Source organism: Marmota flaviventris, chromosome 6 (genome assembly GCF_047511675.1).
Source record: "Marmota flaviventris isolate mMarFla1 chromosome 6, mMarFla1.hap1, whole genome shotgun sequence".
NCBI lineage: Eukaryota > Metazoa > Chordata > Mammalia > Rodentia > Sciuridae > Marmota > Marmota flaviventris.
Genome location: NC_092503.1, coordinates 41,016,811 through 41,160,989, shown reverse-complemented (window position 1 = coordinate 41,160,989; position 144,179 = coordinate 41,016,811). Strand labels below are relative to the sequence as shown.

Sequence of the window (144,179 nt, the reverse complement as noted above, 5' to 3'; positions counted from 1 at the left end):
TCAGGGAATTCTTGCCTCTTCCTTTGGACCTGTCTGTGATTCCCTCTTCTTGTGCTACAGTCACTGGCAGCTGCTTTGCTGATACATTTCCTTATTTTCCACTTTAACATCCAAGCATCCTCTATCTCCTAAGGTAATTTGACCAGAGTAAATGGCTGTTGCCCATGGAAAAAAACACTATTCCATTTGCTGAGAAGAAGCAGTGAAGTTTTCTGGGGTCAAAACCCCAAAATTGAGGGTAAATGAGTGAGTAATGTTTTTCAAACTTCAAGATTTCAGGGAGAGTTCCAGCAAATATATGTGATATAGTTGACACAGCACAAAATTTAATTAAATCAGTATAGTTCTGAAGTATGTATGAATAGAGAGATCACAGGAATAGAAAAATCCCCAAATGGATCTTAGCAACAAGAAAAAGAATCATGAATCATAGGTTAAGGCAAAGCATGTCCAACATACTTGAATTTACTAAGTGTTCATTAAAGGTTAGACTTAATAAATAAATACACACTCATTTAAACTTTGAAACGGAGTTTTCTAAAGTAAAAATGCGATGCTACTTTATTTTAACTCACCAAATAAGCAATAAAAATAATATTTTCAAGAACTCAATAAAATGGACTCTCAAACTAAACTTCTCAAAAATGATAATTGGTAGAGATTTTCTGAAAATAACTTGGCAAAGTATTTAAAAAATATTTCCACATACAAAATTTATTATAAGAAATATATAAAATATAAGATCAATATTATGTGCAAAAAAGTTAGTACAATATTGCTTATAATAACAAAAATGGAACAACAAAAATCAAACATTTAGAGGATGGTTAAATTGTGATAGATTTATATAGTGGGATATTAAATAACTAATAAAATTATGGAATCCAATGTCAGAAAAGGGTTAACTTGGTTTAAATCCTGTACATTCCAAAGAAAAGATTGACACTGACTTTCTGGGAAATGATCGTTCATGTCTTACACTATCTGGCCTGATTAGAGTATCTTTGTTGACCTGGAGCCGCAGATGGTTAATGCTAACATGGGATTTAGATAGATGAATTGGGCCTTGTGTTACCAGTTTGACTCTAAGGAACCCTGGGATCTCAATACCTAAGTAAGTTACAAGGCACTCTGTGACTCCATGGCTGAATCCCATTAGAAACTCTGCACCTGAAGCTTGTTTGATTTTTCTTGGTTGGCAATATTGTGTTTATAGTGTTTCACATTGCTGGGAAAATTAAGTGTTGGTGATACAACTCCACTGGATAGGGTCAACTGGATGCTTGCACCTGGTCTCTCCCAGACTCTGGCCTCTTCATTCTCTTCTTTTTATGAGTTTAATCTGTATCCTTTTGCTTTAATAAAATATAACCATGAGGAAAATTACATTTAAAAGAGCTTAAATGAAATGCTTCTCTTATAATGTTCATGGAGAAAAACCACAAACTGTTTGTACATAAAAACTCAACTTTATTTTTAAACAATCACTTTTAAAAGTTTTCAAAGTATTAGCCAATATGATAACTGGCCATCTTTAAGCAGTGGGATAATATGTCATTTATTTTTCTCTGACTCATTATCCTAATTAATGCTTTCCACATTTTTTTCATTAAAAACTGTAAACAACAACAGCAAAAACAGAACATGCAGATACACACCAAATAAGGGAAAATGTTTTAATTTTTTATAAGATCAAGAATAATATCAGTGGTTAAGCATCTTTGGATTTAGTCCCTGGTACAAAAAAAAAAAAATCATTGAAAAATGTAAGTAGATTTTTAGCTTGGTTTGGATTTGGAATTCTGTTTTAATAGTAAAAGATGTATAAAATATTTTAAATGTATAATGCATAGGACATACATGAAACACATTAGTTATTGGTTTTGTGAAAATGGAAGGGAGGAGTAGGAATAAAAGAATAAATATGTGAATAAATAAAATACAAAAATAAACTGTTCTAATAATGTCATAAGATGCCTTCCTCCAATCATTAGCAAATATACTCCACACAGGATTTAAGAGAAAAAAATATAACTTTAAGATTGTGTGTTTTGGTTTCATCATTTATTTTTGAAAGTTAATATCTACTTTTAAAAAAATTATGTCTCTAAACTACACATAATGTATCAAAATCCAATGCCCTTTTCCACTTATAGTTTTAAAGTTTCAAGACCAATTTCTGCCTTTTTGACATTTTCTTTCCCCTCTCTCCATTGACAGTGATGTACAACAAGGGGGCTCATGCAGCTCAGCAAAATGTGGAGGTACTTCTACAGTATAATCAAAAATGCCATGCATTAGTTTATCTATAGATTTATCAGAAAAAAAAAATAGTTCTACCAGCACTAAATTTGCATAAAACCATCATTCCAGTTGAGACTAACTTATCCACCTATGGAAATCATTTAAAATATCAAGGGTTAATTTGGTCTGTATGGACTGAATAGAGACAGTAATAAAGTAAGTATCCTTTCATTTTAACAGAAGCAGTTGCCTTGTTATTGTTGTAGTTTTAATGTCCTTTTTTACTTTTTTCTTAGATATATTTAACTTTCATATGGCCCCTCCTTAAGATTATTGAACCAGGTGTGATGGCCCACACCTGTAATCCCAGTAGCTTGGGAGGCTGAGGCAAGAGGATTTAAGTTCAAAAGCCAGCCTCAGCAACTTAGCAAGGTCCTAAACAACTTGGGGAGAACCTGTCTCTAAATTAAATACAAAAAGGGGCTGGGGATGTGGCTAAGTGGTTAGGCACTCCTGGGTTCAATCCATTGTACCAAAAAAAAAAAAAAAAAACCAGCAAAAAATTAATGATACTATCTTGCAAGTAACAAAAAGCTCTTTCTGACATTTGTTTGGCAGTCACAAATTTAGTTACTAACTTAGTGTTAGGACCAATGATCACTAGAACACCCTGAATATTTTAAATTTCATCAGAACTGAAGACAAATTATATTTGTGTCCCAGAATTTACAACTCTCTTTTTTCTTTACTAGTAGCATCTTTTTTTCTCACAACTCACTAGAAAATATTCATGTAAGAAATAGTCACAAAATAAAGATGCTGTAAAGAGCTACTAAGAGAAACGGGGATTTTGAATTTCATTCAGTCCATTGCATGATTCTCATTTGTTCCACTTTATTTGGACTCTGGGTCTTTAAGCTGATCTTTACAGTCATTCCAAAAACATGTTTGACTAATGTAAACTAAAAGTCCAAATCAGTGAATACTGAGCTACAGGGTTTGGTAGGAATTTGTGTTATATACAAATTAGGAAAGTAACTAATCATGTTTGACATTAAAATAATACAAAACAAAAGTTTAAAAATTAAAGCAATAAACTATTTGGAAACATAATACAACTTTAGGGTAAGCTTTAAATGTATCCAGAATAATTTACGGCAGGTAAGAAGTCAAGAATGTTAATTTTATTCTTCTTTTTTTCCCCTTAGACAGTATGGTCTGGATAATTTTGCTGTATCTGTGGAATATACCATTTTGAGATTGTCTTAGATACTGCCTTCATTACCACAAGCTATTTTACTCTTATTTACTCTATGGAAACACACACACACACACACACACACACATATTCTAGGGATATATATATATATATATATATATATATATATATATATATGTCTTTTTTTATTTGTACATTTAGCTTTAATAAATTTCTTACAAGTATAATCCTTTCTAAATAAATCAGAAAAAAAAATAGTTTTCATTGCTTTAGCTGCTCCTTGTTGACTACAGAGTAATGTCCACACCTTTTCAGCCTGACATTTAAGGTCCCGCACTAGAGGTTCTGAACAAAACCTTCCTTCCTTCAATTTTCGTACATCTTTTCAGGCAATCAAAAATCCTCCCTCATTCTCCTTTCCCTTCTGCCCACATTCAGATCTGGATCATCTTTCAGCAGAATATTGTAATAGAACTATAATTTGGATCTGGGATGTCGCCTAATGACACATGCATTAAAGGCTTGATCTGCAACTTGGCACTATTGGGAGGTGGTACAAACTTTAAGAAGTGGGATCTAGTGTGAGATTTTCTGGCCTTTGGGGACTTGCCCTTGAAGGACCTTGAAGGAGATTGTGGGACATTGTTCTTCCCCTTTCTCTTTCACTTTCTGACCATGAGATGAATAGCTTCCCCCTACCCCCGCCCCTCACTGGGGATTAAACCCAGGGACACTTTACCACTGAACAGCATTCCAAGTCCTATATTATTATTTTAACTTTGAAACAAGTTCTTGCTAAGTTGCTTTGGGCCTTGCTAAATTGCTGAGACTAGCCTGGAACTTGCAATCCTCTTGCCTTAGCCTCCCACATTGCTGGGATTACAGACAAGCACCACCATGCCCAGGGAGGTAATAAGCAGCTTTTCTTTGCCATGTGTACCCCACCATGAAGTGCAGCCTCACCACAGGTACAAAAGTAATTGAGCCAACCTTTACTCTGTATAAAGTTATTACCTCAGGTATTTAAATAACGACTGAGAACTAACATTACTGGCAATCAAAGTATGAGCTAACAGGATGAATGGCAGGAATAAAACAAAAATAAACAGACTTAGAGGTCATTTCTAGGTTTCTTTCCTGGAAAGTCCAAAGGTATAGAAACAAACTATGAAGGGAGAGAAGAAGGAAAACCAAAAAGTGAAAAATGATAATACTGTCATTTTGAACTATTTGAACGCTTCGATTTTGCATATATTGTAATCTACGGTAAGAGCATTTGTATCTTCTTTTTTAAAAATATTCTTTATATGCTTCAATGGTTTTCTTAGTGATAGGTAACTATTAGGCACACAATAAATATTTGGTGAATAAATGAGCGATGTCAATTTTTCACTGACTTATCATTTTATTAATATCTCTTTATTTAAAAATGTCTATAAATCTTGACACTTATAATATAACCTAACTCAATTAGCAGAAGTTGAGAAGACTAACAATATCAAATATTGGAGAGGAGAAGGATCAACTGCAATGCATACATGACAGAAAGAGTAAATCAAAATGACCACTTTGGAAAAGAGTATGGTCAACTGCAATGATGAGTTTTTGGTGTGCATTATGTGGTATATGTTTTAGATCTTAAATATATGTTACACCTAGTCTTATGTAGCAATTATTATTTTTAATGATTATAAAGCAAAAATGTTCAAAAAATTTGTAGGCTGATTCTTAAGTGTGTTACAGCATGGGATTCAGATTTTTGCTTTTTATCCTATTATACAGCCTACAAATAACTTTTTAAGGGGAAAAAACACTGAGTTATACATAGACATAATTTGTAGGTCCTACCCTAGAGAAATGGCAATGTTAATAACAACTAATAGCATCATATGACAGTGGGACATTCAAGATTATAATGACTTTGCTGGATTCATTTCTTGTTTTTACTTCATTAACTTTTTTTCCTCATCAAAGTACTCTGAACAATGAACTTAGTTTGTCCAGCATATGGGAAGAATTAGACAAAAAATCTTTTATTTCACATTGTCATGCCCAAAACAATCTTTTTGTTTAGCCAGAATACTGGCTTTGTCCTCAAATTTACCAGGGACAAGCAGAGGGGGTAGTTTGTGACAAATATCAATTCAAGTGTTTTTGTTTAGTTTTTCTATGTAATTTTGCAGCATTTTTCTTTCTCTTTTTTTTAGCAATTTCATTACAAGGAACTTTTCTAGAACTTTATGTGGTCTGATTGTGACACAAAACATTTGCTCTTTGACTCAGTATGATCAGCCGAAACTATTGACCTGGATATTGAGCCCATTATTTCTCATCTCCTTTTAAGAGGTTTTGTCACTAAGCTATAAGGTCCATCTAATTCACCTTCCTGGAGTGTCCTAGCCCATGAGCCATTATACCTGCCAAGCTTTCTTTGTATATCCATCTGTCTCCCTTAGGAAATCACTCAACGATAACATTTCACTATCATATCACATGAAAAGCAAAGCTGTTTTTAACAATGTAACACTTTTAGTGGCAATGATCGTCACATCCACGAACTTTAAATATCCATTTTTCTCTTATAAATGTAAGTTTTGTGTCCTCACATTCTTTGGGCGATATCTGAAGATTTTTCTGTTCCTAAAATCAGTGAATAGCTGAGAAAAACATTTTCCAACAAAACAAATCTGCCATAGTTACTTAGGAATTCAGAGAAATTTTTACTTTATTAACATATCAAAAAAAATTTATTCACTGTAGGAAAGAAATCAATACAAGAATTGCAAAGAAATCTAGCATGTAGGAGTTTACCTAGAAATGTAAATATTCTAAATGTCTTGTAGAGTCCTGTTTCTTATAATTTCTATGCCCTGGTGCCATCATAATCTCTCGGTTTGTCTCATTCAAATGACAGAAGTAAAGTGAAGATATTAATTCTACAAGTTAACAAATGAAAAGTCAATAAGTGTTTCCTGAATAATATAGTAGGATTAAAAAAACCCAAAAATCTGAATCTCATGCTGGAACATGCTTAAGAATCAAAATTTTCTTTAAGAAATCCTGCCATGAAGACTCCTATCTCTAGCATCTCTGTAACCAATGAACATTTAGCCTCCAAAAATAGAAAATGCATCACCACCAAGGGAGGCCTATTCCATCATTAGCCAGCTCTACTGGTTAGAAAATTATGTTAGAATTCAATTTACTACTTTGTAGCTTTCCTACATTTGTTCTGTGTCTGTCTATTAGAACAACAAGCCCATCCTTAGATTTACTTAAGGATTTTTAATGCCTGTTTAAAATATCCCCTTAGGGGATGGGGATACAGTTCAGTGGTAAAGCATTTGCTTAACATGTGCTAGGCCCTGAATATGATCCCCAGCACTGCAAAAAATTAAAATATCCCCTTTTACTTTTTTATTCCACTAAAACATTTCCCAGAAGACAATTTTCAGTTTTTTTTTCTCCAAAGAGGTTTCCAAGATTTCCTACAGAATAGCATTTTGTCAGTGTAACACTAAAAATATGGTACTCAGAAGCAGATGTAATATTTTGGATGTTAGCCATTCTGTATACCATAGACTTTAAATTTCTATTACTGCAACCAAACACAATTCTAACACTTGTATAATTCAAGGATTGTTCATTTAGTAAACATTTATCACTGGGCATGGTAGTGCATGCCGGTAATCTCAGAAACTCAGGAGGCTGAGGTAGGAGGATCACAAGTTTGAGGCCAGCCTCAGCAACTTAGTGAAGCCCAAAGCAACTTAACAAGATTCCATCTCAAAATTAAAAATTAAAAGAGCTATGGCATAGCTCCATAGTTTTAAAACCCCTGGGTTCAATGCACAGTATAAAAAAATAATTCACCAAGTACCTACTAAATGCTAAGTTTTAGGTAGGCCTTGGGAATTTAAAATCAAAGAAGGCTTCCTTCCTTCCCTCCTACAGCTCTATTACCCTATTAAGTCATGAGGGTTTATAATTAGTTAAAACTCCATCTCTTCTGCATTTGTATTTCTACAAGCTGATCAATACCTCTATCTATTGCTATGCAGAGAAATTTATCTCCCAAACTGTGAAGTTCACTGACTTTAATCACAATGTTCCTTTTTTAATGGGAAATTTTTATTCTCCTTTTCCAAACTATATAGTCTGCTTGTTATCCCTTTCAACTTGTATGAGGATGAGAAAAAAAGTTGTATTTTTTTTTCTTAAAAGGCCTTTGCAAATATGAGTAGTATGGAGACAAGGACAGACACCTCTCTGCTTTCCTTAAGTCTTGGTGGGCACAATGGTTATTATCAGATCAGAACATATCACTTCTGTCACTCACCCAACATTGTATCAATTGCTTCACAAATCATATCAAGGGCTTCACCAAGCATACCAAGAGCTTTACTCAGGATACACTGTGAGCATATTTTTCTGATTTACCATGTTAAAGATTCCATTATGAATGAATATAAGGTTTCTTATGCCTTGTTCTCAGTAAACTCATATTGCGATGTCAAATTCTCCAAAGTTCTTCTAAATACTCACAAATGTTTTATTACTTCACTCTATAATTTGTATAGATATTGAGATTATGTTTTCAGGTCTATTGTTTCCAAGTTCCCTCTTTTTATTTTCTGGAAATTAAGCAATTGACTCACAGTTTTCTGTCACTTTTCATCCCCCATCCTTCCCCTTTCTCCCAATTAGCACGAAAATAATGATTCTTCCTATCGAACTAGGCACTTACTAATGCTAAAAATGAAGACAGGCTCACAGTGAGAACAGAAATGGCTGAAAGGAGATGCTTCTGCATGGTGCACACCTGAGGTTTTCAGATTCCTTTCAGTTCCCTTATGATTCTTCAAATGAAAGACTACTTTCTACTACTTAATGGTAGTCCAATGACTGAAGCAGACATGATTAAAGTGCCTCTAGTTGAAAATAAGAAATACAGCACAGCATGGTGGTGCATGCCTGTAATCCTAGAAGTTTGGGAGGCTGAGGCAGGGAGATCACAAGTTCAAAGTCAGCCTCTGCAACTTAATGAAGCCCTAAGCAACCTAGCAAGATCCTGTCTCAAAATAAAAATAAAAAGGGCTGGGAATGTGACTCAGTGGGTAAATACACCTGGATTGAAAGAAAGAAAGAAAGAAAGAAAGAAAGAAAGAAAGAAAGAAAGAAAGAAAGAAAGAAAGAAAGAAAGAAAGAAAGAAAGAGAAATAAAGATTTTCTACATACTTTTAATATGTGCATGAATCTCACCTGAGGATCCTGTTTAAACTGCAGATCCTAGATCAGTTGGTATGTGGTAAGCCCAAGAATCTGCCTTTCCAATGATCTTCTAGGTTGATGCCCAGATTTTCACCCACAGACTACACAATGGGGCAGTTATGGGATATGGACAGCCTCTCAAAGCTGGAAAACATGAGGACCCGATATTTATTTATTTATTTATTTTGATACTGGAGATTAAACCCAGAGGTGCTTAACCACTGAACCACATCCCCAGCCCTTATTTATATTTTATTTAGAGACAGGGTCTAGCTAAATTGCTAAGATGGCCTGGAACCTGCAATCTTCCTTCTTCAGCCTCCTGAGCTGCTGGATTACAAGCAGAACCCAGTTTTCTTCCACAGCCTACACAAAGGAATGCAGTCCTACTTATATCTTGATTTTAGCTCAATGAGACTCATTTTATACTTCTGCAAAGCTGTAAAAATTGTTTTAATCCAATATATGTGGTAATTTGTTATAGAAGCAATAGAAAACTAATAGATTCTCCATACTATGTGTTTTTCTGAAAAAAGAACTAACTCAAATTGTCTACATAATATCATGGGTTTCTCTTTTTAAAAACTAGATTATACTTGAGTGAAACTTTTGTCCTCTGAATTGCTACTTCATTTTCAAGCTTCAAAACTATAAGGAAACTCATTTTATGTAAAAGTCAGTGATGCGTGTGTATGACAATATAGTATACTTTATTGCACTAACTGAGCATCTGGAATTTGTTTAAAAAGTACTCAAAATTGGTGGTTTCATTTTTATTTTAGAGTAAGATTTACTACTTAAACTAATTAAGTAGAGCCCAATTTTTAAGTGTGAAATTTTGTTGGTTTTTTTAGGGATTCAAAATGTGTCACCATTAGTGTTTTAAAAAAAAACCTAATTGAAAACCTATGAAATGATTTTTTTTTTGTTAAAATTTTTCTCCTTGTGGTATTTAAAGAACGTTCTGCCACATTTACCACCAAATAAGTTTAAATGTCAACATAATAACTTTTTAATAAACTCTAAATTAGTTATAATCTTGGTTGGAAGGAATCAGTACAAATATTGCAATGGAAAAACATCAGGAATTGGGCCCCATACATGTACAATCTTTAAACTCCCAGAGAAGGGGGAAGGGATGTCAATAAAAGTATTCTGAAATTTTATGTTTCTAAATAATGGAAGTTTCATCATGCAATAAAATGAAAATTACCTAAAAATAAGTGCACATAATTTGATGGCAAAATCTCTGCATCTCAAGTATGAAGTTGCTAAAGAATATAAAAATATGTTTATATAAAGATAAAGATAAAGATAAAGACTTATAAATGAGCTTAATCTATTCAGATATAGTGGCCTCTTCTTTATACAATATTCAACAATCTCTGTTCTAGAAAGTTGACTCCAGGAAGCAAAAGGACTAATTTTCAATGTAAAATGTTCAACAATAAAGAATATCACACTGTCTGTTTTCATCTCCCAGTAGGAGAGGAGATCAGAAAAAAAAATGTGAGATCAGAATGAGAAGAGCCTCAGTGGATGCCTAAATGGAAAGAAAATCAGGGAAGGGTTCCAGTATCACAATAAAACAATAGTTAAAGCAGCATGGAACTTTCATCATTAGAGGTTTGAAGTTGCAAACAACAGAAACCCACACCGACTTTGCGAAAATGGGTATTATTTGAGAACTTACAATGTTGTTCACAGTTCTTTGCATTGGAGAGCAGGAGGAAATGAGGGCAACAAAGCAAGACCAAGTTCCAGAACTAGTCCATAAAAGTCACCACTGCTTCTGTCACTAAACATTGGAGACAGGTCTGCCATAGCTTTTGGCACTGAACATCGAAAGCCATAGTAATACTGCTATAGTAATACTGTAGTAAAGCCATAGTAACACTGCTAGAAACAGTATTACTGCCACTTCTGCTGACACTATTCATCACCAAAATGGATTTTTCTCCAAATCTTACTCCTTTGAATCAGTAACTTCTTATTTAAAGTCAGAAGAGGATATCATTCCAACCAGACTGGCAGTATTCAAAAACACAAATAATAATTAATGTTGAGACGGATAGGGGTGGGAACGAACTCTTAAACATAGTTGGTCAGAATACAAATTAGAACAGCCACTATGGAAATAAGTATGGAGTTTCCTCAAAAAACTAAAAATAAAATTACCATGTGATCCAGCTATACCACTCCAGACATTTACACAAAAGAATCAAAGTCAGCATACTTTACAGATACATGCATACCTATGTTTATAGTAGTACAATTCAGAATAACCATGATATGAAATTAGTCTAGGTATCTGTGAAGAAATGAATGTATAAAGAAAATATGATGTATATATACATAATGGTATTTAATTCAACTGTACAGAAGAATGAAATCCTGTCATTTACAAGAAAATGGATGGAGATGAAGACCATCGTGCTAAGCAAAATGTCAGATTCAAAAGTATTGTATATTTTCTCTCATATGAGAAATTTAAAGGAAGAGGTGAAGGGGGACATCATGAATGTAAAAGGGAAACTTACTGTAGAGAAAGGGGAGGCATAAGGGAGAGTAAAAGGTGGTAGTAGGAAATTAATCTGATCAAACTATATTATAAGCATTATGAATATGCCACAATGAAATGCAATATTCTGAATAATTAATATGAAACATTAAAAAAAGTTAGAAGAGGTTGTGTATTTGTCTAGGTGGTAGAATAAAGGTTATGTGCTCACATCATATATCAAAAGTACTCTGGGGATACAAATATCAAGTATGAGAATATCTATTATATAAGACAGACTCTATCTCTCACCTACACTATAGTTATCCCCTTGTTATCCACAGGGATTTCTTCCAGGACACCTCTATACACAAATCCCACCTTCCTGACCCCTGTGGAGCCCAAAATTTGTAGTTGCTCAAGACCCTTATATAACATGGCATAATATTTGCATATAACCTATGCATATCCTCCTGGAAATTTAAATCATCTTTAGATTATTCACAGTACATAATTCAATGAAAATGCTATCAAAGTAGCTGTTATTCTGTGTTGTATGGGAAATAATAACAAGGAAAAATGTCATTATATATTTGGTATAGATACAATTTTTCTTTTTCTGAATATTTTCTATGTGTAGTTGGTTGAATCCACAGATGTGAAAGGCCTACTGTAAGATATGGAGGGCCTACTGTAATTTTGTGTGGAATCCCAGAAATATAAAGGGACTTAAGGGGTTGGTCAACCCTAGCCTCTCAGAAGAGGTATTATCCATTACAAGCAATCTGAATTAAATGAAAGGAAGCATGGAATTTGGTTAGTGTTGGTTTCCTTCAAATTAGCTACAAATTTTTCGAGTAAGAGATGATGAAAAGATTCCTTCTACTTTTCCACTTACTCATTCTTTTTTTAAGAGAGAGAGAGACAGAGAGAGAGAGAGAGAATTTTTTAATATTTATTTTTAGTTATCAGCGGACACAACATCTTTGTTTATATGTGGTGCAGGATCGAACCTGGGCCACATGCATGCCAGGCGAGCGTGCTACCTCTTGAGCCACATCCCCAGCCCATACTTACTCATTCTTATACTCATTACCTGAAGTACAAGAACATCAGTTGGTACTTTTAGATTATACCTATGTGTCAACCCCTGTGATGATTCTGAGTACAAGATTAAGTATAATAACAATTATGGATTTACTGAATATTAGTACAATTTTTTTTTATTTTTAAGAGCACAAATAAAAAATTTACTATCTATCTTTATAGTAAAAAATAACAACAAAAAAAAAAGGGCTGGGGTTGTGGCTCAGTGGTAGAGCATTTGCCTAGCATGTGTGAGGCACTGGGTTCAATCCTCAGCACCACATAAAAATAAACAAATAAAATAAAGGCATTGTGTCCATCTACAACTCAAAAAATTTCTTTTCAAATAACAAAAAAATATAAATTAATTATAAAAGTATCTTTAGCATACAATTTTGGTGTATTGTCTTCTCCATTTAATGGTTTATGAAAATATTGAAAAACACTGTTAGTTGCTTATAAAATTCTTTTATTCCATCTTCATAAACAACTTTATGAGGAAAATGGAACAGACTTGTTGCAGTTAGAGACTTGCTGAGGATTACACAAACATAGCAGAACTAAGGCCTCACCCAATTATATCTTAATTTCAAGTTCCAACTCCTAATTCCAAAGTTCAGCACTGATTAAAACATGCTGTAGGAAAAGCCCAGCAGTTTATCTTTCCCATTTTGTTTGATTCATTATTCTCTCCTAAGTATTAAAATTAATTATATCAAAACTTTTAGGGGGAAAAGAAGTCTGAAATTGCAACTGGAAGTACTTACATAATTGTAAACCCCTGTGAGCTTTTTGAGACCTTGGAAAATATTTTTGTAGAACCCCTATCTAAATAATTTGACTTCAAATAAATTATAGAGGGCTGGGGATGTGGTTTAGTTGTCAAGCACTCCTGGGTTCAGTCTTCAGCATCAAATTAATTAATTAATTAATTGCAGATCTAATAGGTCCCTGTAAAATTAGCAAGGTATTGATTGATGAAGATTATAATAATGGGTAGAAAAGAAGTATTTGTGTGTTTATTATCTAGTCATGTGAAGTCTCACAGTGTCCAGATATCACCTCTTCCAGTTCAGAGCTAGGAACCATCCTCTTATGTTCTTTGTTCTCAACTGTGCTAATTTCATTATCTCCTACTGTGAGACTGTTATTATCCAATATCATGGCTCATCAGAACCTGTTTGTGTTGAAACAATGCACATCTTCTTACCTATGCAGCTCCCTAATACCATTTTCTGAATGCTGGTTACATCATTACTAATGATTCCGAATTATCCCTCATACTGCCCATGGATATTTTCAAACAGCTGCTGATTTTCTTCTCAAAGAATAATGATGATTAAAAAATATTGTCTTATACAGAGGAGGAAGGAAACCTGGAAAATACTTCATTTATGGGCCACATTAAATTTATCATTCAGAATCTTACAAAATATATGCAGAACAACACATCGTCTAGTAACGTGGACTGCATGGTGTCCTCCTCATACCACCTCACCAAGAAAGACAGGGAAGGGACCCATGGGTGAAATGAGAAGAACGTTCATATTTAAACAGGAATATGAATCCTATATCCCTCATGGCTTAAGACCAACCCAAGAGACCATATTCTGAGAGCACTAACATTGCATAAAGATCTCAGAATCCCCGAAGACTGCACAATGCAAAGTTATAAGCCTGAAAAGGAGTGGGGTTGGCCACCCTGGGTGCCATTGGTGGGGATGGGGAAGTACGGGGAAGGAAGCCTGCAAACCCACCCTACTACTAGTTGTTTACTTTTGTACTTTTTTTGCCTTGTTGCTGCCTCATCTATGTCATTATACCTGACTTAAACTCTAAAGAGAATTTATATGTGTGAGGAGTCCTGAAAGTCACGAATTCTCTGTAAATACATCTACTCTGGTCTTGGTGAATTTGAGGACATTATGTGACAATTTTTCCTAGTTCTTTTGACCCTCAGTTTAAATATCTGTTCCTCTGGTTGAATTACATCTAAAATTTAGCAACTGGTTAATATCTTGCAATGGTCAATGTTTTGACAAATGCCTGTACAATGCTGCCTCAAAAGCAAATTACCAGTTAAACAAAGTATTGGATAAAATACAAAAATAAAGAAACACAATCTACTAAGTATTTGCTGAGTAATCTTGCCTGTGGCTGGACAAATATATATGCCAGCTGACATCTGTTTCGATCTATCCTCCTAAATATAAACGGGCAGTTTGACCTTACAGTTCTGTGCTGCTATTAACTGTGATTAAAGCATCCTATGACAAATTTTAAAGGGATCCTCAGGAAAAATAATGTCTGCTAGAGACTAGTAAGATCAAATTATGGGGAGGAGGAAAGGAAACATTTATTTTAAGTATAAAGTTAGAAATGTCAAAAGGTTTTTATGTTTGTTATCACTACAATGAATGCAACACGTTTAGCACAATACAGTGAATTATGTTACTTTCGATAATTTCATGTTGTTCCTTTTCAGTTGAACAACACAGTTAATGTTTTATCAGAAATTTATAGTTAATCTTTTATCAGAAATTTATAGTTATTCTTTTTCAATATGTGATTTAATTTTTTTCTTGGTAAGTAACATAGTTTTATCTAGCCAAGTATCATCTCTAATTTAATGATAAAATAACAAGAAAAATAAAACCAGAACCTTTTACCAAAAATTTGGATAGCAAACTTTTAAATTCTATTAAGGGAAGGGTGGGTGAGTGGTCAAGTGTAGCTCAAACTGTCAGATACCTTCTGTAGTTAATTAAATGCTTATTTATATGGCATCTACAGATACCTAAGGCACATGAAGAAAGAATCAGAAGTACTCCCAACAGAGTTCTCTTTAACTTTTGATACAGGCCAAGTTCTTTATCCCTGAGAAATAGTTTGTATAGAGAAGTGTCCTAAATTCTTCCACAGTGCACTTCCTAGCAGCTCCAAGTAATACATCTTGTCCTCGTACGTGAGAAAGTGTTTAGTAAAACCAGATGGCCAACTGTTTTCATGTCCCGAGGCACTAAAAACTGGGAAGAATAGATTTAAGATCAAAAAAGTTACAGATTCTAAGTACGTGAACAGACTCTCGAAAACTCTGGTTCGCCCATAATTAGATTATTTCATTTATTCTCCACCCAACCCTTACTAAGGCACAGATTGCTATCTGAAAAATATTATTCTAACACACATTGAGCTCAAATCACCTCTATCCCTAACTTTGTGAAAGTCTTTAAAAGATCTATTTTGTTGTTTGAAGCACTAAGAAACCATTGGGGAAATAAATGTAAATTTTCAACCTGCTGTTATAATCAACTCAACTTTATTATTGGATATCTTCAATGTCATCCCTGAATACTCAATTCAGAGATGTCCAAAAATAAGTGGGTCTTCTAGGCTAGTCCTTTCCAAAAACAAATCACCTAGAGATCTTGTCACTAAGAAGAGTGCAGCTTCAGGATCTGCATTTCTAATAAGTTCCCAGATGATGTCCATGCTACTAGACTAAGGGCCATTTTTGAATAACAAGTTCCCAGGGCTAAATGATATTCAAAATTCTACTGCTGGCACTGACTCCAGCTTCTCCCACAATTTTCTTACAACCTTCTTATTCCCTTCTCCATGAGCCATCTTTTATAACCCCTACCCCAACTCCTCTTCTATTTTATATTGATGTGTCTGTCCATGGAGTGTGTAGCTTTGTCTATATCTCCAGTCTCTATGTTTCTTATTTCGAATGAAGCCTTCCACTTCCAGTTTCTGCTCTCTGGAATTCCTGCTTCATTTGTTGTCACCTCCAGAGCTCTTCATAAATGAACCAACATTTGGGTAATAAGAATATAAAGAAAGGGTGAAAGCAGACCCCAAAATACCAAAGGAAGTGCAGTATAAGATAGCAATTGTGTCTTTGGGAACCTGAAATCTATTTAAGAGAGATCCTAAATTAAGATTAAAATGCTATTAGGAACGCCAGATCTCATGTATGGGTCGAGAAATCAACCAGTACTTACGAATTCAAAGAGAAAGCAATTAATCACAGCAATTAATTCTTAGTAGGGAAACTTAGTAAGAAATATAAACTCTAAAAGTTGTATGGGAATAGATCTTGGGTTTATAAAAATAGATAAATTAGCTAAATATCATACAAACTTACAAATACAGTTTGTTAATCACTAGAACTTTTCAAAACATAAAGTTCAGAGTCGATAAACAGATTTGTAGAAAGTTAATAAGAGGGAATCTTCATCTTATTAAAGTATGTTAAGAATCAATGAAGAAGGCAATGCGCAGTGTGGGGAGCATATATGGGGAGCTGGTTAGGATGACAACAGTCATGGAAAAATAAGTTAGATGCCAGATGCATTTTAGTTGGAGAATCAGTGGGGCTTAGAACCTGCCTAACTACAAGAAAAGGAAGAAGTGAAGGATGGATTTTGAATTTTAACCTTGGATGCCTAAAAGATATTATTAGAAAAGCAAGAGGGACTGCAAAGCAGGAGAGAGGGTTCAGCAGACATATTGATGGCGTTATCCTCAAGTGAATGTACCCACTAGGTACCTCAATTAATCACTTAGCCTAGAAGCTGCATTCTTCCCTTTCATTTTTCATTTAGAGAAGTCATGTCAGTATTCTTTGTTATCTCTAATGTATCTATAAATCCAGAGGGGGGTGGAATCTCAATGAGAATTTATCCTTTCCTTTTGTAAATAAATCAAATTTCTAGCTTATGTTCTCAACTTCAGGGCATCCTTCATGGATGTTCAAAACATTGACATTATCCACAGTACTTTTTTATGAATTAAGAGGCCATCAATAGGACAATTATCAATTTAAGTTATGTTTTACACTATGTGACTTTAACAGCAATCTGTGCCCAAATTCAATGGTATATTAAAAAAAACTATCTTCATTAAAAATTGTAAATGAAAGACAAAAATTGGTTTGATGTACACATTTAAGGATGAATTCTGCTACTCTATTTTCCCAGACTCAATTCATATGAGCTATATTCCTGTTTTATTTTAAACCTGAAACAAATGAGATTTGTTATTACCTGAACCATAAGGGTGTAAGGAACTGGGCAGACAATATTACCCCAACTATTGAAATTTTCTTGGAGATGCTTCCTTAAATTGGTCCTTTTGTTCATTCACTTGCCCTACACTTCAGGCTCTTATCAGTGTCTTAAGCAAAGACAGCTCAGACTTTGAACCCTCTGGTTTCCCTTGTGCTGGTATAACATTTTCTCCAGTGTTATACCAATATACAACTGCCATATTCAAGGATGCCTCGACTCTTGTTTTTTGTCCTAGTTTCTAACATCATTTCAAACTAAACCTTTTGTACTCAAGGATGTTTCTGGGCTTTTCACCAGCAGGAAATTTGATGATCTTTACACACAACCTAAATCATAATGTTAAAGTAGTGAGGGGAACATGTGGAATACAGTAATTTTATAGATGACAAAACTGAGCACAGATAGATCTATTAACTAAGCAGGGTCGTAAGGCAAATCTGTGGCAGTTTTAAGCCTTGGAACCAAATGTTATATCTTCTACTTCAATGTTTTGTTTACCACAAAAGTTTATGTATTCCTTACCTATGATCCCAGGGCTAAGACCAAATTTAACAGTAATTTTATGGTAATCATTTGTACATACATCATTCTATATTGCAGCATCTTACTAAGCTTCATTACAAGGTATAGCTAATTCATTTTCACTTCTAAAACTGAGATCTTCCTGGAGTGAAATATAATAGCTACTAAAGCTATTCACTGGGAACAAATTCAAGCAACAGATAAGTAGCAATATCCATTTGAAAGGATGTGGAGAATCTAAATGATGCTGAGTAGCTATCAAAATTTATAAAATGGATACAGCTCAGATATATTGTCACCTTAGTAATGCTCCTGGAGAACTATTACCATCAAGGAGAAGTTTCATGGGGTTTTATAAGAAATTAAAATTTTAACACTTCCCAGGAGCACAGAACTAGTTTGTGTAGTCATGATTCAGTACTATTTCAAAAGGATAATTCTGCATCCCAAATGGCCAAAGGGGTGGTCTAACAAGCTGGAAGCTCATTTTGTCTTTGGATTTCAATTCCTTTTGAAGATAAGTCAAACGAATATCAACAATGACACAAGCACGTCCAACCCTGAGAGGCACAGAGGGTTAAAAATCACAGGAGAATTCCAGAGTCTCAAATCACAGCTTGTTCCAGCAACAACCCACATGAATTTCACCCTTCCCCACCAAAAATCAAAACATTAATTTAAGTGCTTTAAAACTAACATGGCTTTGTGTAAAGCATTTATTGGATGCTTGTCATGGAAATAAATCAAGAGATGGTAAGAAAAATGTCTTACACAGAAGAACTAGGATTTACGGTTCAGGTCAATATTTCCTTCCTCTATCTTTTCTATTTTCCACAAGTCTCAGAGGAGAATAAGCTCAAATAATGAAACAGGAAGAATAAAAGTTGGAACATCTGACTTCCCAAGCCCTCAAGAGAAATTTATCAGTAAAAAGGAAAGATAAAAACTGAGTCCTGCTTGGTTTCTCATGTACACAGGAAGGCTGACTTTTTACTTTGGACTTTTTGTGTGTGCATTTTTAAATAAAGTACATAGGGATATAAACAACAAAGTTTCTTATTAAATACCTTCATAAAATTAATGAAATTAATAATCAGAAAGCTTATTAGTTTCCTGTTTTGTTGTTTTGAGACTGGATACAGATTTCTGAGTTAGTGAAAAGATAAGAATGTATTTTGCATTTTTGACTAACATTAGAAATTGCTGTTTCTCTGTTGAATGGTTTCTCCATTGTTAAGTAGTTTTGGCATGGATGATATTTTTTTCTTATAGTTATAATATTTGCAATATTCATGGCAATAATAAAATGACTGCACATATATCAATCCCCCTTGCTAGGTATATTATAAAAATCTCAAGAGGAAAAGTAACCTAATTGATTAAACAATTACTGTGTTCCTCTACTGATGCTAAGGGTATTAAGTACAATTTTTACAGTAACTTTAGAAAGTATATATTATTGACCTCTGATACCAAAGAGTCTACCATGACACAGCACTCTACAGCCACTAGCAATTGCAGGTGGTCAACCAAAAATGTCAATTAGACGATGATTTTAACAAGCTATGCTATGAAATCACCATGATGTTTTATTAAGATATCACAGAGGCACCTGGGCACAGTGGAGCATGCCTGTAATCCCAGTAGCTCCAGAGGCTGAGGCAGGAGGATCTTAAGTTCAAAGCCAGCCTCAGCAAAAGCAAGGCACAAAGCAACTCAGTGAGACCCTGTCTCTAAATAAAATATAAAATAAGGCTGGGGATGTGGCTCAGTGGTTGAGTGCCCCAGAGTTCAATCCCTGGTACCCTCCCCACTCAAAAAAAGATATCACTGGTGCACAAATAACTAATAAAACTATTTAGAAAAATCCCTAAATTACTCAATGCACTATTTTCTGAATATGTATTTAATGGCTTTTATCATTCCCCCCATATTTCCCTACTAGAAGGGATAATTAGTGGTAAGATGATCTCATAGATGAAATTCCACAGAAATGTCATTAGATGCAACTTTGAGTTGATTTCCAATAATAGATATTAGTTCCAACCTTCAATTTTGAATAAGTATGTAAGGAATAGCTAACCAGAGATTTGAAGGAAGCCTGTGCCAAGGAACAGTGTGTACTTCTGTGTGACACTAACTGGCACCTACAGAGAACTAGTCATGTTGACCTCGTAGAAATCAATCTATCATCAACGAAAGTGTCTGGCTCAGATAATCTATGAGCTCCTGACACCCCTCCAAAACCCCACATGTTAGCTATATGTATTAGTTCCCAACGGTCATATATTCAGTTACCAAAAACCTCATTTGACAAACATGAAAATGTTGAGAAAAATCTTCAAAATTCACTTTCAATTCAGAACCTCCTTCTGCTTTGTAAGAAAATGAAAATATTGTTTGCTCTTTTATCATACTGAAAAAGCAGACATCCACATAATATTCAATGATCAGAAACCTCTCAAAATGAGAAACTACTCCTTTAAAACCTGAACTTTGCTTTACTTGAGAAAAGAGTGTTTGGCATTAAGTTCATCTTCCTCAAAGCCACATTACTGCTGAGTGAAATAACAAAACTAGATTATTTAGCATGACAACCTGCTGGGCATACTTTTCTGAGTGGTTATCACAAACCCTACCTCAGGTGACTATTGCAAGGCCCCCGGCCAAAAGCAAAGTGATTTCCAAGTACTGTATAAATCAACCAGAAATCATTTTGCTTGGCTCTCATATTGCTATTATGAAATAGAACGAATACAAACTAAAAAAGAAAAACCTGCTGCAGGCTGAACACTCCCTTTGCCTTTTCTTCATGATCATGATAGACTTTGGTTCATAAAGTACCATGGGATTAAAAACGTGTATAAAGTTCTCCAGCTTTATAAGGACATTCTGCAGCTTATATCTGGTTTCTGGTTACTGGCATATACCTGCTTTGGTAGCTCAAAGGACAGACTAATGGGTAGCAGACAACTGTATCAAATGTGGAAGTAACTTTTGTTCAACTGGAGTATAGTATATTTCCAAAACATATTGAAAATTAGTTATGTACCAAAAATAATTTGTTGATAACTTCATAAGCATATATTATGTTCTAGAAACTTGGCAATCATTACTTCATTTTCAGTAGGCCTATTTTAACACAGCTCCATTTTAGAGTTGAGGAAACAGGAGAGATCAATTAATATATTCATTCACTTAAATATTATCAACATGAACATAGTTTAATTCATTTATGAGTTGCTAAAAAAACAAGCATACAGTAGATGTTTAAAATATAATTGTTGTTGAATTGATCAATTCCAAAATTGAAGGTACTTTTCTTTGTACTATGCTAATTCTCTAAATAAGAAGGAAAAAAAATGAGAGAAAAGGGGAGGGAAGGAGAGAGAGAGAAAGTATCATCTCTTTAGTAAAAAAAAAAAAAAGAGGAAAAAAAGAAACTTCCATACTTTTAATTGTTCAGAACATTCGGGCAATTATTTTTCTATTCTTTCCCTGTCCAGCTAATGTAGTTGTAATTACAATGTAGTTACTGAGTACTGTCAAAATCCTTTTTATATATTTTTGGAACTTAAAAATTGCTTCAAATTTGTTAACGAAGTACAAGTTGAGGCAAAATTACATGACTTGCTCAAGATCATCATATAAATAGCAGAGCTGGGGTCATCTGATCGTTCATTTTTTATATGACTATGTACTACACAATGTTCTAAGTGTTGGAGATTTATATGTAAGTGCAGTACAGTGCCTGCCTCAAGAAGTTAACAGGTCTGTGAGTAATACTCTAAAGTAACTAAACAATGAATATAAAATAATTAAAACCCCAAAGAATCAAAAACATAAAAGAATATCTTCATGACCTTGAGATGGGCAAGAATACTTTAATCCAGACACAAAATCTACTAATGATGAAGAAATAATCATAAATTAGACTATAACACAGTTAAGAATTTCTGTTCATTAAAGGATAATTAAAAGAGTGATGGCTACTTTTATGTGTCAACTTGACTGGACTGAGTTAGCAAAGCATTATTTATGGATGTGTCTATGAAGGTTTTTCCAGAGGAGATTAGCATTTAGAATCAAAACACTGAATAAAAATGGAGATTCTTACAAATGTGGGCAGTTATCATTCAATCCACTGAGGCTCTGTACAGGATAAAAAGGCAGCCAGGAGAAAGAGAAGAGTAAATTCACTTTCTCTGTTTGAACTGAAGCATTTGTCTTCTCCTACCTCTGACATTGGCGCTCCTGTTCTCAGACCTTCAGGCTTGGACCAGAACCTAGCACCATTAACTCTCCTGGTTCTTAGTCCTTCACACAGGCTTTGGAATTTTGATTGAATTATGGCATCACTTTTCTGGTTCTCCAGCTTACAGCCTACAACTAGGATTTTGCAGCCTCTATAATGGAAATAACTAGAGTTACAGGAGATATTCACAAGACATTACAAAATGATAGTATTTGGAACATACAAAGAACGTACAAATTAATGTAAAAATTAAGAAATTTCAATAGAAAACGCTTCACAAAAGAGGATAGCCAAATGCCCAATACACATATGAAAGATGAGACACTACATTATGTACGACCAGAGAAATGAAAAGTTGTGCTGCAACTGTGTACAATGAGTCAAAATGCTTCTACTGTCATATATACCTAATTAGAATAAATAAATAAATAAATTTTTTAAAAAATAAAAATTGCTGAATCACTTCTTTAAAAACCCCCTGTTCCTGATAATGGGGGAGAATCCTATCCTTTAGGACAGGAGTCCTCTGTGTTTCTCCTTTTCCAGCAAAACAATAAACCTTCTTTTTCCTTTTTCTCAAAAAGAAAGAAAGAAAATTGTCTGGTGTGGTGGTGCATACCGGTAATCCTAGCAACTTAGGAGCCTGAGACAAGAGGATCACTAGTACAAGGTCAGCCTCAGCAACTAAGCAAGGCCCTAAGCAACTTAGTGAGACCCTGTCTCAAAATAAAAAATAAAAGGGCTGGGGATGTGACTCAGTGGTAAAGTGCCCTTGGGCTTAATCCCTAGTACCAAAAAAAAAAAAAAGAAAGAAAGAAAGAAAAAAAAATGAAAACTACAATAAAATATGACTGCATATACACTAGCCTTGATAAAATTAAATAGATAAAATTTAATATGTACAAAATGTACGACAATAATGTGAAACAAAAAATTCATACATTGCTGGCAAGAGTCAAAATTTGTATAAAACCTTATGAAAACCAAACAGCACTGTTTATTAAAGCTATAGCTTTATATACTCTGTTACCCAACAATCCAATTACTATTTATATTCCCAAGAGAAATACATTTAAGGTGTGCATGGTGGTATACACCTGTAATCCCAGTGGCTCAGGAGGCTGAGGCAGGGGGATTGCTCAAAACCAGCCTCAACAACTTAGAGAGGCCCTAACAACTCAGGGAGATCCCATGTCTTAATAACATATATAGAAAAAGCTAGGGATGTGGTTCAGTGGTTAAGCATCCCATGTGTTCAAAATCCTTGGTACCAAAGAGAGAGGGAGAGAGAGAGAGAGAGGGAGAGAGAGAGAAACAAAGAAAGAGGAAAAAAAAAAAGAAAATGTTCACCAATACACATGTACCTCCTCAGTATTTATCCCAAAAAGTTTAAAGTCACCATACTAGAGCAATACATAAATATCCATATTTATAGCGACACAAAAAAGTACTTGCCACATAATTGCAAAATTAAAAAGGAGAAGAACCATAGAAAGAAAAATGAATCTATGCTAAGACTTCCACATCCAACCAAGATGTAGTAACAGGGAATTGATTTAATGTTCTACCTGAAACAACTAAATCATCAGATAAAATATAGGATATAATGATGGATTTTATAACACTAAGCATGAAGCAATAAAGGAAAGTGATCCTGAGAGATGAAAAACAAATGAGATCAGCCGTACCATTGCCCAACTCTAGCCTGGAGAGAGATTTCTGGCCATGGCCCAGGGAAGAAAAAAAGAGCCATATTGCAGAAAGAGAGATGAATTTCCCAGGAGCCAATTGTGGCTGGAGTTTGCAAAGCAAAGTAGTAGAGAGAATGGAACTTCACACAGAGAGTTCTCCAGAGCTCTGCAGAGTTTTCCTCCACTCTCCAAACAAGTATTCATTATCATATGATATCTAAAGTGCTACCTATAGCTAGAGAAAGAACCATCAGAAAGAAACAGAGGGAATATTATTGGAGTTTACAAAGAAACTGAGACTGTTACTGTTCCCCTACCCAGAGTGTGAAACCTCATGGTTCATGGGTTATTGAGGAGACTACTCAGAAGAGTTCTGCCCAAGTAGTGGGGCAAAATAAGTCCTAGGAAAGGCTGTTCTGGTTCTACCTAACAAATTTTACATAGAAGATATAAAGGTATTAATATGTTTCCAAGTAACTTAACAGTTGTCCAGAAGAAAAGTTCAAGAATATTTATAAGAAAACAAAAATGTTCAAAAACCTACAAGGTTAAATTCCTGATGTCTGACAATCAACAACAACAACAACAAAAAAAAATCACAAAGCATGCAAAGGAACAATACAAATCAATAGTAAAGAAAATATCAATTAAAACTGTTAGACAGTCATTAGACATGAGCAGTGGATCAGGAGTTTATGAAAATTATACAGAGCAAATCAGTTGATCAACAGCTCTGCTTCAATGGCATTACAAGGTCTAAAAAGTATAGCTATTTGGGACCTTTGCCTGACCTCAGCCATATAAACTATTCTTCTTACGTCAGGAGGAAAATAGATAAATTCATGGGAAGACAAAGATGTTTGCTCAGGAGGACTTAATTATTAAGACATCTTAAGAAAAGCCCTACACAAACAACACAGACTAGAGATTCTCAGACGTATTAATAAAGGTTCACTAGAGGAACAGAACCAACGGGGGGATATTTGTGTATATATATACATATATACGTATATAATATATATATAAAACAACATAAGGGGGTTTATTTATTAGATTGGCTTACACAACCAGAAGCTGCATAGTTCCATAATGGCCATCTGCAGGCTGGACAGCAGGAAGAACCAGTAGCTGCTCCAGGATAAGAAACTGAGCCTCAGAACAAGAGGCATCAATGATGCAGCCCCAGTCCAGAACTGAAGGCCTGGAAACTCCCTGGAGAGTCACTGGTCAAGAGTCTACTTTGGAAGCAAGAAGGATCTGGAGATGGATGATCTCAGGTGATCACAGCAGCAATCGAAGAACTCACTCAAGAATTGAATTTTTACTTGCTGCTGCTTCCTTGTTCTTCCAGCTTTCATTCCATATATGCCCCCAACTTATTGGACTATGCAGCCCACACTCAGTGTGGTCTCTGTGTCAGTTTGCTGCCCCATATGGCAATCTTTCTAGAAACACCCACATTAACACACCCAGAAGCCTCTAAATCTTAGACATCTCTTAATCCAATGAAGTTAACAAATCAGATTGACTATCATGCCTAAGAAAACATGATGATTAAAACTGGAGATCACTGACCATAAATTCTGAAAAACCAGTTTCAATTAGGACCTGTCAGCAATGAGCCAGAATGCAGCACCATCCACTGCCTTCACTAGAGGCCAAACCAATGGAGTCTAGGAAATCTTGGATTCTAAACATCTAAAATTCTAAGATAACCTTTTTCTCTTTATAAATTAGCAGCTTCTGGCATTTCATTATAGTGATAAAACAATAAATAACACAGTAGATTGCTAAACAAAGAATATTACCAACAATTCAAAGATTCATTTCACAATGATAAAGGGATAAATTCATTAAGATAATATGATAATTGTAAGTTTTTTATGTATCTCATACATGAGTACATGAAATTACATAGAGCAAAAACTGAAAGAACTATAAAAGAAATAGAAAAAATCACAATTATGTTTAGAGATTTCAGCCTTGAAATTTGTCTTGATAGAATGAGCATACAGAAAATCAGTAAAGAGCCAAGAATGTAATTACCTATCAATCAGTAAAGTGCCTATAACCCCAGCTCCTCAGAAAACTGCTCCAAGAGGAGCAATTTCAAGGACAGCCTGATAACTTAGTAACACCCTCTATCAAAACAAAAACTTTAAAAAGGGATGAGGATGTAGCAAGGTAGTAGAGTGGCAGGGGGCTTGCCTAGCATTTGTGAGGCCCTGAGTTCAATCCTTAGCACCATATAAAATAAACAAAATAAAGTCATTCTGTCCATCTACAACTACAAAAAAAAAAAAAAAAAAACTTCTAAAAAAAGGAATCAATAATAAATGGGATGGAATAAAACTAAAAAGCTTCTTCACAGCAAAAGAAACAAGCAAGAACATGAAGAGAGAGCCTACAGAATTGGGAGAAAATCTTTGTCACCTGAACCTCAGATACAGCTTCAATATAAAGAACTCACAAAAACTTAACACCAAAAAAAAAAAAATCAATAAATGGGCTAAGATACTTCATAGAAGAAGAAATATGATTGGTCAACAAATATATGAAAAAATGTCCAACATCTCTAGTAATAAGAAAAATGCAAATTAAAACTACACTAAGATTTCATCTCACTCCAGTCAAAATAGCAATTATCAAGAATACAAGCAACAATAAATGTTGGCCAGAATGCGGGGGGAAAGAGGTGGCTTTTTAATGAAGAGTTTTTGCAAATATAAAACTTATTGCAAAAGTAATTGGGGAACAACTCCTTAGGGTTATTATAGATACATTAAGTTGCTAAAGAAAATAAAAATCTGCATAGCTTGAAGGGCATATAGTGTGCATCATCACAAGGAATAATTCCAAGAATTATTAGGTGAGTTTCAGAGTGCCCTGGAAGCACACACCAAAGGTGGGGCATATGAAAACAGAGCCAGGAAAAAGCACAAATCTGTGTTAGATGTTGGTCTGATGGGAGAATATCTCCTGGGTGGGATTATCAAAGAGTTTAACTTGAACAATATTTATATAAGAAGTAGCTATTCTGATGAGTCTAGATGATATCATTATCAGCGTCTACAAAAATCTGGAGGAAAAATCTGGATTATTCAACAAAAATAATCTTGAGGGAAAATGCAATTACATGAAACAGTGTCAGAGAATGAAAGCAAACAATTTATGATGGAGTTTGAAATTCAACAGGGCCTCTCTGAAGGTGGAATACAAAAAAAGGGAAATGAAATTAGATACAAACACCCTACAGGTGCAGAACAAGATGTGGGAGAAAATATTGTTACTCAAGACCTGGAACATTTGAAAACTGAGCATAAGAAATAATTTTTAAAAAAGTATAACGTTTCAACGTGCAGGCCCCTAAGGGGCAGAACTTTCAGAATAATCAAAAATAATTTCAGTTTTGAAATCTATTAAGAGTAATTCTTAAATAGGTACCAGTGGAAAACTTCCCTCTCAGCAGGTTTCTGGACTCATGCAATTTATATCACATAGAAATGAAAAGATACAAAATGAGAAAATGCCTGTTCACAAGATATTGGAACTCTGTATCTGTAGGTACAGTCATCCTCACTAAGGTCTAGGATGCTGGACATACAAGACTCAAAGGGGAAAACAGAAATTTAGAAGGTTTAAATATGCAAAAGGAAAATAAAGCACCTGAAATGAGACCCATGGGCCAAAGTTACCACCATTATAATTTCTGAGCTTGGAAAAATGTACAAAGGACCTGGATCCCTAAATCTGATCATGAGATAATGCCAAAATGAATTCCTTCTAGAAGATATTGCAGTCTTTCAAGTTCATTGTTTAAATTAGTCAGCTTTCTGTTACCATAACAAAATACCTAAGATAACGAACTAAAAAGGAGGAAAGGTTTATTTTGGCTCACAGTTTTGGAGTTTTCAGTTCATACTTAGTTGGCCTTTGTTTTGGGGCCTGGGGTGAGGTAGCACATCATGGTGGAAGCATGTGGTAAAAGAAACTGCCTACCTCACAGCAGTCAGAAAGCAGAGAGACGGGCAGGGGCTGGAATTTCAGTATGAGTACACATATCTAGTGACCTAAGTTTCTCCCACTAGGCCTTATTTCTTAAAGATCCTACCATCTCCCACAGGCTGGAAACCAAATCTTTAATACATGGACCTTCAAGAGACATTTCAGATCCAAAGTATAACACTAGTCATGGATTTGAAAGAACTAAAATTATGTATGGGAATCATTTGAGGTGTGAACCTCCCCCAAAAAAATCTACATCTAACTTCCTTCTCTAAAATTACTATTAAGAGCTTAGGAACACTAAATTTAAGGATCTTGGAACGCACTTCTTAAGACAACTACTCTAGGAGATAGGAACCGACCCGTTTTTCAAATTGCATGAATGTAGGATTGACGCTCAGATAATATTTTGTTCTACTAACTCTTTCATAAGTGTTTTCATTTAAAGCAAGATTTAAGACTTAACTAAAACAACTGAAAGAATCATACATACTATAGTGAAAAACTCTGATCACAGATGCTAGCAGAAAAAAATCGACTATAGACTGGGGTTTTGGCTCAGTGGTACCGCACTTGCCTAGCACATGCGAGGCACTGGATTCAATCCTCAGCACCACATAAAAACAAATAAATAAAATAAAAGTATTGTGTCTCTTTACAATTAAGTAAATAAACTGACTCTACCTGAATACCAGAGAGACAATTAAAAATTGGGGAATAATTGAAGATTTTTATCTTAATTTTACTTAAGTGGTATAATTTGACTTGGGACTTAAAATCTGAGGCATTTTCCCCAAATTCAATAACTAGAAAGCACTTATATTCAAATTTGGGACATCTCTGTGTGATAGTTTTCTACCAAAAAGTCTTAATGTATCATTGAATCTCATTGCAAAACTTGGACAAGGGATTTTGGACTATCATCATCCTTAGATGCAAAATGTTAATTTAGACAGTAAACTGATCTGACTTTTTTCAGGGCCTTCTGAATACATCTGCATTGTCAACTGATAGTTTCAAAATGTTTAAAAATTGGTAAGAGGAGACTGGCCTCACAAAGAGAGAAACTGTCTCAAAAAGCTCATTTTTCTCCCAAAAGGAAAAGCCACACTTCCCAGTGAGCATAAGCTAAATGATTAAACCCAAAGGGTTAAAAACAATCAAAACACTCTATATACTAAGACTATGGTAGAGTGTTTTGGTCCCTTCAGTCTGCCATAGTACAATGTCATAAACTGAGGAACCAGTAAGCAACAGAAACGTGTTTCTTACACTTCTGGAGCCCGGGAAGTCCAAGATCGAGGCACCAGGAGGCTCAGTGTAAGATGGGGGCTTCTTCCTTATAGTTGTGCTCCCCTTAACCTCACATGGCAGAAAGGCAAGAGGCCCTCTGAGGCCTGTTTTAAAAGGACACTAACCTCACTCGTGAGTTTGCTGCTTGTGAGGCAATCGGCTCCCAAGACCCTACCTCCTAACACCATCACCTGGGAGCTGAGGATTTCACATGAATTTGGGGGGGATATAAATATTCAGGCCATGAAACAGAAGCAGAGGGAAACTCAGCCCATTATTATATTGATAAATTTGGGAGCAAGCACTGGACAAGCTGAGTTGAGATTCCTCCCGTTCCCTTCTTCCTTTCTTGGGAACAATCCACCTAAGGAGCACACATTATTCTCTATTCTTAACACAACTAAAATTTTACAACTCTGCCTTTTGGGAAGTGGCCTGCTATAGTACAGGCATGTGGGTGGGAAAACTGGCCTGTTTATGGGTTCAAGATTTATAGGGTTTGATATCTTTACCACACACCCATACAAGTGTCCCAATAGCTCCAGCAGTTAAAAAAAAAACAAACTAACATTCAGATCCTCCCCAGCTGGACTTCCTTGTCCATTTCAATTTAAGCAGAATTAAGACAAGGAATTCTGAGAGATGTTATGTACTGCTCCTCTTTAAACCCCAGCTCTTAAAGTTCTTAAAGGTCCACCACATGCTGTTGCCCCACAGCAGATAGCCCTGCTACCTGCCTAACCGAAGATAACTTCTGAAAGTTGCCCTCGTACCAGAGTAATCACAGTAGGAGTGAAGAAAAGTTTACTAAATAAGCATGGATAGGATTTGGTGATAGATTATTACAATATTACTGGGTAGTAGATGATGTCAAATGTTTCATTTAGGAGCACAGCGGAGGAATCAGAAAAATGATGGTGCTTCCAATAAGAGAACTAAAAAGAAGAGAAAACAGAGCTCAGCCTGGTATCACTCTTCTTTCAAAAAACTGAATATCTACTTGGTACATGCTGTGTGCTGGCACTGGGTTGTTAGTTAATAGTATACAGACAAAAGGGGATCCAGGGGTGCCTTGCCAATTACCCATTGCTCCTGCTGGGCTGCACCAGCAGCAAGAACAGTGGCATACAACATACAGTAAAATACAAGCTCTATACAAATTCTTTACTTAACATTCATTCAGTATCATGAAAATACCAGGCACAGTGGCACATGCCTGTAATCCCAGCATCTTGGGAGGCTGAGGCAAGAGGATGGCTGGTTCAAAGCCATCCTCCACAACTTAGCAAGGCCCTAAGCAACTCAGCAAGATCCTGTTTCCAAATAAAATATAAAAAAAGAACTGGGGATGTGGCTCCGTGGCTAAGCGCCCCCCGGGGTTCAATTCCCAGTACAAAAAAGAAAAAAGACATACAAAGGAGAACCAAATGCATAGCCCACAACATAGCAGAATCCCTTTATACATGATTCTCTTTCTCCCCTCATGTCTCCAAAAACTCTTATTCCCTAAGATCCAATTTCTCAACCCAGAGTTTGTTGTCATTTATTTTTAAACTCTTCCTCTTCCTCCTGGTTCTTTCTCACTCTTCATTTCTGTCTGTATATGATGCTTCAGAGCCTTCCCATAAATCATAGCTTCCCAAGAGATGCCCCCTTAGCATGCATAGATTTCCCCCTGAGAACCAGCCCACTGGCCTGGTTCTTTCCATATCTGCACTTGTTCTCCTGACCTGGCATAACAAACAACTTAAAATGCTCTCTGGAAATGTCAGAACCGTTTGTAAGGTGGAGGAGGAATGAAGCCAAGTGAACAGACCCAGAATCCTTTTCAGGGGAAACTAGAGGGGAGAACTGAAAATGTTTAATCAGTTTTTCCCAATCACAAGTCACTAATAAAAACAATAATTAAGCTGGACCGGTGGCGCATGCAGCTGGGGAGGCTGAGGTGGGTCAGGATCGCAAGTTCAAAACCAGTCTCAGCAAAAGTGAGAGGCTAAGCAACTCAATGAAACCCTGTCTCTAAATAAAATACAAAATAGGGCTGGGGATGTGGCTCAGTGGTCAAATGCCCCTGAATTAAATCCCCGGTACCAAATCATCATCATCATCATCATCATCATCATCATCTTGAATACAAGAACTTATACTAAACATTCTTCCATGGAATTTTCCATTTGTTGCAACAATTCTTTGGGATAATTAGTGCTATTATTCACATTGTAGATAGAAAGGAACTGAGATTTAGGGGTCAAACATTACCCAAGTCCACAAAACTAAGTAGAAATGAAATTAGAACTTGAACTTGGGTGTACCTGACATAAGAATCCTTAAAATCTTAATGTTGTATGTAACAACATATTTGCCCCTTTCTTCTTATCGCCCTCCAAAAAAAGAATACCAATTTTTTCAACTTTTTCTCACACTAAAGATCAGAAATTTTAAAGCACTTAGAACAACATGACATATAAAAGCAAGCACATGGTGCCAACACATTGTCAGCACTCAACCAATAGTTGTTCATTTGATTTATAATGTCTAAAACAGAATCTTATACCTCCATCCAGCTTTACCCTCCAAATCAGTTTCTCTAAGTTTTCATGCTTTTGTTAAGAATATCATCTACTACTACCCTCAGCTTAGGCCACATCACCTTAGACTTTACTGATTTTTACATAGTCTGTTCACTCAAATATCCTGTTAATTCTTGTTTGAGATAGTGCCTACTATTACATGACTACTACCACACATAGCCTAAGGTCTCATCTAGTTTCTAAATTACAATAGAATTGATGAACTGTTTATTACCTTTATACAAACCCTTTAATTAATTCATTGTCTTTAGATTTAAGTACATATTCTTTGATCAGAATCTGGCCCCTGCATCTCTATACTGTAACTCACTCAGTTTCAAACTACCTTACTCATTTTTCCCTGAATATATATTTACATTTTCCTAAGTAAAATATGAACAAAAATATATAAAAATGAGCTCATCTTCACTTACTAATTATAACATATTTATAATTAAATATGTATTAACTAAAACCTTGAATTAACAATTTTTAATTCGATAAGCAAAGATAAAGCTAAAAGAGATATAACATTCAATGTTAATAAGAATATAAGAAAAGAAGCATTCTCATTGGCAACAAAAATCACTTCAGTATTTGGAGAGAAGTATCTCTATCAAAAAGACAAACCCGTAACTAAGGATTTGTTCTATAGATATTTTAAAACAATTAAACAAAAAAATACAAAGTTATTTACTAAGCACTGTGCTATTAAAAATACTATCCAGTTCAGTTCTATGGCAAGAAAGATGATTATAAATAACAATAATGTACTGTGTATTTCTAAAAAGTTAAAAGAAATCATTTTGAGTGTTTTCACTAAAACTGATAAATGAAGGAATGTATGTGTCTACTGCACATATATCAAAACATTTTATTTTAACCAATAAATATTAATGATTCCTATGTGTCAATTAAACAACTACTACCTAGGAAATAATAATATGCCAAGTAAGAAATAAGCAAGGTTGGGAATGTAGCTCAGTGGTAAAGTGCTTTCCTATCATGCACAACATAGCTCCAGATCCCAGATTCAATACTCAGTACTACAAAAAAAAAAAAATAGAAATAAGTAACCAGTGAAACAATTTATGGTGTATACTTCACTTTTGCTTAAAAAGGAGATATATATATATATATATATATATATATATATATATATATATATTATATTATATTATATATATATTATATATATATATATTATATATATATATATATATATATATATATATATATATATATATATATATATATAATTGGTCTTTATGTGCTGATATGGAAAGATATTTATGATATAATACTAAGGGCAAAGAACAAATTTCTTCAGCAAAATCAATGAATTTGCAGGGAAATTATACCAAGATAGAAGAAAAGACAAACTCAAAAAAAGTTTTATACTGTATAATTCCACTGATAGAACATTCATAAAATAACAAAATTATAGAAATTAAGAACAAATTTGTGACTGCCAGAAGTGAGGGATTGGGGCTAAAAGGGGTAGCATAAAGAAGCCTTGTGGTCATGATGGCATTCCCTATATTGATTGCGGTGGTAATTACAGGATGCTACATATAAAATAAAGTTCCATTGAAGTATATACATAGACATTAAAAAATGGGTGCATATAAGGGTTGGGGATATAGCTCAGTCAGTAGAGTGCTTCCCTAGTATGCACAAGGCCATGGGTTCAAACCCCAGCACCACCAAAATTTAAAAAAAAAAAAAAGGTACATATATAGTTGGTAAAATCTGAATAAACTCAAACTTTGTGAATTTTATCAATGTCAATTTTCTGGTTCTAATACTGTACCATATATGGGAGAGAATGGATGAAGGGTTCACGGGACCTCCCTGTACATATCTTTGCCATTTCCTATAAAGATATGATTATTTCAAAATAAAAACACTTTAGAAAAGCATAGGGAATTCCTCTGTGTTTACAACAAATGCAGTATTAGAGTGAAGCTCTTACTAGAATAGAAGCTGAATATTGATAATACTTGAAGATGGTAGGGGTATTATATAAAGGTTAGAAGTGTTAATACATGTTAGCATAATCTTAATAATTCTTCTTATAAACCTCTTAATAATTCTTCTTGTAAATATGTAAGAATAAAAAGAACAGTTGTAGAATAGATGTATGATTATATCTCATTTTCAATATGTAAACATTTATGTAATTAAAATAGCAGGAATATATGCACCTAATTATTAATAATATTTCCTTCTAGGAAATGTGACAGGGAGAATTGGGAACAAGGAGTGGAAAATTTTATTTTTTATTAATTTAATAAAAAATTTTATGTTTTCTGTAACATTTAATTTTACTTTGTATTGGTGTATATTTATTTAGTAATTTAATATTGGTCAGGAAATGAGGAGGAAGAAACCAAAAAGGGAAAATAAATGAAAGGAAAAGGAATTCCTCCTCTGAGACTTTGCCCATCATAATTTTTCAAGACCTGTTTGACAATTTCCTGTGTGAGAGGTCAACAGAACTCTGAACACTAGAGGTATTAGACTTACTGTTCAACACTATATATTTGGGATTTAGGAAAGTGTTCTGTGATTTTATACCTTCAAGTAGTAGGTTCCTAAGAAATGTTCATAATGATAATACTAACACAACATAACTATAAAAAAGCAGGATAAGTTTTTTAAAATGTTAAAATTATCATATTGATACTTAAAAATGAACTCTGTCCAAACATCTAGTCGAATGCTCATTAATCCACTGCTGTATAATATCCTACAAGAAGCTGCCCTGCACTCTTGTGGTGGTTTCTCTCCTTTGCAGCAAACATCCTCAACAGTGTTTATAGTAAAGGGAAGATAACCCTAAATGCATATGCTGATCATTCAGACTTCCTGTACTTATGATCAGGGTTGGGGAAAAGATAAGGATTGTTTAATGTATATGGAAGTAGTAGACCTTTGAAGAACTCAACCGAAGTACTTGCACTCATATACATCTTCCATTTTGCACTGATGGCTGTTTTGTTATGGTGGTCTTGATATTTAGATATTCATCATTCATTTGAAATAACTGAAAGAATGGATCTTATGCATATCAAATTTTTCCTTATTAAAAATGAAGAATTAGTTTTATAATACCAAGAAAAAGAGTATACTAGCAATTTTCAAAAAAAATATTGTATACATTTCAATATCTCAAACATATGGTGTAATATCATCTCAATTATTAAATTATAGTGGATAGATAGAAAGGATTTGGTTTTATTCAGATACAGAATAAAATATAGAAAGGTCTTAAGAATGTTCTACTGATTTTCTAGCATAACTGTGCCTTGTGCACCACCTACAGGAAATATGTAAGATTTGCACTGAACATAACCGCTTGTGTGGGTGATAGAGACAAATGTAATGTTCATTATGAGATTTGTAAAATAGAGACAATTTCATCTACCTAAGATGATTTTCATGTAGTACTGATGGAATATGACTTCCAATATTATATATATATGAAGTCAGATATCAATTAGAATCTAGCACAAATATTTGCAATTACTTAAACTTATCACTCAAATATATTTTAAACTCTACTTTCCTTTAATAAATTGGAGACAGCACAACTATATTTTCCTCTAACATTCAAATCTATTGTTATTAATTAAATATATCATTTGTGCTGTCAATAAATAGTTTACACAAGGAAAAAAAACACATTTTTAATGAGGAAGTACCATGTTATGCTATATCAAAAACACCTAATCAGGGCTAAATCTATGCTTTCATTTGTTCTCAGTATTTGCCCTCTCCCTAATAAATCTCATTTAAAATTTCAGTTATATTCCAATGACTCCGAATTAATATATGTAACAAAGATCTCACCTCTGAATATCCAAAAGACAACTTATAATTTATATGTGTATGTCTGAAAGGCATTTCAACTCAACATGCTCAAAGGTATTATGTTGTGTCTCCCAAACTTCAAGTGCACTTCTTTATTCTGTGGCATTATTTGTCATCCTTGGAAAACTCTCTACTTCCTTATTTAATGCATCATCCAGATCTCCAATTTCACTGTAAAGTCACCCCCCAATCTGTTCACTCCAGTCCATCTCCACTTCTGCAATTCTAGTGCAAATTATTAACACTCCACACGCGAGCAATTGCCTTAACTACCAAATTCATCTCCCTTCCACACCATTGCCTGGTCCAGTTCACCACACAGCAGCCATGAACAAGAATGGTAATTTTGTTCTTCATTCTAACAGGAGGAAAAAGATAAAGAACCAAGTTATCTTCTCTCTTTGCCACAAACCAACAAAACTGGTAGTAAAGGTATACACACAATCACACACACACACACACACACACACACACATGCACACACAAAATAGGTTAGGCCAGCAATGAGAAAAAGAGGGGAAAAGAGGGCATTTGAGAAGTAATTTCAAGAAATACTAGGAAGAATGAAAAACGATAAACCAGTGCCTGATAAATAAGGCAATGGAAAGTGCTATCAAGTGCTCACATAGAAAAGGCAGAAGTAGCAAGATATTCTGCCCCCACAGAATCCGGGGAATTGAGAACTTTGAAGGGTTGATCAACTTGGAGAACAGAACTAAGGCATAGGCTAAAAATGGAGAGATTAATTGAAAGATTTCAAACAAAGCATGTCACCTTCCCCCAAACCCATCTCTTTCACCCATATGCTTTCTTAGATGGTTCCGCTGCTACCTAAGATTTACCCCATCCAACTAGAGAGAGAGAGAGAGAGAAGAGAAAAAAGGAAGAAGGAAGGAAGGAGTAAAACTTGCCATTCTTCTCTATAAAATCTAACATGGTTCTTTGGAAGAAGCAGGGCAGCTTGTGTGGGAGTTGGAACTTTGACATTCAGGAGTCTAAAATTATAATATTTAGCTCCCACCCACATATCTTAGAACAAAGCTTACTAGTGCAATAACAGCACCTGACAGAAACTCACCTGGTTTTTCTGTTACTGCTTTCATAGGGCAAACGGACAGCAAGAACCACCAAAAATGTGGAGGGAAAAAATGCAATATGAGAAAGCTCAAAATAAGCAAAAGTGACTCCAGAAAAAAGAGATAATTCATCAACACAGAAAAAAGAAGGAAGAAGGAAGGAAGGACGGATGGACGGTACCTTTCTGATGGTACCGTCAAAGATATTTGGGAAGATATCTTTCTTATCTACAAAACAAACAAAAAGTACAAGTACAAGATGTTATTAGAAATAAGAAAGCCAGGCTTAGTGGCACAGGCCTGTCATCACAGTGACTCAGAGGGTTGAAGCAGGAAGATCACAGGTTGAAGGTCAGCCTCACTCAGCAACTTAGCAAGCCTTGTCTCAAAATAAAAAGGGCTCAGGATGTAGCTGAGATGTATAGCATCCCTGGGTTTAAGCCCCAGTACCCCCACAAAAAAATCAGTATGTTCTTACAAATTAAAATATTAATATTAAAAAATCTTCAGAATAATAAAATTAAATATGCAATAGAAAATATAAGAGAAAATGAGACATGGTTTACTTGCAGATGTCCAACAGTAGAGAGCACAGAATAAACAGGAAAAGGTGATAATAATAAATAAAAATAGAAGAAATCTCCTACAGCTAAAATGCTTCTTACATGGAAGTCAGCAAATTGAAAACATCCATGCCGACACAGTGGCGCATCTCTGTAATCCCAGCAGCTCAGGAGGCTGAGACAGGAGGATCACAAGTTCAAAGCCAGCCTCAGCAAAAGCGAGGTGCCAAGCAAATCAGTGAGACACTGTCTCTAAATAAAATACAAAATAGGGCTGAAGATGTGGCTCGGTGGTCGAGTGCCCATGAGTTGAATCCACAGTACAACAACAACAAATTTAAAGCATCCATGATTTATCTGATTCAATAGCTAAAAGAAAGACATAGGCTGAGATATATCATTATAAAACTTCAAAACTATAAATATAAAACATATAAATATAATTTATAAATAAGTTGTCCAGTGTGGAGATAAAAACAAGTTCCCTTAAAAAAATACACAGACTATCATCAGAATTACCAGCAGTACTAGATCAGGGAAAATCATGAAAGGATGTTTTCAAAATTTTGAGGGAAAATAATTTTTCACCCAGAAATCTCTAGTCAGCAAAGTCATTCACCAAATATGAGAGCTGAAAAAAAATCAATATCTTCTAACATGTAAGTAATGAGTAAGTTCAGTTATTATAGTGCTTTCTGATGAAATTTCTTTAGAATTGATGTAACATATTCATCAAAAGGAGGGAATACACTAAGAAAGAGGAAAGTTCAAAAAAACAATGAGTCCTCTTCAGAAGAGCAATAGTGAGTCCCAGGATGACAGCAGGGTGGATCAGGAAGTTGGAGAGCTCCAAGCAGGAACTAGGTGGCAAAAAGACCTACAATACCAGGGACTCATGACAGGAAGTTCTAACAAAATTTAAAATCCAAGAAAGATAGATGATGCAAGAGAAAAAAAATTAGAAACTACAAGAAAAAAAAAAACAGATACAAAAGAAAGGAAATACAAATATAATGCATTCCTAGCATTATATTTCAACAATACTTACAGGATCATAATAGTGTTAACACTCTGTTGAATTTTGTACTTTAGAATCAATTTACAGAGAAAGTATGAAAGTCTTGTGGCTATAGAGTAGAATGCGGTGGTGTGAACCTCATTAAAAGTGAAAGGTCAAGAGGACTGGGGATGTGGCTTTGTTGTCTGGAGGTAGAAGGGAAAGTAGAACTGACCAGATAAGCAGGGAGGCTGCTCCTGTAGCACAGAGTGGAAAGAAAAGACACTTTCCACAGTTGGAAGAACGAGAGGTCAAGGTAGCATAAAACTTAAAATGGCAGGAACTAAAGTGATTCTATAGAAGACAGATTTTCTTATTAAAACAAATTGCAAGATCAGGATATAGGAGAGCTTGGTAAAAATGAGCTAAATCTTCATCTATCATTGCAAGAAGCCAATAAAGAGTCTTCACAATTGGTAAATCTAGGAATACAGAAGATAAGAATATTTTGAATATACCTTAGTGGTATGATGGTTGTGTGACAGCTAAGATAAACCACTGTGCATCATTTACTTCATCTATAAAATGAGAATAATAGCGGTACATGTTCATTTTGTGTGGCCTCTTCATGTTCATTAGGAACATTAAATAAGTCAATATATGTAAGTCACTTATAATGTGGTCTGGTGCATTATGAGTGCCACATACAAATAATAAATATAAATATATATATCAATGTCTCTTGATGAGTGATATGGTGGAGATGGGGAAAGCAGTTACAGGGCTCTTAATTTTCATTAGTCACCTTTCTTATTATTTTTTGTTCTAACAAAAGATATGTGTTGCTTTGATTACCAAAAAAAAAAAAAAAAATACTGTTTTAAAATATTGAAAAGAGTCAATTCCAAAACCTAGAGATGCCAAATTTACATTTATCCCACATTTTTTCTTTTTGGTGCTCCCAGCTTCACCCAGGTCTTCACACATCATGCCTGCTGGGGAAGTATTCTACTACTGAGCTACATCCCCAGCCCCATCCCATGAGTTTTTAAGCTCTGCTATAGAACTAATTTAAAAATCTACATAAAGTAAAATTGAATTAAAGCATTAAACATGAGTGCTATTAAATAAAAAAATTTAATTTACCATAAATCTCTTTAATTAAATTGATCAATTTAATTAAACTTGAAATTTTTAATATAAATTTATTTTGGAATAAAATTTTATTTGTTAAAGTTCCAAAGATAACAGAAAGTGTTCCTAAATATTCTCCATCCTGTTTCCCCTTATGTTATTTTTTACAATGCCAAGATATATTTGTTAATACTAAAAGACCAACATTTGTTCACTACTATTAAATAAACTACAGCTTCATTCACATTTTATGTTTTCTAACTTCAATATATCTTATTGTATTCTAAGATCCAAGTCAGAATATCACACTACCTATCGTAATTTTGTTTCTCGAGTCGCCTTCATTTTGTGCCAGTTTCTCTGTTTCCCTTAGTATTTTTTCTTGATGTTGGCAGGCTTGGGGAGGACTGGTCTTGTCACTTCTAAAGCATCTTTGAAGTTTATTTTGCCTGATTTTAATACTCAATGGATTCATGCCTATAAAAACAGAATTTCAGACATTTTATTGATTTCTATAACATAGTTATTAATGTGAATAAAACATTAAATATTATAATGTGCTGTACTTGTTTCCTAACATCTCAAAAGGGACCATGTGTTTTTAATTTAAGAGAATAATTTTTAAAAGTATTTAATGATATAACAACCATAATATAGAAATATTCTGAACTTCCAATATCCTAGTGAATCAATTAAATAAATAGGAGAAATAATATGCCTTTAACATCTGTATACTTTTTTTGTAAAATTATACCTTCAAGAGAAGCACTTGCTATGTATAGTTCATATTTTATATTTTTTTAGTATTTCATTCCAGTTTTATTGTAGAATGATATTACATTGTAAGTATATATCACAGTTTCCTTTTAAAATTTTTTTGAGCTTATTATAAATATAAATAATAGGCCATTGTGTATAGTCATACCTGAAGTGAACAGTATTTAGTCAGTTTCATTATTTTTTATTTAAAAAAATAACATTAAGGAAGGGAAGAAAATCTGATCTTAGGAAATGCAACACTCTAAAATACATTCAATAACATAGTTTTTCTAATAATGAGAAATTCTAATGGAAATTTTAAAAATAATCATATTAAATGACACTAGGGGCCTAGAGAAAGTGGAAACTAGGAAATTAATCACATTAAGTGCCATTTGGGATCTTTGAAAATCAGGTTCAGGTTTCTAGTAGACATTTCTCTTAGAGGTGGTCTTTTTCTTCTTGTATTTACAGATCACAGAAGTAACAAATAATGAACACTAGAGGGAGCCAGAGGCACAGGCCAGAGGATAAATGTCAGCAACTATGTTTGGTGTATAGCCTTAAAGGAATGAATCAGGAAGATCAAAATAAAAAAGTCGTTGTTTATTTTTTCTATCGCTCATAATATAAGAAAGAAATAAAAATAAATATCCATAAATGTATTATGAGTACCATAAAAAATACAATAATTTTTCTTGGGATATGTCATGAAAAATGTTTATAAGGAAATAAGCTTTGTGACGGATCTTGCAGAATGGTAAAAGATCAGTAAATATAAACGCAGAGGTCAAGATGAATAACACTGAGGCAGGAAGAAACAATTGTGCTGAAACAAGAGATAAATATGAAAGAGTATCTGGAAATTGTGTACCTTGTCAGACGATAAAGATTCCTTCCCTACAATAGATTCCTTCCCTACAATATTCATAACAGACTCTGTCTTTTGGTAAACCTCTTTTACCCTTCTGTAGACTTGAAGAGGAAGATTGAAAACTGCAATTACCAATCTTCACTCTGCTTCTTTTATCATTTATAAAAAAATTAAAATTGTACTAATTGATAGGGGTATAATGAAATTAAGCAAGTTAATAAAGACAGAGAAATTGTAACTGTTCCTGGAGCATATTAAATACTATAAAGATGCTTCTTCTTGTTGATGCCATTGTTGGTTATTTGGTATCCATTCAAATACTCTGTTCTTTCCATGAAGAGTTTTCTAATCTCTCCAATCCACTCTGATCTTTCATTTCACTGTACTCAAATTCAATTTTACCTAGATAATATTTAATATTTCTCCAATTATTTTGTATGTCTTCATGTTGTGCCTTCACTAGCTCATATTTTTCTTGGTAGGGACCATCAAATACTGGATACTCATTTGATGTGTCCATGGAACCAATAAAATTGAGGTCAGCTAATGGACAGTGAAAGAATGTCATTCATATCTTAAAAATGAAAAAGTGAATAGCATGAGATGTAATTACCCATTAGCTAATGGAAAGTGAACACTATAAATAAGCTCAGGAGACATTTGAGCAAACATGCTCAAATAAACACAGCATTTTACTATTTCAACATTATTCAGTAGTATCAGGGAACATTTATTTGACATCTACAATTTCCTATACATTTACTCACAATAAATTTGAAAATAAATTTATTTAGAATTTTACAACAATCTTAGAGGGTTTTGTAAATAATTGAGGTTCATAGAGTACATTTTTGTTAATAGTGATAAAGTTAAGCTTTAAATCTATGTTTACCAAACTTCAAGTATGTACTGTTTTGCCTATTACATCTTCTACTGATATAAATAAATTGGAGAAAAATAATTTTCATTTTTTAGATTAAAATGGCATACAATTATAGAGTGAACAAATAAAATGAAAACAAGAAAAATAAAAATGAAGTAGGAAGGGTGGATATGATCAAAACATGTATATGAGTTTATGAAAATGTCACAGTGAAACCCTTAATTTATACAATTAATGTGAGTTTATAAATAATGTTTACAAATAATGTATTACATAAAAATCTGCTCTTTTTGCTTATCATTTTCCAACAAATGTTTATTAAGCACCTATACTGTTCCAAGCACACCTCTAGAATTTTGGATTTACATCTGTGAAAAAGCTAAGATCCTTAATCTTGAAAGAAATTACGAGTGTGTGGGATGGGACATTGAGATAGTTGCAGTATTGAATAGGTTGATCAAGATAGGCCTTATGGAAAATATTACATTTGAGTGAAGACTAAGGGGATTTTTATCTCTAAGAAATATAGGCAAATAGTATTCCAGACAGAGGAAGCTGTCATTAAAAAATTTCTAGGGAAATATGCTCCTGATATGTTTAAAGAACAATAAAGAGTCCACTCTATCTGGACAGAAATGAGAGTACTAAGAGAGAAGCTGGAAGGGTGAGGGTACAGGTCATGGGGAGACAAATCAGGTAGGCTCTTATAGGCATTAAAAGTTGTTTCTTGGAGGCAAATGAGGACCTTTTGCAGACTGAGCATAGGAGTGACATCTTCTGATGTACATTTTCAATTTAAAATAAATAACATAAAGTCATGAAATTATTTATTTAATTCAAAAGCAGGAAGCTAGCAAAGAGGAAAAATTGGTTTCACCTCTAAAACATCCAGGTCAATTTTTTTCCTTAGGTTATCAAGGACTTTTTATTGCATATTCATTAAACTCTTTTTAAATTAATGACAAATATCACACAGATAATTCTAATTTTAATATAGGTAAATAATTCTTGGCTCACCTAGGGCAAGAATAATGCTTTAATATCTAATCGCTAATTTTTTGTTATTAAATACAAATATTAATAATAATTTAAAATGTGTATTAATTTTTCCAGTCATTATAAATCAACTGTCATAATAAAATATTTTGGTTAAACTTGTTCTAATATGCATAATAGTTGGGCTTTGGGGACATCTGGAGAATTTGGTGTAGTTTGAAATCATGAACCTCCTGCAGAGCATACATGAGCAGTCTTAACTACAGAAGTTTCCAGTAATAACAGTGTGCAAGGGAGAGAGAGAGAACAGGAAGAACCAGGGCTAAAACTGGCTACAGACCAGATGGGAGTGAACACTGGCAGATCCGGTGTTCACTGGGTATGGCGAACTTCTCTACTGAGGACAGCACTGACAGATAACCCAAGGCAGGGAAGCCAAATAGGCTGCTACATTGTTCACCTACTATATTAGTGTGCTAGAGTTACTAGGTGGATTAAACAACACAAATCTATGTTCTCACAATTCTGGAGATTAAAATCCAAGATCAAGGTGTTGGCAAGTCTGGTTTCCTCTAAGGCACCTTTTGTTGGCTTCCAACTAGCTGTCTTTTCCTTATGTTCTCACATAGTCACCCCTTGCTCTGTGTGTTGTCTGTATTGTATGCTCTTCCAGTCATATTGGATTCAATCCATCCACATGTCCTACTGATATAAAGAAATTGGAGAAAAATAATTTTCATTTTTTAGATTAAGATGGCATATAATTATAGAGTGAACAAATAAAATGAAAACAAGAAAAATAAAAATGAAGTAGGAAGGGTGGATATGACCTTAAAGGATCTCATCTCCAAGTATGGTCACATTTTGAAGCACCAGGGTGAAGATTTCAACATATGAATTTTTATGGAGCATGAATCAGCCTATAACACCTTGCATCAAGATCCAAATGATCTATCTGGTTGAAACAAGACTCAGGTCTGGAGTACTCAGTTACCTAATTAAACTCTAGTTAAAACAGGAGACCCAAAATATGTTTTTGTTTGTTTGTGGGAGTAGCATATTTGTTATTACGAATTTTGGTAATTTAAAAAAATGTCAAAACAGTTATCCTGGAAAAAGCAGCATTTTGTTGTACTTTCTTGTATTTATTATAATAGTCTTAATTTTTAACTGGCCCCTAAAGTCAGTCTGCCTGTGACAAACCATGTGTAAGAGCTAAGAGAGCAGCCAAGCCAAGTGGGTATACACTGGAGGCCCAAATCTGCACCACATCAGAAAACTGCAGCCCAGTTATAGGCTTGAGAAGAGAAAGAGAAGCAAAGGGAAGGCCACCACTTTGGACTGGGGATGGCAAGCACTTATTCCAGACACATCAGATACAGGAGACTTGAGACACCAGGTTTCATCCATCATAGAATAGGCCCATCATAAGATAAATCTTAAACAACATAGTGGAAAGACATAGGCTTCAAAGTGGAAATGTTTTGCATGCTCCCAGTACCCTCTCATATGTACATACATATTTCCATACGTAAACATGCTGATTTGTGAGCCTGTGGGAATGTGACCAAAATTCTTTGGATCTCAATGCCCGTAAATATCTCCATAAATATTAGCTGCTTTTCTCCTCTTGCAGTTGAGTAAGTCTACAGGAGATAGTTACCATAAATTATGAATTGAACTAGTGAAAAATAAAACATAAATAAATTAGTCCAAAACAGATATAGAATATATCTTCAGCTACCAATTCCCAAAAAGTTACAAGTAAGATTTAGTTTCCTGATGTTGCATTAATGGTTATGAAAATACCAAAGAATAAAGGTATTTTCTTTCATTTCTATCCAATGGTGAAATCTCCCCTGAGCACCAAATATTAGATTCTTTTGTCAAGCTTAAATATTTGCTATTGCCATAGAAGCATGATGTTGACATTTCTGGTTGCTAGGAGCGTCATAGCCTTGGATGCATATACAATAGCTTTCTCTTGGCTCAAATAGGGGAATTTTTTTTTTAATCAGTGTTACTTTCTTTTTGTATGCTGGTAATAATGGAAAATATAGATTTGCTATGTAAATCATACATGAAGATCTGAATTCACTAATCCAAAGAAATAAAAGCACCAATATTTAAGGATTTAACCTTGAGATTTCTTTCTTTCAGCCAGTCTTTCTTTCTTTCTTTCTTTCTTTCTTTCTTTCTTTCTTTCTTTCTTTCCTTTCTTCCTTCTCTCTCTCTCTCTCTCTCTCTCTCTCTCTCTCTCTCTCTCTCTCTCCCCCTCCCTCCCTTCCTTACTTCCTTCCTACCTTCTTTACCCTCTTTCTTTCTCTCTCCTTTCTTTTTTCAGGATCTTTAAGTGTAAATAAATGCTGGGCATGATAGTACATACCTGTACCCTAGCATCTGGGGAGGCTGAGGTAGTAAGAGGATCACAAGTTCAAAGCCAGACTCGGCAACTTAGTGAGGCCTTAAGCAACTTAGGGAGACCCTATCTCAAAATAAAAAATACAAAGAGCTAGGGATGTAGTTCAGGGGTTAAGTGCCCCTGGATTTAATACCCGGTGTGGGGGGGTGTAAATAATTAAATAAATAAGCTCCTTGAAATGAAACAAATGTCCATTAGTAGCCTAGATATATTCTGCTCTAAACACATTGTGGAGCACCATGAAATTATTAAAAGGAGTAAATTATAATTGTGCCAATTGAAAGAATTTTCACCAAGTGTTGTCAAATGAGAAAAGCAAAATTCATCAAATTATATATATCAATGTTCATGGCAACACCATTTATAACAGCCAAAAGATGGAAGCAACTAGCATGTCCATTGACAGATAAAAGGATAAGAAAATGCAGTGTGTTGCGTGTGTGTGTGTGTATGTGTGTGTGTACATATAGAAGATTCTACCCTATAAAGAAAGAAAATTATAAAACATGCTACAACATGGTTGAATCTTGGGGACATTATGGCAAATGAAATAAGCCATTCTCCAAAGTGAATACTGTATGAACAGATATATATGAGATACAGATATATGTGAGTAATCTAATTTATAAAGTCAGAAAGTAAATGGTGGTTGCCAGAGACTGGGGGAGTGGAGAAATGGTAGTTGTCATGAGAATAGAGTTTTACATTTACAATATTAAAAGAGTTTTGGAGATTGTTTACACAATAATATGAATGTACTGAACTATTAAATTGAACACTTAAAAATAATTAACACAGCCAGGCCTTGTGGTGCAAGTCTGTACTACAAGTGATTTGGAAGGTTGAGTCAGGAAGATCATAAATTCAAGGATAGACCCAGCAATTTAGTGAGGTCCTAAGCAACTTAGACTCTCTATCAAAATTAAAAAAAAATTTAAAAAGCTGGTAATGTGGCTCATTGGTTAAGTATCCCTGGGTTCAATCCCCAGTACCAAAAAAAAAAAAAAAGTTAACATAGTGAATTTTATACAATATATATTTTACCACAATTAAAAGTAAATATAGATTTTTTTTTAGGCAAGTGCAGTGATGCACATTTGTGGTTCTAGCTACTTTGTAAGAGTAGACAGGAAGATCACTTAAGCCCAGATGTTCAAGACCAATCTATGTAACATAGTAAGACTCCACCTCAGAAAAAAAAATTGTTAAATACCTGTGTATAAAAATAATCAACAAAACCATCTACATGTATGTGAATATATATGTGTGTATATATACATATATATGTATGTGTGTGTGTGTGTGTGTGTATATATATATATATATATATATATATATGAATAAATCTGGTATTAGATTACCAATTATGTCAAAGTTGAAAGGATGCCACCAGGTGTCAAATGAGGTAATTTGTACAAATGTTTGGTAGGTTGTTCCAGTAGATCAAGAAAATAAATGGTATAGAACTTATACGGAGGAAATGGGAGTTCTTCACAGAGTGATGTTAGGAGGTCTTTATCATAAGAGATTGGAAATATATCTTGGAATATATCCTTAACCACTAATATCTGAAAGGTGCCATGCAATTAAACCTACAATCCAGCACTGAAATTTAGTTTTCCATCTAACTGAACTCATAGTTCAATGTAAGGATCTGTTTTGTTGCTTCAATCTGGAGAATTTTGCCAGATTTACATTCTTGATGACTAATCTAAGCCAATTTGACTATTTCAGTGATTGGATATTTTGTAGTCCCAAAGAATCAGAATTAGTGAAAGTCGACTCATTTTCTTTTCACAACGGTACCACCAAGTAGAAGAACTAAGAATCAGTTGCTATTCTGCCACAGTTACAAAGATATGTTACCAAAAATATGCAAAAAGCTAGTCCCCCGTTCTATAAACCAGGTGAAGTACACTGATGTCGCAATGTTCCAACATTAGGTCTCAGCAAATGTTCAAGAGAGTTGGTAAAATCTAGATATATTACTTTCATACTCTAGAGCAGTTCTCTGCCTAGAACCCAGGACTTTAGAAGGCCTTGAATATCCTAATGCATACACTCATTAAGAATCAAATAGGTGGAGGCGGTCTCCTGGAATAAAAATTGGTGTGCCTAGAAGCAGATTTTAAAGGTGGTTGCTCTTCAGAACATCTTTCATCATATGGTCTGATCATCTTTATAACACCATGGCAGCGATAGCATTCAAATGGATGATACCAAAGAGAATTCTCTGGAAGCATTTATTTCCAGTTCAAAACAGTGCTTTTTCTGGTGTTTGTCATAAATCCACATTTTCTTCTCTTCCAGATGCCTATACTTGCAAAGTAGAGCTTGCTTTGACATCTGATGGCAGGACATTAGTATGGTGTCCTATTCTGTGGATATCCCATATGAACATACACAACCTATTCCTCAACCAGATCCTGTGCACAGTAATGAAGAAATACATGATCAAGTGCTAAAAACCAGATTAGAAGAAAAAGATGAACACCTTGAGCAAGGACCCATGATAGAAAAATTTAGGAAAATGTTCTTTACTACTAAACATCGTTGGTATCCTCATGGACAGTATCATAGACGTGGTAAGAATCCGAACCAAAAGACAGATGATATTGAGACTCCTGGGAGAATCAAAGAAAAATGTTATCTGGTGTCTCATTTGCCATTTGAGAAAATGCAATCTACTGTATTCACTAATATGTTATTTAGTAATATAATAAAATGTCTTTTCATATATTAAAAAAAGAAAGAAATATGCCCCTCTATCACTTGGGATGTAGCACTCAGTGTTGGCATCCTACAGTTCTTAACATCACTCCATCTCCTATGCCTTTGAAATACAAGATTTTAGGTTACTCTACTTTCTATCCATGCCAGAGACAGAACTGTTTCAGAGTAAAAGAGAGTTTATTTTTTGAAGCATTTAATCCATTTGATTTTCTTTCAAAATATTAAATTTAAAATATTATATTTATGTGAATAGTTTTTAAAAATTAAAATTTATTAAATATAATTTATTGAATTTTAATTTTGTAACAATTCTGAATATAACTTAAAATATGAACATACCTAATTTTTCAACATTCAACATTTATTTTTAATAATTTTAGAAAATAGATTGGTTTTTAAATACATTTGTGCTTTGAGTGCAATTACATTTTTAATAGCTTGATCAATAACATCCATACAACACAGATTATGTAACAATTTTGATGGTGACAGCCTAATCAGTGACTTTGTTGAAATAAAGTCAAGAAAAAATAATTATATGGAATAAACATGATTTAAAAGTTATGTCTTTATTCATTAATTATTTTAAACATCACTGTTCCATTAACAGAATACCAGACAATAATAATTAAATTTGATCTTCTTGGATATTTTACCAAACATGTCTTTTTTCTTTTTCTTTTTTTGTGCTGGTGATCAAACCCAAGGACCCATGCTACCAGCACTCACTCTACCACATCCCTAACCTATTATGTCTTATGAAAACTATGGCAAAAAAATTGTAGGAGAGCCTCATTTTTACTTTCACCCCAGATCACTCAAATGCTTTGATTAAGAGGATAAGAATCCTAAGGTCAGGGACAAGGGCACCTTCAGAAGAAGGGTGTTATTGTTCAAGTATCAGGATTCCCAGTTTAGTCCAAAGTGGAGGTGTACACTGTTCTTAGTAAACACAAATATCCTGAACTTCACTCATTTCACACACAAATTCATTTTCACATATATTATCCTAATTAACAAAACTTTGATGCTGATTTAAAAAAAAAAAGAAAGAAAGAATGCTTTCAGAGAGTAGGAATTTGATACATCTTTCAAATGCTAACCAATTGCCTCTGGAGTGTGTATTCTTAATTAGAGTATTTCAACCATTAACTATGCCCAGGGTGCAAATTACAATTAAGGGTCACACTACATCTTACTGTTTAAGTAGGAGTATTTTAGAGTAAATTATAGCAAATCTAACAATCACCACGTATAAGGGCTTTATAAAGCAAGAGTTCTGTCATTAATTAGCAAGTCTTTAATGTGTCCCAACAAGTCCTTGATTCAGACTTTGATCTAAAAGGTCAGAAGTCATTCAGTTCTATCCTGGCCTTTTCAAGGAAAAGGAAGCTTGACTAAATGGATGGTTAGCGCTTATCTGTGTATTCATTGATTTATTCAACTAATACTTATTGAGTTTAATGTATACAAAACACTGTGATAGCTTTGTAGGTGAATGGATGTAATTATGACAGTCTTTATATTAAAAGTATTTTCACAGTCCAGTATAAAAAGGCACATACATTTCAATATGATGTAATAAGTGCTATAATAAAGATCATCAAGGAAGATTTCACCAAAGAGATGAGATCTGCATGCAACTGACCTTGAACGTTAAGGAGGAATTTAGGGTATAACGGGGAACCAGAAGGGCTCTCCAGGAGAGGCAACAGTGGTGGAAATATACAGAGGTGTGAAAGAATGTGACTTGTAAAATAACACCAGTGAAGCAGTCAGGTGTGGCTAAGGCTAAGGTGTGAAGAGTGCTGGACCATGACTCGAATAGTAGGTAGTATCAGAACACTGAAGGTCTTTCATGCCATCTTAAAGGTTTAGATTTAGTTCTGGAAATTATGGGAAGCCACTGAATGACTTCAAAGAGAAGATAAGGTTTTCAGATTTGTGTTTTAGAAAGGTATCTGTATGATTGTGGAGAAAAATGTCAGTTCGTTGAGTTTCACTCTGTGAAGTAAGTATAGGAGGTATTTTCACTCACATTTGATGTAAGAGGCACTAGATCTGGTAAATACCATTCCAAAATGGAGAAAAATCAACACATTGTCCAGAAAGGAAAGTAGGTAGAAACCTCTGTGTAGTTCATCTTTGGCTTCAGTCTTCTTATCCTTGAAAATAATTATTAATCACTAAGTCTGGTTACACTATTGATACCAGATTTTTGCATAATTGATTGGATCAGAATCTGAATCAGGTACTTTGAAGCTTCAATGATTGGATGGTTGTGGGGATTGAATAAGAGCTGTAAAGCCCTTGTCATATATACAAGCTAATCAAATAGCACTTCCTTTATTACTTGTATCCCTTCATACATCTGATTTTGTTTCAGCGAACAAGCCAGTGCTGAACACAAAGTCAGTATTCAATCAATATGTGCTCATTGGAAATTATGTACATTTTTAAAAATAGACTATTTTACATATACCTAGGAAGGAAACTAATTCTATAGTGAATTATCTTTATTTGCAAATCTTATTTTTTGCTGACTATTGTAAAAACTAAAAGTTTAATTTTGCACAATTCTTCATACTTTCAAAGAATTTTTCAGCTGTATTATTAGGGAAACTATGGGAAAATATATTCTTATCTCCAAGGAAGAAATGGGAAAAAAACTTTGCAGATACATTAAAGAATTCTTCCAAATGACACAGTACCAGTGTAATTTAACATACACTAAAGTGTCCCTGAAGCTGAACCCAAACTCAGACTTACTTTTTCCTTGCCCAGTAATTTTTTTCCATATGCCAAACTATTTCAGGTAAATAAAAATGTACCTACAGTGTACCTGAAGGAACAATTAATTTGACTAAAATAATATAAAGTATTAGACAATGAGCTGGGCCTGGTGGCACAGGCTGTAAACCCAGCAGCTCCAGAGGCTGAGGCAGGAGAATTAAAATTCTGCAATTTAGTGAGGCCCTTAGCAATTTAGGAAGACCCTACATCAAAATAATAATAATAATAATAATAGTAATAATAGTAACAATAATAATAAAGGACTGGGGATGTGACTCAGTGGTTAAGTGCCCCTGGGTTTAATTCTGTTACCGCCTCCTAAACTCCCCCTCATTCTCCTTCCCCCCTCCCCAGAAAAGAATTAGGCTAATTCATTTTAGGCTGGGCACAGAGTAGGCACTGAAGTTTGCATAATTATAAACAACATGTAACAGCATGCCTATTACAGTGCCTGGTTTACAGTAATCCGTATTTACAAAATAGTTATTGTTTAAATTCCTCTTTTCTATAAATATTTTAAAGGAGTCGCTTTCCCCTAATTAAAATTTAAGGATAAGGTTCATTATTTTAACAGTTTCTATTTGGGCCTAACACATCACCTTGGAAAGCTGCCCTCTGCCTCGCGTGATTTATCCCTTCCACTACCAGGATGCAAATTACACTTTGCTTGCTAAACTCAGGACTCAAAAGCCCCTGTCGGCTTTTTATAGCCCTTTCTGGCACAGCCAGAGAATTCAATGCCCTTCCCAATAGAAACAACTAAGCGCCTTCTCCTAAGCTGAAGGTCCGCTACAGCGAAACCTCCCGTATAAAAAGCAAATGAGAAGGCAGCGCCCCCTTTAACTCCCGCCCATCACGCTGGCAGCATCCAATCACTTTTCTCTGTGGCGCGGCCGGGGCCTAGGACTGGCTCCGCGGAGGACCGGCGCGAGACCAGCGCGCATGGGCGGAGCACAGAGATTTGTCTGTCACGTGCGGTCGCCGGGCCTCCCAGCCTAGCTGAGCACCCGGCGGGGCTGGGTGGGGGGCGGGGCCCGAGAGCTGCTGCGCCTGCGTGGTGGGCGTTCTCGGGGAGCAGCTGCTGCCGCCGCCGCCGCCGCCGCCAGCACCACCACCACCGCCGCCGCTGCGTTCGGGTGTAGAATTCGGAATTCCTGCGTCTGGTTAACAATGAAGCAGAGTTCGAACGTGCCGGCTTTCCTCAGCAAGCTGTGGACGCTTGTGGAGGAAACCCACACCAACGAGTTCATCACCTGGAGCCAGGTATGGTCGGGCCACCGCGGCCTCCGAACCGCCCCCTCCCGCTCCCTCCCACGGGGTTGTCCCTCGCGGCCTGCGGCTTGACGCTCCCTGCCAGGCCCGCGGCGCGCGGCGGCTGTGCGGCACCGCGCGCGGCCTTTGCGCGCAGCCTCTAGAGGACCCCTGGTATTGTTCACGAGGGGAGCTGGGGCCCGGCCGCATCGCTCGCCGCGGGCCGCGGTGGGGGAGGGGCGGCCCGTAACGGTCCGGCCGGGTCGCGTTCCGAACCGGCCCCGCGCAGCCTAGGCAGTCGACGTACCTAGGGCGCGGGAGCCACGTTATTGCACACTCATCCTCCATCCGGCTCGGGTAGGGATCGGAACCCGGAGATCCAGGCCGGGCTCTTCGGCGCGGGGTTAGCTGGGGAAATCTGTACCCTAGCGACCTGACCACACGCACACACCCCTCGCTTTGCATCTGGGATCTTTTATGAGGAGAGCTGTCGGGGGAGTAGGTGGATGTTCAGACGCAGGCTATTTATTATCAATGGCTTTTTCAAACATTAAATAGAAAATGGCAAAGTATTCTTTGGAGACGGGCCATTTGTGTAATCGGGTATTTTATAATTATGATAATGAAAGTGCTAATAGACCGTGTTCAGTAACTTGATGAGGAGCTAAGGGTGAATTACTAAATTTCCCCAAACAGTTGCCCGCAGAATGGTATATGGGTGCCTAGATTATTTGATCATGACTCTGCTTCCAAACAAGGATAACCCCACTCAAGCCTCTTATCCAGTCTGGTCTAAGTTTCTCTGTGCATAAGATGGATGGATGGGTTGCCTCCATGACCCGAGACCCTTTCTAGTTCCAAACACAAAGATTCTAGACAGAATGATTATTAACATCGACACTACGTTTACTTTAGTAGACACTTGGATTATTGGAATCAATTTATGAGGCATTTTGGGTTTTTCTTAACTGTAGATGATCACTTAGTTGGGAATATTTTCATGTATGGAGTTTTTGAGAACAAGTCAAAACTACCAGCATAATGCCTGACACCTGTTACATGCTAAATGAATGTTGTCTCCTTTTTTTTTTCTTTCTGTTTCTTTTCTTTTTATTAATAGTTTTCAATTTTATTTTTAATAGTGTACCATATCAAGCATATGAGACTGACTATTCTTAGTGTCATTTATTCATTTTTAAACTTTCTAGTGTTTAATTTTCTTGTGTTGTCAACTGGATTTTTTTTTAAACCCTTCTGGGTGAAGCTGTGCGTATTAAGCATTTGATGAATTCTGTACAGTTGTGCAAGGAAAGGTGAAAATAAGAAAGCCAGCCACTAGGATGTACTTAAAATAAACAGATGTCTCATGCTTTTCATCAGTCAGAAGGATTAAAAGTTGACAAGGATGGATCAGCACAGACTGTTACTCATCTATGTATTCATGTTAGAAATTGGATGAGGTACTCTTTCTGCCTGAGCTGACTTTATCATACCTTTTTGACTTGGAAAAGCCTTGTTTGTACTACTTAGAAATGGTACCTAAATATATTGGTAATTGGTTTTAATAAAAGGTTATTATTATGTTAGTGGCAAGTCCAATAAATTCTCATAAGCCCAATATATTAATAACATTGTTATTTTCTCTGCAGTATCAAATGCAGAGTTTCATACTCATCCACAAATACTTAATTTCATGAATTTTAAGGCAAAGAAATAAGACAGTAATTTTTTATTCCATTATTAAATTATTAAGTCTTAGCTTTTTTTTTTTTTTTTTTTTTTTTCCTTTCTTCACAGGGGATTGAACCCACGGGCATTTAATTGCTAAGCCATATCCCCAGCCCTTTTTATTTTTTATTTTGAGACTGGGTCTCAAAAGTTGCTGAAGCTGGCTTTGAATTTGCAGCCCTCCTCCCTCAGCCTCCTGAGTCACTGGGATTACAGGCGTGCGACACGGTGCCCAGCTTAGTGTATATTTTAACTACTCATTTTTTCTAATATACCAGTAGGAAAATGAAAATGAACTCAGGTCTGTGTCTGTGCCAGAGTTACAATAGGTGTTTAATGTTTGATGAATGAGTGAAATCCCTGTGCTAGTGGTAGAAATGATAAAGAACATTTGAAAAGAATTTTAGAAATCATCTAGTTTAACTCCATCTCACCCACCATAATTGAGGATTCTAGGCTTAGACAGGTTGGATTACTTAGCTATAGTTACACAGCTAGTCAAGATTGGAGATCAGCCTCTTAACATAGATTTCTGATCCCCAAGGTCAATCTTCTAACATAGATTTCTGAGCTCCAAGATCAATATTCCACCAACTGTACTAAAATTAATATAGAGATTAGCACCATATTTAATTTTTATTTTATTTTTTTGGTACCGAGTATTGAACCCAGAAGCACTCAACTGCTGAACCATATCCCCAGTCCTATTTTGTATTTTATTTAGAGACAAGGTCTCACTGAGTTGCCTAATGGCTCACTGTTGCTGAGGCTGGCTTTGAACTCAAGATCCTCCTGCCTCAGCCTCCTGAGCCGCTGGGATTACAGGTGTGCTCCACCATGCCTGGTTCCATGTTTAATTTTATACGAAAATGATGTCCATGGGGCTGGGGATGTGGCTCAAGCAGTAGCGCGCTCACCTGGCATGTGTGCGGCCCGGGTTCAATCCTTAGCACCACATACAAACAAAGATGTTGTGTCCGCCGATAACTAAAAAATGAATATTAAAATTCTCTCTCTCCCCTCTCTCTGTCTAGAAAGAGTTTCTCTCTCTTTAAAAAAAAAAATTATATCCTTCACAAATTAGTGGATAAATCTGGATAAATGTTATCTAGTACTAACCTAGTAGCTTAGTGCACCTGCCTATCTTCAATCTTGCTGTCACACATATTTTCTAAAAGCAGTGCTGACACTGAAAGGTAAAACTTTTAAACAGTGATGTTAGATGAAAAACCAAAATAAGTTACCCTCATCTTTTAAAAGTTGCTATTTATAGTTGTTTCTGTTTTATTTATTTATTTTCCCATACTTGTGCTGCACTTCTGTTGAGGTAATTTAGCATTTATAGTATCTGATTGAAAATCGTATTAAGGCCTTTTAGAAGAAGCAGATGTTTTGGGAACCAAGCAATCTTTTAGGCATTTTTTCCCCAGTGGCGGAAAATAATCTCTAACTTGAGTGTAAGGCAAGGACAGAAAACTCACCAGCTGCAATTTGGAAAGTTTGGCTTAACAGTTCTAAAGACTTACGTAACTTTAGTTTTTCTTGAAATTTGACAAAATGAAGTGAAATAATCCTCTCTTCATTAAACAGAAATAATATTGTGAATGATCAGAATTATACTAAATTTGTTACTGACTCAAAATTTTTAATAGGTCTTTAGATCCAAGGTCTTTAAGAAAAACACACTATACATATTTCAGTTTTTCCTTTATTCTCTCCCCAAACAAAAAGTTGTCTTTTTTTTCTTTTAAAACATTTCTCGTAACTTCAAAACTTCATATAATAGTTCTTTGTTCTGGTAAACAATTTATTTCCACAGTCAAGGAAAGAGATAGTATTTTCAGACAACCTAAAGCATGTTTTTAAATGTAATATATCCTAAAGAGAAGGGCACATGTTTAGCTAGGAAGAAACTGGGGAAACCTGATATTCAGAGACAAGAGGTTATGGAGGTTAAATGAAAGTTCTTGTCATTGATAGTGAAGAACAGTTTTTACTGCTATTGAATGTTGATAATTATAAAGTAGAATAAAAGAAGGAAATTACTGTAAGGTCAGTGTTCTTACCTTTGTCTCTGTTTCTCAAATTGCTTGAGAAGGATGCATGATTTCACTAGAGACCTCATACCTATTTGTTCCACTTTTTTGTGCCTTTTGGCAATTCTGTAGTATTCTCAAATCAGCACAGATGAATAAAGAAATAGGAGGTGGAGGGAGCAAACCAGAAAACTGTAGTGTTTTCTAGCTGTTTTGAAGGAATTTGAATATCCCGGCAACCATTGCATTATTTTGATACTGTAGAGTGAAACACAAACATGGCAAAGTAAGGGTAAAATCCAAGTTAGATGGGCCTGCAAAAAAGTTGGAAGACTCATTTGCAAATTATTTTTCTTTGTATATGTAAAAGAGGAGTTAAAGACTTAAGAAATAATTGGTGAACATTGAAAAGTTACAGACTTGTTAAAGTTGCACATTTATATTCTGGAAATTGTTTTCAGTGAGCCTAAAGTATTAGATTATTTGTAAGAACATTTTGAGCATTCTACACTAAGAGTGCCAAAAGTTTAATTTAGGCAGTAGCAATGGCTACTGACTACTATTGGAAAGTTTGCCAACATTTATGGGTAAGGATGGAGGAGAAGGTACCAATCTCTTGTCCCATTCAGTAATGGCTTTCTGACCCTTGTAAAATGTTTAGGGAGAAGGGAGAATTCACTGTTGAATTGCTTGAGCCTCATGGGTTTATGGCAATAAGGTTGAATTTTTGTACTCAAAGATGTAATTTATTAATTTTAGAGTAGAGACTGAAGGAATACCAAAGTAGAGACACAGAATGATAGGAGTGAATGAGGGCTTTGTGTGAGGAAGACAATGCAGATTTAAATAAGAAACTTTCTTCTTTATTTGATATTATCCAAGAGTTGAGATTCGACAGATATGATTGAGTTTATTGAACTAAAGATTCATTTAGTAAGTTAATCATAAATATTTGTTGTGGACCTGTTAATGCCCGTATGCTAGGTACTAGGAATTTATTCAGTAGTGAACCAAAGTGCTTTTGTTTGTGGAGTTTACATTCTAGTAGAAGGTACTGATAGATAAAATAAGCCAATATGAATAACTGAGCAGTGATAAGTACCATAAAGGAGAGCAAACAGGTTAACAGTCTGTCAGTTATGATCCAATCAAAAGACAGCATCCACAGAATATTTTCAATAGGGAAAGTTTAATAGAATTACTATTTCATAGGATTTGGAGTAAAGAAAACTCTAAAGAATATAGGAGTAGTTAGTAGGAACAGTCAGTATTGGTATAGCTATGATAATGCCATAGTAGGGACACTTCCCTCAAGGCTAGGATCCTGGCCTTGTTGGAGAAAGTGTGGCCATATTTCACTGAATGGAAGAGAAGTCATTTGTGTTGGACTGGTGGAACTTACTGGAAATCTGACATTTAGAACTCTGAGCAAGGATTGATAAGCTACAGCCCAAATGCCAGTCATCTGTTTTATGAATTTAATTGGAACATAGCCGTGATCAGTCTATTTATATATTGCTTATAGCTGCTTTTTTTGTTACACAGAGAAAATCTTGACCTTATCAACAAGCAAAAAAATATTTATCTGGCCCTTTTAAGAAAAATTCAGCCCCCTGTTTTAGAGTAAATTTGTTCTTTGGATTTCCATATCCAAGTGTGAATGTTGGGAGAGGTGTTGCTAGGGACATTTCACTGCCCAAGGGTAAGAGGGAGTGACAGGGAAAGTTGCTGTCCTTTGTTTGCTTCCTATCATCATGCATTACAAGAGCTAGGTGCTTGGAGAACCTGTTTGCAGGTTCTCTCAAATATCCTCTACCACAAAAGAGTTAATTGTGGAAATTAATTCCATGTTTGCAGAAGAGCAATAAATTGATAATTGGCACATAAACTGAGTGAAATTTGTGGATATTCGGAAGGGTGAGAAGGAAAGCTGTATTAAAGAGATGGCATTTGAGCACAGACCTAAATGATTAGAAAGGGCGGATCACAGAAAGGGGGAATAGCAAATGTAAAGTCCTTGAATATGGAATGTTTAAGAAAGTAAGAAGGCCCATGTTGTTGATATATCTTTTAGAGACTAGGAGAGAGAGATCAGAAAAGTAGAAGCAGATGGCCTAGGGCCATAAGGTTGTAATAGGGCTATTGGATGTTAGGCAGCTAGTTAGAAGACTGAGAGTTTTCCAGTGTGGTATTGAAAATGGTGGCTGAAACTAGGCTAGTTGTATTCATAGTGGTCTGAGAAGAGGTCAAATTTGATTTCCACTTTGAAGGTAGAGCTTCAATACTTGCTAGTAAATTGTCTGTAGAGAAGGAACAAAGAATTAACAATGATTCAGATTTGGCCTGAACAGAAATGTTGGTTGAGGTTACTGTTTTTAAATTTGAGATTAAAAATGAATCATTGAGGCTGAGTGCCATGGTGTACACCTGTCCAGTAGCCTGGGAGGCTGAAGCAGGACCATCACAAGTTCAAAGCCAGCCTCAGCAAAAGCAAGGCACTGAGTAACTCAGTAATACCCTGTCGCTAATAAAATATAAAGTAGGGCTGGGGATGTGGCTTAGTGGTCAGATGAGTTCTCTGAGTTCAATCACTGGTCATAGTAGTTCCCTCCTCCCCTTTCCCCTCCCCCCCAAAAAGGTGAGAGAAATGCAGTGCAGGAAGAACAGGAATATTTCTGAACAGCTTGATGGATTTCCGCACCCTGAGATATCCAAGTGGAAATGTTGGGTATGAGTTATTGGGTATGAGTTTGGCTTTCAGGGCAGAGTTTGGCGCTTGTGAGCGGCAAAGTCATGGGGCTGAATGAAATCTGGGAAAACTGATGCAGCAACTGGAACTGAAAGATTGGGTATTCAGCATCCAGAGGATGTAAAGTCAAGAACAAGCCAGCAAAGGAGTCTGAGAACAAACAGTGGAAAAAGAGGAATATCAGGGAGTAAGGTCATAGAAGTTAATGAAAGAAAATGGTTTAGGAAGATAAATGATCAACTGTATCACATGCTGTTACTAATATTTTTATATCAGGTGTCTGTAAGGTATGTCTATACATGAATTAATTGCTTGGAATTAGAACATGAATGTTTTAAGATACAGCACGTTGTTTCTCAAAGAGATCAGATCTATTTACTCTCCTATTATTAGCTGTGCTTGAATTTCTCAGTTAATTTTCTTCCTCAAACTGTATATTATCATTCTTAATTTTTAACAATTAATGGATATTGTGGGTGGCCTCCATGTCATGTGACCAGAGTTTTCCTCTCCTGATTGGTTGAGGCCCTGTCAGTCACTTTCAGTGATCTGACCAGTTTCAAGTGACTGTAGATGGTGGCCCCTATCTTGAGAGTAGTAAAAATGCCGCCAAATGTGTCTTCATGCTTGGGCATGCCTTCCTACATCCCCAGGGATCTAGTTCCTGTCCTTGTAACCCTGGCCCTCTTGACCTTTTTTGGATGGAAATTTCTAAGAACCAGAGTCCCCCCCAATAAAAGACGACTCCGGAAAGTGCTAGCTCTCTCTCGCCAGCCTCTTGTGACATTCCTAGCTCTCCCATTTGGGGAGCTTGAGGCTGAGGGCAGAGGAGCTTCAATTCCTGGGGCTTGAATTTAAAGGTAAATTGTGTGTCTGTGTTTTATTTGATACTTTAGGAAATTCACTGGAGCGACCTCTAGTTTAGCTGCCCTAGCTGGCTGCGGGCAGTAGGATATAAAATGTTTTCTCAGTGAGATTTTTATATTTCCCCAATTACTAGTAAGTTCTAAAATCTCTTCATGTTCAGTTAGCCATATGTTTTCTGTGACATGTTTGTTTTGTACATTTTTCTATTTGTCTTTACTTTTATTATTTGCAGGAATTCCTTATAAAATTCATGTTTTGGTTATATGTGTTGCCTTCATTTTCTCCCAGTTTGGGGCTTATGTATCTTCTCTGATGAGTATCGCTCCTTAATTTTAGTATGGTTTATCAATTTTTTGTGGTTCATGTTTTTTCTTTCTTTTTTGGGTGTGAGTACCAGGAATCTAACTCAGGTACTGAACCACACCCCCAGCCCTAATTTGTATTTTTTATTTAGAGAAAGGGTCTCACTGAGTTGCTTAGTGCCTAACTTTTGCTGAGGCTGGCTTCGAACTCGTGATCCTCCTGTCTTAGCCTCCTGAGCTACTGGGATTACAGGTGTGTACCACTGCACCTGGCTTTTTGTTTCTTTTTACAAATAAACTTTTTTAAGTATCTTGTAATAGCACCGCTTCATCTTTACTTTAAAAATCTTTTTTTTTTTTTTAATTAAGAGAGAATTTGACGTATTGGTTAATTTAGGGAGAATTAATAGCTTTACAACACATTTGTCCTCTTTATTTTAATATTAAAGATTCTGTGTATGTATATACTTGTGTGTATTTTAGGTCCTGTATATTTTTAAAACTTTTTTTAGATTCTTAACATTGTTTTATTGTTACTGGTATATTTTTGTTCTGTTGCAGTTGCAGGTTGTTTTAAAGGTTTTGCATTTCATGTCTTGAATTCAGGTGGGATTGATTTCTGTGTGTGGTTTGAGGGATCTGGTTTCACTATTTCCTACATATTCAGTTGTCTAGCACCTTTATTGAAAAGCTCAGTATTTGATTTCCAAATCATCGATGTTCCCACTTGTTTTTTTAATTGTAGCAAATGTAAATGGCATAAAACTAACTGTTTTTGCCTTTTTTAAGATATAGTTTGGTGGCATTAAATGCATTCACATTGTTAGGTAACATTTATTGCCTTCTACCTTCAGAATGTTTTTCTTCTTTCTGCACTAAACTCCATGCCCACAAAATAGTAATGTCCAACTCTTTTTGCCGCTCCTAACCACCACCATTCCACTTTGTTTTTTATGTAATTGACTTTTCTTGATATTTCATATAAGTGGAATTGCATAGTATTTATACTTTTGTGACTATCTTATTTCATTTATCATAATGTCTTTAAGGTTCATCCATGTTGCAGCATGTGTCATGACTAACTTTTTAAGACTGAATATTTCATTGTATATACTACATTTTGTTTATCTATTCAACTGTTGGACATTTTGGTTGTTTCTACCTTTTGGCTGTTATAAATAATGCTATTGTGAGCTTCAAAGTTTATGCTTCTTTTTCTTCTTTTAAGTACATATCTATACTGGGAATTGCCGGATATTATAGTGATTGTTTTAATTTTTTGAGGAACTACTATACTCTTTCCATAGCAGCCACACTTTTATATTCCATTGGCAATTCACACAAGTTCAAATTTCTCCACATCTTCATCAATACTTATTTTTTGTTTTTTGCTCTTGACCATCTTAATGGCTATGAAGTAGTAGGTATCTCATTGTGGTTTTGATTTTTATTTCTAATGATTAGTGATATTGAGTGCCTTTTCATGTGCTTATTGACTATATTTGTAAATGTTCTTTGGAGAAAGGTCTACTACAGTCCTTTGTTTTGTTTTGTTTTAATTAGGTTGTTTGATTTTTGTTGTTGAATTGTAGGAGTTTTGTATGTATTGTGGATATTTATTAGATCCTCCTCCCTCAGCCTTCCTACCCTCTGGGATTACAGGTGTGGGCTCCCTCACCTGGCCACTGTTAACTTTCAGTGTTAATGTAGTAAACATACAGCTTAAGTTTTGCAGTTGATTTGTAATCAGTGCATCTTAATATAGTGTTTACTACAGATACTGATAAAATGTGTTTCCTTTTAATTTATCTTATTTATTTTATTGTTATACAAGATAGCAGAAATGGTCTATTTTTCTTATTTAATGGAAATGCTAATGATATTTCATCATATGATATAATGCAGTATTTGGTGTCAGGTAGATATCAAAAAATTTAATTGCAGTTTGACACTTAATTGCAATTTGTTGTTGTTGTTGCCATTATCAGGAATAGAATTTTGATTTGAAGGTATCATGGAAGGACTGGTCAGGACAGGTTTGGGATTCATATATATGAGTGTGCCAGAGAACCTTAACTAATTGACCTTTTCTGGTTTTCTTTAGAATGGCCAAAGTTTTCTGGTCTTGGATGAACAAAGATTTGCAAAAGAAATTCTTCCAAAATACTTTAAGCACAATAACATGGCAAGCTTTGTAAGGCAACTAAATATGTGTAAGTATGGACAGCAGTTTATTTGTTCTGCTAACCAATTACTGATTAAACCATTTTTTTCTCATTAAGATGATAAAGGAAAATTCCACACAAGCATTGTGACTTTTTGACTGTTGTCTAATTCCAGTGAGTAAATTTTCAATTTTTTTCAGATGGTTTCCGTAAAGTAGTACATATTGACTCTGGAATAGTAAAGCAGGAAAGAGATGGTCCTGTTGAATTTCAGCATCCTTACTTCAAACAAGGCCAGGATGACTTGTTGGAGAACATTAAAAGGAAGGTGAGTTGTTGTTAACATTATTTAGCTAAGATTTTGACATGTATGATTGACCAATGAGTAATTTTAGCTATTGAAATGCAGAATGTACAGAAATACACAGGTGTTCTTTGTTGGAATGAATCAGACCAATAAAACTTTAATTAAATATTCTATCCTCCACCTTTCCCTATGTTCATCTGTAGTGAGAGTTCATTCTTCATTTTCTTGATGAAAGGAAAATGCTTACAACATTCTGATTAAGGATGAAGAGTCATTATTATAATAGGAAGGTTCATTCCTGTGTTGACTGAAAAAAAGTCCTCACTGTAGGACTTTTTTTGTTGTTTACTGATATATATCCATTGTACAGAATAAGTCCTTTGTACATGGTAGGCATTAATTATTACATTTTTGAATGAATATCTTTTGCTGAAATAAGATATTTTTACTAAATCCATAAAAGGGCTGTAAACCATGAAAGAAAATGACCTGCCATGTAGCCATTACTGTATAAATTTAATTAAAAGTGGAATGTGGTAATAAAAAGGCTTGAGAAAATTACAGGGAATTTGGGAGAAGGAAAAGAAAAAAACCCTAAGATGTTACTGCTCATGGAAACTTAAAGAAATTTTTTTTTTTTTTAAATGATTATTTCTTGCTTTCTCTCTTGATGAGCTGTGAAGTGTATTCTTTTCCTAGAATTCCACCCTGGGCTTTTAGAACAAAATCTCCCTTTGAGTAGATCACAAAAAATTCTTATAATGGGAAGCTTTGAATTATAATCATGGGTGTGCAGTGTATTTTTGATTTTCTAAATTTGCTTTTTGGAAGGTTTCATCTTCAAAACCAGAAGAAAATAAAATTCGCCAGGAAGATTTAACAAAAATTATAAGTAGTGCTCAGAAGGTTCAAATAAAACAGGAAACAATTGAGTCCAGACTTTCAGAATTAAAAAGGTAAACCATTCTTCCAAATATAATACTAATGTGTTGGGTGTTGGAGTTGTCTGGTGCATTGGTTCTTATTACTTTTGATTTGTAGTCATAGACTTAACTTTAATAATATGTTTTAATTGTGATGGTCAGGATCACATATGAACCTAAGAACATCAAAACAATTTGATAAACAAATATTACTGAAGAAACAATAAATCTTTAGTGTAGGAAATACATTTCTACTTAGGTGTTCACAAACAAAAGAGGGCACACACAAAAAAATCTTATGTATTACCCATCCTTTCTTTTTTTTTTCCCCCTCCTCCTTTAAAATTCTTCCTTGAGTTCTATTAGGAAAAAGTAGGACACAAAAAGTAGGGAATAAAAGAACCCAAGAGATTTGCCCTACTTGATATTTGTTCTGCATAGGTGTGGGAGAATGTTATTTAAACCTTTTTCTTCAAAAAGATGCTTTGTTTTGTTTTATGATATTACTTGATAGGTTTTCCTAACTTACCAAAGTAATAAGTTTATATATAGAGAGAGAGAGAGAGGGAGAGGTATTTTACTACTCTTAGTAAGCAGCTGAGATTTTTCCCTTTAATAGTTTCCAAGGGCTTGAGAGTAGTTCCTTGATGTATTCTTCATCCATTTCAGATATGGACTGATTTGCATATTCCTAACTATATTTTAATAGTAACCTTGGGCTTTAGTTCTTTTTTTGAATAAATATAAATTTCTCCATTTTGCATATTTTATTTAATCACTGAAGATGTGTCTGTTGGCTATACTTTGACCTAATTCTTTGAATCTCAGTTTAGCTCTTAAGGAAATAGATCCCCAGATCATCCTTTAAGTGTTAGAGGCAATGATCTCCTCCTTTAGTAGGCAGATAATAGCGTCTTTAAAGGTGCGTCTGAAAAAATATAGCAGTTATTCAGTAAGTAAGTATTAAAGAAAATCTCCTTTTCATATACCTCTGTATTTAAATCCACATTTCTTTTTGTAATAATTCAGACTGAGAAAAATAGCTTTTGTGGAGATTAACAAAAGTTGAAAATTATTTAATTGGTAGATTATCTTTCATATCTTCTCACCATTTTCACTCTGCTAATGACAGTGCAATTTCGATTAAGAAACGGCAAAGGAAAAGAATCTTAGTATTGGGCAAGTTATTGGTTTGACATTGTTGAATATCCATCTTTTAAAAAAATAAAACAGTGGTTTGCATATGCTTGTTTGAGACAGTTATCAAGGTAGTTTGAGAGTCTCACTTTAGTTTGGCTTTAACAGTTATAGAATTATCTGTGTGACACTGGGCAGGTTCCCACAAATTCTCTGTACCTCAGTGTCCTAATCTTTCAAGACAATTATTCCTTTCTTGGCTTATTTTAGAGAAATTTAAATGCTTAATTGAAACGTTTAGCATAGTGCCTGAAGCACATCAAGTGTTCAGTAAATGTCACTTTTGTTTCCTAAGGTGATTCACAAAGTCTAACCTCACTTAAGTGATGAACATTAAAAAAAGTAATGAACCACATTATCAAAAGGAGTAAATTGCTTGCTACTATATGGATATAGAAGTGTGTTTTAAGTTTCTTTTTTTTTTTTTTTGTATATTTTGCCATGAATAGCAGATAATACATTTATGAAGGAATGATTCTGGAGTTGTGTTGAGATAGTTGTCATTCCTGTATTATTGAACCAGCTTTCTGGTCTCATAAAAATACATATCATAGTGAAAACAAACATAGTTAAGTTCTCTAGGTTTGTGTTTTTTAATTCTTTAGTATTCTTAATTAAAGATACTGGGGTTTGGTTTTCTGACTAAATCTTTTTTATTTTTTTTTAATTATAATAGTGAGAATGAGTCCCTTTGGAAGGAGGTGTCTGAATTAAGAGCAAAGCATGCACAGCAGCAACAAGTTATTCGAAAGGTAAGAAGCTCTTTTCCTTGTGACTATCATTTGCATTTGTTTAATGAGTAATGTGTCTAACACAAAAAAACCTCTGTTGAGTAGTTAGTAATTGATCTTAGTTTTTTATGTATTAAATACACAAAAGTAAAATTTTGAAGACAAACAAATTAAGCCAAGTGTTATATATCCTTTTTAACAACAGCAGAAACATTTCTCATAGCTAATGATGGTTGTTCTATACTCTCATATAATATCTCAGTAGCTTTTACCTGGCATAACAATTTTGAGATACTTTATTCTTGGGAGCTTAATTAATACACTAGCCAATTTCTTATCACTTTTTATTATTATTATTATAAAACAGTCTTACTGTGTTTTGTGGGAGATTTCCCCTTACTTTTTACTATAATAGGCATATTTAATTTTTAAATAATTTGACCCAATTAGGAATTCAAAAGGATTTTTCAGTGGATGCCATTATTAGTTTCTGCATAAAATCATAATATAATGATTACCATAATAAAATAAAATCATTAATATAATGCTGTAAAATGAATCTTAGATTTTATATTGAACCTAAAATGTGTTCTTTCTGATTTAATGTTTGCATATCAACTTTCATTTGTTAATAAGAGATGAAATATAAAAATAATTAAGGCAGCTATTTTTTACTTATGAGTAAATGGACTCTAAGCTGCAGGTTTTTTAATGGGAAGATGGGGGAGAGCTTCAGCTTGTTCCTACTTGGAAGGCCCTTGAACTAAAAATAGGTCTGTGACTGACAGGATCTGGGTCTAGTGGAGCAAACTTAGAGCAGAAATAAATAGTAATTGCAGCCTTTGGCCTGTAGTTAGAATAGATTCTTTTTTTTTTTTTTTTATCAATGTGCAAATTAAGGTTGAATATAGGAGAGTTCAAATCTAAGTGTTTAGTTTAAATATGTGTTTTAAACATTTTTATCGGGGTCTCTAATGCATACCCTGAATATCTGATTTAAAAGAAGACATGTATTTTAATATGTACTTTAATATTTTTCAGAAAACACAATTTTGATTAAATGTTAACTTAAAATACACCTTCATCTGTAGGGTTTTTTTTTTTTTTTAACAAGAATTATTAATATAATAGTTACATTGCATTTCAGTTTTTCATAAACTAATATTTTTTCATCAAATTTATATTTAAATATATGTGTATTGGTGAGTGGATTTGCATAATTCATGATGACAAACACTGATTTTTAATGTGCCCCTGGAATTGGCTCCTAAGTTTGCTATTTAATGTTGGCTTTTGATTAACTTAGTATATATGAGTATATACTAAGTATATAAGTATATTGAGGTACCAGTTATAGGAGTTGTCAAGTACAGAAGTTAAATGATAAAAATGTTAAATGTTGCTGGGCAAAGTGGTGGATGCCTGTAATTCAGCTACTCAGGAGGTTGAGGCAAAAAAGTTTGCAGCCAACCTGGGCAACTTAGGGAGACCTGTCTCAAAATTTAAAATAAAGGGCTGAGAACATAACTGAATCCATAGTACTGTTTTTTTTTTTTTTTTTTTTTTTGTTGTTGTTGTTTTAAAAAAAAAGTCTGGTGCCTTTCTGCTTCAGAGAAAAAGCACTATACAACATGATGCCAGTGTCAAGAGAACTGAGGAACTGAGATGTAGAAAGAATTTTAGGTAGTGATATTTATTTATTTATTTATTGATACCAGAGATTGAACCCAAGAGGTGCTCAACCACTTAGCCATATCACCAGCCCTTCTTATTTTTAATTTTGAGACAGGGTCGCTGTAATTTGCTGAGACTAGCTTTGAACTCGGGATCCTTCTGCCTCAGCCTCCCGAGACACTAGGTTATAGGCATGCCACCACCATGCCTGGCTAGTGATTTGTTTTTTTTCTGAAATTCAGTCACTGATGTTTTTAGAAACCTGTGATAATATTTGTTTTATGAATTCAAAAAATTGAAGTTGAATTGTTCCATAGATATCTTTAACCTTCAATGTTGCATTTTCACTGGCTGTTAGCATTTTTTTTTAAATAAACAATTTAGTGTCTTTGTCATAGACTCTAATGCTGTCTTAACTCTTCAGTTAAAATGTTTTAATATTTGTTCATTGAAAAGTTGATATTGATTGTAAAGCATACTACTTTGTAGCCTTTTTTTTTTTTGGAGAGTGATGTGCAGTTTTAAAGCTATAGCTTAGGTATTTTTAATTTATAATATTCTATTTTAATTATGTACGTATTTCATAAAGCTTGTGAGTGAGTCTTCTGCAGAATTTAAATAGTTTTTCAAACATTTTTGGCCTTTATTCCTAGCCTCTCTTTGATACACTGCTTTTTTTAGTTGAGTTTATGGTCCTTAATTTTTTACCACCTTTAGGTAGAAAGTTGATAATGTAATTTCAAGGCATACCCTGAGTCACTCTTTCTCATGCAGCAGTATCACTTGGAAAGCTTACTAAACACAAGTATTATTGGGCTCCTTCCTCAGAATTTCAGATTCATCAGTTCTGTAATGGGGCTGATCATTTACATGTCTAACCTGTTCCCATGCCAATGCTGCTGGACTGTGGATCACACTTTAAGAAACACTGCTAAAAAATTTGAAAGCTTATTCATGTTTTGATGTGTTTTAAGTTTTTCCTATAAATTTAATCACATGTCAAAGATTAAATCAGCATATCTTGATCGTGAGCAGGGAGCTTTCACAGATGGGTCTCAACAATAATCTTCATAGAACCAGCTTTTTCTGACTTCATAATTTTATGATCTGTTCTGAGAGAACTGGCAATTCCTTTTGCCTCTAATTATATTACGTAGTATGAGGAAAATGTTTCCTGTCAAACACCGGTTTTCTCTTTTGCATAATATGATCCTGAAATCATTTTAAGTAAAAGATAGGAACTCAAAAAAAAAAAAATCTGCCTGAAAGCTGGTGTGTTTTATTTTTTTCCCCTTTTCTATTAGTGTATTATACGTAACAGTGGGTTTATTATAATGTATTCATATATGCACACAATAAAACAGTATAATTTGATCGATTTCATTTTCTACTGTCTCCCTTCCCCATCCCCTTCTTCTAGTCAACTGGTCTCCCTTTTATTTTTTAAAATTTGTTCTAATTAGTTATGCATGACAGTAGAATGCATTTTGACACATTGTACACAAAAGGAGCACAACTTCTCATTCCTCTGACTACACGGTGCAGTCACACCATTAGTGTGATTATACATGTACACAGGGTAATAATGTCTGTCTCATTCTACCCTCCTACCCATCCCCACTGCCCCACCTCTCCCCTCAGTCCCCTCTGCACAATCCAACATTCCTTAATTCTTTCTTACCCGTCTGTGCCCACCATGGATCAGCATCTGCTTATTGGAGAAAACATTTATTCTTTGGTTTTTTGGGGATTGGCTTATTTTACTTAGCATGATGTTCTCTAGTTCCATCCATTTGCCTGGATCCATAGTTTAGCTATTGTGAATTGAGCTGATGTAAAACATGATGTGGCTGTGTCAATATAGTATGCTGATTTTAAGTCCTTTGGGTATAGATTGAAGAGTGGGATAGCTGGGTCAAGTGGTGGTTCCATTCCAGGTTTTCTGAGGAATCTCCATAATCCTTTCCACACTGATTGCACCAGTTTACTTTGCCACCAGCAATGTATAAGTGCACCTTTTCCTCCACTTTTCCTTGCCAACGCTTTATTATTGCTTATATTCTTGATAATTACCATTCTGACTAGTATTAGAGTAGTTTTGATTTGCGTTTCTCTAATTGCCAGAGATGTGGAACATTTTTTCCTATATTTGTTGATTGGGATTGTATTTCTTCTTTGAAGTGTCTGTTCAGTTCCTTGGCTCATTTATTGATTGGGTTGTTTTGTTGGTGTTAAGTTTTTTGAGTTTTTAATATATTCTGGATATTAATGCCGTATCTGAGGTGTACGTGGTAAAGATTTTCTTCCATTCTGTAGGCTGTCTCTTCACATTCTTGGTTGTTTCCTTTGTTGTGAAGAAGCTTTTTAGTTTGAATCCATCCCATTTATCGATTCTTGATTTTAGAAGTCTTGTTAAGGAAGTCAGTTCCTAAGCTAACATGGTGAAGATTTGGGCCTACTTTTTTTCTTTTAGGCACAAGGTCTCTTTTCTAATGCCTAAGTCTTTGACCCACTTTGAGTTGTAGGCAGGGTGAGAGATAGGGGTTTAAATTCATTTTGTTACATGTGAATTTCCAGTTTTCCCAGCACCATTTGTTGAAGAGGCTATCTTTTCTCCAATGAATATTTTTGACTTCTTTGTCTAGTATGAGATATCTATTTATGTGGGTTTGTCTGTGTCTTTTTTTCCTCTACCATTGGTCTACACATCTGTTTTGGTGCCAGTACCTTGCCGTTTTTGTTACTATTGCTCTGTAGTATAGTTTTAAGGTCAAGTATTGTGATGCCTCCTGCTTTACTCTTGCTAAGGTTTGCTTTGGCTATTCTGGGTCTCCTATTTTTGCAAATGAATTTCATCATTGTTTTTGTAGTTCTATGAAGAATAGCACTGGAATTTTTTGGGTGTTGATTTTATATCCTGCTACTTTGCTGAATTCATTTATTAGTTCAGGAAGTTTTTTGGTGGAATTTTGGATCTTCAAAATATAGAATCATGTCATCAGCAAATAGTGGTAGTTTGAATTCTTCTTTTTCTATTTGTATCCCTTTAATTTCTTTTGTCTTTCTAATTGCTCTGGCTAGAGTTCCAAGAACTATGTTGAATAGAAGTGGTGAAAGAGGACATACATCCCTGCCTTGTTTTTAGAGGGAATGCTTTCAGTTTTTCTCCATTTAGAATGATGTTGTCCTTAAGTTTAGCATAGATAGCTTTTACAATGTTGAGGTATGTTCCTACTATCCCTAGTTTTTCTAGTGTTTTGAACATGAAAGGGTGCTGTATTTTCTCAGATTTTTTTCTGCATCGATTGAGATAATCATGATTCTTGTCTTTAAGTCTGTTGATATGATGTATTATGTTTATTGATTTTCGTATGTTGAACCAACCGTGCATCCTTAGGATGAACCCACTCGATTGTGCTGCACTATCTTTTGAATACAGTTTTGTATGCGATTTTCCAGAATTTATTGAGAATTTCTGCATCTCTAGGAATACTGGTCTGAAGTTTTCTTTCCTTGTTGTGTCTGTCTGGTTTTGATATCAGGGTGATACTAGTCTCATAGAATGAGTTTGGAGGAGTTCCTCTACTTTTCTGTTTCATGGAATAATTTGAGAAGTATTGGTATTCTTCTTTAAAGGTCTCATAGAACTCGGATAAGAATCCATCTGGTCCTGGGCTTTTCTTGGTTGATAGGCTTTTGATGGTGTCTTCTATTTCATTGCTTGAAATTGATCTGTTTAAATTGTGTGTGTCCTCCTGGTTCAGTTTGGGTAGATCATATGTCTCTAGAAATTTGTCGATGTCTTTAAGTGTTGAGAGCCAAAAAAAGTCCCCCAATGAGCAGCTCCGTGGTCTGAGAGGGCAGGGAAACAGCCCAATGAGCATCACCGCAGAGGAGCCAATCAGTTGGCAGCTAGAAGTTTGCTGGGGCTGCTGTGAGCCAGTCATCAGCTGGCAGCTGGAAGTTTGCTGGGGCCCCTTTGGCTGTGGCTCTCAACATCTCCCCCTCTCTGTTTAAACAACAAGCATGTGGCTTAGGGACCGTGCCTGCCTTAGGTTGTCCAATAGTACATGTGGTCCTTACCCGTCATCGGATGAGCTGACCTCAAGGCGTCAGCCTCCTGTCTTAGGTTGGTACCATTGCAATTGGATCTTACCTGTCATTGACTACCGGTCCAGCATACAGCCACACCTGTGGATAGGTCTTTGTACCAGTGAAGGGGCCAACAGAGGTAAGGCAAAGAACCTCACCCACCCACCCCACCCCCCCCCCGCTGGTACATTTAAGATTTTCTATTTTGTTGGAGTATAAATTTTCAAAATAGTTTCTAATTATGTTCTGTATTTCAATGGTGTCCATCGTGATATTTCCTTTTTCTTCATGAATTTTAGTAATTTGAGTTTTCTCTCCTTTGTTAGTGTGACGGGTGTATCAATTCTACTTATTGTTTTAAAAGGACCAACTTTTCATTTTGTCAATTTTTTGAATTGTTTCTTTTGTTTTAATTTCATTGTTTCAGTTCTGATTTTAATTTTTTCCTGTCTTCTATTATTTCCTGTTGATTTTTTAATTTTTCTTTTTCTAGGGCTTTGAGATGTTATGTTAGGTCATTTATTCATTTCTGTTCTTTTAATGAAAGAGCTCAATGCAGTGAACTTTCCTCTTAGCACTGCCTTCCTAGTATCCAGAGATTTTGATATGTTGTATCTGTATTCTCATTTACCTCTAAATATTTTTTTTATTTCATTACTGATTTTTCTGCTATTTGTCATTCAATAGCATATTGATTCGTCTCTAGGCATATGAGTAGCATCATTGATTTTTAATTTCATTCCATTATATTCTGATAGAATGCAGTGTAGTGTGGTGTCTGGTTTTTGGGTTGGTTCTTTTTTTTTTTTTTTTTTGTATTTGTTGAGAGTTGCTTTGTGGTATAACATGATCTGTTTTAGGTCATGTTCTGCTGAGAAGAGGGTTTAGTCACTGGATGATGGATGAAATACTCTCTATATGTCCGTTAAGTCTAAATCATTGATTATGTTATTTAGTTCTATAGTTTCTTTGTTTAGTTTTTATTTGGAAGATCTATCCAGTAGTGAGAGAGGTGTGTTAAAGTCACCAGAATATTGTTTTGTGTACTATTTGACACTAGAAATTGAGAAGGGTCCTTTGTTTTATGTATGTAGTTGCTCCATTGTTTGAAGCCTAAATATTTATAATTGTTGTGTCCTTTGTATGATTCCCTTAAGTAGTATGAAATGTCCTTTCTTTATCCCTTCTGACTAACTTTGGTTTAGTTCAATCTCTCTGATGTAAGGATGGAAGTCTCTTCTTCTTTCGAGGAGGTGAGTCTCTTACAGACAGCATATTGTTTTTTTTTTGTTTGTTGGTTTTTCTTTTTGTTTTTTAATCCAATCTGTCAGTCTGTGTTTTGGTTGATGAGTTTAGGCCATTAATATTCAGGGTTATTATTGATATGTAATAATATTATTGATATTACTGAGATATGAATAGTATTCCCAGTCATTTTGAATTAACCTGACTTAGTTTTTCCTTTGATTAACCTTTTCTTTAGTGTAGCTCCTCCCTTTGATGGTTTTAATTGTTTTTCTCCTTTTCCTCCTCATGGAATAGTTTGCTGAGAATGTTCTATAGTTCAGCTTTCTAGTTGTGAATTATTTTAACTGTTGTTTATCATAGAAGGTTTTTATTTCATCTTCATCTGAAGCTTAATTTTGCTGGATATAAAATTCTCGGTTGGTCATCATTTTCTCATAGAGCTTGATACATGTTATTCCAGCACCTCTGGGTGTTGAGAAATCAGCTGAAATCCGAATTGGTTTCCTCCATATGTAATTTGATTTTTTTTTTCTTTTGCAGCCTTTAAAATTCTATCCTTATTCTGTATGTTAGTCATTCTCATTATAATGTGCCTTGATGTGGGTCTGCTGTTATTTTGTACATCTGGAGTCCTGTAGTTGATTTTCCATTTTATTCTTTAGATTTGGGGAAATTTCTGATACTACATCTTTGAAAAGATTGTGCATTCCCTTTGGTTTGTATCTCCATGCCTTCGTCTGTTCCGATAAATCTCAAATTTGGTCTTTTCTTGTTATCTCATATTTCTTGTAAGTTCTCTTCATGGTTTTTTACCATCTTCTCTGTGTGATCAACTTTTTTCAAGAGTATGTATTTGTCTTCATTGCCTGAGGTTCTGTCAAGTGGTCTAGTCTTTTGGTAATACTTTCTATTGAAATTTTAATTTGGTTTATTGTTTCCTTCATTTCAAGGATTTCTGCTTGATTTCCTTTTCAAAATCTCTGCCTTTTTATTGAAGTGATCTTTCACTTCCTGTATTTTCTCTCCAATACCATTCTTTATTTTGAAGATTGCCGCAGTCTGGCTGGGGACAAAATCACGAGCCACTCAAGCAGGAACAAAGTTTATTTTTTGAAACTTCCGCCAATGTCCGGTACCGCCCTGGAAGATTTTTTCCACCCACGCGGCCTCTGGACCCGCAGAGAGAGCTCCTCCCCCGGAACTCCCTCCTACTGTACTTCCCCAACCAATGGGAACTCTCCAGGAGTCCCGTAGCCGGCCTAGGTGAACAGCAGGAGTCCAATATCCATATGAATGCAAATCTTAACATAATCATATCATCTCAATGGCTAGCTGGCATCACCTTTCGACCAAAAATGCCATGCATCATATACTTGGCTCTTAGCATCTCCCCCCTTCTGTTTAAGTAACAAGCAATCTGGCTAGGGACCGTGCCTGTTAGGTTTGTCCAATTCAACATATGGTTCTTACCCGTCATCGGAAAACTGACTTTTAGGCGTCAGCCTCCTGTCTTAGGTTGATACCACTGCAATTAGATCATACCCGTCACTGACTACCGGTCCAGCATATAGCCATACTTGTGGATAGGCCTATGTACCAGTGGGGGGGTGAGGTTCTTTGCCTCACCTCTGTTGGCCCCCAAATTTGGCCCTTGGTGCTGGTGGGGGGGTGAGGTTCTTTACCTCACCTCTGTTGGCCCCCAAAATTAGACCATCACTAGTAAAAGGGAGGAGGATACAGAAATGTCATGACACCAAGTCAATTAACGGCTCCTAGGAAAAATTACATCACTGGTGACACATCAGCAAAGATACGCTAGCACTACCATAATTCGCTGCATCAACAAATAGATCACAAAGCATACAAGTGATACATAGTCCAGGCAAATTCTGTAAGCAGTTCAAAGCAGAGGAATCTATCAATATGTCCATATCCTCCCAAAATAAAGCATACAAGTGATACATAGTCCAGGCAAGTTCTGTAAGCAGTTCAAAGCAGAGGAATCTATCAATATGTCCATATCCTTCCAAAATAAATCGACTCATTGATTGAGCATTACTTGTTGAGTTATAAATCATTGATGTATCAGTTTACACGGTTTGTTGTGATAACTCTCGAAGAAGTTGTAGTTTGGTTTTATCTTTGTCTTCACCGGCACTGGGATGAAAATAGGAATTTTGACAATGATGCTAAAAAAAATATGTAACATTTCAACAGGTACTAAGAGAACAATATTTAGAACAATTTACATTATCCTGAACAGAATTATTAAATATAATGAAAAGGAAAGGTGAAAGTAAACAAACAGATCTGTTAACCTTCTATTTGTTCATATATTAAAACAATCCTCAACAGCTGTTTACCCAAATTAAATTAAACTATTAAAATCACGTGAATAATAATAAAAAAAATTTTTTGGATCCATGTGCATGAGCGCCCCTCATATGTGATACATGGACATACGCACATACAGACATACAACACAAAACAGAAGTGTGCACACGTAACATATAACACATAAGACAATAGTAAAGGCCTTGTAGCTTTACCTAGGTGAAATCTCCATTGCAATGTTCAAAAACTCCACAGTCAAAAAATAAAACTGATCAGAAAAAACATTAACCTAGGTCTGTATGAGCTCAAAAATAAAATAGAACTTTATGATGTGGGAAAAAGCAATAATAAAATAGATATTGAAAAAAGCATCCTGGTTAATCACTGTCGCAGATGTAAGAATAGCCAAGCTGGAGCTCTGGATATCAGCTGTTATGGATTTGAGTCGAATCATTTTCCTTTTGTTCTGTAGAAATTGTTTTAGTTAATCTCTCTGGAATCCAAATCGGCTGCTGTTCTCCCTGTGGAAAAACACAAACAGAGCCCCGACTCCAGACTATCACTGGGTCAGGACCTTTCCATTGTCCTGTTAGAATATCTTTCCAAAGTACCTTAGGCTTATGTACATTTTTTGGATACAAATGTCTTTCCGCAGCACTAAGCCCTGATGAATCCAAATTTAAAAAGTTTAGAGTAAAAAGGGTTATTTTAAGTTTATCTTTGGGGGATATATACCCCTTTCCAATTCCCTCCTTTTGTTTTAATAAGTACATTTTAATAGTTTGATGAGCTCTTTCAACTATGCCTTGTCCTTGTGGATTGTATGGAATTCCTGTTATGTGAGTAATGCCAAATGATGAGCAAAATTGTTTAAAAGAGGTGGACGTATAACCAGGACCATTATCGGTTTTTAACTGTTTTGGAACGCCCACAGTGGCAAAATTTTGTAAGCAATGAGCTATAACATCTTTAGTTTTTTCTCCGGCATGAAGGGAGCCCATCAGAAATCCGGAAGAAGTATCAACTGTAACATGTAAATATTTTAATTTTCCAAATTCTGGCAAGTGTGTGACGTCCATCTGCCAAATATGGTTAGGTATCAGTCCTCTAGGATTGACTCCAAGATTAATTTGTGGTAAAAATGTCACACAATTTTGACATTGTTTTATTATATGTCGGGCTTGTTCTTTAGTTATTTTAAAACGCTTTTGTAAAGTATTAGCATTGACATGGAACCTTTTATGAAAATTTATAGCTTCTTCTATTGTGGAGAAAATATGTATGTCATGTGTAGATTTATCCGCTAACTCATTGCCCAAACTAAGGGCTCCAGGCAATCCTGTATGTGCCCTGATATGTCCTATAAAGAATGGATCTTTTCTGTCCCAGATTAGACTTTGTATAGTGGAAAACAAAGAGAAAACAGTAGAAGAAGGGGAAATCCTACCAGCATCTTCAAGGGATACTATAGCATTAACTACGTACTGACTATCAGAAAATAAATTAAATACAGAATCTTTAAACATCATAAAAGCTTGTAATACTGCATTAAGCTCTACCTTTTGAGCTGATTGTTTGGGTACTAAAAATGTAAAAGTTTGATCAGGGGTAACTACTGCTGCTGTACCATTATTTGACCCATCAGTGAATATATTTGGAGCATTCATGATAGGGGTTTTTTTTGTCATCTTTGGAAAAACTACAGGATGTTTAGACCAAAAAGACAACAAAGGATTAGACGGTAAGTGATTATCAAATGAAACATTAGATTTACACATGATTATTGCCCAAGTATTTAACTCATTAGCTAACTCATCAATTTGATCTATAGTATATGGAGTAATAATTTTATTGGGAGAAATCCCAAACACTCCCTTGGCTGCTTTTATTCCTTTGAGTATTAATTGTCCTACAGCCTCAGGATACCTAGTAAGAATAGTGTTAGGAGAATAAGATAAATGTATCCACAATAATGGACCTTCTTGCCAGAATACTCCTGTAGGAATATTTTTTGTTGGCAGTACAATAAATAATAAAGGCAAACTTATATCAATTCTATCCAAATGCATATTTTCCATATATGTTTCAATGATTTTTAATGCCTTTCTTGCTTCAGGCGTCAACATGCGGGGTGAATTTGGGTCTGATGGACCTTTTAGAATATCAAATAAAGGTCCCAACTCTCCTGTTGGTATGCCTAGATAAGGCCTTATCCAATTTATGTCTCCTAATAACTTTTGAAAGTCGTTAAGTGATTTGAGTTGATCTACTCGTATTTGAATTTTGGGTGGACGGACCATGGTTGAGGATAATAAAACCCCTAAATAATTAATTGGAAGATTTAATTGTACTTTATCTATTGCTATCTCTAGATTATAATTTTTTAATAAATTTGTAAGTGTGGCATAACATTCTAGCAATGTGTTTTTATCTTTATGTGCCAATAACACATCATCCATATAGTGAAATATTTGTAGTTCAGGATTTTGATTTCTAAGTGGCTGGATTGCTTTGTTAACATAAATTTGACACATAGTTGGACTATTAGCCATCCCTTGAGGGAGTACTTTCCATTCATATCTCTGATCAGGACCTTCATGATTTAGTGCAGGGATAGTAAATGCAAAATGTGGACTATCCTCAGGATGAATTGGAATTGAAAAAAAACAATCTTTAATATCTATAGCTAAAACATACCAGGTTTTTGGTAAAGCAGACAATTGGGGAATCCCTGATTGAGCAGGTCCCATAATAACCATCTCATTATTAATGGCTCTTAAATCTTGTAACAATCTCCATTTACCAGATTTCTTTTTAATGACAAAAATGAGAGTATTATGGGGAGATACGGAAGGTTGTATATGTCCCTCCGCTAATTGTTGTTTGACCAGGTCATGGGCTATTTGTATCTTTTCTTTAGTCAGGGGCCACTGAGGAACCCACACTGGTCTTTTTGATTTCCAAGTAATTTTGATTGTCTCAGTGGCCCTTTCTGAAAACCCAATCCATGTCTATTTGTTTTTTGATCTATTTGAATTGGTGCTGTCATACCTTGTTCTTGTTCTCTTAATCTTTCTTCTTTCCTAAAGCCTTGTCTAGCTCTAGTAGTGGGCGCATTAGGATTGATGTTATTTGTTAATGTCAAACCTAATTGATCTAGGACATCTCGTCCCCATAAATTTATAGGAAGATGATCCAATACATAGGGCTGTATAGTTCCTTCACATCCTTCAGGATCCTTCCAATCTAATACCATTGCACTTCTATGGGGATTAGTTGCCACTCCTAGGCCTCGAAGCGTTTGAGTGGCTTGTTGTAATGGCCAGTGTTTTGGCCATTCTTGACGAGATATTATGCTAAGGTCTGCACCTGTATCAAGTAGCCCATTAAAGTCATGTCCTTGAATATTTAGTTTTAGCATTGGGCGAGAATCTAGATTTAAAGACAGCATAGCCCAATCTACACCTGTGGAGCCTAATCCCCTGGAACCTCTTTCTACAGTACGACTGGAAAATTTATCATGTAGGCTGGGTATTATTAATAACTGTGCTATTCTATCTCCTGGTGAAATTACTGATATACCTCTTGGAGAACTAGCTATAATTTTTATTTCACCTTCATAATCGGGATCAATTACCCCAGGACTTATCATAAGTCCTTTTAGTGTTGAAGAACTGCGTCCCAATAATAAGCCTACTGTTCCTTGGGGAAGAGGTCCTTTTATTCCTGTGGGAATGATTTGAACTCCCATCTCTGGAGTTAGTACTGCTCTGGCAGAGGCGCAGATGTCCAACCCTGCGCTCCCTCTAGTTTGTCTGATGAGGGATTTAATGGATAATGCGTCCTGGGCACTACTTTGATGGTGTTGCTGGGTTCCTCCACTGCCCCGTATATTTGTGGTTTGGGGCCCCAGAGCATTGGGCCCTCCAGTCCGTTTTTTGGCAATGGAGCCTGATGTCTTTCTCCACGATATCGTGGGTAAACACTTGGTCCTTGTCTGTTTTTTGATAACGGAATACCTTCTATGGTGGTTTGAGAACGGCATTCATTAGCCCAATGTTTCCCTCTACGGCATCGTGGGCAAATACCCGGTATTCTATTCCTTTGATACCTAGCCTTGTTAAACCCTCCTCCTATGGGGCAACTCCTTTTAAAATGTCCTGTTTGATCACAATTATAGCATGTTTTTGGCCTGGCATCTAAAGCCTGTTGTACTGCTGCTAAGACTTGCCCTTGTTCATTAATGTCTCTACATAATTTAATATATGTGTTTAAATCTTCATGTTTCCATGGTCTGATGACCTCTCTGCAGCAACGATTTGCTTGGTCATAAGCCAGTTGTTTTATAAATGGCATTGCCTGTTCTGTATCTCCAAATACTCTAGATGCTGTCTGAATAAGCCTATCTACAAATTCAACGTAAGGTTCATTAGCTCCTTGTATTACCTTAGATAATTGTCCTTGTAAATCTCCATGCCCCTGTAAAGTTTTCCATGCCCTAACTGCGTCTGCAGCAATTTGTGCGTATACGCCAGGATCATATTCAATTTGTTGCCGTTGACCCTCATAAGGTCCTTTTCCTAATAACATCTCTAGATTTCTTTGAGGGTAACCGGCTGTTGCATTTCGCCTAGCTGTCTCCATGCAAAATTCCTCATTGGCAACCTTCCATAACAAATATTGTCCTCCATTTAGCACAGATCGACACATGTTAGCCCAATCTGCTGGCGTCATGTCTAAGTTGGTAATGGATTCTACCATGCTCACAGTGAAAGGTGCTTGCGGCCCGTAGGTTGTTACAGCCTCCTTTAATTGCTTCACTGTTTTGAAATCTAAAGCACGGTGAATTCGTTGCCCTCCTGCCTGCTCAAGTACAGGGCATGCTAATCTTTGGGGTCCTGCCTCAGGATTCCGTCCATCAACTACGGGAGTTGAGGGCCGCTCAGCTGTAGATGGAGCTGTTGGTTGAATTACGCCCTCTGGTGATAGAACGGTGTTAGTAGCAGCCTCCTGTTGTAATTCCCCGCCTGATGGTTGTTTTTCCTCTAAGCTTTCTTTCTTCAAATCTTCCTCTGTCTGACTAGCTTGAGAGACCTTCTCTTTCGCTTGACCTAACATGTTTTCTACCATAGTCTGGACCTCTAACAATTTACTTAACAGTCTTTCGGTTTGTTTTTTACTAGTTTCTAATCTACTATAAAGGTAACGCAACCCAATAAGATAGCATAAAACAAAACCGAAACAGAATGAAACAAAAACCGAACAAAGAATAGTTGTATCAATTTTCTCTTTCTCAGGGCCGAACAACTTCAAACCTTGAGCCAACCAATTTTCCCAGTTTGCCTGAGAAAATTCTAGGGATAGGCAGCTTGAAACAAAAACAAGATAAATCAAAACGAGAACACATTGTTTTTTGAAATGGTCACCCATTTTGTTGCCTTCCCTCAGGGGCGAGCAATTTTACTCACCTCCAAGCTTCAGGCGTTCCCCGTATGGGCCACCAGTTGCTGCAGTCTGGCTGGGCACAAAATCACGAGCCACTCAAGCAGGAACAAAGTTTATTTTTTGAAACTGCCGCCAATGTCCGGTACCGCCCTGGAAGATTTTTTCCACCCACGCGGCCTCCTCCCGGACCGCAGAGAGAGCTCCTCCCCCGGAACTCCCTCCTACTGTACTTCCCCAACCAATGGGAACTCTCCAGGAGTCCTGTAGCCGGCCTAGGTGAACAGCAGGAGTCCAATATCCATATGAATGCAAATCTTAACATAATCATATCATCTCAATGGCTAGCTGGCGTCACCTTTAGACTAAAAATACCATGCATCATATACTTGGCTCTTAGCAGAAGATCAGCCTAACTGTATCTTCTATACTCTCTCTCTGACATTACTTTTATTGTGTTTATGTATTCTATTGTTAGAACATCTTGGCGCTTTGTTCCCTTGTTTTTTCATGTTGTTTGTGTCTTCCCATCTAGTGCTTTGGATCTGAGGTAGTACAGTTTGTATCCTGTAATCTTATAGTGTCCTTGAAGGCTTCTAATACCTCAAAGTATCTTCAAGGCAGAGACCAGCATTAACAGCACTCAGTGCAGTCAGTATACACCTTTAAACCAAATAACTGCTATTAAGGCACTTACATTTTTGTCACAATAATCAGAAATGATGAGTTCAGTTATTGTGTACAATATAAATAGTAAGTTATCTAAAAACAGTTTACTGTTTCTAGTGATGGACAGTGAGGGATAAAAGTAGTGTAAGATGTGATGATTATGAGGGAGAAGGAGAGAAGATAGAGGTAAAAATTTATAGTAAGAGTGAGGGAGAAATAATAGAGATTAGCTATTAGTATGAGAGAAGTGAGAAAGAATTCAGGGAGTCAGGTGAGAGGACAAATATACACAGATTTTTTTTTTTAAAGTAAAAATATAAGAATATGTAACAGAACTGTAATACACTATTCAGACATTGAATTCCTCTATAAACTGATGCATGAAAAATATTTGGATTCAAAGATGTGAAAGAAGGGAAAAGGCAAAAAAAGAAAAGGTTCATTGGAAAATTAAAAGATAGAGTCCTTTGGCTTTGAAAAATTTTCTCAGCTTCCCTTCTCCACTGATAGGTGGGGTTGTCTGAAGTTTGATGGCAGCTCCAGTCCTGTGGGTGAGCTGATAGCAAGGTGCTCTCACACCCTCTTCCAGTCTTCCCACCTGTTGTCGCCAGCTCCTTCTGTCCCCAGGACTCACTGAGCTGGAGAGAGAGCCTGGTTTTCTCCAGTTCCTCCAACCTGTACCTTTCCCCAACTTCCCCTAGTCTCCTGCTTTCCAGAGGCTTGCTAGACCCAGACTGGCCCACACAAACCCCGCTGCAACCTAAAGGACCTGGGCTTTGGCTTCCTCAGGCTCTGCCTTACTGCAGTCCCAAGGTCTCAATGCCATTTCAACTTGGCAGAGAGACCACCAGGGATGTGCTCACACAAAGGAGCAACACTGCAAAGAGGCAGCCAGATGGCAGTCATTAGCACACCCAACAGAAAGATCTCGGGTACAACCAGACATGCAGGTACCCCAACAATATATCTCCAGGTCCTGGAGGGTGTCCCAAAATGGCAGCGGCCATGTGCAACAGCTTACGGGTACTGTGACAGTGGACCTGCAGGCAGCAGGGGCCAGTGGGCAGTCTGTGGGCGCTCTGTAGGCTAAGGGTTGGCAATCTGCCAGCGGATGTTGGGCAGTGGGGGATAGGCAGGCAAATAATTGGTGGACTATAAGCAGCAGTCAGTGAGTGATCTGTGCTCTAAAGGCGATATGCTAGTGGGTGATTGCGATGAACAAATGAGGGGTAAGCAGCAGGGAATCAGAATTCAAGCAGTATTTCCTCTGCTTAAATCCCAAGTCACGGAGGGACAAGGAATGCAGCCTCTCTCTAGTTCGCCATCTTGGCAAGCTGGTGTGTTTCTTTATACATAAGTTGTGAGATACATCTAAATTTCAAATGTTAAGACGTGAGAAAATTATGTGACTTAGAATATAGGACATTTATCATCTGATTAAGTTTTCTAAAACTTAGTAATGTGGACTAAAAAGTTAAAAGAGTGATGGAAACATTTTTATTCATGTTTTCCTTTCAGATTGTCCAGTTTATTGTTACATTGGTTCAGAATAACCAACTTGTGAGTTTAAAACGCAAAAGGTAAGTTTTTATGATAAAACATTTTGAACCATAAATAGGCATTTTATTTTTTAACCATGAATGGTCTAAGTATATTCCTAATGAACCAAAGAATAGTCCTCCCTTGATAAGTTCTTAACATCTCCAGATTGACTTATAGGTTGAATATTGCTTACCTGAAATGTTTGCGATTGGAAGTGCTTCAGATTCAGATTTTTTTTCAGATTTTGGAATGTGAGATTCTTTCTGATGGGATCTAAGTCTGAATGTGAAATGCATTTATGTTCACATTCGACTTATTCAGTTTAATTCAATATTTTAAAATACTTTGTGCATGAAACAAAGTTTTTGTATTAAGTAGCTGAAGGGGCTGGAGGGTCTTTTTTCCTATGGACACTGGTAAACTAAGTGTTGAATGCCTGAATTTGACCTTAACCTATCACATGAGATCAGGTTTAGAATTTTCACCTATGGCATTATATTGGTGCACAAAAAGTTTTGGATTTTGTATTTTTGGAGTACTGATATTCAGTTTCTCCTGTCATCCTTGTGGTGTTTTTGAGAAATAAGGCTAGCCTAAATGGTCACTTTATAGGCATAGGCATACATACTAATAAACTATCATTTACTTAGCAGTTTAAAGGAACATTGGAGAGCTTGAGAGAGAAATTCTAAAAAAGAGGCAATTCATTGAAAAAACAAAATCACAATTTTTTCTGTCTTTTTAAACCTGTATTTTAGCCATAGTCTGTGATACCTGTTAATGTCAGCAGAGAAAGATTATCTGTAAGGCTAGTACTGGTTCTTCTGCTATTACCTACTTATTTATTATTGTGAATAGTTTGTAAGAGTTGTACAATGCATTAAGCAGTGAAGTCTATCTGGACATAGTAGTCTATTATATTTACTATAGAAACAATACCATTAAAGAAGGGAGAACTATAAGTTCCAGATATTCTTATCTCCCAGTTTCTATTCATAAAATGTACTATATTAAAGAGTTCCTTGTGTTTTTTTACAGAAGTTCTTAAAACATTTTAAATTCTTTATATTGTTGCCTCATGGAACTGCATGAATATTTTTCTGATTTCCAGGCCTCTACTTCTGAACACTAATGGAGCCCAGAAGAAGAATTTATTTCAGCACATAGTCAAAGAACCAGCTGATAATCATCATCATAAAGTAACTCATGTATATTTTGTGTTTATTAAATATCTCAACTAAATTTTTTATGGTAGTATTTTATGAGGTAAAAGAAGCTTGGTGAATAAAAGTGTCAAGTTCTCATTTCCCAGCCTTGTTCCCAGCCTTATTAAGTCTTAAGATTTTTCAATATTTGCTTTAGATTATTTGAAAAAATAAATCATTACAAATATAGTTGTCCCAGTTTTCTGTTTTCAAGTTTTTCTTTCCTATCTTGATTCATTCTCGTGAACTCAGGAACAATATTTCATATTATTTTGCATGTATTTAAACTTTATGTAAATGATATCATTCTGTACGTATTACTTTGTTGTATTGCTTTTTTTAAACTTGGTATTACTTTTGAGATTTATAAAACAGATTTAGTTTCAGTGAAATACAAATTGAACATTGTGATAATTATGATAGTGTTATGTGATTATATATTTTTCTGTTAGTTTGCTTTTAACTTTTCTTATAAATGTACATTGATTCGACTGATTTTTCTCTGGAAATTTCAAAATATTTTTGTTTACCTTCATTTTTGCTTCAAGTTATGTGGATAATTTGTTTTAACTTATATCCATTGCCATTACAGATTAGACTTAAGATTAGACTAGTCCAGAATCCAGACCTCTAATGCAATCTTATTATTGCTGTCATTTTTTTTTTCTTTCTTTTTGGAGATGCTGAGGATCAAACATAGAGGGCTTTTTGTTAGGCTATTGCTTCATATTTATTATTGAACTAACAGGATTCATTTATGTTTTCTGGGACAAATCAATTAATATTAGACCTGATTCCTTTTCCTACTACTGTTCAGAAATAAGCATTCCTAATTGTTTTGTTTGTAGGACTAAAGTGGATGAAGTCTTTTATTTTTTTTTTTCCCTAATTAAGTGGATTTATATATTGTAAAGTACTTAACATCTTTTACCTGTTATCTAGTGTTGAAATTTATGGATTGTTAGATTGTAATAATGATTTTAGTTTGCTTTAGAGAATTGAACTTTTAAAAATCAGTATGGCCTGAGTGTATCTGTGGCTTAATAAAAAATTATTGCTAATACTCCAAACTGACATTTAACTAGAATAGTTGAAGTGCCATTTTTATTTTAGTGAAACCTTTAATGAATAATGATAAAATGTGTCAAACAGATCAGCTTGAAATGAAATAATGCCATCAATACAGTGGCCATCTGCTTATGCTTGAAATATATGAAGTTCTGAGACTTTTTTCTTCATAAGTAAATACTTTGGAATTTAAAGTCTTCCCTTAGATACAGACATGCTATTTTCAGGGATCTTACAGTAAAAGTAGTAAAGTAGAATGCAAATCATATGCCTTTAAGAATAGATACATGCCTCTGTAAGTTCATAACTGAATTGTTATTATTAATAGTATATAAATCACATAAGGACAAAGGACATAGTTGTTTTGCTTATTACTGTTTCCCCAGTATTTAGTAACTAGTATGCTTCTGGTTGTTTTAAAGTGATATCCTAGTAGTGTGATTTCAATATTTAGATATATTATTTTTCTGACTTTTTAGGTTCCACACAGTAGGACTGAAGGTTTAAAGCCAAGAGAGCGGATTTCAGATGACATTATTATTTATGATGTTACTGATGATAATGCGGATGAAGAAAATATCCCAGTTATTCCAGAAACTAATGAGGATGTTATATCTGATACCTCCAAGTAAGGAGTTTCTGAGATAAAATTTATGAAAGTATTTGTCACTTTTATTATTAAGTTGCTAAAATTAAAAACACCCGCTTTGTTCTTTGATAAATTAACATTTGTCTCATATTTGGAATATTCAACTGATAATTAAGCCAGTTTATTTAACCAGATAAAAAAGAAGTAACGAAAATACATTTTTTTTTGTCTTTTTTTTTTTTTTTTGGTACTGGAGGGTTGAACCCAAGAGGGCTTTACTGCTAAACTATATACCCAGCCCTTAACTCTTGCTAAATTACTGAGGGTCTTGCTAAATTTGCTGCAGCTGGACTCAAATTTCTGATCCTGTTGCCTCAACCTCCTGAATTGCTGAGATTACAGGCATGTGCAACTGTACCTGGGTGGCTGAATTTTTTTATTTTAGAGTTCAACACTTTACATTGGTTCTTTGTAGGTCTTATATTCCATACAGTGTCAATATTTGTGATTTAGCTACATACCCAAGGTACGTAAGCCTTTTGATACGTGGTTTGGGAAGAGTATCTGGAAAATAAATGGATAGAGTAATTTTATTGAATTTGTCTGCAAATGTAACTGCTTCTTTCTTTTCATATTGCTGGTCTAGCTGTAGCCAGTACCCTGATATTGTCATTGTTGAAGATGACAATGAAGATGAGTATGCACCTGTCATTCAGAGTGGAGATCTGAGTGAACCAGCCAGAGAATCCCTAAGTTCAGGCAGTGATGGCATCAACCCTCTCATGTCTAGTGCTGTCCAGCTAAATGGTTCATCCAGTCTGACCACAGAAGATCCTGTAACCATGATGGATTCCATTTTGAATGATAACATCAATCTTTTAGGAAAGTGAGTGCTTATCTAGATGTTATCTAAAGTTAATTGATTTCTTCACATTCAGTTTTTGAGTGATCTTCATTTCAGATGATAAACCCACTAGTCTACTTTTCTATTTGTCAAAACGGAGTTCTCTAATGAAAGGGATTTGTCTTAAGAAGAGTCTTGGAATATTCCTCTGCAGTTTTTCTTATTTCTTTAATGAAATACTTGTTTTGAGTACCTTTAAGGTGTTTGTGATTATGTGTGTTATGTATTCATACCATGACTATGGATTAATACAGTTTCTCTATTAATAAGGGACTTACAGCATAAAGAACATTAGTAATTAGTAGTAATCAGATCAAACATTTTGTAATAGTATTGAAGAAGAAGGTAAATCAGACTGTTGTTTCAGAACTACTTTTCAGTGTATACTGAAGTTTTGTATAAAGGCTATATCTCAATTAATCAAATTTTCAATATCCTAAAATTTTGAATAGGATCTCTTAAGATTAAGAACTGTTAAGGACTCAGCAATTTCTAGGAGTATTTTGCCTAGCCGATTTCTGAGGTTATTTTAAGTGTAAGAACAAGGAAAACTTATATTTACTTTTTAATTTTTTTTTTCTTTTTTCTCCTTAGGGTTGAACTGTTGGATTATCTTGACAGTATTGATTGCAGTTTAGAGGACTTCCAAGCTATGCTGTCAGGAAGACAGTTTAGCATAGACCCAGATCTCCTGGTTGATGTAGGTACTTTGGATAATATTTGCTATGCTCTAGTAATTTGTGTATTGGGGTATATTATTTAAAAAATCAATGTGTATTGTTTGTATCTGCTCTGTTTGTGCTTTTTCTTTTTTAAAATGAATGGTTTTATGAGACAGGATGAACAAATGGGTTTGGGATTGAAAGAGAATGATCACTACTTGCCTGAGTAGCAGTTCAGTTAATTCTCTAATAATATATCAGTTCTATTCAACAGACCTAAATCCATGTCTTGTCTGGACTTGTTGTTCTGTTTAACTATGGAATAAATTGTCACTGAATACAGATCTATGGAAATTGGTAATAGTATCTAGTCAAGAGACATCTTGGAAATATTTCTTAATACTTTGGGAATTTACATTTTTCACTCAAATTTATTTTGTTTGCTGTATTTTTATGTCTTGAGTCTCCAGGTTTCCCTGCTATAATTCTTATCACCATCTCTCTGAACTTGACTTCAGTGTTGTCTGGATTATGAATTCTACCTACCATTTCTGGTACTAACCATGTTTCTCATTCCCTTCCCTTTTTGTTTCATGATGCTACTCCCTCCATTATCCAAAGCTTTGTTTATACTCTGGCCTGGTCCTGTTCAAATGAATCTTGTTTTCTATTTCCATTTTTCTTTTGTGAATTGTTTTCTCTTCTGAAAAGAGGTTTTTACTTACTTTTTTTTTGGTGTGTGTGTTTCCTGCCAAAAGTATAGCTTTCTTTTAATATCAAAAGATTCTACAGTCTTACCCTTGTAGGAGCCTCTTATTAAGGCTAAAAAGAATTATTTCTTACTTACTCTGCAGTCTTATTTCCAGTTTATTGATTTACCACCTTACATCTCTACTTCTCATTGGATTTTGTCACTGTTAAAAGGCTTTAGCACCCTTTCCAAACTGTCATTACTACACAAGATATATTTCACTTTCTTTGAATATTTCCTTCCCATGCTGCTATTTCTCATTTAAGTGAATTAAGCTTCTCCATTGATGACCTACTTCGTGTTAACAGTAAACTGAGCCCTTTTTAATTTTTTTAGCTACTGTTACCACTTTGAATCCAGGGAGTTTTCAGAATATTTGTCCATTTGGTCAGTAAGAATGAAATAAAAATCCCATCATTCTGGCCATCGATAAATCCTTGCATACTTCATTAAGTCATTTTAATTCTACTTCGAACATTAATCTTATTGTTTGTTGTCAACTCCCCCTAAACAGAGAACAATCCATCTGTCCTGGTTCTCTGATAATCTGAGGCCCAGTATCCTACACTATCTTTCTTAGACTAGGTCTTTTTTTCTTAAGGCCAATGTTATTCCTCTGCTCCCTCTCTCCCTCCCTCCCTCCCCCCCCTCTCTCTATCTCTCTCTATCTCTCTCTCTTCCTCAATCTCTATTCTTGATCTTTCCTATTTGTCTTAAATAGGCATAGATCTTTCCCATCTTAAAAAAAAGCATGTTGACATTTTGCTCTGCTCATTTATTTTTCCGTCTGCTTTTGTTACTTCTTCACTGTAATGGTGTAGAAATCAGCAGCTACATTTTTTTTCCTTCTTCGCCTTTTTAATCAGTTCACCAGGCTACTGGAAGATCCTGTTATCTTCTACTTATGAACATTCCCTCAAGACTTACAATAGTTTGTCCTCTTACTTTTTATATCTCCCTTCTTTTTCTACATGGAGAGGTTTTAGTTTGTAAGATTGCTCTGAAGTATGTATATCCAGTGCTTAACATTTTTGAAAATAAACTTGGCTTAAATTCTATTTTCATGTCTTTGGAGTCATCAGATCTTGCCTCAGATGATTTGTGTTTATGTCAGACTTTTCTTTCTTCCCTAAACTAGCGACCTTTTACAGCTTTCTTGTATTCTGTAGTAATACCTGACTTTTATTTAGTCCACCAAGAAAGTTGTCACAGAATTACCTTGATTTCTTTTTCTTTCTCTGTCTTTTTTTGATACTAGGGATTGAACCCAGGGGTGCTTAACTACTGAGCTACATTCCCAGCCCTTTTTTACTTTTTATTTTGAGACAGAGTCTTGATGAGTTGTTGAGGCTGACTTTGAACTTGTGATCCTTGTGCCTCCTGAGCCGCTGGATTGCAGGCGTTTGCCACCATGCCTGGCTTTGATTTCCTTTTCTTAATCACATCATTCACTAAGTCCTGTTTTCCAAAGTAACATTCACAAGCCATTCCAGCTTTATATTTCAATTGTTAACTTACCTCATCCAAAACCCTTATTATTTTATCCTTGAATAAGGCTATATTGTCATAAATAGAAAGTCCACTTATGATTGCCTTGTTTTCTGAAATGGCAAAGATAGTCAAGATATGAATATACAGTTCTTGGCTTTCTCTCCTATATTTAGTATTGGGTGATCCAGAGTAGAGTCAGCAGGAGAGTAGCCTTCGAATTCAACTAGCTGTGTCAGTTTTTCATATGTAATCATACTAGTGGTGGTGGTGTTTTTGTTGTTGTTGTTGTTGTTTGTTTTTTTTAATGCTTTATCACATATATCTGCTGGGAATATATATAAGAGGTCCCTGAGTGAGTAGGGAGCATGGGGCAAAGAAGGGAAGAGATGAGCTTATATTGCTGGCACTTTCAGATGCCACCCCTCAGCAGAAGCAAAATGTAATTGGGCTTCTGCGGTACTGACAGGTTGAACTGGAATAAATAAGTAGTCATGTGTTACTATCTACTCTCAAGGATCTGAGCTCTTTTTCTCTTCAGAACTCGATAGGTGATATGGAAACAGAAGAAAGAAGTAAGAAAAAGCCAGAGATATTTTTAGGGCTACCATGAACTGTATGGAACCTTAAAGGAGGGAAAGCAAGTCTAGAGAAAATGGAGAAAGGGTATTCCTATGGCTTCTCTGCTTTCATTTTATCCTGTGAACCATTTGCTGTGCTCATTCTTATAAATGGCTAACTTAATATCTGCAATTTCACCATATGCAACTCCCAAAGTTCTGTTGCTGATAAGATGCAGCCTCATCAATTGAATGGCTTTATTTTTTGAACCTATGTACATAAATACTGTTCAGGTCAAAACTTAAGCATTATTTGTGCTTTCCTTATCCGTTTCTGGAATATACTCTATCTTTGTTGTGGTTGTTAATGCTATTCCTATGTACTCATCCCTTCATTCTCTTTTTCAAGTCCTAGCTGTTTTCCAGGGACTGACACATATCACAAAGCTTTATCAAGGTCTTTTTTTGTTTCATCCTATGTGTTTCTTCGTGTGTGTTCTCCTCCCTTCTCATTTCTCCTTAGTACTTTTGAGCCTCAACATCCTTTGTTATAATACTGAATTGTATTTGAACATATGTTTGGCTATTCAGTGTTGGTCTTGTCTTTTAGATTGTAAGCTCTTAGGAGCAGGAATGATGTCTTTATCTTGTGTTCTTCGTGATTTCGATCATTTCTTAGATGTTTAGTAAATCTCTGGCATAATTGACTTTGAGGCTGATGGCTTAAAACAAAAATTATATACATACTGGCTAGACTAAGGAGTGCAGTAGGTAGTGGTCTTAGTACTTAAGGACTTTGTTAGGCGAGGTGAAAAAAAAATCAAGAAGTAGGTGTGCCACATTGTCAGAGGGCTCCATTTTATGTGTGGTTTAGGTGCCCCTGTCATACAGCAGATTCTATAAATTTCTTACCTAATACCTAGCAGGTATTCAGTGAAGGCTTAGTGTCAGGGCACAAATCCCAGCCCTGGGGACCACATAAGGCCAAAGGCATTTAGGAAGAAAAAAATGAATGTGAATGGAGAATAGGAAAGGAAAGGGGAGTTAGGGAAAAACACCATTTGTCTTAAGTGATTTACCCCACTGTGTTAATAAATTTTACAATATCAGATTCCATTTAATGCATTGGCTACCTTGCTCTGCTTTGTTTCTTTGTGGGTTGTCCCCCCCCCCCCCCCCCCCCCGCTTTCTTGCTTTTCTCTTCCAATCTTAAGTTTACTGTATAGAAACTTCCTAGTGCAGGTATTACATCTCTTCACTCTACATGGTTGTATAAAAATTTTGAACACACAATTCTTTTAAAATATTTTTTAAACTTATCATCTTTCTTGTTTGGTCTTTCAGCTTTTCACTAGTTCTGTGCAGATGAATCCCACAGATTACATCAATAATACAAAAGTAAGTTTTAATTCATGTTGCTCAGGACCCATAGCTATAAAAATCTGAAAAAAAAAAAAAAAAAAAAAGTCCTACTAAGTAGAGAGCAATATCATTTCCAGTTACAAAAAAAGAAAAAGAAAAACACAACCACTTTATATTCTGACCAAATATGTGTAATCAAAATAGTAAAATTCTAGATGAAAAATGAGCTTTTGATTGTGGGGTGGATCATTGCTTAATTCTACTGACACATGTGAGATTAATTTTCATTATGAAATCAGCCTCTTTTGATACTGAGAAATCCTTTGACCTTGGCCTGTTCACGTGTATCATTGATAAAAGTGAATAATAGATGATTTCTCTGTGTTTTATGTGCTTCATTTCATATCCTTATTCCTTCTATAAACAACATGAGATTTCTTTTGAAAATTTATTGGTACCTGTATTATTCCATAAATGCTTCCTTCATTTTATTAGCATACATTAAAAACTCAGGGATTTGTATTAAGTTTGTACTATTTGGAGGAAAGGCAAATTGAAACAGTGAACTATGGATTCTGGACTTCTCCTTTTTTGGGGTACCAGGGAATGAACTCAGGGTCACTCTGCCACTGAGCCACATCCCCAGCCCTATGTTTATTTTATTTAGACAGGGTCTCACTGAGTTGCTTAGTGCCTCTCTTTTGCTGAGACTGGCTTTGAACTCACCATACTTCTACCTCAGCCTCCTCAAATGCTGGGATTACAGGCATGTAATCCTGGCTGACTTCTTTTTTCTTCTTTTAACTTATAAGAATTATTTTTATATATACAGTTTTTTTTTTTTTTTTTTCTGCTACTATGCTACATCCGCAACCTCTTTTTTTTTTTTTTTTTTGAGATAGGGTCTTGTGAAATTGCTGAAGCTTACTTTAATTTGGGGGTGATCCTGCCACGGTCTTCTGAAGCAGCTGGAATTATAGGTCTGTGCCACCGTGGCTGGCAGGTTTTCATCTTTTTAAAAAAACATAGAAATTTTAGTTGGGCTTAGCAATTATTGAAGAGATCTTTAGAACTGATTTTTGATGAATAGAAAGTGTAATTTGAAGTTGTTAGAGAAGATGTTCACAAATTCTGTTACTTTGTACAGTTTATTGTTTTGACTAGGAATGTACTTCCTTTATCTTGCATTTATACCAAATTGTTTTTTAACCTTTGCTTTTGGTTGAATACAAAGGTAAATCAAGTTCAAATTTTAAATTGGGTAAGGCAGAATTCCATTTTGATTCTTGTAGTCTAAAGATTTATAGCACATCTTGAATATGAGTGGTTAGGCTGATGGGGTTGAATTTTTCTATTACCATGTGTGATGAGAATGTAGCCTGACTGGGTTTTTAATATTTTCAGAGTTATGGCCTATCTAATTTAAAGTCTGAAGAATTATGAGTTTGTGAACTAGGAAATTGAGTATACATTTCAGGGTTTGGATGATTTGTATCAGGGATTGGCATACTTCTTCTTAAAGACCACCTAGTAAATTTTTTCACTCTGCAAGCTATATGTTCTTTGTCACAACTACACTATATTAAAGTTGTAGTGCAAACGCAGATTAAAAACAGTATTTAAAAGAATGTAAGACTGTGTTTCAGGAAAACTTTATTAAATAGGCACTGTGCTGAATTTGGCATTTGGCCCATCATTTGCCTGGGCTTTATGAGTAAAATATTCTGTTGACCAGCTCAGCTGTTTCAGTAAATATGATCATATTATTGAATGTGACTGTGTTATAGACCTTAAGTTGAATGTATCCATATTATATATTAAGTTTGTCAGTGTGTTTTACTGTTTATTTCTGGACATTTGAGTTATTCTTGGATCATCCTATCCTCTTTATTCTAAAAGCCAATAACTTGAATGCAATTTTCAGAAATAGCATTAAACAACAAGTTGCCTTTTGTTTAATAGTATGAAAGAATTAAATTTGAGAGTAACTGTTCATTATGTTTCTGAATTCAGATTGTTTTCAAATAATAAGCATATCAGCTATCATTGCCCTGGTCATGACAAGGGTTATATGACACAGATTATAACATTCTATTAATCAGGAAAGCCTCTACTTTTCACTATGGCAATCTAAGTGGTACACACTAATGAGTAAGAATTTACATGGGACATGAAACCCATTTATCATCCTGGTTCTGATGTTTTAGAATAACGGTGGCATCCTTGGAAAATACCTATTTTAGAAGGCATAAAATGTAATATTGTATTAATGTTTATGTAAAATCTTGGAAAGGCTTAGTAGTTTTTATCTTGGAACCATTATCTTTTCTGAATCCTGAAAACTTGTACTGCTTTATTTTATGAATATAAGGGAGAATATAGGAATTATTATATAGATGTTTGTTACGCTATCTATAATTAACCAGCATGCAAAAATATGGGACTTGTGGATACCTGAGACTTGCAGCTATTCAAAAAAATTTATGAACTTCTGCATCTGAGTTTGAACATCATTGAAAAGATCCCTGAAGAACTTCGACAACATTAAAGATTTGTTTCTCTATTATAAGTACATATAAGAAGAGAGGACAGTGTAGTTGAAAAAAGTGATTGAAATGACAGAAAAGAACTCAAGACACAAAAAGGACAAGAAGAAACATCTCAACTTTGAGGCTTCCAAGTATAGGGATATTTATAAGGATGTCACCATGTCATCATGAACTGTTCCAAATATGTTTAATTTGTACTTAAAATTGTTTATAAGAGAAATGTGATATAGTTTAGTCAAAGTCATTTAAAATGAATTTAATTGCTTAAATGTTCTTTCAACTAGCATTTGAAACCACTTCTCTTTGATTCATTCCTATTTTTTATCCTTGAGAGCATCTGTCTGTTCTGCTATTGAAATGTCCTCCCCTTTTTATACTTATCATCATAGTTCAGGTTTTTTTTTTTTTTCTCTCACTGTCTTGATGACGTTTTCTTGCTACATCTACTCCCAATCTTTCCTCTCTTCCTCTCTCTCTGTTTTTCTTTATATTCTCCTTTTCCACTTATTTCAGATAGTATGTCAGTATTTACATATTGTATCAATTTTTAATTTTTTGATACTTTTCAAGAATATGTAAAATATGAAATAAGTGTTCTTACCTTTTTTTCCCCCCCTTTCAGTCTGAGAATAAAGGATTAGAAGCTACCAAGAACAATGTAGTTCAACCAGTTTCAGAAGAAGGAAGAAAATCTAAGTCTAAACCAGGTGGGTATAGAGAGATTTATAGTTTGTGTAGTTTAGTAGAAACTAATGCAAGCCTTGAAAAGTCTTGTTGTAATAACACACTGGAAGATTCTAGCATATAGAAAAAATTGAATTGGTGAGGTAATAGTTCTTAAGGTCTTCTCTCTCTTTTTTTTTTTTCCTATTTAACTTTAGGAGACCTGAAATAACTTTCTTTCTTAATTGTTGAATAAGACTAACTTTTATGACTTGCATATTTAAAATTTTACACAAAGTATCATGTCATGTGTTTGGCTATAATTTTTTTTTTTTTTTTTAATCTTTATAGACAAGCAGCTTATCCAGTACACTGCCTTTCCACTTCTTGCATTCCTCGATGGGAATCCTGCTTCTGCTGTTGAACAGGGGAGTACAACAGCATCATCAGAAGTTATGTCCTCTGTAGATAAACCCATAGAAGTCGATGAGCTTTTGGATAGCAGCCTGGACCCAGAACCAACCCAAAGTAAGCTTGTTCGCCTGGAGCCATTGACTGAAGCTGAAGCTAGTGAAGCTACACTGTTTTATTTATGTGAACTTGCTCCTGCACCTCTGGATAGTGACATGCCACTTTTAGATAGCTAAATCCTAAGAAGTGGACTCAACATGTATATATTCATCAAAATGATGAACTATTTATTTTAAAGTATCATTTGGTACTTTTCTTTTGTAAATTGCTTTGTTTTGTTTAATCAGATACTGTGGAATAAAAGCACCTTTTGCTTTTCTCACTAACCATACACTCTCGCAAAGCTTTGAAATGTTACTCAGCTGCCTAGATATACACAAAATTCAGTGCACATTATTGGCAAATCTTTAAGTTGTATTCAGATGGCCATTTTTCTCCAGTTGTAATTTGGGTTTCATTTTACAGATATGACCATTAACAACAGTTATTTTTGTTTTACTTGTTTGATGGTGTCTGTCTGCGTTTGAGCGTAAGTCACTAGAACTAATGATAGAACTTCTAAAGCTTTCTCTGTTCCAATTATTTTTATTAAATATTTTTCACTTGGCTTATTTTTAAAACTGGGAACATAAAGTGCCTGTATCTTGTAAAACTTCATTTGTCTCTCTTGGTTCGAAGAGGTTCATTTATGTTTGGAGTTCATTCATGTTCAACAGGAAGTGCAAAGTGTACACAAATACTCACAGATATGGTTCCAGCTCCATATACATAGAAAGAATGTGGGGATGAGTTGGGAGTCTCATCCACTTAGTTGGACTAGTTTTAAGTAAGTTTTCTGGTTTTGTGTTTTTTTGAACCATACTATTTAGTAAAATAAATAATAATGAATGTTGAGTACTGGTATTTGTTATGTGTCTTCTTTGGAGGTAATACCCACATGAAAGGAAGAAGGTGACTTTAAACTGTATGTATTGTCCATTATTATCTAATGTAACACCAAGATCTTTGCCTTGTCTGATGAAGTAGGTTGTATATTGCAGTAACAATAGAATATAGTGTTTCTAAATTTAATGTTTTAAAAGTTTTACTTTGTTTAAAGATAACACCAACTTGCTTTCCATGTTTCGAATAAAGAACCGAGAGATCTTATATGCCTCTCCTCCTTGTAGCTAAAGAAAGAAAATTATCAGGGGCTAACACTAGAGCCTTGTAATTTTTGCTCTTAAAGAAGACAGGAGAAATAATTAAATGACTTCCTCTGTTCCAAACAGGTGCTTACAAGAATTTGAGATATCTAAGACTAGGGTACTTTACCACTTGAAGAACTCTACCTTTAAGGCAGAGTGCTGGAAGCACTGCAGTTAATATCTGTATATAGGGCTATTCAATGAGAAATTTAAGGAAGACCTTTTTTCCATTGACCATATTGTATCTTTCAAATTTTTATTTTCTATCAAGATTCAAAGTGAGGCTTACTCTAGTGGGCAAAAGGCCCTGAGTTTCATTCCCAATATCATAAAGCAAAACAAAGGCCTAGCACAGAGGGATAGGAAAACCCTTCCCTATTTAGATCCTGAAATACTTGGCTGACAGTGGGATCTTGATGATTCAGTTCAAGATCCTGGAACAGTTTTCAGCATGAACCAAAGAGGTCACTTTTCTAAAGCTTGTTAAAAAAAAGATTTTTATGAACAGGAGAGAAACTTTCTCATTGCTTTTCTCATTGTGGGATATGATCAAGTTCCTTGTTGTTGGCGGCATTTTGGAGCTTCCCAATTGAATCACTCTAAAAAAACTGGAAAATGTTATTACATTGGTCCTTTTTAAGTTGACATTTATGGTTTTTCTAAGTTTAAATATTGAAGGAATTTAAGATTTTTGTTTTAAAATAATAACAGTTACATGCTTCTTTTAAATGTAATCAGAATACTAGAGGGATTTGACCTCTCATAATTTGCCTCGCTTCCCCAAAGAATTTTATACCCATTTTTACTGTGTGAAAAGTTATACATGGATGTTCCCGTTAACACTTATCTGCAGCTAAGAAGTTGTTTCTTTTAGCTAATATTTCTAGACATTTTTTAAAAGTCCATTTTCAGTTATACAGATTATCAGAATAATCTATTTGATTATTACCTGATTGCCAAACCATATATTTTTTTCACCTTTGCAATGAAATAACCACACAATTAAGTTCTAATAAATATAACAAGAAATGATGTATAGTACTATTCCTAAGTCTGTTGTGATAATCTTCCCCATGCATTCCTCCTTATCCCTTATTTCACCACTGGCTTGATTCAGGACTTCCAAATATATATTCAAAAGGAAACTTGGGGCTGGGGTTTTGGCTCAGAGGTTATAGAGTGCTTGCCTAGCACTTGTGAGGCACTGGGTTAAATTCTCGGCACCACATTAAAAAATAAAATAAAGGCATTGTGTTCACCTATAACTAAATATATATATATATATATGTGTGTGTATGTATGTTTTCTTGGCTTCCTTAATCATTGTTTTTAGAGCCACCCATTAGTCCTTGAAACCAATTTTAGACTTCAGATGAGAAAGAGACAAACCTTTCAATTCTTTGGACTCCATTAGAATTCACCATTAATTTTTTTTTAATGCTACGTCACTTAGAGACTCAATTTTGTTGAATGAATAAATAAATAAATATTTATCCCAGTTTGGGACATTAAAACAATCTATTAAATAAATAAATATTTATCCCAGTTTGGGACATTAAAACAATCTATAGAGATTTTCCCCAAGTGCTTTGGTAAAATTTATAATGAAGATGATGTGTATCTTTCTTTTAAGTATGGAAAGAATAATTGTTAAAAGGGATAGTACCTTGTTTTGATGCATATTTTTTCCACATGGATCAACTTTAGGGAAGAGCTCACATGAAGATGGAGGAATTAATGGCATTTCTTTAAAAATAATCAGACTTTCAAGGAAGATGCTTCATTCCTCCATTTTTCTTTTGCCTTAGGGGGATGTTAAGTAGGACAAGAAAGAGCTGGTGACCAACAGCTAAACTTTCCAGTATATGTTCATAACAGATGGTATATGCAGCACTTTAAAACCTTAAGTGTTAAGGAAAAAAAAGGGGTGATATGTATGTTTGGAATGCTACAATCATGCCTAACTAAGAAGGACTCTATATATATAAAGACAACCAAAGGGATAAAAACCACCTGGAAAACAATTCAGTTGTCAAACCAGAAAATGACCAGTTAATTATCCAGTGCCAGGTTCTTTTTTATATAGGAAAAAGGAAGATCTGGGTATTCAAGTCCCTTCAATTTGAATTGCTAAAGAATTTAATGCACTCTCACTTTCTCTGAATTCATTTATTTAGGAGAACACAGCCATTCAAAATTGTGGAATACAATATTAACACAGAATAAAGTTGGGGAATTAAACTTAATTGTTATGCTCCATTTGCATTAATAAATATTTTAAAGAAGCAAAAGTACATTTTAAAAGCTTTGTTAGATAATTACACAAATTTCTATGAGTTTTTAATCTAAATTAACTGTCACACTGCTTGATTTTCAAGGAAAGATTATAATAACCTATATATTTCAATTGCCTGTAAATACAAAAGCAGTTTTAAACATCTGTTGAGCTGTGTAGTACATTACTGTAAGCAAGAGTTTATAATAATCCATCATTCTGGCCTTAGTTTATGGATAGAAAGCATGCTGGACAGTAGCAACACATATTACATAAATTATCCAACATTAATGTGATACAAAATCAATTATACATGTAATTTAAATAGAAATTTTTTCAATGTCAGGATACTAAGCAATTTTGGTGGACTTAGAATTTCTCAGCTTTGTCATTAATATTAATAATCAATTGGAGCTATTTATGTCTTTCAGTTTCTTCAATTTTCAAATGAGAACTTGACTAGATTTTATCAATGTATCTTCTGAAGCCAAGTATTTTGTAATTTCTGCTCTATCAAAAGTTTACCACTTTTGAATTGCAAAACTTCCTAAGTTTCAACAACTTCCTTCTAATCCACTTTTTTTAAAACATTGTCTAAATCCTTCGGCATTCCAATTTAAACCCATACTTCGCATGATTTTATAATGACCAAAAGAAAGTTCATTTTGTTGAAGAAGGACATCATATCTACCCAAGGAAGATAACAATCTCCAATCGCACTGAGTATTCAATACCACCACCAACAATCTGACTTTTTCCTTGAAGGTTCTATGCCTCAACGTCCATCCATAATCTACACCACTGTCCACTGAATATACCCTACTTGTGCTAAGTTCTCTACTTTTATACTAATGGTAAATCTTAAATGAATTTGAGTGACTGCATTTTTAAGACAACTAACCATGTAAGTGAACTTGTTTATACAATTTTAGAATAGCTATGTTCTTCATAGTCTCTCATAAGGCAACACATAAAATATTTCAAAAGGCAGCCATACACATTTACTTTTATGCTTTTTCTAAAACAGCTTAAGGAAGGTCTAGCAAACTTTTAAAAGCAAACTGACAGTTTTGTTTTTACTTTTAATCTCATACTTAGAGCAGAGAGAGGATAAACCTACCAGTGTCCACTTTATTAATTCACCACCATTATTCATAAAACTCTGCCTTTGCAACTCACTGTAATTCACATGATCAATGCACATGGCAAAAATATAATGAATAAAACGGCAAGCAATAAAATCTAATTCATGCCAGAACAATACCAGAGAAGTTACACAGGAAGCACACACATACACAATTTACAAAAGTTGGGAATACTGTTAATTTCAAATAAATGATGACCAAAGTAGGACTTTCATGCCAGAAGTCCCATTCAATCAAAATCACGATTTGTAAGAACAAGTGGTGCCACTAGTGTCCAAACATACAGCACGATGCCAATCCAACTAGACGATATTTTCACCCAGACAGCAGTCCACTGACTTTTCATCGCGTGAGAGGGCTCATACCTAAAATTTAAGGAAAAACAAAAAGGGAAGGTGGGGGAAGAGTGTTGTATCATCAGCCATAAAGGTACTAACTTTAAATACTTTAGTAGCAGCAATCTGCTGCTTTGCTTTCCACAAATTTAATGGTGTTTCTTTTAATGAAATAACATAAGCCTTTTTAAAAATATATATATACTTTTTTTAGTTGTAGTGGACACAATATTATTTTTTGTGGTTCTGAGGATAGAACCCAGGGCCTCAATCGTGAGAGGCAAGCACTCTACCACTGAGCTACAACCCCAGTCCCAGGAACAAAAGCCTTTTAAGTAGTTCTTTTGCATGATTCTGAATCACTTTATATATTTCTTGCAAGTGAAACTGAATGTGACCTCTGTATAAACAGATAATACACATGAAGACTGTTCAGAATGTATATGAAATACCACACCCAACCCACTTCCCTTGCTTCTTAGATTTACAGACTGGGTAAGAAACAGACCCCAAATTGAGCTGACTTTTAAGTAATGAAATATACCAAAAAATCTTTGCTCTATAAGTCTTAACAATTACTATTATCTAACAACCACAATGAATTATTGAGAACTATTAGGATTCTTGCAGCTTAATGATATGGCGTAGGAATTTTAAAAAATATTTTCAGTACTAAATATTAGTAAAAGCTGTTCTTAAAAAAAAAGGCAGCAAAGAATAATCTTTTTTCTTCATCTTTAGGTGGTACTGAAAGTAATCTTACACATTATCTAAGAATATTATGCATTAAAAAATAATTAAACAGAATTGCCTGATACATATAGTTCAATTTGAATCTTGAAGAGAATTTTTCACTAATCATTTGGACAAAATCATACTTTAGATTTTAAATTTTCTATTTCAGTCACTTCAAAATTTGGAACTATTTCAATGTTTCCATTATTGCTAAAGCAAGAAAGTCAAGTCTGCATTTCTTGTGCTGCTCTCATTGTTCACTTAGCTGTAAATTTTGAAATACATTAGAGGATTAAAAAGTATTTTGAATCCAATCATGTTTTAAAACAACTATAAGAAAAAAAATCAGAATTCTCTCATCTGAAGTTTTTATAAAATATAAGTACCTGTACCAGTTGGTAAGGGTCATCATGATATAAAGGGAAGCCAGGAAAAGCATGAAGTGAAAGAAGGAATAACTGTAAGTGACACCATCCCTTTCATTATCTATAGCTCGGTGAACATCATCACCATCCTCCAGTGATCCATCACTTCTGGCTCCACCATCTTCTATTAATGTGGATTCGTCACTTGTTAGAGTCAGTTTATTAACCTGACTATTGTTTGAAGTACGGATGCTGTGTTAAAGAGATGACAAAAAGTAAATGATTTTTTCAAAAGTGATTCCTAAATCAATATCTTGACTTCCTATTTAAAAAATTAGTTTTTCTTACCTTGAATAAAACACACACAATAAAAAGAGGATTAGTCCTATAATTCCTTGAGCATGCCACCACTGGAAAGACTGCCCGTCCTTTGGGATAGAGCTTGTGATATTAAAGCCAATTATGCTTAGTAGACTTGGGTTACAATCTGTTTCTGTAAAGTAAATGAAAGTCAAAATAAAATGTTAAGAAAGAATAATGGAATTACTTAAGGCACAGGGTTCTCTTTACCACTGCAAAGTCAAAAAGTTTTGCTGGAAAAAGCACAATTATAACAATAAAATTCTTGAGGATAATTTGTATTCATTAACAAGACAAAAGATTTTTTGTTTTTGCTTTATACTGTTCATTTTACAAAGAAGCACTTGGGAAAGTTTGTTCATTCTATTTTCAACCTGTGAAAGATACAATCTCTTTATATATAGAAAATGGATAAATTCAGATGACCTAATGTTAGTAAAATTCTAGTAATTAGGAAAAAAATGTTCTAAATCATAATGCACTGGCTTTTCAATACCATGTGTTGTGGAATTACAATACTGACTTCATAAAATTTATCAATTTGTCAGAAGTACACTATAAAAGCAAGAAGTGATTTCTTGAAGAAATGACAAAAGAGATATAATAACCTAACATTTTAAAAAAAAGATTGTCAAAGTTTATTAAAGTGTCCAAAATATATGTATTTGTTCTTCCCACAAAGCCAGATCTGGTAGTCTTCATTATCTTATTGAAAACTAGAGAAGGCTAATCTCCAAACAAATGACTAATAATTTTCTATAACCACTAAGGAAAAAAATTAGGAATCTTTCTCTAACAAGTAATAAAGCATTTAAAATTCTGTAAACTCAATGAGATTCAGAGAACATTTTTCTTTTGTGTGTGTACACAAATATGTATTATGTATGTATTTATACATATATATGTATTTATACATATTTATACATATATATGTATATATACATATAAATAATACATATTTATTTTAGGCAAAGAACATTTTCTTCCTTTTCTAAAAGTAATCTATCTCCCCAAATAACAATATGTTGATATTGTTCTCATGGAATGCCAATAAAAAGATTTGTTATAAAATCCAATTATATTCAATTTCAAGGGAGTCAGAGAAAAAGAATGTGAAAAACATTATACTAAAGTCAAAAATCACTTAATGAGATTTTTCTTCCTATGCATAACTCTTATTATTTCTTATAATTTCCTTATAATTTTGTTGGTGAAGGAAAAAAAATAGTGAAAAAAAATGGTAATACCTCAAGGATGAAATGATGTTTTTTTTTTTTGAGAGACAGTGAATTTTTTTAATATTTATTTTTTAGTTATCGGCGGACACAACATCTTTGTTTGTATGTGGTGCTGAGGATCGAACCCGGGCTGCACGCATGCCAGGCGAGCACGCTACCGCTTGAGCCACATCCCCAGCCCTGAAATGATGTTATATACATGCTTTATTCTTCTAGGAGCCTAAATTTTTTAAGTAGCTTAACCTCCCCAAATAACCACCTCTGAATAAAAGGAAATACTGCGGGACTCACTGAAATTAAATAAATAAAAACAAAACATACCTGGCTCATTGGTCATAGCAGACCAAGTCAAATACATTGTATAGATTGTAATTACTGAAGACTGTAACAAACCAGATCTTGGTTGTGACTCCTATAAACAAAATGTTAAACAATATGGATGAATATTCTGACATCATTTGATATTTATGAAGATTCAGAAAGGTGTAAGTTTCATCAAAAGTGATACTATGAAGAGCATACCTGGATTTTTGGCAGAATAGACATTATAGAAGCACCAATGCAGAGGAGCATATTGACACTGATGAATGCCTTATTTTCTGAACAACTGGCTGGATGAGTATAGTAGACAAAGAACAAAACGATGGCTACCAAAGACAGCAGATAATTCAGAGCTGTAGCTGATAATAAGGCTGTGGAAAATAATACAATAATAAGATTTTTTCACAAATATTAGGAACTGATATGAATTCCTATCAATTTATCAATAAATTATATTTTAAGTCACTAACAATGCAGGCTACAAAAGCAAGGAAGAAAATTCATTCTGAATTCTATCACTGAATAATTCTACAGTCTGTACATATTTTCAAGTATGATAACACTAGTATGATTTTTTCATTAGGAATATCTAACAATTTACAAACCATGTTCATGTACATTAGGCATTATTTTCAGAATAAAGGTAATTAGAACAAGAATACTATTAAAAGAACCATAATTATTCAGTTATACATAGGGCATGAAAAAACAAAAATATTTTCATTGTTAATGCTGAACCTACAAAACGATGCTTTTCCTTAACAACTAAAATCTTAAAATTCAATATACAAAACATGCATTTTCTTTGTGCTAATATGTGTTCAATGTGTAAGAATTTGTTAGAGTTCCCTCACTGACAAGGCATCCATTCAATAATTGTTTATTGAATGCCTACAACATTCCAGGCCCTGGGGAAATAGTAAAGAAGACACAGACAGAAACTCTTGGACTTTTCAATGAAGAATGAGGCTATCTAAGTGAAATTTCCAAAAGACTAAAAGCCAAACAACATAAACTAGGTGTGTGAGAGAAAAATTAGGTTATCAGATTCACTGGATTTGGCTTGTACTGTTTTAAAGTTTTTGTTACCTAAAACCCAGATTACTTTCCCTAAAGATTCAAATTTATGGCTTAAAACAAAACAAAACAAAAAACCAAAAGAATCAAAGATGAGTTCATGTTCCCTGAGTACAATTAATACATGGAGCTGAGCAGTAACCACACTTTAGTTGGGACAGTCATACTCTCCTATTCATCACAGTCTTTACTATTTGCACAAGGATTGAGACTCTCTTCTCTTCCTTTATTTTTGTTACTTATTTGGCTCTTGTAAGCATCTGAATTTTGACCCACATTTTTAGTGTAAACATAAGACTCAAGCTCATTATTATAAATAAATAAACTTTTAATTTCACTACTATAGAAATCTCCTTAGGAGTTAACTGATACACATAATAGAATCCTTTACAGGAATCCTATACATATATATATATATATATATATATACATATATACATATATATATAATATATATATACATATATATATATATATATACGTATATATATATATGTTATATATATACGTATATATATATATGTTATATATATATATATATATATATATATATATATATATATATATATATATATATATAACATCCCAAAGTTTTTACACCTTTTCTGTTTGTTGTTCTTTATAAATTCTATCACCATATGTTTATTTCTAGGAGTCCTCTTCCCTTTAAAATTTTACTTTTATCCTGATATAAACCAGGAAGTTAGGCTAGAAATTGCACATGATTTAAGCAATAGGCTTTGAAACATTTATTATTCCTATTTAGATTCTTAGATATGTTCCCAGTTAATCTATCAAAAGATTTTCAACAAGTTAAATTGTTGATACAGTGTGATGTGGTGTCATTCACAAACTTAAAATGAAAAGCCAGAAGAAATTAGACTATAAAAATCGTAAGTGTTGGGCTGGGATTGTGACTCAGTGGTAGGGTGCTCCCCTAGCACAGGCGGGACCCAGGTTCGATCCTTAGCACCACATAAAAAAAAAAAAAATAAAGGCATTGTGTTGTGTCCATCTACACCTAAAAAATAAAAACTTAAAAAAAAAAAAAAAAAAAAAAAAATCCTAAGTGATTTCCCTCTAGTCTCATGCCTGTTTTTACAAAAGTTCAAGTACATCATAGATGTTTTGTGAGAGAAAAGCTTACCTGCATACCAACATCTCGAATTCCCTTCTTCCATTTTTTCAACCCATGATTCATTCCATGAATGGGCAAAATCAATAAGTAAGACTAGCTGGATGAGGATGAAACAAAAGGCCCCTGCCATGCCTACATAAAACCATACTGAAAGAAAAAAATAGCATACATACAAGTGAATTTAGTTATTATTACTTCCTTTCACAATCTCAGTACACAAAAGGGAAAATAGAATTTAAAGCCTTGATTTTGCAACTAGGAAAAAAAAGTAAACAAAATGAGTTATAGAGCTAAGTAACAATTATTATTATTTCAGTTTTATTCATAAAATATCATACCAAACAAAACAAAAAATTCTTACCAGTTGTAAAAGTTCCTTCTGGAATGAAAAATGCCCCAATGATAATTGCAATTGCTGCCGCAAATTTAAAGAACCAGAATCTAAAATGAAAATAAATATTTATTTATAAACGTCCAACAAATAATTTCATATATGAAATATTATAAGGGAATCTTAAAGAACAGCTATACTTCGCACTTTATAAAACTGTTCAATTCTTTCTGAGGATACCCTGAAAATCATAAAAGAGTATTACATAAACTGCATTTTAGATAGTTTTAAGAAAGGTATATTTGCAATTAACTCATGAGAATATTGGTTTATTTAATATTAGAAGTGGGATTCTAAAAATACTTTTAAAAAAACTGGAGAAGTATACAGGTTAAACACTAATGTTTTAAAAAATTAATATAAAAATGAAATTTTAATAAAGATATGATAAATGCCTCCATTTAAAACAATAATTTTAAACAATCAATGAGTAAAAGAACAAGATGAGAGGGCTAGGGATATAGCACAGTTGGTAGAGTGCTTGCCTCACATGCACAAGGCCCTGGGTTAAATCCCCAGCACCACACAAAAAAAAAAAAGATGAAATAAAAACTATCACATCATATTTCTCATTAATATTAATATTCCATTTGTTTATTCCTAGGTGTTACCAGAAAAACAATAGCAGATATTTTTTAAAACATTAATGCAGGGGGGGAGGGGGGACGAAGTTTCTTTCTGGGTTGTCCAGTACAATTGATCAATACCCTGTTTCGGGGATAAAGTTTTACATTTTGTCTACATTGTAGGTCTAGGAAACTGAGAATTCCTTTTAACAGCAGTGATCCACCAAAGGCTAAAAGGAGAAGGAACAGCTCTTTCTTAATAGTCATGCATATATATATTTTCTTTTTAAGATTAAAATGTAAAACATTATAAATAACATGTTATACCAACAAATAACCCAAAGCTGTAACTTAACACCCAAATCTGACATATTCTAGTAGAAGCAAAAATTTTCTTACCTTACTCGTGAACAGACAAAATAATTCTCCAAATTATATTTATTTTGCTTTAAATTTCTTTTATTTATTTTTTTGGTGCCAGGGATTGAACCCAGGGGTACTTAACCACTGAGCCATATCCCCAGCTCTTTTTTGTATTTTATTTAGAAACAGGGTTTCGCTGAGTTGCTTAGGGCCTCACTAAGTTGTTGAGACTGGCTTTGAACTCATGATCCTCCTGCCTCAGCCTCCTAAGCCACTGAGATTACAGACATGTGCCACCATGACTGGCTGCTTTAAAATTTCTTTAAGCAGAATTAGTGAAGAGGCTATCCAGAATTTTATATTGAAGTTTATTCAAAACTCACCCATTATGTATTGCAGCTCTAGGATCACTGCTGCTCTTCACTTTGATCATTAGCAAAGAGAGGAGAAGATAGAACATAGCCAAGCCAAAGCACAAACGATATACAGCTTTATAGCCAACCAGAATACTACAAGGAACAACACCTTTCTCATTCTCACAAAATCCAGGAATCTAAAAAAACAAAAATGAATTTGTGATCCATATGTTTTCATTAAAAGATGAAAATTCTGTAATCAAATAAGTAAAGATTTGAAAATTTTAAGTTTTCTTTATAGTTTATGAAGAATATGTAATCAAGATTAAGCCTGGTATTTTTTAAAAATATTTTTAGTTGTAGATGGACACAATACCTTTGTTTATTTACTTTTATGTGGTGCTGAGGATCAAACCCAGTGCCTCACATGTGCTAGGCAAGTTCTCTACCCCTGAGCTACAACCCCAGCACAAGCCTGGTATATTTTAATCAGATAAAGTTAAAAAAGAGGTAAACTTCTATGTGATCAAATGATAAAACACCAATGTTAATCCTAAACTGGATGTTTGAGTTGGAGATTTATTCTCAATTTTTACAACTTGTATTCTACTGTGATAGACTAAATTTTTTTTTTAAAGAGAGAGAGAGAGAGAGAGAGAGAGAATTTTAATATTTATTTTTTAGTTATTGGTGGACACAACATCTTTGTTTGTATGTGGTGCTAAGGATCGAACCCAGGCCGCACACATGCCAGGCTAGCACGCTACCGCTTGAGCCATATCCCCAGACCCGTGATAGACTAAATTAAGAGAAAAAAATAAAGTCAATAAAAGTTTTAAAGAATCAGAATAACCAAGTTTGTTTCTAAGAACTAAAGTTAAGTTCATTTTGAATTTTGGTCCCTTATTCTGTAAGTGCTATTTCTAACCATGAATAGATTTGATTTAACATGGCTAGCAGTCATTTTATATTTTAACTTGGAATCTTGAGAAAGACTGATAACCATTCACAAAGTCAAACTGTAAGGAGCTTGGGAGTGGCTCAGTAGCATAGAGCTTGTGTGATATGTAACGCCTTGGGGTTTGATCACCAGCACCACCAAAAGAAAATGTCATACTGTAATCAGTACAAAAAGACTTTTAAAATAACACAGGGTATTGTCCATAACTACATTATTCATATATTTGACAATGAATTATTTCTTAAACTCCTTTCAGTCCCAACACTTGAAAGATTCATGACACTAGTCATGTAAGAGTTCTCAAGTCTTAAGGTCTACTCCTAAGGCCTGTTCATCTCTTGGTTCTTCTGTTCTTATTGCTCCTTCAGAGGTTCTCCTTTCTCTATCAACCCCTTTAATAACTTTCGGCAAAGTTCTAGTATCACTGCTCACTCTGAATGGTCTTGTTCAGCAGATGCTGTCAGGGTTTCAACTTTTATCTGTAACTCCAAGATAACTTCTAGCTTTGATTTCTCTCTGAGTTATACAACATGTTTTCTGCTTCCTGCCAGATGTGTACTGTTATGTATTTCACATAGATGTCTGCCCAAAATTCCTATGTTGAAATCCTAATCCTTGATGGGATATTATTAGGAAGTGGGGTTTGGGGAGAGGTTAATTAGATCGCAAGGAGAAAGCCTTCATGATGAGATTAGTGACTTTATAAAAAGATAAATGAGAAGCCTATATGTTCTTTTCCACCATATGAGAATATAAGATGGCCCTCTGCAAATCATTAAGAATACCTTCACCATGCTTCAACCATGCTGGCATCAGAAAAATTTCTGTTGTTTAAGCCTATGGTATTCTTGTTATACTAGCCTGAATTAAGATATCTAAATATACACATGTATGTGATGCAGAATCTCCATGTCATGTGCTAGAAACTAAATTTACTATATTTTTCCTAGCTCCTTTCACAATCTGATTCCATTAAAAAAAAAAAAAAAAAAAGGAAAACAACATAAAAAATAAAATACCTTTATTTTTCATTCTGGGTTAACAGTAATACCTTCCTGCTGATTTTCTAGGATCAGATCCTGATTGTTATTTATGATTCCATCACTATCAATATTTAAATGCCAGCCAGATTCAGTCAATTCTACACCCATAAAAAACTAGTTTAAGGAAAAAAAAAAAAACTAGTTTAAGTGGCTGTGGCTCAGCGATAGAGCGCTTGTCTAGCACGTGTGAGGTGCTGGGTTCGATCCTCAGCACCACATAAAAATAAATAAACAAAATAAAGATATTGTGTCCAACTACAACTAAAAAAATATAAAAAAACTAGTTTAAGACCTCTATAAAATAATGCTAATCAGTATTCTAATCAATTTTATTTTAATTTAGAATCGTAAACGACTAATAACCACTGCAGTCATACTGTAATCTAATTGATTAGAATATAAATGCTAATCAGTATTCTATAAAATAGCGCTCGCTAATCAATGTAATGGCCTCCGGATTTAACTGCTTGACTTCTATCCTTCCTAATTACCAGTATTAATCTTCCTAAAGCATAGATACTCTGCTAGAGATGCTTCCTAATTTTCTATCTATGCAAATAAAATTTCTACTTATTTTTAGAATGTCCCATTTTCAGGGCTGGTGGGGGTGGGAGGTAGCAAAATTATGGCCCCTTTTCCATGGTACATGATGAGATTCTGTCATCATTTCTTTCCTTGGATTATCATAGCACTTTTCTCTACCACCATCACAAAACTTAATGAGCGACCTTATATTGTCTCTTTCCTAAAAGTTATGAGCTACTAAAATTTTTGTAATTACACATTATTTATTTTTACATTAGTCTCTTTTTAATACCCAAATATCAGGTTTATGCATATTCTACAGTTTCAAGTAATCCATCAGTAAGAAAAAAACTAACCTTATTTAGTTGTTCTTCCATTCCTGGTATCAACATTACACAAGCTACACATACTCCAACAAGCAAAAAAAGTGCATAGATCAATCTAGTCACTGTGGAGTTGTTTCCACTAGGACAGCATCGGCACAGCAAACATGGGGCACTACCACACAGACATGGTATCTGAGAAAAAGAAAATTATTTTATAAGTACAGTTTAAATTATTTAATGAAATTTTATATCCAACCTGTTCAAAGAGGGGGAGGACTGACCAATTACCAAGGTACAAAAAGTATTTGATTCATATGTATTATCTACAAACTAAAAAAACTTAATAACTTTTATATAAAGAAAGAACAAAAAAGTCAAGCATAAAAAGCCCTTGATCTCTATTCCAAGTAAAATGAATAAAATTACTTCAAACAATGCAAGGACAGAAATAATCCGCAAGACACAAAATTTAGCTGTGAAATAGAATATTAGTGAGTAGCACAGATGCTAAGTCAACTTAGAGCCCCCGTCCCTTAGTCCTCAGCTATCATAATATACATACCTATATACAAGTCACAGGAAGGAAGTACTGTACAAAACAGACTCATAATAACTGATAAAACACAGAAAACAGAGATATTGTATATTAAGCATCCGTAGATCAGAAATGTATGTCACAGCAACTATATAAGCCTACTCTTACTAAAAATTAAAAATAAACATCTCCCTTCAGATAAAGAAAGATAGACAGAACTTTGAAATAGTAAGTCAGTAAGAAAATTCCCTATCAGTATTTCATTTGAGTTATGGAGAAAAAGCTAATAAAGGCTTAAAAATTTAAAAAGGGAGACCTAAAAAAGGTAATAGCAGAAGATGGAAAGAGGAATCACACAGCTAAGAAATGAGAAGTGGAAAAACAAACTTAAAGAATAACTTTGGTACCAAGGAACAAAAACATAAAACTGAAGAAAAATAAGACTTGCAGTAAGTACCGAAATTCAGACCAACCTCCTGCCTTAACAAGGAAAATAAATAAATAAATGTAACAATAGTATTTCAGACAATAACAATAAATGTAGGACAGTAATTTCTGAGAGGAGACACCTTGAGCTCTATGATTGGCCCATTTCTCTTCCTGGGGAGAATGCCTGTGCAGGAATGGTCTACATGACATGGGGAGATAATTGGGAATTTGGGGAAGTTAAGGCAGCTAGAATTCCTAGGTCAAAATCCTGGAGAAGAAAAAGCTACAAAGACAGCAAGCTCTAGCTGAGCACTGGTTGACGTGTGCATTTGAAAAAATTACTCAAGCGGGTCGAGGCAGCTGGTACCTGGGAGTTCTATCACCCAGAGTGAAAAAATATATATATTTTAATCCTTGAAGCCCTGGGCAGAGAAAAAACACAGGGGAGAAAAAAAAAAAAAAAATCTGCCATTTTATTTAAGGTTGTACTTGTTTCAGTTAGCAAAGCTTAAAAGTAACGAAAAAATCAAATTCTCTCCCAATAACTCACCAATGTCCAAAACAAAGATCAAGAATTTATTTTTTAAATATGTAAGTATATCTTATCTAACACTAAGCAAGGTAAAATTTCTGTAACATCTATTTAAAAAGCTAGCAGGCATGCAAAGAAGTAGGTAAATATAATCCATAAAGAGATTCAATTAGTCAAAACCAACCTGGAAATAACAGATTACTGAGTTAATAAAGAGGGTCTGGTAATATTATTATAACTATACATTACATGCTCAAGGAAATAGAGGAAAACAAGCTGAGGAGGGACATGAAAGATAATTTAAAAGAATCATACCAACTTAAATATCTTAACCCAAAGAATACTGGTAAGACAGAGCAATAAAATTTAGTGAATCTGAAGATACAGCAATAGAAAAGATCCAAGATGAAAAACTGATAAAAAGCATCACACCATTGCCAGATAACTTTAAAATTAATATAAGTAAAACTCGTCTCTGCCGGTCAGAAGAAATTGTCAAAATTTCCCAAATTTAACAAAAATTATGAACTTCCAGATCCAAATTCAATGAAGCCCTAACAAAAGAAGCATGAAACTTATATCAATAACACCACAATCAACTGCTTAAAGACAATGACAATCAGAAAAATAAAGGCAGATTTTATACAGAGGGAGAGAGAAAGAAATCACACTTCCAATGAACACTTCAAGCCAAAAGATAATATAGGTTTAGTCTGGGAAAATCAGGCTGGTTCAACTTGAAATATTAACCAATGAAATTCATCAGATTAAGATGAAATAAAAGCCACTATATGTTCATCTCAATAAATGTAAAAAAAAAATACTTGACAAACTTCAATGTCCATTTGTGATCAAATATCAGCAACAAGGAATAGAACAGAACATCCTCAACTAGATAAAGGGCATTTGTAAGTATCTGTTGCTCTCAACTACATTTAATGCTTTAAGTGTAAATGTATTCCCCCTAACTTCTGAAACAAGGCAAAGAAATCTGCTCTTGCCACTTGTATTCATACTTTCACACCGAACATCCTAGCCAGTACAATGAGGGGGACAAAAAAGACACACAAATCATAATGAAAGACATAAAACTATCTTATTCACACTTAATACAATTGACTATACAGAAAATCCTAAAGAAACTATAAAAATGCAACTATGATTAACAAGCAAACCTAATAAGGTCATAAGGTAAAAAGTTAACATACACATATCAAACGTTTTTATATGATAGCTACAAACAATTAGAAATTTAAATTAAGCAAACAATAAAAGCAATACATAGGTATAAATCTATCAATGTATACATAAGATTCAAGTTATGAATATCAAAATATTGGTGAAAGATATCAAAGACCTAAATAAATGGCAAGATATGCTGTGTTCATGGATGGGAAGATTCAATATTTTTAAAATATCAATTCTTTACAAACTGATCAGTTTCAAACCAACTCCAATGATAATCCCAACAACAGTTTAATAATAAACTAGTTACTTTAAAACGCATATGGAAAAGGATCTAGAATACCTCAAAACTGTTTTTTAAAAAAAGTATAAAATTTGGAAAATTCACACTACTTGATTTTAAGATTTTTTTGTTTGTTTGTATTTTTTTGGTACTGGGGATTGAAACCAGTGGACACTTAACCACTGAGCCACATCCCCAGCCCTCTTTCTTAATTTTTATTTAGGTACAGGGTCTCACTGAGTTGCTTAGCACCTCGCTAAATTGCTGAGGTTGGCTTTGAGCCTTCCAAGCTGCTGGAATTACAGGCGGGTGCCACCATGCCCAGCTTTAAGATTAACTTTAAAGCTATAAAAATCAGTACAGATACAGAGTGCTATAGATGAAAAGAATAGACACATAAAGAATAAAGAGTACAGAAATAGACTATTGCAACTATGGTCAAAGGATTTTTGACAAAGATGCCACAGCAAATAAAACTGGAAAGAATAATATTTTAACAAATGGTGCTGAAGTAACTGGATATCCATATATTTTTAAAAAGTGAACTTTATAATCAAACCATATATGAAAATTCACTAAGATTTTCTGGTTATAATACAAAACCACCCACAAAAGAAAAAAATTGATAATGTGTGCCTCATTAAAATTAAGATAGTATTTAAAAGATGAAAGGCTATATGCCTCATACTTGGAAGTCAGGTATATGATAAATCATTTTCATCCAGAATTTAAAAGGAACTCTCAAAACTCAGTAACAACCCAACCAATTAAAAAATGGTCAAAACATTTAAACAGATAACCTTACCAAAGTAGATATAAGAATTGCAATTAAGTTCCTATGATGCCCTTTTCATGCCTGTTTCTTGGCAGTATTTGAGTGACCCTAAGACTTGTTCTAAGATCAAGAATGGGATTTTTTTTCTTTTATAAACATTTCTATATGAACTCTTAATAATCATCTCTTGGATGTTTGGCCTAAACTGGGATATGACTATGTCTTCAAGAGCTTTTTCACTTGAGTGTGGGACTTACTTCATCTCAAGCTGTAAGTTCCAGATCAACTCCACCTATTATTATAATATCTTCCTATACTACATGCTCTAGAACTATTGTGTCCTTGACCTTGACCAATTTATACTTCTCTTATTTCTGCTTCTCTTGCTGTCTTTTCTTCCATCATTGTAAGGGCTTTTGGAAGTCTGTTGTCTATCCTGTGGTTCTTTTTTGACAGTCTTTACATTTAGCAAATGTTATAGTCTTTGGTTGAAACTGAATAAAAATATGGATTCATTGATTCAAATTCAAAGACTGTCTTCCATAAAATTCCAGGCAGTATGAACCAAGGTTTAACTAACTTCACATTCTAAGACTTGTAAGTACAATCACAATGTCTTATGGGGATAGTTGACATGAACACAATGTCCCATCTCCTTTAGCAGCCTCCTTTCTGCCTTAAAACTTTTTTTGGTGTTAATGTAGTTCTGATCAATGATCAGGGGCTGGGAGTCCTTTCTGCTCTTAACTGGGAGAGGTGGTAGAATACATTAATCACATCTCTTTTTCTTCCAGATGCTTTAATTTTCAATGAAAGATTAATACAGGCCATGACAACAATCTCAAAACTATTGATGAGAGATTTGGAGTTGAAGAAGTGGAACAGCATTTGCCCTGTTGCCTTTGTCAACCAGAGGAGGATGCTGGAGGCCTGGATGAGTGCTCAATGTTAAGTAACACTTCAGGGTACAGGGGGTGGCTGATCAGGATACTGTCCATGGTGCAGGAGCAAGAAATTCCTGTGTGGGGGGAGTACAGTACACAGCAGCCTGGTGACACCAAGATTCCATGGTCCTAGGTAGTTGCCTTCATGCCTAAGGCAGCTGCAGCCTTGCAAGACTAACAGCACAACCTCAGGCAGCAAGCATGTCTACCTCCTGGGAGACCTAATTTCTAAGGACAGATCAACCATTAAACGCATCTAAACTTACTTAGACATGCAAATAGCTGGGGAAAAGTCTGGGGTTATCTCCAAATTAGGCATATATTATATAAATATTACTTAGAAATACTGAGATAATATTTTAAAGAAACACTGCCTCCCAAAAGTGAAAATGTGAGTACATTGTCTTTTCCTAAATCACAAAGAACAATATGCTGGTAGAATTCTGAATTAAAAGGTCATTAATAAAAGCTAGGATATACTTTATATACAACCAAAGATATGAAAAACTGTTCTGTATATGTGTAATAAGAATTGTAATGCATTCTGCTGCCATTTATTTTTTTAAAAAAATCAATTTAAAAAAAGCTAGGATATAGAAGAATGGATGAATACTAAGTTTTTATACCTCTTTATTAGTGAATTTAAAATTAAAATGTCCTTAAAATGTGTCTGACATCAATGTTTCATACAATCTTTTGTCTAAACTTAGGATTTCTCAACCATGAGACTACTGACATTTTGAGCTGAATAATTCTTCATGGCTGGGGGCTGCCTTGTATATTGCAGAATACTTAAGAGCATTCCTGGCCTCTACCCAGGAGATGCAAGTGGCATTCCTCACCTCAAGCTGTGACAACAAAAAAATGTTTGCAGACACTGCCAAATGTCCCAGCAGTAGGTGTAGGGACAAAATCAAGCATTACTGAAAGCTACTGCTATAGAATCACCTCCTTAGAGGTACCTGTTTAGGAAACTCTCCTGATTAAAAAAAAAAAAAAAAAAATCAGCAATTCTTTAAGTTTACCTTTTATTTGGTTAAATTAAAGATAAACTCAATTTATTGCTCTGCATAACATGTTTAGCATGCTACCTTTCCTAAAAATTAAGAGCTGGGGAAAAGTCTGGGGTTAATTAGTTAAATACACAGAAAATAATGCAAGCAATAACTTCAATGAATACAAAAAGTTGTAGGTGAAAGGAAAAATTGTTATATATTTATACATAGATGAACTAATGAACATTCTACATAATAAAAATAATAAAGAGCTAACATTTAAATGCTTACAATAGTCTATTCATCCATCTATTGTGTATATGCATTGACAGAAGAAATTGGTGATGGGATTTTTTTTGGTGATTTTAAAATGTTCTTTATAGTCTGAATTGCTTGGCTCTTCACAGCAACTATGAATCATTTCTACAAAAAAATGTCACTGTATTAAAAAATAAAAACTAGCAGAGGCTGGCAAAAAATAGGCACTCGGTAATTACAAGCTCTTTGGGCAAAAAAATGATAATTGTTGAATTACAAGGTCCAGTCACTCTTCTATTCACCAATACCAATGACCAATGTCAAGATTAAGAAGGGGGAAGTGCCTCATTAAAAGTAACTAGTAATTTTTCTCTTTCATATTTTTCATTGTTCAGAAATGTTCCACAATTATAAGAAAATGACTTTCACTAAATTTGATTAAACCTATAGAAATCTATGCAAAAAAAAAAAAAAAAATGAGGTTGTTTTGTTTGTAGTTCTATATTACCTGACTAATTTAATGATGTGAATGAGTTTTGAAAATTTGAATAATTTTAATTTCATTAAAACTTCTAAGTAAATGAACATATTAACTATTTAGAATGTGGAAGAGATGGATTTGTGTATCAGAAGGCAAATCTCATTACTACAGATATGCACTAAAATTGCATAATTCAGAAATAAAAAGACAGAAGCATGTAAAAAACATAGAAAAGAATGGACTCATATTACACACTATGAATTCTTAAGTCCGCCATAATGACTTAGAAGCATGATATGCAATGCTGGTCACCTAGCTCTCTCTATTTTTTTAGAGACCTCATTATCATAAGGTAAGAAAACTGCTTACATGATACTACCTTTTCAGAGTATCTAATTAACACTGACTAAAAGGCAGTGTCAGTTTTATCAAGGGCATTCTTCTAGTCAACAAAAAGTAGTTGTATATACTTGTTCTCAAGGTATCCTCTAAAGCTATCTTCTTCCTGACTTAAGACATACATAAAAAAAAAAAAAAAATTTCTTAAAACTTACATACATCAATTTTCCTGGAGACAAAAAATGTTGTTCACCACTGAACTCAAGAATGAGAATACAATGGAAAACACATATCCCTCTTTTTAAGTCTCTACAATCTACAAATAAAACTGGATAAAATCTGATATTACAAATATGATTACGTAATATCTTACCAAAAAAATTAAGGACAACAATCTCATGATAATCACTTATTAAATATAGTACTTCTTATTACACTAAACTCATCCCTTTTGTATAAAAGACTCAATAGACTCAACTAGACTCTCAATATTTTATTGGGATAAAAATAGGTTTCCATACTCAACTGCAAGAATACAACATAGTCAAGAGAATTGGCTAGACTAACAACTTTGACATAATTTTTTGATTAAAATTTAACATTTACAGTTCAAGCCACAATAAAACCTTTTTTGAAAAGATGTTAGGTATGTAAAATAATCACTATATGGGTTAATGTATATTAATGGAATTACTCAGGTAGTCTGAGGAGCAATTGTTAGAAATGGAATTTAAAAATCACAACATTTTAATCGAAATACTTCACCCAAAGTTACATCTTTATTAAGTGTGCTGCCAATATTCTGTCTTAAATTTTTTGGAAGGAGGGAAAGTTAGCTTTTAAAAACTGAGGTTATGTGTGCCACCTGGATTAAGAAATCTTGCAACTATAAATGAAAATGGTTTCACACTTACGACTCTGTAACTAACGAAAATGAAAAACACCCCCAAAAGCACATCAAAATTGGGATTGCACATGCATGCTTTTTGTCAAAAGACATTTGACACCACCAAACTGAACAGCTTTTCCAGGTGTGTAAAATTATTACTTGAGAAGCACAGTAACTCCCTAATGTCATCAAGGCCAAAGACCCAGTGGCACAGCTAAGACTGTTTATTTCAGAAACGGTATCACTAAATCAACGCCAGGCTGTCATAGATAACGGACACTTCTTAAATGTAGCCGGCCGGTCAGAACAAAGAGGCCTCCAGGGATGGCAGTGCCGCAGCCTGAGGTCGCCCGGTTAGAAATGACAAAAAGAGATAGAGTTCCCGGCAGACGGAAAGGCCGAAGCCTTTGAAAAGAAGGCCTAGGCAGACACAAAAGGCGGCCTACCTAAAGGGTCCGAAAGAAAGGGAGGCAGTTTTTATGAAACCGGTGGGGGAGGGGACTACAGCTCGCTCCATCTCTGCGATCTGGTTCACCTTCAATCTGCACTGCATCTCACGACCCCCATGTAAGTTCTTCGCAAGGCCCAAGGCCCCGAAATTGAATCGGAGTGACCAGAGGAGAAGGGAAGAAAATGGGGACAGAAGGCACTCCCTGTTGGGTGGGGTAGCTCGTTCCCGCTGGGCCTCACCCAGCCCTGCTCTGGTGGCTCTCTCCTGTCTCTCACGCTAGCATCCGGGACGCTGAAAAGATCCAACTCACCCAGCTCGCCATGGAGCACAGCCCCAGAACACTGCCCATCTTCACAGCGTCGCAAGAACTGCGAGCGCCGACAAAATGGAGACAGTGCCTTTCCTGCTTTTCAGGGCTTATTTACTATCTGAGAGACACTTCCTGCGCAGAGTCCAGCCCGCCCCTCCGTGGCACGTCACTTCCTGCGAGGCGTTCCTGGGGTGTGACGCGAGAACTACGCCGATACTGCGCGTGCACACCCCTGGGCGGCGACCTACTCTGGCTTCTTGATAGATTCCTATCCTGCAGACTGCTGTTTGGAGAACTCTGGCTACGTAGGGCTGAACGTAGTTTCTCAAATTAAGAAAACAATGTGAGGAGAACCTTTACTTACCATTTAGTTGCTTTTGAGCATTAATAGAACACAGAACTGAAGCGGTGTTTGTCATTTTGCCTTCCTCCATCAGTTACCTTTCTGCTTAATGATAGCTTGTTTTCTCTACCTCGGTGTTTATCTGTCCCACCTCCACTTATTTCCAATTTCCTCCACTTTTGCGACTGTTTTGCTTCTTTCGTACGCAATTTATTCCTGCAGCTAACTACCTGGGACAAGTTTTATTGGGATGTTTGTATTCATCTGGTGCTTTCACTTCTCTGTATCACTTCTGTTTGCTACTGGTGCACATTTTAATTTCTTGTCCTAGTAAGATGTTATATGAAGTTTTCACATTTTAAAAAAAATCCTAGATGAAACATACTAATTATTAAAAATCAAATATTTTATTGGCTGTCATTAGCTGTTGAAATATGTGGAACCCTTGCCTGTTAGGTGATAATGCACATTCTCAGGGAATATATTCACATAAAATTTCTTTTTTTATTTTTAAATAAAGAATGGTCCTTGAGAATATTCTAGAGGAGGAGTCTAGCACACATGAATAACTTAAACTTGAAATCGTTATTGCCATAACTAATAACTAGAACGTGTCACAAAATAGCTACCAAAATTAAGTAGGTGGAGGTAGGGTAATACCTACCAATATGGGAGAACTGCAATAATTAACTGATTAGGAGCAAAAAAAAAAAAAAAAGTGGGGGGAAGGAATGGTATTGGATAAAAAATATTAATTTGCAAATGCTGGACTTCAAGTCTGAAATATAACTCATTTGCTTTTGACATGCAAGCTTGAAAATCAGGAATGAGACACGACATTTAAAGTAATTTACACTGCAGTCATACTGAAAATATAGGACTGAAGAAGATAACCAAAAAGAAATGGTTGAGAATTACCGGAGTTCTTAATATAGAACCAAAGTTATTTTTAACACATGGAATAATTATCAAGTGGGGAGAAGCTATCAACTTAGTTTGTAACTTCTCACTGATTGTAATTGTCATTTTCACACCCCTTGATCGCCAAGTTCTTCATTTTAAACCCTGCTTTCAGTATAAGTTCTGAATATAATGAGATATTCGACTCCTCAGAATCTTAGTATCCTCATTAGTAAGAGAGTTGTGAAGATTAACCTTCTAGAACTGAGGAATTAAATGATATAACATGCTTTTATAAATGATAGCACCATGTATAGAGTGTTTTAGAAAACCAACTCAGGCTAATTTCCTTATCAACACTAACATCTGTGACCTGTTAAACTAGGGTAGACATAGCCTCATACAAAGGGAAACATCAGTTTCTCAGATGACTTTCCTAGGTTCCCTAACATTTTCTAGTCTATATCCTGGGGAAGACTATAATTTTGTGAATCATAGCTTGGAAATTTTCTTCCCACACCCCTGGTGCTTGTATGGGTGAGGCCCAGATAGCATTTAATCTTCATTTTTTATAGATCACCTACTCAGTTGCAATTTTGGATCTAGGGGACCTGTCTTTATATGCCTATAGTTATTTATATGACACCACTTGTAAAATACATATTTAGTAATAGAGTGATGTCTCAACTATAAAGTCAGAGCTTCTATACACAAGTTTGTTGTTGTTGTTGTTTTTTCCTATCACAAGCCCCAGAAAGACATTTTGGATAATCTAAAATTATGTGATCTCAGAAAAGAATATGTCAAAGCAATTAAGAAGGGGTGGTGTGTATGTAGTATAAAATTCTAAAAAAGAGTTTCAGATCCACATTTTCATTTCCATGAGGTGATTCATATGGATGTTTAATAGGCACTTAAATGTGCCATATCCAAAAGTGAGGTATCACTCCAAAACTAAATATTTTTCAAATTTGAAATATTTTAAAAGCATAACAGGGTAACCAGAATAATGTCATATCCAGAAACCTTTCATTATCTTCAAGACATGAAAAATTACAAATGTTATGCTTTTTAATTACAAATGTTCTTGATTGTGTTGCTCCTTCTTCTACCAGAAGAAATGATAACAAATGAATGTTAGGGACCACTAATAATTTGTGCTATGATTCCCTCAGTTTACTGACTCCATATCACAAATTGTACTTCAAATTGGTTTTCCCAAACACACCTTCATTAGTGTATGAATTGCTCTACATATTTGTGAACATTTGTGTTTATCACACTTTATTTTTTTCTTTATTTTTTAAATACATGACAATAATGGAATACATTACACTCATTATTACCCATATACAGCACATTTTTTGTAACTCTGTGTACAAAGTATATTCACACCAAATTATGCCATTATAATTGTACTCTTTTTTTGCATTACAATTCTTAATACACATATATACCACAATTTTTTCATCTCTGTTTATAAGGTATGTTGGCACCAAATTCAAATCTTCATACATGTATTTTGTATAATGATGGCACACTTTAAATAAGTTGGGAGAAATTAATGTTTGAGTGAAATGTCTATACTATCAACTTGCATTTCCTTGATAACTGTAAGATTAAGAACTTTTCTTTGTTTATTGGCCATCAGGTTTTTTTTTCAATATATAGTTACTTTTCAAGTCTTATGCAATTTTTCAGTTGAGTTATTTATATATTCTTTATTGATTTATAGATGGTTTTTAATTCATTTTGGATATGAACTCTTTGTTATATATCTTGTAATCATCACGACCCAGTTTGGGATTATTTTTTCAGATTTAAATACTGTAATAACTCCCCTCATTGTAGTTTCAAGATTATTATATCGTCATATTTAACATACTTGTCCTTTGAATTACATGACTTTGTTTGTTGCTAAGCAATTCTTTCCAGTCCCAAAATTGTTAAGATATTCTCCTCCATATATTTTCTTCTAAGTCTTAAAATTTGTTCTTCACACTTAGATTTTTAATCCACATAGAATTGATTTTATGTCTGACATAAGGTATAAATGCAATTAGTGTTGTGCTGGTAAACTAGCTCTGAGTAGGGGAACCCTGATATGTAGCATTTGCTAATTTACATTGTACAAATACTTCCACTGCAACTGATTTCAAGCTACCAATGATTTAACAATGTGTATTTGATATTCTTGAATACTTAGCAATTGAGTGGTTTGAGCTAACTCTAATACACTGGTCCAATTGTATTTTAGTTTATCACACAATTGCCCTAGAATAATTTAGAGAATAATACACCCTTTCTAAACTACAATACCATTGCTGTCATATTTGATGTTTCCATTTATATTTGTCTGTTTCTAAAATTTCTGTTTTGTTTTATGGATTGATGGTCTGTACCTATGGTTCTCATATGTAGTTTTGATTAGTTTCTTGAAAATAAGTTTTGATATGTGGAGGAGTAAGTTTCTTTGTTCTTTCCTTCAACCTGTTTGTGCTGTCCTTGGTCTTTTTTTTTAATAAATATTTTACAATTGAGTTGTCAAATTTGAATGATAAATTATATTCTCACTCTAATCATTAGGCTTTGTTCATATTTTAAAAGTATGTCATCAGTTTCTCAACAAGGATATTTTGGGCTGTATCATACTTTATAATGTGAGGTTATGTTTTACAAGACAGGTTGATTACCATCTTGATCCCCTTACTAAATATCAGAATTACCTACTATTCCTAGTTATTTTGATAAACCCTAAAGGACAATCTTGCATCATTATTTACATTATCAGTGGTTTACAAAAATCGAAAGAAGCATATTCTTTTCATTTATTTATTTTTGCTTTTTAAAATTTTATTGTATTTTCAATGGAGAAATACATCATCTGTTTACAAAATAGCTCTTGAAAAATACAAGTTATAGTTACTATAAAACAAAGCAGACTCCAGTCATGAGTCATTACATACATCATGCAAAAGCAACAGTCTGATCTCCAGGTTATGAAAACTAGAATTAAAATGTCACTACATAGTGGCACACGCCTGTAATCCCAGTGGCTCAGAAGGCTGAGGCAGGAGGATCGAGAGTTCAAAGCCAGCCTAAGCAACAGTGAGACCCTGTCTCTAAATAAAATACAAAATAGGGCTGAGGATGTGGCTCAGTGGTTGAATGCCCCTGAGTTCAGTCCCTGCTACCAAAAAAAAAAAAAAAAAAAAAATCACAACACAGAAAAGGTCCAAGTTTCCAGCCTGGCAAAACTTGGATGTAGTTACATGAAACATTTAATAAACAAATTTTCCCCAATGTATAAACAAAATGATAAGACTAAATATATGCCTAGCAATATCAATCTAACTCTGAACCTACACAAAACACAGACACATTGTACACTTCATCTGTTAGTTGACCTCTTTTTTCCTTAAGTGGTGTGAAGAAGGGCAAGGTGACTGTGCAGAACTGATTTGGGAAGTAGAAATATTGTATACTAGACATTATAAAGTCATGGTGAAAAGAAAACCTTAATTAGTACATAGCCTAAGGGTCAAAGACTACACCCCAACTTCAGAAAATTAATTTAGAAGGATAGGGGAAGAATTTAAGTAATTTTGGTTTGACATGAAAAATGCACAGGTGATAGGATGGAACATGATGAAGGATTCATAAAACGTGCTCATCAGAAAAATCTGTTAGGACTGCTCTGTCCAGATTCAGAAACCATAAGCTTATCAATATCTAGCATTCCTCATTCTTCATGAAGATGGATGTTCTACTGCTCAATCATCAGAAGTTATTTTCCTTAAAGGAAGGAAGTTCCTAATCTTTTTTTTTTTTTAATAGGTGGACACAATATCTCCACTTTATCTCTATGTGGTGCTGAGGATTGAACCCAGCGCCCGCACATGCCAGGCGAGCGCACTACCACTTGAGCCACATCCTCAGCCCCACTTCCTAATCTTTTGATAGAGTAAATCAATATAAAAAAGAAGTACAGAGCTGACTGATTAGATATTAAGTGCTTGTTAGAAATTATTTTCAAAATGTTTCTGTATGTAAAATTTACAGATAAGGTTTGGTAAACCATTTAAAAATAAGAATCAATTAAAAATCTTGAAGAAAATGCCTTTTCCCCACATTTAGAACTGAAAATCAATTTACTATAGACAGGAACAGAAGAGTTCTGTGGAATGTACAAAATTCCTCTTATTTAGAGATCAAACAGCCATCCAAAATAGATATCATGTTTCAGGGGCATTACTTTTAGTCAACCTAAAGTTTTAGCTATGGGACCAATATTTAGTATTCTGTGCCATGTAGCCACAGGGTCACTGGTTTCACATCATGGCGTAAGAAAATACTGGCATTTTTGGTTTTTGTGAATTAAGCCCTATGTTGTGCATACAGGCAAAAAGAGGGAGAAAAAAAGAGGTGAGGTTTGAAAAGCTTTTTAAATTTGTTTTGAAGATGACAGATTGAAGGCAAAAGAATACAGAGCTTTAGTAAGCTCAAAGAGATGTATTTGCTGCTGATCACTGATTTGCATACACTATAAAACAATTCTGTAAATAAAACCAATACATTACTTCTTAATTATAACCCCATCAAAACAAATATTTCTTAATCATTCTTTCAATGTCAAATATATACCCTAGAGTTGACATTTCGTTGTTAAGTGTGATAGCTACCTCATAGGAACTAAACTAGATGTACTCTTTGGTGAGAAAGAGAGAATTTTTTAATATTTATTTTTTACTTTTCAGTGGACACAACATCTTTATTTGTATGTGGTGCTGAGGATCGAACCCATGCCAGGCAAGTGTGCTACCGCTTGAGCCACATCCTCAGCCCTAGATGTATTCTTGTTCTTTCTCTGAAGTACAACAATACACCATAGTATCCAATTTGAAGGTTAATGTTAAAGGAAATTCTTCAGAAAAAAATGAAAATCTATCAAGCTGAAAAATCTAAAATTGGTTCTAGTTTCTAATAAAAAATACATAAAAGTGCATGATCAGAATAAGGAATTCTTACGTGAGTTTGTATTGCAAATTTTTCAAACAATGCATCAAACATAAACCCAATCCAGATGTCAATTATGAATACAGATATAGATTGAGGTTGTTTTTGTTTTTGTTTTTCTTATTTAAGGCAGTAAAATTTTTTGGAAATAGTTAATGCAACTGTTACTAACACAATGATAATAATATTCCTGGCTTCACATACTAACCTGGACTTCAGACAAAGTGCTGATTACTCCAGTTAAGGGATGTCACACACACACAAAAAAACCAAATTTATTTTCAGTCATGTCAAGTCTTATACCCTCCATTCTCCTTTTTTAGCATTTTGAAGATAACAGGTTGAGTTGGCACATATTGTTTATGGACTTCTGAAGTTGTTTTTATTGATTCAATCTGTTTTATTGAATTTTTGATAAAGGAATATGATTTTCAGGGAAAGCAGGGATATCAGAAAGGTCTGTACTGTATGTTGTTCAGAAACCAACATAGAAGGTGCTGTATGAATAGTTTCTGATTAGTTGTACTTGTCTCTGTATCAAGTTGTTCATTTGTTTTATATCCACTCAAAGCAAGATAGTTAGCATCTTCACTTGTTTCATCCTTTCTGTTTTGGTTTTCTTGGAACTCTCTTCTTTATGAGGTGACAGTGTTCTCTTGATTCCTACCATTTGGTTTGGTATTTTTGTTGTTGCATTTCCTGAAAGTCTAGTTGGTGGGTTTACCAGATGTAAAATCTGGAGACCATAGGCTTTCGTGGTGGAGAAATGGCTGGGTGTACAGCAGTTTAAGGAATGCTTTCACTCGATGTACCCCGAGCTTTCACTGGAATTTACTTGAGGCTTAGAAACTTCAGTAGCCTGTGTATTGGTCACAGATGCTACTGTCACAGCTACAGCAGGACTGTTTCTACCCTAAGAGCTGCCAGAACTATTCAATGGACTGGTCTTCAGAGCATTAGTAGGTGAAGGCACAGATATTCTGCAATCACTGTCCATAGACAAGTCAAGGCTGATGCCATTTAGAGCCATTAATCTGATTCCTGTTGAATAATTTTTTTCTCAAGCACATGATTAGGTAGTAGTTGATGGAATTGCTTTCTTTTTACATGCATTGAAGCAATTTTCATATCCATCTCAAATATCTTGCTGTTTATTGCTTGCCTATAAACTATATCTGTGAAAGCCTGAATGTAATAGGTAAGTTCAACACTGAGATTTTCAGAGTTTTCTGTTTTTTTAAACACTTACCCAGTCACCCACATCATGTGAAATTCTTCCTTGTCAGGATTTCTTTGGGTGCTGGAAATGACTGAGGATTCACATGAGCCAGTGTAATAAATTCATTCTTCTCCAAACTGCCAACCAAGATTCGAAGTTTTCATTCCACCAAGCCCACCCATTCTAGGTGTTGTTTTATCATGGGTGCACTTGCTAGAAATAATATAACGCTTGTACTTTGGAAAGAAGTTTGGAACTTCAAAAAGTTTGGACCATTCTCCCTTACTCAGTGAAACTTCATCTGTAATAGCAAGATCTTGTTTAAACTCCTCAACCATGACCATCCATGTCTAGAGCAGGACTGTTTCTACCCTAAGAGCTGCCAGAACTCTTCAATGGACTGGTCTTCATAGCACTAGTAAGTGAAGGCACAGATAGTTCATGCAGTACTGCTGTGGGTATGCTGGTGTAATTATAGGCAGAAGATGGTACCTATCACTGGGGTTTACCTTTGGATCCCATACAGGCAAATTAAGATTGTATTCTTCAGGCTGTTAAAATAGCACTGGGTTTGGCCCTTCCTATGTAGAAATACCAAGAAAAATTTATGTACTAGAGTTGATGCTATTACATTTGGATAAAGCTTGCAAGTTCTTGCTATTAGCATAGCCCAGCAATAACCACTGAGGAAGCCTAATATATTGGAATAGATGTTGTGGCATTTGACCCACAGTTTGATAGTTCTCAGAGATAACCTGAAGTTTTCATGTTTGGTACTGGGTGTAAAATTTCATTGGTTACCCTGCAATCATTAAGATGTATGCATCTCACATCTAAATCTTTAAGCAGACTGTGGTCTCATAAGGTTCAAATCTGGAATATTCTGCAGTGCTAATCTTGTAAACAAAATATCAGTTTCTACCTCATAGAAACAAAGTTTGATAACTGGTACAAATGCCTCTTCAATAGCCCAAACATTTACATAGTCTTAAATCTTTAACTTCTTGTAATTTCAATTTATCATAGAATGATTACAGATTGTGGAAGGTTCTTGCTTTCACTGATTTCTAGTATCCACTCTTTCACCAAGTTATTTAGTTTCCCCCAAATTAAAGTCCAGCACTACAGCAGCTCTTTCTTTTCAAAAACCCCAAAGGGCTTCAGATTCTCAACTAGTTTCTATATAAGTATGCACTCAGTCTCCTTAGGGGCAGCTAAGTTGATATGAGAAGTAATGTTATAGTGCTTCAGTGGCGTCTGTGTTTGTTGTGATTCCTGCCTTGTAACTGGAAAGGCATTCTCTCCTGGGTCACCACGGCCATCACTCCCCCAACCACCTCCAACTCCCTAACCATACCCACTTCCACAACCGCCAGCCATGCTGCTGCCCAGGGCACACCCACTAAGGCTGGAGGGAGGGGGATGCCTCCCTTAACTCTGGACCCAACCTCACTCCCACACCCACCAGCTTAAGGGCTTCTCCTTCCTGAAGGAAGCATATTAGTAGTAAAGAAGTATCTGTAAATTTTTTAAAAGATGGAAATGCAAATTACAACCTTTTTTAATTCTGCTAAACTTAATATATATTGTTAATTATAGAAGAAATGAATCCTATTAGGTCAAGTATTTACAATGTTCAAGGTACCAAAGAAGGAGATAAAAAATATTTATATGTGAATAATTTTAGGGTCATAAAGAGTAAATTGATTAGGGTTTCTTAAAGTTTAAACTTGTGCAGAATCTCATCTCTCTATATTCAAGAAGTTTCCTGAGATATTTGTTCTTTCCTGTACTATTTGATAAATTTTTTCCTTAGATGTTTATCAGTATTAAATGCAAAAAAATCTTTATTAATCTCTCCTGAATGTAACAGTCAGCCTTGAAGTACATAAAACAGGTTAAATTCATTGAATCTTCAGTATTTTTATGGAATGTAATTTTTTAATTTAAGTGATTCACACATATCTTTAATGGGCACAACAATATATAAATTATGGAGACTTTTATAGGTTAGAGAAATTATAGACACCACATTTTTTCTTTCTTGCCAGCTGTGCAAAAAAGTTAGTTAAAATGACGCCTTTTTCAGATTTGAACCTAAACAATTCAAAGCTTATTTTTTTCACTGTGTATCAATGCCTAAATAGGAGCACAATTTTTTCTTGGTTTTTCTTTTAGCATAAGTCATGATGCCCACAGACAAATAAGTAAAAGTAAATTAGGACCATTAAAAAAAAAGATGTTTAATTACTCAAGTTTGCTTATGGGCTGACCTAATTCAGAGATCAACTTAAGAAGATCACTAATGGGTAATTTCTTAAAAAATTAGAATATTAAGGGCCCACCCTCTGGAAGTTTTCAAAGAAGTTGGGATGATTCTGCATATTACATTCTTCTCTTTAGATGGATATTCATATTAGCACTTTGAAGTATCTAAGAATTTACCCTCTCCTAATGTTTTCTAAAGTTACTTGACCTTTTTCTTTTCCAAAAAAATGCACATTAATATATTCCAGAATTGCTATCATGTACATTGTAGTTTTAAAAAATACTGATTGAAGGAAACACACTGTACAGCCTCCTGGAATCCTCCTAGAATACCTGTTTTGATATTTTTGGCCTGAGTATGGTGTCAGAGAACTCAAGGACATTTTTTTTTTGTCAACAATCTGAGCATGAATTCTCTGTTTCCAATTAAGAATAAGATATAAGTGTTTTTTCTAATATAAGGAGGCTGACTCATAGTGGGATAAGGAGGGGGAGCATGGGAGGAATAGATGAATCCTAGATAGGGCAGAGGGGTGGGAGGGAAAGGGAGGGGCAGGGGATTAGCAAGAATGGTGGAATGTGATAGACATCATTATCCAAAGTACATGTATGAAGACATAAATTGGTGTCAACATACTTTATATACAACCAGAGATGAAAAATTGTGTGTATACATGTAATAAGAATTGTAATGCATTCTGCTGTCATTTATTTTTTAAAAAACCAATAAAAAGAATAAGATATAAGTTCCAGCATTATACTAAATTTGGAATGTAAAATTAATAGTCTTTTAGAGAAATTCAGGAGTAAAAAGATACATGTTGGAATAAAGATGCACAGAAGTAAGTGGTCTGAGAATTCTGTAATACTGTAGGCAATATTTTTCTCAGGAGATAGTCTGGGTTCCTTCTCACACTATATAAATAAAGAACTGAAGCTCTACAGCATGAATGGCCTGATACAAGTATAACAAAGTTACTCTGATTTGATCAGTATACATTGCATAGTTTTATCAAAATATTGCACTATAACTCATACATAATTATTAATTGTATATTAATATTTTGTTAGTGAGAAAATTTAAGCTTAACCTGCTAATAGTAAAAATTCCAATAGTATATTAATAAAAATTAGTAATGACCAGTATAATCCCCAAGATGACTTAGGTACAAAATTTACATTTATATAACTAAGTAATATACTCTGAATATATGGCTACTAGTCATTTAAGTGTTGGAAAAATATCTACCAGAAATAATAACTTTGATTGCAGAATTTACCTACATAGCAATAAAACAATATATTCAACATCAAGGAAAATAAAGGTCTTAACTTTTCACAACCTCCTGCAATTCCATATTCAAACCTATAAGGAAATCGTTTAAAATCTTACACATCACATTAAAAGTTTCCAGTTTAAAACAGAATGAAAGTCTTTCTGCAAGTTAATTAGAATCATCAGACTCAACCTTGGTGATGAAATCCATCATACCTTTTTACAAATCTATGTATAAACTTCAAAGTTAATTTTTCAATGGACTGTGTTTATGAAAAATTTTGAGGATGGGCAAATTTTGCAGACAATAATAAAGTAATATTTTGCTGGAAATTAGAAATTATACTGCATAGTTCCCTTGTTCTCAATAAATCAACACTGAACACTAATGAGGACTTCAATATCTTGGCCTCCCAAAATAAATTGGCAAATGGATGAATTTGTGGATAACTTGTTTCTCATTATAATAGGAAAGAGGACACACAAATATTTTATGACTTTCATCCTAAAATGTTAAATTCTAAATGTAAACATGTCTAAATATTTAACAAAATTTTCTGTAGGAATAATAGAATTTGTGATGTGATAACCCATAGGGGTCAGTATGAACTTAGATTTGTTTGAACCAACCATAAGCCATCTTCCATTATCATCTCCTGAAGGGAATTTCCTTCCTAATTTGACCTGACTTATATTTTGTAGCAAAATCTAATCTTTTTGGAAATCATCCAGGTTTTTAAATCCTCTCAGATCATAGGGCTGAGAACAAAGTTCTGTCTACCTGATTTCTTTGCTGTGGAGACTGCGTTCCCAGCACCATTAATATAAATGCTGTGCACCTTTCACTTCCTCACAATTCTCATACAGCAATTTAGATGCCATGAAAGGGCACCCCATGGTTCAACTCTGTGGTATGCTTTGATTCAGGCAGAGGTGAACACTGCACCACAATCTAGCAATTACGAATGGTGGTATTTCATAAGACAGAAAAAAAACCATAATGAGTGTCAGTTAACATAATGGTACATGGGAATTATCCTTTAGGAAGTAACTCTCACATAGTAATGAAGTACAGAAGATGAACTTTTCCCAATGGATCTCTATGCAAAATTTTATTAAGTGTCAGCAAAGTTAAATGAATGTTTTAGAGATCTAACTTGAATCTGGAATAAGTCTGCCTTTACTTAATTTCTATCTCCATTTCAGATTAAATGTCTAATCTCAGGCAAATTCTATTTTCTGTGCTTCTAATTCCTCAATTTTAAAATGGAAAAACATAACTATCTTCTTTATATTGCTGTAAAGAGTAATTAAAAACAAGTGAAGTGCACAGAACAATGTCTGACCCAAGATAAATGGTCAATTAGTATTAGCTGCTACTCCTACATAACAGGGACTTTATTTTCTTTGGTCTCCCTGTTCTTAAATTCCCTCTAATTTTCTTAATCTTTTAAACTCTATGTCCAGCTCTTGTCAAATATTTCCAGTTTTCTGAAAGTGAAATAGGATGGGAGCTTCAGGCTCCCCAAGAAAAGACAAGCCCTTTTCTTGTTCATATTAATTTATCAAATTATAACTCCCAGGCATTGTATGTTAAGAAATTGGGCTTTTTTTTCTTTTGAAAATATTATCAAAGAAAAGATTCTCACCTCAGGGAAAGGTGATAATAGAAATATGTAGAACATAACATAACTTGGACAGAGGGCGTTTCCGGGAAAGCTAATTGAAGCATGGTAATTTTGAGAGGAAGAAAAGGGTTCCCGCCCCCCCCCCCCCAAAAAAAAATCCTTTTTTTCCCCCATAGTGAAGAAAACCTGCCCTAGAAACAAACTTCCTCCCCTCTGGCCATCATAGTCTTCTTCAGGCTCACTGTGAGAATTATGTTATGTGTTATTGCTTAAATCATCTCCTGGAACAGGAGACCATGATAGGTTTTCTCATTAATGCTTTTATATGTTCCCCTTGGAGGACATAACCTTTGATCATACCTGAGCCAAACTCTGGTCTATTACTGAGCTACCTCTAGTTTAGAAGCTCCTCTATCCTCAAGAAAAATGTAAAATTTAGCTTATTGCTTATTTCTCAATAATAAAATATAATTCTATATAAATACACAAATCAAAAATACTAAAAAATAGAAAACTTGAATTTGTTATCACAATAAATAAGTACTTATCAGTAGAATTTATTAAAATTGTTATAAAACAGGTACTCATCTTCTTTTTCTAGGAAATCTTTTGAGAATGCAAATTTTTCATTTTCCACAAAAAGGATTGCTAAACATGGAGGTCAAAGTAATAGTCAAGGAGACTGTAGGCCTTAACTAGTTAATATTTTTTTTAAAAGCTATCTTTTTAAAAAATATTTATTTTTATAGTTGTAGTTGAACACAATAACTATTTATTTATATGTGGTACTGAGGATCGAGTTCAGGACTTTGCACGTGCAAGGCGAGTGCTCTACCGCTGAGCCATAACCTCAGACTCACTAGTTAATAATTTTTAAATTTAAGAAGTTAACTTTCTCCAATGGCAAAAGTATTGCCAAAGTTAAATGTTTTGAAAGGTATCCTTTGAAATTACTGTTAAACACAATGCAATATTTCAAGAGGAGTCATACCAAAGATGTTCAGTCATTGTAAAGAATTCTCTTGCATAAATTAAAATCAGAAAATATGCAATTAAAGGATAGTGCACCACAATCAAGTGGGGTTCATTCAGGGATGCAAGTTTGGTTCAACATATGGAAATCAATAAACATAATTCATCACATCAATAGACTTAAAGAAAAGAATCATACGTTTATCAACAGATGCCGAAAAAGCATTTGACAAAATACAGTATATCTTTATGTTCAAAACACTAGAAAAACAACAAGGGATAGTAAGAACAGACCTCAACATTGTAAAAGCTATCTATGGTAAACTGAAGGACAACATCATTCTAACTGGAGAAAAATTGAAAGCATTCTCTCTAAAAACTAGAACAAGACAGGGATGTCCTCTTCCACCAATTCCATTCAATAAAGTCTTTTAAACTCTAGCTAGAGCAATCAGACAGAGGAAAGAAATTAAAGGGATACAAATAGGAAAAGAAGAACTCAAGCTATCACTATTTGCTGATGACATGATTCTATAGTTAGAAGATCCAAAAAAAAATTCTACCAGAAAACTTCTAGAACTAATAAATAAATTTAGCAAAGTAGCAGGATATAAAATCAATACCCATAAATCAAATTCACTTCTCAATATAAGCAATGAATCTGCTGTAAGAGAAGTTAGAAAAATCATCCCATTTACAATAGCCTCAAAAAATAAAATACATGGTAATTAATTTAACAAAAGAGACGAAAGACCTCTACAATGAAAACTACAGAACACTAAAGAAAGAAATTGAAGAAGACCTCAGAAGATAGGAAGAATTAATTTAGTCAAAATGGCCCTACTACCAAAACTGTTATACAGATTTAAAGCAATTTCTATAAAAATCCCAATGACATTCTTTATAGAACTAGAAAAACTAATCATGAAATTCATTTGGAAAAATCAAAGACCCAGAATAGCTAGCACAGTTCTTAGCAAGAAGAGTGATGCAGAAGACATCACAATACCAGACCTTAACCTATATTACAGAGCTATATTAACAAAAAAGACATGATATTTCTTACCAAAATAGACATGTAGACCAATGGTACAAAATAGAAAATACAGAGAGAAATTCATATAAATATGTTTATCTCATACTGCACAAAGGTGCCATAAACATACTTTGGAGAAAAGATAGCCTACTCAACAAATAATGGTGCTGGGAAAACTGGGAATCCATATGTAACAGAATGAAATTGAACTTTTCTCACCCTGCATAAAAATCAACTCAAAGTGAATCAAAGACTTAGACTCTAGAACAGAAACCCTGCACCTTATAGAAGGAAGAGTAGGCTCAAATCTACATCATGTTGACTTAGGACCTGACTTCCTGAACAAGACTCCTAAAGCACAAGAAGTAAAATTAAGAATCAATAAATGGGATGGATCAAACTAAAATTTTCTTCTCAGCAAAGGTAACAATAGTGAGATGAGAGAGCCCACAGAATGGGAAAAAATTTTTACCACACGCACCACAGACAGCACACTAATTAATCTCCAGTATATATAAAGAACTCAAAAAACTCAACACCAAAGAAACAAGTAACCCAATCAACAAATGGTCTAAAGAACTGAACAGACACTTTACAGAAGAAATAAAATTGATCAACAAACATGAAAAAATGTTCATCATCTCTAGCAATCAGAGAAATGCAAATCAAAACTACTCTAAAGCCAGTGGCACCTGCTGGTAATCCCAGTGGCTCAGGAGGCTGAGGCAGGAGGATCATGAGTTCAAAGCCAGCCTCAGCAAAAGCAAGGCACTAAATAACTCAGTGATACCCGTCTCTAATAAAATATAAAGTACGGTAGGATATGACTCATTGGTTGAATGCCCCTGAGTTAAATCCCCAGTAGCAAACAAACAAACAAAAAACTACTCTTAAAATTTCATCTCAGAATGGCAATTATCAAGAATACAAGCATTAATAAGTGTTGATGAGGATGTGTGTGGGGGGGGAAGGTACACTCATGCATTGCTGGTGAGACTGCAAATTGGTACAACCACTATGGAAAACAATATGGAAATACCTCATAAAATTTGGAATGCAACCACCATTTTACTCAGCTTTCCCACTCCTCAGTTTACACACAAAAGACTTAAAATCAGCATACTACAGTGACATGGCCACATCAATGTTTATAGCAGCTCAATTCACAATAGCTAAACTATGGAATCATTGTAGATGCCTTTTAACTGATGAATAGTTAAAGAAAATGTGGTACATATACACAATGGAATATTACTCAGCCTTAAAGAAGAATGAAATTACGGCATTTGCAGGTAAATGGATGGAGCTAGAGAATATCACGCTAAGTGAAATAAGCCAGTCCTAAAAAAACAAAGACAAATGTTTTCTCTGATAAGCAGATGCTGATCCATAATGGGGTGGGGGGATAGGGAAGAATGAAGGAACTTTGATTGGTGTAGAGGGGAGTAAGGGGAGGGGTGAGGTTGTGGGGATGGGAAGGACTGTAGAAAGAGACAGGCATTATTACCCTATATACATGTATGATTACATTACTGAATAACTCTGAACCATGTACAGCCAGAGGAATGAGAAATTGTGCTCTATTTGTGTCAAATGGTATATGCCAAATGCATTCTACTGTAAAATTAATTAATTAAAAAAGAAAAAAAAAAGTAACATGACCCCAGTTAACCATTCTACCTATATGGCTATGACATCAATTTCAGTAATACACATTCATCTTGTTCTGTCTTTTTCACATGCTGGCAAATTGTAGGCTACATTTTCATCTTTTTGATTTTTCATTTTGTCATATATATTTTGCAAGAGCATCACCCAGTACTCTAAGCAAATTAATAAAATCTTCACCAGGATGTTGCATCATTGGTCATTTTAAAAAAATAGTGTACTCATTTATAGCATAGATTATGTATGTTACACCAGGCAGACTTTCCATGGGTATAGTTGTTTAAATTGAGTTAAAAGTTTTAGTTATTAGGGAGCCAAAATGTCAAAATTATAATGTGATACTGTGTGCATGTATAAATATGTAACAAATCCTACTATTATATGTGTATAATTGTAATGTGCTAATAAAAAGTTAAGGGAAAAAAAGAAAATACATACCAATCCTGTTAAAAAAGACATTTACTTCCAAAATCTTTCAATCCAATATCATAGGAAACAAATACGCAAATTTCCCATCAGTAGACTTAATAAAATTCATAATCTGATTAAAAGTGTCCCAATTAATAAAAAGCATCAGTGATGTGAATTATGCCTCCTTAGATGAATATTCACTGCATAGTGTCCTTCTTGAACAGTTTTCCTGGCAGCCTCACTCTATAGTGAGTAATTATGGAGATGATGGCTTTTGGATGGATAACTTGCAATACCTAACACTTAGCATTTCAAGCTGACAGCTCACAAATAGGTTAGAAAAAACAATGAATTAAATATTTTTGTGAGTATTTCCTCTCCTTTACAGGCTTAACAATGCCTTATTGTGTTGTTTTTGCTTCAAACATTTATGTTAAACTGAAGTCATTTTCATTTTCTGTCCCTGGCTTAATGAATGAAATTGAATGTATCATGTAGCTCATTAATGTACATCTTCAGTCTCTTTTTTTCTTTATTTCATTTTTCAATCATTTATTCTTCCCAGGAATATTTTCAGTATATTTTTTTCTTTTTTCCTTATTTTGCAGTTCTGGGGATTAAACCCAGGATTTTGTGTGTGCTGGACAAGCACTACCCTTAGCTACAGCTGCAGCTCTAATTTTTTAAAATATGAAACCCCACATTTCTTTTCCTCATTCTATATTTTAAAGCAATAGATTTTTTTCCCTCAATAGCATTCCATTTTCTGTTGATATCAATTGCTATGAAAGTACTACTTTTATTGTTTTCCAAATAACTTATTTCCTTGAGTTGGTCACTACTAAATATGAATCTGAATAAAAACATAATATTGTACCTTGTAAATATGTTCAAATATTTTGTCAGTCAAAATAATTTTTAAGTTGGACAAGGATTAATATCCAGAATATATAAAAAACTCAAAAAACAAACAAACAACCCAACCCCTCCCCCACTCCCCTCTACACAAACCAAAGTTCCTTTTTGGAAAAATATTATTAGCTATGTGGATATTTTTAATGTTTATATTATAATTAATACACTTTAATTGTACAAATTAAAGGGCTTCACTCTGACATTTCCTTACATGCTATTGTGCTTTGATCACATCTACACTTTCTTCTCTCATCCTTTCCCTAACTGTCCTCCTTCTACTGTCTCCCTGCCCGTTCTTAGTCCCTATCAGTTCCTCATGGTCTCTATTCTAATTTTAGGTCGTGTTGTTGTTGTTGTTCCTGCATATGAGAGAAAATGTGCTATACTTGTTTTTCTGTCTGGCTTATTTTGTTTAATATGATTTCTTCCAATTACATCCATTTTTCTGAAAATAACAGAATTTCATTCTTTATGTCTGAATAATAATTGCTTATATGTACCATATTTTCTTTATTCATTCATCTGTTGATGGACATCTTAAATATTGTGAATAGTGTCAGAGTAAACATGAGTATGCAGGTATCTCTTTTGTATGAAGATTTCATTTCCTTTTGATATATACCCATGAATGGGATAGCTAGATCATAAGATAGTTCTATTTTTAGCTTTGTTTGTTTGTTTGTTTTGTGGGGGAGGGGGTACTGGGAATTGAACTCAGGGGCACCTGACCACTCAGCCACATCCCCAGCCCTATAGTTTGTATTTTTAAAAACAGATCTCCCTGGATGCCGCAGTCCGGCTGGGCAAAATAACTGGGAGGTGACAAGCAACTTGAAGGTTGAAGTGGAAACTGCTTTATTGCGGGGGAACTCAGAGGGAACTCAGCGGGAACTCAAGGTAGCGGGAACCCAAGGTAGTGGGAACCGCTTTATTGCAGAACAGCAGAGGTATATATACCTAACTGATTACACACAGCTTGACTCAATTAGCATCATCTAGATACAGCAGTCAGCCAATAAGGAATCCCCACCATCTTAATGGCTCGGTGGCTTTGCCTCACAAACCACTCCTCCTGGCAAACTGCCAGGCACCATCTTGACTTGATTTGCAGTCCCCAACACCTGAGTTGCTTACCACCTTGCTTTTGCTAAGGCTAGCTTTGAACTCTTTATCCTCCTGCCTTAGCCTTCCAAACTGCTGGTGAAAAACCAGCCTCTACCTTAGAGCAAAGCCTGTCCAAGGAAGGGACATGACCTTTGTCCTTGGAAAGACCCACAGAGCACTCTTAGGCACATTCCCACCCTGTTAAGTTGTTTATCTACAAATAACAGGAGAGATCTGCTGTGCCAGGTGTCCCTGACTCAGTCAGGCTAGGTGGGGATCCATAGCAACCCCCTAGCAGCCACCAATCAGCATGAGACAGGGAAATACCTGGGATGCCAGATGACCCTCCCAGTAGTTTATGGTGGTTGATAACATGTTGGGAAACCATGAAGTTCAGCATGAACACCCCTTTTGGCTTAAACCAATCAGTTCAAACGAATCCCCCTCTTGTAGTAACCAATCACCCTTACCCAACTTGTTCCCTCCAGTGAATGTGCTAATCATGTTTTAGAGTTGTTATTTGATTTTCCCGCTGTGAGTGATGATTTTCTAAGAGATGCTATGATGTATGTGGGGGTCCCTGCCTTCTCCAAAGAATGTATAAAACTGCTGCAAACCCTGGGCTCGGGGCCTCTCAGCATCACCAGTTGCTGTGTGTGTGTGCGGAGGACTGACCTAGCTCGCAATAAACACCTCTTTGCTGTTTACATCAATCTTGGTCTCTGGTGGTCTTTTGGGGGTCCTGAATTCGAGCATAACACTGGGATTACAAACATGAGCTATCGGCCCAGCTATTTTTAGTTTTTTTTAATGAACCTCTATACTGATTTCCTTAGTGGCAGTACTAATTTACATTCCTACCAACAGCATATAAGGGTTATCTTTTTCTTCTCAATCTCACCAACATTTGTGATTAGTATTATTTTTATAATAGCTGGGGTGAGATGGCATCTCATGTAGCTTTGATTCCCATTTCCTTGATAGATAACAATATTGAGCATTTTTTCATACATTTATTGACCACTTATACTTCTTTGAGACGTATCTGTTCATATCATTTTCCCATTTATTGGTTGGGTTATTTGTTGTTGTTGTTGTTAGGTTTTTTGAGTTTTTTATATATTCTGGATATTAATCCTTTGTCAGATGAATAGCTAGCAAATATTTTCTCCCATTCTTCACTCTGTTGATTGTTTCTTTTGCTGTGTAGATTTTTTAAATTTGTTACAATCCCATTTGTGGGTTCTTACTTTTGTTTGCTGATCTATGGGAGTTCTAACCAGGAGATCATCACCTGTGCCTAACCCTCATGTTTACTAGGTTTTCCATTAGTAGTTTCAGTTTCAGGTCTTACATTAAGGTTTTTGATTCATTTTGAGTTGATTCTCATGTAGACTGGAAGTTTCAGCCTTCTACTTGGGATTATCTAGTTTTCCCAGCACTATTTGTTGAAGAGGATATCCTTTCTACTAATGTATTTTTGGGCACACTTGTAGAAAATCAGTTAGCTGAAGATTAATGGTTTATTTCTGGGTTTTCTTTTCAGTTCCATTGGTCTATATGTCTGGATTTTCCCCCCATATCATGCTATTTTTGTTACTATGGCTCTGTAGTGTGTTTTGAAGTCATGTATTGTGATGGTGAAGCATTGGTTTTTTTTGCTCAAGTTTGCATCGGCTAGTCAGGATGTGTTGTGCTTCCATATGAATTTTAGGATTTTTGTTGTTGTTCTGTGAAGAAAGTCATTGGTGTTTTGATGGGGATTGCAATGATTTGAGTGGTATGGCCATTTTAATAATATTAATTCTCCCAGTCCATGAACATGTCAGGTCTTATCACCTTCTAGTGTTTTCTTCAATTTCTTTTTTCAAAATTTTGTAATTTTCATTGTAGAGTTATTCCTAGGTGTCTTATTTTTTGTGGCTATTGTGAGTGGGGTTGATTTTGTGATTTCTTTTTCATTGAGTTCATTATTGGTTTAGAAAAATTAATAATTTTTGTAGGTTGATTTTATATCTTTCTACTTTCCTAGATTATCAGTCCTAAAAATCTTTTTTGTTTTGGAGCCTTTTAGATTTTCTATTTATAGAATCATATCATCTACCAAGAGGGATAATTTGACCTCCTTGTGTCCTATTTATAAGTCTTTTAGTTCTTTCTCTTGTCTGATTACTCTGGCTAGGATTCCTAGTACTATATTGAATAATAAGGGTAAGAGTAGCGTCCTTATCTCTTTCCTGATTTTAATTTGGAGAAAATGCTTTCAGTTTTTCCCCATTCAGTATAATGGGCTTGTTGTATAGAACCTTCATTATGTTGAAGTATGATCTTTTGCTTAATTTATTCAGAGCTTTTATCACAAAAGTTACTGAATTTTATGAAAGGCTTTTCCTACATCTGTTGAAATGTTCTTGTGATTTTTTTTTATCCCTGGTTTTGTGTGTTGTATTACATTTATTATTTTGTGTATATAAACCTATTCTGAACTAAAACCAACTTGATTATGATGTATGATCTTTCTAAAGTGCTGTTAATTTTTTTCAAGGATTTTTTTGAGGAATTTGGCATTTTATGTTAACCAGGGATATTGGGTTATAGTTATCGTTTTTTTTTTTTTTTTGGTTGTGTCCTTGTAGGTTTTGGTAGCAGGGTTATACTGGCTTTGTTGAATGAGTTTGGAAGGGCTCTTACCATTTCTATTTTATGGAATAGTTTAAGTAATATTGTTATTAGTTCTTCTTTAAAAGTCTGGTAAAATTCAGCAGTGAATTCATCTGATCCTGGGGTTTTTTTGTTGTTGTTGGAAGACTTTTTATTATTATTACTACAATTTCATTTCTTGGTTTGCATCTATTTAGATTTTTAATATCTTCTTGACTAAGTTTTGATAGATCATATGTGTCCAGAAATTTTTCCATTTATTATATATTTTCCAATTTATTAACACAGTAGAATATTTTAGAATTAGAGTATTAGAATGTTTTTCAAAATATTTCCCAATGATCCTTTGAATTTCTGTGTATCTGTTATAATACCTCCTTTTTCATCTCTTAATTTTATTTATTTAGGTATTTCTCTTTCTTTTGGTTAGTTTAGATAAAAAATTTGTCAATTTTGTTCATCTTTTCAAAACACCAACTTTTAGTTTTGCTGAACCTTTGTATTGTTCTTTTAGTTTTTGTTTTGTTTTTTTCTGATTTTTAATATTTCTTTCCTGTTACTGATTTGGGGTTTGTTTTGTTTTTGTTTTTCTCACACCTTGGCATTTTTCACAAAGTTATTTATTTGAGAAGTCTTTGCTTATGTTTCTTGGTGAAGGCACTCATTGCTATAAACTTCCCTCATATTGCTTTTGCTGTATCCCACAAATTTTGGTATATTATGTTTCCCATTGAACCAGGGTCACACACTTGCTACAAGTGCTGTACCAATGAACTATATCCCCAACCTTGTACTGAGGTTTCCTAATTTCAATGGAATAAAGACTTTTCTAAGGTTCTTTTTTTTTAAATTTTATATATTTATTCAGGTGATCAACTATAGAATGAAGTTCTTTTAGCATTATGAAATCCAATGTTTTGAAATATTTTCCCTTAGCAATTTTAGTTATGTTTTGAAACATTTTTCCTTAGCAATTCTATTTATTATATTTTTATAATCTCAAAGATATTGTCTTATCAGAAGTGTTTCATGCATTCAGGTATTTTTCATGATTACTAATGTGATCAGTAATAAAGGTTGCAATGAAGTATAGCTATGATTATAACTGCCCTGTAATCTAAAAACAACAGGGAATATTTTTTTCTATACAGTCAGCTATGAAATTACTGGGGATAATTGTGCATCTGGAAGAAACTGGTCATCTTTCTATTGATCAGTTAGTTATTGATTTGGATAGGATTTCACAAGATAGGTCTCATCATGCCTTCCATTTATTCAAATGTTTCCAAATATCCAATAAAAGCTTTTTTTCCCCCCCAAGGACAGAGCACTGGGTTTCAAATTGGAGCAAATGCTGGCACAGATTTGTATTTTCCAGGATTTTTCAAAGCACAAATCAGAGCTCTATGATCTCCCATAGCATGACCAAAAAGCAGACATCTTTCACTGAAAAATTGGCATTTATGAGTTGAGGGAGCTCCTCTGTTATGTAAAAGTACATTTATTTATATGTGATGTTGAGAATAGAACCCAGTACTTCACACATGCTAGGCAAGTGCTCTACCAATGAGCTACAACCCCAGCCCCTTTATTTGTTATTTTGAGATGGTCTCACTAAATCACTTAGTGCCTCACTAAGTTGCTGAGGCTGGCTTTGAACTCATGATCCTCCTACCTTAGTCTCCCAAATTCCAGGTATGTTATCATGCCCAGCTAGTTTCCTTAATTTCTTGCTTGTTTAAAAAAAATGTTAAAATTTTGTGTAACTGATGTGATTCTGCAATCTGTATTTGGGGTAAAAATGGGAGTTCACAACCCACTTGAATCTAATGTATGAAATATGATATGTCAAGAGCTTTGTAATGTTTTGAACAACCAATAAAAAAAATAAATAAACAAAACAAAACAAAACAAAAACCCCAATATTTTGACTGGAAATATCATTATTGGTTTACCTTCTCTTTTATTGTGGGCTTTTAATGTGTTTCCCAGTCTTTTAAAAATTTTAGTATGCTTTTGTGAAGACGTCTGATGTCAGTCTGATTTTTTTCCCCTTATAATTAACCTACATTTAAAAAATATATTTATTTATTCTAATTTGTTATATATGACAGCATAATGCATTTCAATTCATAGTACACATTTAGAGCATGATTTTTCATGTCTCTGATTGTAGAATTAACCTGCTTTTTTTAACCTGCCATCTCCAAAGTATTATTTAATTAATTTTAAATCCAGTAACCTTACTAGTATCTATCTTGGTATTGGAGACTCTGAGTCACCTGTCCCTGGAATATGGTAAACACTTACATGGGTAGATTCAAGTTTTATTTCTTTCAGGAAAGTCATCTTACATGATATTTTTATTTGTTATCATTTTTTTTACAAACATTCTATTATTTATATGTTGACTCTGTTCTGCTTATCTTCCATTTATGTTATCTTCTAATTCTTTTAAGCATTTTGTTTTTCTGAGTTTTCCTCCACTTAGCACCTGACCCCTGATATTTCATATTTCCTCTCTTCCTTTTATTTCCTCATTCATCACTAAGATTTTATACCTATGTTTGTTTTGTACTATTGTTTCATGGAGGCTAATTTGTTTAATTAAGATTGTGGTTAACTATTTTTATCAGTCATTATTTTTCTGGTCCTTAATTTTCATCTTCCATTTGTTTTCATATCTATTTTCTCATTTATTTCTTTTAAAATCTTCATATAGATTCTATGCTCCTTAACACATTTTGGGTGGATGGGGGTACCAGGGATTGAACTCAGGGGCACTCAACCACTGAGCTATTATCCCCAGCCCTATTTTGTATTTTATTTAGATACAGGGTCTCACTGAGTTGCTTAGCACCACGCTTTTGCTGAGGCTAGCTTTGAACTTTTGATCCTCCTATATCAACCTCCCAAGCAGCTGGGATTATAGGTGTACACCACCACGTCTGACTTCCTTAATACTTTAAGTGGTGATTTTCCACCCACCTCCAGTAGTTGATAATCGAAGACATTTCATGTCGAGAAATGAATGCCAGGACCATGTTCCACCTTTGAAACTTTCCTTTTGACCTAGGATTTTGGGGAGTGCGGGAACTGGGTGTCATTTATATTTTATTTCTCTTTATCAGGTAGAAATTTTCCCACCACATCCCTTACCTTCCTGTCAAAGTTTCTCTTTTCTTTCTCCTTTCTTCTACATTGCTTTCTTCCTTCATCTATAACTTATTTCCAGGATCTTTCCCTTAGTCCTATCTCTACTTTTCATGTCTAAATCAGTCCAGAGAAGCATTGTAACCATTGCGTAGTATTCATTTATACCATGGTGAATAACAAATTTAGGTTTTTACCTTAAAGTGTGTCCTTTCCCCATAAGAAGTGGATTTTTCTGTTTATTTCTGGGATCTATAGCCAAGGTACCCTGTTATTTCTTCCTCCTGAATATATCCTTATTTCATCTCCAGTAATTTTTGTCAGCTTTTTCTCCAATTTTACCAAGGTTTTAGCTGTCTCCTAATTTTGTTGAAAAAAAATATTGTGTAGTATTTTGGAAAGATATCTACTCATGAATTTCAACCTGATATGTTCACAGCACTCCTTTCCCTCCCACTCTGCCATAAATGTTTTCATCTGACACCTATTCATCCAATAAAACTCAGTAAAGTTTCACCTTTAAAAAATTTCTTTACAATCTGCCTTCTTTTTACTTGGGTCATCTCTAATATTAAGTCTCATCACTTACTCACTCTATATGTGACCTATGCAGTTTTACATGATTGAACATACATCACTTTATTATTACTTTGTTATGGTCCCTTCTCACAAACTAGACTTGGCTACTTGAGGACAGTGACAACATGCCTTATACATTTCTGTCTCCTCAGGATAGAAGGCTTAGGCTGGTCTGTCAATAAAATCAGTTGAATGAATAAATGAATAAATAAATTTCTTTTTTTCTTTTAGAAAACAACAATCAAAATATTGGCATACTAATTAAAAATCTGTAACATCTCATTTCTTAATAAGAAAATGTTCATTTAGTGTTGAAGGTTTTTAGAAAGTTTGATAAATAATTCTACAGGTATAAGTATAAAAATAACAGTTCAGCTCAGAAAGTATAGATTTGTGTGAATAAGACTTGCAACGATTGATATATTTTTATTCCTCAGAGATTTCCATAGCAAGTGTGTTTGCTGTTGAAACTGAAATGTGATTTTTGTTTCTTCTGGGAACCCACGCTCCATCTGTAATCTGTCAACAAGTAGTGCTATTTTTGTCTTTTGATTTCTCACCAGTAACAATCATTGCAATTGCATCTTAACTGGCATTTCTCATTCTGCAGTGTTAGAAGTTCATGCTATTATTCTTTTCGCAATAAACAACTGGAAAATTTAGCTTTTAGTAAAATAAAGAAACAAGTGTTACTTTTGTATTATCTAGAATCAGATATCTTACTATCAAGTTTAAGGCTTCAATGCTTCACTTTTAACCTCTAGGGAAATACATCCCACAGAACAATATAGCTTTCTTAGTTGTACATGAGAAAAAGTGCACTGAACTTGGGTGTTTAACTTGTCTATGAACCTTTTGGAAATAAAGGCACATGAAAAAGGGCATGTAAGTTTCTTGTTTTGTTTTGAGCAGAAAGCAGTACTTAAATAGACTGTATACTTACATAGTAAATATAGTGGAGCTCATCTTTGTTTAACCAAATGAAACACATAACACTACTATTTAATTATATAGTTACTGAAAGTAATAGTAAAAGATTATGTAGAATTTGTTGCATGATAGAAAATTGTAAGAAGTTCAAATATGTATTCAGGTGATTTCTTCTTTTGTGTATGGACAAACAGAATGTAATCATATAGGTGTTTTTCATGTTTGACTAAGCACACATGGTTTCTAAACAGCAGCTTACCAATGTTATATGCTAAAAATATTTTTCTATATTGATGCTGAGAAAAAGTTGTAATTTTTAAAAAAGAAGTCAATGAAGTTTTTGGCTCTAACATAAAATTGATATGTATATTCTGTTTCAACAATTGTTACTTTTAAACAGTACTAGGTTTATCATTCCCCAAGTATTTTTGGTTAAATAAACCATTTAACCTTAAGTTTTTTAAATATCATTTGTGTATAGCGATGGCAAGACAATGGCAGAAATCTCACCAAATTCTCGAAATAAAACAAATAGAAAATGTCAGAAATGAGATGCAGCATTCAGAAATAAACAAAAGTAACTGCTTTTGTTGGGAAAGTCAAGCAATCTTCCAAGTTCAT

At 34.5% G+C, this 144,179-nt stretch overlaps 2 protein-coding genes and 3 pseudogenes across 3 annotated transcripts; 2 read left to right on the top strand and 3 right to left on the bottom strand.

Annotated features, from left to right (window-relative positions):
- The first annotated feature begins 47,500 nt into the window (after positions 1–47,500).
- On the top strand, positions 47,501–52,005 carry LOC114106214 (large ribosomal subunit protein mL42 pseudogene; annotated as a pseudogene).
- Hsf2 (heat shock transcription factor 2) lies at positions 51,939–95,260 on the top strand. Of its 2 annotated transcripts, XM_027953060.3 has the most exons (13): positions 51,939–52,100; positions 61,875–61,983; positions 62,136–62,263; positions 63,074–63,198; positions 65,039–65,114; positions 82,071–82,132; positions 83,206–83,293; positions 84,847–84,995; positions 85,603–85,842; positions 86,455–86,560; positions 90,666–90,719; positions 93,855–93,939; positions 94,247–95,260. In XM_027953060.3, the coding sequence occupies exons 1-13, from the start codon at positions 52,008–52,010 to the stop codon at positions 94,540–94,542; spliced, it is 1,611 nt and encodes a 536-aa protein (XP_027808861.1). In that variant the 5' UTR covers positions 51,939–52,007; the 3' UTR covers positions 94,543–95,260. The 2 variants fall into 2 exon arrangements, with proteins under 2 accessions (XP_027808861.1, XP_027808862.1); XM_027953061.3 differs by lacking the exon at positions 90,666–90,719.
- A 2,443-nt stretch (positions 95,261–97,703) lies between these two features.
- Serinc1 (serine incorporator 1) lies at positions 97,704–117,612 on the bottom strand. Its single transcript, XM_027953024.2, has 10 exons — positions 117,480–117,612; positions 109,104–109,265; positions 106,246–106,415; positions 104,904–104,983; positions 104,552–104,689; positions 102,529–102,698; positions 102,328–102,418; positions 100,757–100,901; positions 100,430–100,660; positions 97,704–99,338 (listed from the first exon to the last, which is right to left on the bottom strand). Exons 1-10 carry the CDS (start codon positions 117,516–117,518, stop codon positions 99,203–99,205), a joined length of 1,362 nt encoding a protein of 453 aa, XP_027808825.2. The 5' UTR covers positions 117,519–117,612; the 3' UTR covers positions 97,704–99,202.
- A 6,526-nt stretch (positions 117,613–124,138) lies between these two features.
- Positions 124,139–132,179, bottom strand: LOC114106213 (poly(A) polymerase alpha pseudogene; annotated as a pseudogene).
- Positions 132,180–139,923: 7,744 nt separating this feature from the next.
- Positions 139,924–140,397, bottom strand: LOC114106188 (S-formylglutathione hydrolase pseudogene; annotated as a pseudogene).
- Positions 140,398–144,179: the final 3,782 nt, after the last annotated feature.

Excerpts from the sequence above, each read along its gene's own strand:
- Hsf2 (XM_027953060.3), top strand. The coding sequence starts at position 52,008 with ATGAAGCAGAGTTCGAACGTGCCGGCTTTCCTCAGCAAGCTGTGGACG. Across the intron at positions 82,133-83,205 it reads GTGAGTTTAAAACGCAAAAG|GCCTCTACTTCTGAACACTA; the intron begins GTAAGTTTTTAT and ends TCTGATTTCCAG. Across the intron at positions 84,996-85,602 it reads GTTATATCTGATACCTCCAA|CTGTAGCCAGTACCCTGATA; the intron begins GTAAGGAGTTTC and ends TTGCTGGTCTAG.
- Serinc1 (XM_027953024.2), bottom strand. The coding sequence starts at position 117,518 with ATGGGCAGTGTTCTGGGGCTGTGCTCCATGGCGAGCTGG. Across the intron at positions 100,661-100,756 it reads TTGTGTGTGTTTTATTCAAG|CATCCGTACTTCAAACAATA; the intron begins GTAAGAAAAACT and ends TCTTTAACACAG. Across the intron at positions 99,339-100,429 it reads ACCCTTACCAACTGGTACAG|GTATGAGCCCTCTCACGCGA; the intron begins GTACTTATATTT and ends CTTAAATTTTAG.